At 42.8% G+C, this 144179-nt stretch overlaps 4 protein-coding genes across 5 annotated transcripts; 3 read left to right on the top strand and 1 right to left on the bottom strand.

The window, feature by feature from the left end:
- The first annotated feature begins 17065 nt into the window (after positions 1-17065).
- LOC120045840 (Kv channel-interacting protein 2-like) lies at positions 17066-56973 on the top strand. Its single transcript, XM_038990774.1, has 8 exons — positions 17066-17171; positions 47676-47800; positions 49319-49388; positions 49824-49894; positions 50309-50416; positions 51907-52011; positions 52131-52193; positions 56926-56973. Exons 1-8 carry the CDS (start codon positions 17066-17068, stop codon positions 56971-56973), a joined length of 696 nt encoding a protein of 231 aa, XP_038846702.1.
- A 3897-nt stretch (positions 56974-60870) lies between these two features.
- On the bottom strand, positions 60871-74810 carry LOC120046449 (cytochrome c oxidase assembly protein COX15 homolog). The gene is made up of 9 exons (XM_038991697.1): positions 74665-74810; positions 69033-69214; positions 68612-68734; positions 67808-67994; positions 65563-65730; positions 65397-65478; positions 62966-63120; positions 62609-62722; positions 60871-62400 (listed from the first exon to the last, which is right to left on the bottom strand). Exons 1-9 carry the CDS (start codon positions 74737-74739, stop codon positions 62269-62271), a joined length of 1218 nt encoding a protein of 405 aa, XP_038847625.1. The 5' UTR covers positions 74740-74810; the 3' UTR covers positions 60871-62268.
- Positions 73789-80127, top strand: cutc (cutC copper transporter homolog (E. coli)). 2 transcript variants are annotated; one of them, XM_038991699.1, is made up of 10 exons: positions 73789-73861; positions 75009-75161; positions 75308-75378; positions 77498-77557; positions 77796-78005; positions 78164-78199; positions 78317-78450; positions 78733-78760; positions 78883-78988; positions 79105-80127. In XM_038991699.1, exons 3-10 carry the CDS (start codon positions 75309-75311, stop codon positions 79214-79216), a joined length of 756 nt encoding a protein of 251 aa, XP_038847627.1. In that variant the 5' UTR covers positions 73789-73861; positions 75009-75161; position 75308; the 3' UTR covers positions 79217-80127. The 2 variants fall into 2 exon arrangements, with proteins under 2 accessions (XP_038847627.1, XP_038847626.1); XM_038991698.1 differs by lacking the exon at positions 75009-75161 and having other exon boundaries at positions 73793-73861.
- A 15848-nt stretch (positions 80128-95975) lies between these two features.
- LOC120045841 (leucine-rich repeat flightless-interacting protein 2-like) lies at positions 95976-109663 on the top strand. Its single transcript, XM_038990775.1, is given in 13 exon segments — positions 95976-96020; positions 100592-100723; positions 103475-103546; positions 104754-104924; positions 105402-105494; positions 105971-106070; positions 107125-107219; positions 108201-108333; positions 108532-108581; positions 108727-108847; positions 109084-109163; positions 109341-109445; positions 109553-109663. Coding segments are annotated over 13 exon segments (1308 nt in total).
- Positions 109664-144179: the final 34516 nt, after the last annotated feature.

The raw sequence follows: 144179 nt of genomic DNA on the forward strand, positions 1-144179 counted from the left end.
GTTTTTCTGAGGTCTTAGCTGATTTCTTTTGATTTTCCATGATGTCAAGCAAAGAGGCACTGAGTTTCATGCACAAAGTGTCATGCACAAAGTATAGTTTGTTAACAAGACATTTGTGAAGTTGTTGAAAAACGAGTTTTAATGACTCCAACCTAAGTGTATGTAAACTTCCAACTTCAACTGTATATATCTATATATATAAGTATGTGGACACCCCATTCCATTTTGTGGATTTGGCTATTTAAGCCACACCCGTTGCTGACAGGTGTATAGAATCGAGCACACGGCCATGCAGTCTCCATAGTCAAACATTGCCAGTAGAATGGCCTTACTGAAGAGCTCAGTGACTTTCAATGTGGCACCGTTATGGAATGCCACCTTTTCAACAAGTCAGTTCATCACATTTCTGCCCTGCTAGAGCTGCCCCGGTTAACTGTAAGTGGTGTTATTGTGAAGTAGAAACATCTAGGAGCAACAACCGCTCAGCCGCGAAGTGCTAGGCCACACAAGCTCGCAGAACGGGACCGCCGAGTGGTGAAGCACTTAGCACGTAAAAGTCTGTCCTTGGTTGCAAGACTCACTACCGAGTTCCAAACTGCCTCTGGAAGCATTGTCAGCACAATAATTGTTTGTCGGGAGCTTCATGAAATGGGTTTCCATGGCCGAGCAGCCACAGACAAGCCTAAGATCACCTTGCATAATGCCAAGCGCCAGCTGGAGTGGTGTAAAGCTCGCCGCCATTTGAACAGTGGAAACGCGTTCTCTGGAGTGATGAATCACACTTCACCATCTGGCTGTCCGACGGACGAATCTGGGTTTGGCGGATGCCAGGAGAACCTTACCTGCCCCAATGCATAGTGCCAACTGTAAAGTTTGGTGGAGGAGGAATAATGGTCTAGGGCTGTTTTTCATGGTTCGGGCTTGGGCCCTTAGTTCCAGTGAACGGAAATATTAACGCTACACCATACAATGACATTCTAGATGATTCTGTGCTTCCAATTTTGTGGCAACAGTTTAGAGAAGGCCCTTTCCTGTTTCAGCATGACAATGCCCCCGTGCCCAAAGTGAGGTCCATACAGAAATGGTTTGTTGAGATCAGTGTTGAAGAACTTGAATGGCCTGCACAGATCCCTGACCTCAACCCCATCAAACACTTATGGGATGAATTGGAACGCAATGTTCCAACATCTAGTGGAAGGCCTTCCCAGAAGAGTGGAGGTTGTTATAGCAGCAAATGGGGGACCAACTCCATATTAATGCCCATGATTCTGGAATGAAATGTTTGATGAGTAGGTGTCCACATACTTTTGGTCATGTAGTGGATGTGTCTATGAGAAAGACAGAAATACGGAATAGAGAGCTAGTGAGAGACTTGCAGGCCAGTAGGGAATGTGTACTGAGTAACTGTCAGCTCATAAAGTTAGTTTTGAGTGGTGTGTGTGTGTGTGTCCTTAGTTTTTATCTCGCTGAGAGTACCAAAATCATTAATATAGGTGTCTATGCTCCATGCCCTAACTATAGCTTTCATCTAGCTCTCTACACCTCATGTCTCTCTCTCGCTTTTCCTCTCTCTCTGTGGATTGAGTGAACTTTCTTCCTCTGTCTCTCTTTCCCTCTCTATTTTAGTGCTTTTCCCTATGAATCTCTCGCACTCTCTGCTTTCTCCCTCTCTTATCTCTCTCGCTCTATGTCTGTCTCTTCCTGTCTTTCTTTCCTTTTATTATTTTTTCCCCATTCTGTTTATTCTGTCTCTGCATTCTCTCTGAGTTTTATACACAGCTCACATTTCTGCATTGTCTTCTCTACTCAACAGTGAATCAATTTGTCTTTCTTCTGTACGAGTTGGTGTGTATGTGTGCTGGGGGCTGTGTTTTTGTGTGGAAATTTAAATTTTCAGGCAGTGATCCTGTCACACTGTATGCGAGTGTGTTTAATCATATCCACTAGGGGGGGGGGGGGGGGGGGGGGGGGGGAGAGAGAGAGAGAGAGAGAGAGAGAGAGAGAGAGAGAGAGAGAGAGAGAGAGAGAGAGAGAGAGAGAGAGAGAGAGAGAGAGAGAGAGAGAGAGAGAGAGAGAGAGAGAGAGAGAGAAAATTAAAAAAACAGGGCACATCCCACTGTGTGTATTTATTTGAAGACACTTATTGATGGTACTACCTGTCAATGATTTTAGAGGACAGTATAATGATGATATAAATGATTTGATAATCCGGATTAGTTTACACTTGAATGATATCCAAATACCTCCAGAGGTGGTCTGGAAGATCTAATCACAATCAGATCCCAAAGCGTATTTTAATTAAAATGTGGGCACAATCAGAATAGCTAAACGGGGCTAATAACTCACACGCATAAATCACTCAGTATATTTACCTATAGCTGTAAAACACTGGCTAAGTTTCGGTAAACCATTTTTATAACACATTTTGAACACAAGTGATGGTACAAGGATGGGTGTGTTTTTGATTGTGTGTTCTTGTTTAGAAAGGAGAGGACATTTGGGTGTGGCAGTAGGTCAGAATATACCTCCTCAGACACACATTCAAATACACACTTGATCTCTCACACACACATTCTGTGTTGGCTATGCTTGTCGGGTCATTGGCGTTTCCAAGCCCCCACAGAGAAGGGGATGGGAGGGCTCTGCACTGTCGTCATCATGTCTCTATTCCCTCTGTTTTATCTTCTGTTTGGAAAGGATGAGTTTAGCTCCACTGTGTGTTTGTGTGTGCGCACGAGTATGTGTGTCTCATTCTTTCTTTGAATGTTTGCATATTTAAGGATTTGTTTAGTCCAACAGTCCCTGAAGGCTCTAAATGCCATAAATGTTATTTTGAAGAATAGTCATATTCCATATTCAACAGTTGTCTTTGGGTCTTGTTTTTACTCTCTCTGCCCATTAGGAGTCCTATTCTAGCTGACAGACTCATTCTACTGTAGCCCTCATCTGTAGCACAAATCATTTGAGCCGGATCCTGCCGGAACAGGATCTAGCACCTCTCCGTTTTGGACTTTGTCGTTCCAGGACCTATTTGGCCGCTACCTCTTGTGGCATGAAAAATAGTTGTGACTTTTTGAAATGTAAAACTTCTAATCAACGCGATCAAAGTTCATTTGAGTTGCCTCTTCATTAATTCTCCCCCCTGTATCTCTCACAGAACTAGAAGGAGATTCACTTTCTATTATCTCTCTCTCCCTCTCTCTACTCTGATAGACATGAGCCTGCAACTCTCATCTCTCCAGTATTGCACTTCATAATTCATTTCCTTATAGAACCATGCAAAGGGTTCTGGAGGAGCTGCAGCACTCCTGATAAATTGAAATACATTTGCCAAAGTTGTAGAGTTACTGCTGTCTGTTCAGAAATAAATTGGATTGAATAATAGCCTACTACACCATGAGAAAGCCCCAAATTTTGCCACAGAGTATAAATAGCTTATTTTAAAAATAGTCTAGCTGTGGAGTGTAGCCCAATAACAAAGCATAGCCTACAGTCGGGAACAAGCGGCAAATCTGTCAGTGAAAAAACAGCATGCAGACAAAACTAGCCTTTCCCAATATTTCAAATAGTATACAATCGTGGGAAAACACAGGTTGGAAAGCAAATGGCTCCTGCTAAAAAAAGTACTCTCTAATCTGTAAACTGTAGGCTACCAAAATATTTGATCATCTTGTCTTTCAAATATTGTTTTACAAAGTAAAATGAGAGAGAGAGAGAGAGAGGCTTTTGGCACGTGCACATATGCCATCATCAGGGAGTGAGCTGCGCATCATTGAGTGAGTGGTTTCTCCTTTAAAAGATGCGAGCTTGCCCCGCTGGACTTAGAGGTACCCAGCGTCACAGCTTCATTACTCCAGACCACCACAAGGGGGAGTTAGAGCACTCATTATGCATTTGGGTCCCAAGGTTTTTATATGACCAATCATATCGAGTGGTTCCAATGACGAATTTTGACGTTTGGCGTTCTTCAACAAAGATGGCTGACAAAACAGATGTAAGTTGTCATAACGAGTCAAGCAAAACATTTACAATTGAGAGGAATATCGTAGTTAACGACAAACGTTTTTGCAAAAATGTAACTTATGAAAATCTCTATTTAGCAAGTTATCTGACTAGCTAACATTAACCAGCTAGCTAGTGTTAGGAGAATGAATTTGTAATTCGTGTTGTTTAATGTTTTAGGGACTCCGGAAAAAACAAGCAAATCAGGCTGTCGTCTCTTGTGAAACAGTGGATGTAAAGAATCTAGCTAGTTAAAGCATTTACTGCAAATGTAATGTACAATTGTGTAAGCTTGCCTTGCAATGCAGCTGAAGTAACATAGCTAGCTAACTATTTATTTGCTTATTGTGTAATGGAGGATAAAATAACTGTATGCCTATGGATGTGTAACTAGCTACAGTATGTAGTCGATCTGTGTATGGACCCTAAAACGTTAGGTTCTGAACTAATATCCATACCAATCTATGAACCTCAGCTATCATAGTTGTATCAACTTCAAGTCTGAATGGCATTAATGAAGCCTATGGATAGAGTAGAATATAATAACTTTATTGTGCCAAGGATGCAAGTCCTATATAAACATGTACTGTAGATATTACCATGCATGAGATTCCCACATTGTAGCCTGTACATTAAATGTATTCACTGATCATGTACTCTCCCTTGGCAAATAAAGGTGTGGTTCAGGTATGAATCTCTGAGACATTCTTTTTCAGTCATATCAAACTCCATTATTTGAATGATGCTGTGTCTGCATGTATGTATTACAATTATACACTTCAACAGTGTTTACCACTCCTGCTCCTGGGACATCAATGATTTCATATTGTAACTATGCAATAGACTAGAAACATGATTGTTTTGTAATTCATATATACAGAAAAATAAACTATGCATATCTTACTCCCTTCATCTGCATTAATCTGAGGACACAGGACAGTATTTCAATGAGATACTTAATTTCAACCAGTGGAGAACGTGAAACGTGTTATTGAAAGAAGTTCATTATCCAGGTGTTATAAATACATAAATGCATTATAATTATGATTGTAATATTATAAATACAAGTTCAATCTGTACTTCAATGCACATATGGTGACAAACAAGAAAGACGAGGTGGGGAGAGAGGTGTAGAAGACAGAAAGGGAAAGAGGTAAGAACAGCGGCAGACAACATATGATTCATGAATTACAGTGCTACCCTAATATTCTCTCAGTTCATCAAAATTGCGGTGTCTACTAACCAGCCTTGGGCCCCCAGTTGGCCCAAAGGTTATCTTAAGAACGGGTAAGGTGGCGATGACTTCAGGTGAGATGGCGATGACCTAGGACTAGGCTATTGATGGTTTCAAGGCATAGGTCGTTTTCTCTGACCTCAGATTCTCAGTTTGTCAGTGTCAAAGTAGCCTGTCATTTCCATTTGTGCTTTCATGACAACTGGGAACTCTGAAAAAAACAAGGTTGAATCATGATGTCAGTGATCTTCAGGTCGGAAAGTCGGAGATCTAGAAGAGGCCAACTTGGAATTCCGAGTTGGATGACTGTTCAAAATGAATTTTCCCAATTAGAGCTCGTTTCTTCCCCAATTTCCCAGTTGTCTTGAACGCACTGAAGTTGGAAATCAGAGATTTCTCTGCCCAGAGTTCCCAGTTGTTTTGAACGTGGCATTAAAAAAGATTATGCCAAAGTCTCCAGTCATGTAAAATTATGTAGAATTGCATGAAATGCGTTTATAAAAGGCCAACGACCCTAGACCACTTCTGTAAGTGGCTCCACAATGCAAATTGAACAGCTTCTATCTCAAGGCCATCTGACTGTTAAACAGCCATCACTAACACAGAGAGGTTGTTGCATACTCATCTCATATGTATATATACTTGTCACGACTTCCGCCGATTGTTCGGCGGTCGACGTCACCGGTCTTCTAGCCATCGCCGCTCCACCTTTCATTTTCCATTTGTTTTGTCTTGCTGCACACCTGGTTTACGTCTCCTCATAATTACTATGTGTATTTAGCCCTCTGTTCCCTCCATGTCTGTGTGGGGTATTGTTTATTGCCAAGGTTGGCACGCTTCCGGCTGGTTAGCGCTTCCGGCTGGTTAGGTCCGTGGGGCGACGCACAATTAGCCTAGCGTCGTCCGGGTTAGGGAGGGTTTGGCCGGTAGGGATATCCTTGTCTCATCGCGCACCAGCGACTCCTGTGGCGGGTCGGGCGCAGTGCGGCCAGCTGCACGGTGTTTCCTCCAACACATTGGTGTGGCTGGCTTCCGGGTTGGAGGCGCGCTGTGTTAAGAAGCAGTGCGGCTTGGTTGGGTTGTGTTTCGGAGGACACTTGGCTTTCGACCTTCGTCTCTCCTGAGCCCGTACAGGAGTTGTAGCGATGAGACAAGATAGTAATTACTAACAATTGGATACCACGAAATTGGGGAGAAAAGGGGGTACATTTAAAAAAATATATATATATATATATATATATATATATATATATATATATATATATATATATATATATATATATATATATATATATATACAACTTTCAAAAGGCACTCGCACATCTGAGCAATCTTATTTGCAGGTGCATGGCAACAATTGAACAAGATGAAGGAAAAAGGAAACCGGGTGCAACTTTCAAAAAATCCCAAAAGCTCTGACGAAGGCCGTGTGGCCGATACGTAAGCTTATTAAATATCGGTGATACTATCAAGAGCAGTGTGCGGTTTCCTTTTTCCTTCATCAAAATATACGACTAAAAGTATATGGAGTGGAGTGAGTATTGAATGGAGCTCATTAGTTTTAGTTATCCCAGCTCAGTGTGTGACTACAGCAGTCATCCATACGCCTCGGAAATAACAGGAACAGCCAGACCTGCCTGTCCCCTCTATCTCATTCCCTACCAAGGCTTCAGATAGATTTATAACAAGGCAAGCTGTTCTTCATTTATAATAGGCTGTGTTTGGTTTTGATGGGCTGTGTGTGTGTGTGTGTGTGTGTGTGTGTGTGTGTGTGTGTGTGTGTGTGTGTGTGTGTGTGTGTGTGTGTGTGTGTGTGTGTGTGTGTGTGTGTGTAAGTGTGTAAACATCTTTCTGATGGTCTTTATGTGTGTTTTTTTTGTGTCTGTGTGTCCCCTCCTCCGCCTCCCACTCCACTCTGTACCCGGACCTCATCCTGACAGATGAGTGAGTGTATTTGATAACAGCATTATTGTATGGAGGGTTAGAGAGGTAGGCGCTAAGGCTAAGTGAAAGCTGTGTGTGTTGTTTAGCGCTAGTTAGATGAACTCTCTGAGGTGATGTCTATTAATTCACTGAGACTGTGTCACTCCTCTCCTCACCTTGCCTAGTGGGATGGTGAATTAAATAGCAACACTGTGTGTGTATGTTTGTGTGTGTGTGTGTGTGTTTGTGAGTGTGTGTGTGTGTTTATAGTATTGACTTTTTTTATACTACATCAATAGCTTTGGCTTTGGCCCTGTGTATAACTGTGTATTGATGACCAGGGATGTTTGGGGAGAAGACGAGATAGAGAGGAGATCAGAGGAGAGAGGGAAGAGGACCAGAGGAGGGAGCAGGGGAGAAGAGTAGAGGAGAGGAGAAGAGAGCGAATGGAGGAGGAGAGCTGATTATACAACTAGAGAACACATCTGCGAGGCCAATTTACCAGCTGACAGATAGAATGAGGTGAAGAATACTGCAGGAGAAAAGAGGTCCTGGAGGGTAATAAAGTAGGGATTGTTTTTCCTCTCCTCATTCTGTCGTTCTCTCCCTGACACTTGCAATGTCATCAGACCTTACCCAGCTAACAACAAACGTTCTCACAACTTTAGAGAACGTTCCCTTACGAGCCTCATTAGGTCATTACATAACGTTTTCATAGGAATGGTCCAATGATGTTTAAGGACTGTTTCCAAGAGACCATTCCCTTAATGTCGAACAGAACATAGACTATTTAATATTAATGTTCTGGACACGTTTCATGGAAACATTGCAAGAACATTCATGTGTCCAGTTTTCTGAGGGTTAGGAGAATATTCCATCAACGTCACACCAAACATACACAAAACACGATTGCCATGCATGTTCTCAGAATAATATAGACACATTTCATGGAGACGTCGCAAGAACATTCCTGTGTCCAGTAATGGATAAAACATAGGACGTTCTGTCATGGTCCACCGGAGGTTTATGTTTAGTCCCCAGCTTGTTCCGGGGATGTCCCTAAAGAAGTTTAGGACGTCGCCTGATGTTCCCAAAGAAACGTTCACTGAAAAAAGTAATGTTTCTTTACACACCACCCTGGCTGTTGCCGAGCCCATCAAGCACTGATTGGTGAACCACTGATCCATTTACAGCTCTTTGTCTGTTGGCAAGGTTAGGGATACCCACACACACAAACAGTGCTTTTAACATACAATGTGTTCAACTTACATATTTGACACACGTTGACATACATGATTACATTGTGCATGTTCATTTACACAGTAATTATTATTAAATAATCCCTTGTTCCCTCTCTCTCCTCTCATCCCTGGCTTAGTAGATGGACATCAATACATCCAAGAGTCATCTCTAACAAACGTTCCTCCAGAGCTCTGTGTGTGTGTGTGTGTGTGTGTGTGTGTCCATGCGTGTGTGTGAGCATGCATGTGTGCTCATGCATGTACGTGTGTGTGTGCCGACAGGAGGCTAGTATGTTTTTGAAAGTAGCCTGTGCTTAATACAGACATATACATTACTGTCAACATCGATTGGAGGAACAGGTTACATCATGGTGTTTGTTTTGTTGTCAAACTCCCACAGATATCAGCAGTTATGTCGGATTGTGTTCCCTGTCATATTGTATGCCCACCTGTAGTGTGTCAACCAAGGACAGGCTAAGTTGGCATATCATGCCGTGATGTTCCCTGGTGTTGTGTACTGCTGAGAAAGCCATCATATTAATGAGATGTCTAGTGCAGAGACTCTAGTAAACAAACAACACAGACATGACTCACAAACATATAGAGGGGGAAGTAGAAAGGCATTGAAATGAGAGAGAGAGACACACTTTTTAGACTTTTTTGTCTTTCTTTAATGATATATCCTCATTTAATTTAATTAAAACCTCACCCCCCCCCCCTTTAAAAACAAATAGCCCCTGTGCTGCATACTCACCTTGCACTCTACCCCACGATATAAAACAACGCCACACATCACAATAACCGAAACCTCACCACTTCTACAACCGTATATCTTCCCCAGCTGTAGATCTCCACACTCCACACATCATTTTATAGAACTCAAATTCCACCCGAATGCGCGCAGAGACCATCACATTAAATAATAATAAAGGGTCTGTTTCCCTCCACCTTTGACCCTGTTCCTCCGTGTTAGCTAAAAAGCCAACTTCGCCTGAGCAAACAGAAAATTCAACAACACACATTTGGCCTTTTCCTTCTTCGAATACCTGTGCCCCATTATAAACATCCCAACAGTAAACTCCACCCCCAACCTCACACACAGACATTCCAACAGAGACAGTAATGGCATTAACCTGGAGCACACAGAAAACACATGAAGCACAGTTTCACTCATGGCACAGAAATGACACCCCTGTCCGAGTCCCGGGTCGACCCGTGCTAACCAGCTGTTAGTGGCCAGGGCTCCATGTAGAACCCTCCACTGGAGGTCTGCTGACCTCTTTGATACTGGGAGTTTATAGAGCCCCCTCTATCTAAAACTCACCTTACTCTCCACCCCACATACCCCCTGACACTGATGTGCCTTCACTCCTGTTAAGCTCCTAATGTTCCTCACCTTAATGCAGAGGTTGTAGAGGGCTTTACCTCCAACCCCCTCAAATTCCCTGAGGCCCAGAGTGTTAAATTCTAACAAGTCCTCCAGACCCCCTTGCCAGTCCCCAGTCTCTGCCGTCACCTGCAGTGGCAGAAACATTGGCTGCGCAACATCTTGGCTGCTCAAATACCCCCCTTACTGGCTCAGACAGTGCCTCCTGGACCTCCCCCAGGAATCTCTCCAGCAGCCTAAGAGATCTTAGTCCTGTTTGTTGTTCCAAGACTTCCGGGGTTTTCCACCCCTTCTCCCCCAGCAGCCGCAGGTCACCCAGCCTTAGTAAACCCGATGCCATCAGTCACCTCTGTAGGGTGGCCGACTGAACCGATCTCAAAAGGATGGCTGGGTTGTGGAAGATAGGCTCCTCCCACAGCCCAGGCTCCACACCCTCTTCTTGTTTGGGCCTTAGCAGCTGCCAGGCCCTCAGCACCACAAAGTAAAAGTCAGAGAGACCTGCTGTACTCAGCCTCTCCAGCTTCATGAGGAACAGCTGCCGGTCCAACCCTAATCCGCCAGCTCTCCTCAGCAGCGCACATGCTGGTTCCCTCCAGGCGACATAAGTATGGTACATCAGTCTCTGCGCCGCATTTAGTCAGAAAGCAGCCACCGCGCTCTCCAGTTCCACCAGGCATTGTCCTCCTTCGTGGATGGACATGTACAACACTGCCGCCCTCAGCCAGTGATGGCCCAACCAGAAAAAATCCACCAGCTTGCGTTGCAGGTCTACGAGCAGACCAGCGGGGGGGGTTGAGGACAGACAGTTTATGCCACAGGGAGGATGCCACCAGGTTGTTGATTATCAGCACCCTCCCTCTGTATGACACTTGGGACAGGAGCCACCTCCACCTGGCCAGTCTTGACACCACTGCCTGTGACAGCCTCTCCCAGTTCTTCCTGACCCACCTCTCAGAGCCCAGGTACACCCCCAAAATGTTAAGCCCTTTACAACCCCACTGCAAACCCCCTGGAAGACACACCTAACAGAGCTTACCCCAGTTCACCTTAGCTGACGAAGCTCCCTCATACCCCTTCAGACTAGTCTCTAGTGCCTGCATGTCCTGCCCATCCCTGACCATCACAGAGATGTCATCTGCGTATGCCGATGTGGCCGATGTGAAATGGCTAGCTAGTTAGCGGTGGTGCGCGCTAATAGTGTTTCAATCGGTGACGTCACTCGCTCTGAGACCTAGAAGTAGTTGTTCCCCTTGCTCTGCAAGGGCCGCGGCTTTTGTGGCGCGATAGGTAACGATGCTTCGTGAGTGACTGTGGTTGATGTGTGCAGAGGGTCCGTGGTTCGAGCCCAGGTTGGGGCGAGGAGAGGGACGAAGCTATACTGTTACACTGACACTGCCATGCCTGTCAACACACCCATGCCTGTCCAGCACACTCCCCGCAGTCTCCAGCGTAGCAGGCCTAAAAAAGGCTCAATGACTAGTGTATTTAACTGCGCCGATAGAGGGCGTCCTTGTCTAATGCCCCGCCTCACCCAGACTGGCCTACTGAGCCCCCCTCCCTCCTTGATCATACATGATGCCCCAGCATACAACATCTTCACACAGGACAAAACCTTTCCCCAAACCCAAATGCAGACATCACATTAAACAGACACTCATGGTCCACTCTATCAAAAGCCTTCTCTTGGTCTAAAGAGACCAGTCCACAGATCAAATTAGCAACTCTTGACAAGTCCAACATGTCCCTGATTAATTATGGCTGCAGCCCGGCGTCGGTACACTTATGACAACAGCCACTTCAAGTGCAGGGCGCGAAATTCAAAATATATTTTTATTAAATATTTAACTTTCACACATTAACAAGTCCAATACAGCAAATGAAAGGTAAACATCTTGTGAATCCAGCCAACATGTCCGATTTTTAAAATGTTTTACAGCGAAAACAACACGTATATTTATGTTAGCTCACCACCAAATACAAAAAAGGACAGACATTTTTCACAGCACAGGTAGCATGCACAAAGCCAACCTAACTAACCAAGAACCAACCAAACTAACCAACAAACAACTTCATCAGATGACAGTCTTATAACATGTTATTCAATAAATCTATGTTTTGTTCGAAAAATGTGCATATTACAGGTATAAATCATAGTTTACATTGCAGCTACAATCAGAAATTGCACCGAAAGCAGCCATAATAATTACAGACACCAACGTCAAATACCTAATTACTCATCATAAAACATTTCTGAAAAATACATAGTGTACAGCAAATGAAAGACAGGCATCTTGTGATTCCAGCCAATATTTCCGATTTCTTAAGTGTTTTACAGCGAAAACACAATATAGCGTTATATTATCTTACCACAATAGCCAGAAACACATGCCATTTCCCAGTAGCAAAAGGTTAGCGATCGTAACAAACCAGTAAAAGATATAATTTTTGACTAACCTTGATATTCTTCATCAGATGACAGTCCTATAACATCAGGTTATACATACACTTATGTTTTGTTCGAAAATGTGCATATTTAGAGCTGAAATCAGTGGTTATACATTCTGCTAACGTAGCTACAATTTCCCACAACGTTCGGATATTTTTCTGACACTTTTTATGACACACATATTCTGACCAAATAGCTATTCATAAACATAACTAAAAAATACATGTTGTATAGGAAATGATAGATCCATTAGTTCTTAATGAAATCGCAGTGTTAGAATTCTAAAAAATAACTTCATTACGACATCCAGCTTCGGTATAGCTAGAGTACCCAAACGTTGGGCGCCGACGACTAGTTCACATGCACGACAGATATATGAAATAGCATCATAAAATGTTTCTTACTTTTGCTGATCTTCCATCAGAATGTTGGACAAGGGGTCCTGTCCAGAACAATCGTTGTTTGGATTTAGAATGGCCACTTTCCCTCTCGATTTAGCAAGCGCACTAGCCAAGTGGCACGAATCGCTCCATCGTCAACAAAGTCAGAGAACGGAACACGGCAAAACTCCCGAAAAAATTTCAATAATCTGATTAAACTATATTGAAAAAACATACTTTACGATGATATGGTCACATGTATCAAATAAAATCAAAGCCGGAGATAGTAGTCGCCTATAACGGCAGCTAAACAGAAGGCAAATCCAGGAACCACCTCGCGCTCTCCAGAAAACCGGAAATGGGGGACACGTCATACAAAGAGCTTGTATTCCACTTCAGACCAAGATAATCACTAAATTTCTTCTCTCACCGCCTCTTGACATCCAGGGGAAGGTGTATGACGTGCATGTATACTCATACGTATCATGCCCATTTATAGGCAGGAAGTAGAACAGAGCATCAATTTCAGACTTTCCACTTCCTGGTCAGGAAGTTTGTGCCAAATGAGTTCTGTTTGACTCACAGATATAATTCAAACGGTTTTAGAAACTAGAGTGTTTTCTATCCAATAGTAATAATAATATGCATATTGTACGAGCAAGAATTGAGTACGAGGCCGTTTGAAATGGGCACCTTTTATCTGGCTACTCAATACTGCCCCTGCAGCCCAAACAGGTTAAGAACCGGTTTCCCGTGATTGAGCGTCCCAGTACACAATATGTCTGATCCTTGTGTACTGTACTATAAAGTCCATATGGGTCTGTTAGCAAGGACCTTGGCAAATATTTTGTAGTCCGCACAGAGCAATGCCACAGGCCTCCAGTCCTTAAGTTCACACGAGTCCACTTTCTTGGGCAGGAGTCAGAGCCGCCTGACGACAGCTCATCTGCAACTCTCCTACCCCGACGCGCTCACTCAACACACAAAAGAAGTCCAGTCCAATTATTCCCCAGAATAAAACTCCACTGGGAGTCCATCGACCCCCGGTGCATGGTGGGGGACATCTGGGTTACGGCCTCTGCCAGTTCATGGGACAACAGGGAAATGTCCATTTCATCCATCTGTGCCAGGGATGAAATGGAGCACAAAACCTGAGCACACATAGGATCACACAGTTCTGTCCTATACAACTCAGTATAAAACTCCACAGTCCGCTCCTGCATCTCCCCCACCACAGCTGTAGACAATGTATACCCTTGGGTCCACCGATCGGTTTTCTAAACCAAAGAAGAAGGACCTGGGAGCATCCATCTCCTGAAACATGGAGAACCTAGCTCTTAAAAGTGCTCCCATTGCTTTAACCTGGAGAAAACTGCCCAGGTCCCTACATAATTCAGCTAAGTTAGCCTGGAGGCCTCTGAGGATGAGAGAGCTGTATACTGTTGACAGAAAAGACGAATTTGGACTACACCACCATCCATAGCATGACTGGACCCAGTCTCAGCTACACATCCATAGCATGATTAGACCCAGCCTCAGCTACACCACCATCTACAGCATGACTAGACCCAGCCTAATCTACACCACCATCTATAGCATGACTAGGCCCAGCCTCTGCTGCCTGCGTCTCATGGCCCCCTGCACGATGACCTCAATTTCCCCCACTGGCGCTTGTACCCTCACCTTATCCACGGCCTATGTGTGGGCATGCAAAGCTCTTAAGCCCCAAATCCCCACACTCAAAACACCGTAGACTATCTGTGCTGGCAAACCCGCGTAAAGCCCCTCCCCATGCCTCACTTTGAAATGCGCATTTAACCGCTCATTGTTTTTCAGAAACATGAACAGTTGCCTCCGTAACGAAACAACATGTTTAACGGCATCAGCCTGAACACCTGCCGACAGTACACGAAAATCGCTAGCAAACTTACGAAAACAACTCAGCTCTTTCCTGATTTGATCGTCCGTAATATACGAAGGCAGATTCGCAAATACAACCCTTGTCGAAAGAGGAGAAATCGGCACCAAGACATCCCTTACAAATATTCCACTTGCAATCAGCCTGCCCACTAAATGTACTCTTTTCATGAACACAACCACAGCTTTGTTCATTCTGGATGCAGAATGCATAAGTTCAGCTCCTACCTGTTCACTGACCACGAGCAGAACCTCCTCCACCTTAACTCCATTCTCAGGAACACACCTGAATCCATGCCCTAAAGACAGCGTCTCCTCCGCACTAGGCTGCGAAGCCATCGCACACAACACGCCATTCAAACCCCAGGAAACCAAAACTCTGTCCCCTTCATCTCTAACTTTGAACAAAAACAGTGGGTACCACTAAACTAACAGTGCGTTAGTTTAGTACACCGTATGGCACACCATACAAAAACATTTTTGGGAAAAGAAGTCCAAATAAAGAAGCAAGAAAGTAAGAACAGAGCCCTTCTCACTGCTTCTCAACTACAAACACTCCCAGCATGCACTGAGAGAGAGCGAGAGAGAGAGTGTCCGTGTACAATTTAAAACACCAAATAATGCATGCAGAGCAGAATTAGGCCGATATCCGCTAATTATAAAAATCCAGTAAAGAGACGTTAAATTCTACAACCACCTAAAAGGAAGCAATTCCCAAACCTTCCATAAAAGCCATCACCTTCAGAGAAATTAACCTGAAGAAGATTGAGAAACATCTCAATCAATGGAAGCAGGATGCACCTGAGCTCAATTTCGAGTCTCATAGCAAAGGGTCTGAATACGTATTTATATCGGGTAATTAAAAAAAAATGTAAAGCTTGTTTTTGCTTTGTCATTATGGGATATTGGCTGTAACATAACAAAAATTGGAAAAAGTCAAGAGGTCTGAATACTTTCCCGAAGGCACTGTATATATATATATATATACACTTTTAATTTTTTATTTTATTATTTGCATTTTATTTTAGTTGACCAGCCATGGATGCTTTCTGTATTCACAAAGCATGGGCGAAGAGCTCTTTGACCTAACACTACACAGCTGATTTAAATAACTGACTCATCATCCGCTTTGATTATTTGAATCAGCAGTGTAGTGCTAGGGCAAAAACCAAAATGTGCACCCATGTTGGGCCCCAGGACCGAGTTTGGGAAACCCTGGTCTAGGAGAGAATACAGAAATGAATAAGCTAGAGTTACACTCACAAGTGGGAAGGAGTGACCCTCTCATCTCTCTCATTTTCTTTCTTTAACCTTTTTCTGCTCTCATGCACTCACTATTTGTTTCACTCCATTCCTCTTTCCCCCTGTCATGTAGTGAAATACTACTCTGGTACTCTGGATCTGTCTCTACCTTCTTGTGATTGGGTCCATCTTTGTGATTCATTGTTTTGATTAAACATCGGTCTAAGCCATTCAATTTTACCAGTGCTCCTCCATCTAACTGTTACCTCCACCCACTTTTTGCTAAGATGCATCTGTTGCTGTTTCTCCTAAAGCTAATACCGAAGGGAATTTGTGTTGGTGTTTACGTAACCTAGATAATGAAATACTGCATTCTTAATTTCGGTAGAGGTTTACTGCATACTGCAAGAGAGTGCCAAAACGTCTAATTAGACATTTATTTAAAAAGTAAAACATTTATTTCTGTCGTGGTGAAATAGTTGTTTCTTTAAAAGCGAGATTAAATGTTGTTTCTGTAGTCATGCATGTTGTCGAGTTTGGTTCTTCCAAACATTTTCGGCCAGTTACCTTGGAAACTACATTTGGCAAATCAATGAAAGTAATATTACTGGGCATACCTCCCTCTCCTCCCTGTCTCTCTCTCTCTTACTCTCCTGCCTCCCCTTCACTCTCTCTCCCTCCCGCTGTCTCCCTCATCTACCTCACTCAGTCATCTCTCCTTCACACACACACACAGCTAAAGGACTAGCAGACAGCACTCTTCCCCGGATTATTTTACTCAAACAGGGGGTGGAGGACAGGAAAGAGCAGAAAGGAAAAGAAGAAGGGAAGCGAGTAGAGGAGAAGAGTTTCACTCTTTCCCTGTGATGTTGGAGGAGGAAGGGGGAATTTTTACCTGATGGTAGTGCAGGACTGATACATTATTGGGGCTGATTGGACACCTATTTCTAGCTCCAGGGGGAGGGGGGGGGGGCAGAGGGGCCATCTGATCCCAGGATGGGGAGAGCGGGGAGCGAGCGCTGAGGAGAGGACGGGTTCTGGAGGAGGGATCAGAGAAATCCAACCAGCTCTCTCAACTGTTGCCGCAGGAGATTATGGGATAGCGGGACTTTTTTGTGGATACTTGGTGACCACTTGGGTGTACCCACCTTGAATCTGGTTGGCCCAGCTTAGTTCTGTTGGTACAGGCAGATGTACTGCTCTGTTTGGGGAAAAAGGCAAAGGATATAGGTGTAATCCGGCACAAGGGACTGGGTTTGGCTGGGCCTGGTTTGATGAGATCGTGTCCCCAGGATGTTGAGTCTGGATGGGCTGGAGATGATAGCCGTCCTGGTGGTGATGGGACTGTTCGTCAAAGTCCTGGAGCAGTTTGGACTCTTCGAAGTTGTACGAGAGGAAGGTAATGACGGGGTGTGTGTGGGGGGAGGGGTGAGTGTATTATTATTATTTCATCAAATTCTATACAATTTGTTTTTATTTAAATTTACTTACACTTTATTATCAGTATAAAATGTTGCAAAGTCTAGATATTAACCTTGAGTGGCTACTACAGAGAACTTGGCATTTTGGGCTATTTGGCTACCATTTTGGCTTAAGCCCACATGTTGGTTTGAGCCCCCACAAAAAGAATCAGAACAAGTTCAGCTAGAATCAACGTCATTTCTGCAGGTCAGGTTTGACAGACTGAAAGAGAAATTGAAAGATTAAGAGAGAACATACAGAAAACATCAATTAATTTGTCATGAAGATGAATGGCACACTAATATTTTCTCTTTAATGACCCTATCAAAATAACAGCTATTTTCAGTTTGTTGCTAAATTGCTGCATAAAATATGCTGTAAAATATAATAGAAACAAAGAAAGTACATTATGAAGATAGGCAGAAACTGCTTCTCCAATTGAAATCCCTGATCACACTTGTAAGCGACGTTGGCTAGCTAAGCTCATGAGCAGAAACACGTCATCGGTATAAGGGTCATCTCGTGCCAAACTGCGTATATGCAGGCCATCAAATCAAAGCACTCCTTCACTTTTCTAACTGTTATAGGCACATTTCTATTTTGCCCTGTTTATCAAGTGTTGGGAAAACTTGTCAATAAACAACTGATTGGCTTTCTTGATATCTATAGTATTCTCTATGCTATGCAATCTGGTTTCCGCTAAGGTTGTGGATGTGTCACTGCAACCTTCAAGGTCCTCAATGATGTCACTATTGCCCTTGATTCTAAGCAATGTTGTGCTGCTGTTTTTATTGACTTGGCCAAAGCTTTTGATACGGTAGACCATTCCATTCTTGTGGGCCGGCTAAGAAGTATTGGTGTCTCTGAGGGGTCTTTGGCCTGGTTTGCTAACTACCTCTCTCAAAGAGTGCAGTGTATAATGTCAGAACATCTGCTGTCTCAGCCACTGCCTGTCACCAAGGGTGTACTGCAAGGCTCGATCCTAGGCCCCAAACTCTTCTCAATTTACATCAACAACATAGCTCAGGCAGTAGGAAGCTCTCATCCATTTATATGCAGATGATACAACAAAAAAACAAAAATATGCTCTACAACAAAAATGTCTTAGTGTCCAACAAGCTTGCTCTGCCCTTAACCTTGTCCTGAACACCTCCAAAACAAAGGTAATGTGGTTTGGTAAGAAGAATGCCCCTCTGCCCACAGGTGTGATTACAACCTCTGAGGGTTTAGAGTTTGAAGTAGTCACCTCATGCTAGTACTTGGGAGTATGGCTAGATGGTACACTGTCCTTCTCTCAGCACATATCAAAGCTGCAGGCTAAAGTTAAATCTAGACTTGGTTTACTCTATCGTAATCGCTCCTCTTTCACCCCAGCTGCCAAACTAACCCTGATTCAGATGACCATCCTACCCATGCTAGATTACGGAGACGTAATTTATAGATCGACAGGTAAGGGTGCTCCCGAGCGGGCTCGATGTTCATTACCATTCGGTCATCAGATTTGCCACCAATGCTCCTTATAGGACACATCACTGCACTCTATACTCTTCTGTAAACTGGTCATCTCTGTATACTCATCGCAAGACGCACTAGTTGATGCTTATTTATAAAAACCTCTTAGGCCTCACTCCCCCCAATCTGAGATATCTACTGCAGCCCTCATCCTCCACATACAGCACCTGTCCTGCCAGTCACATTCTGTTAAAGGTCCCCAAAGCACACACATCCCTGGGTCCCAAAGCACACACATCCCTAGCGACTGGAACGAGCTGCAACAAACACTCAAACTGGACAGTTTTATCTCAATTTCTTCATTCACAGACTCAATCATGGACACTCTTACTGACAGTTGTGGCTGCATTGCGTGATGCATTGTTGTCTCTCCCTTCTTGCCCTTTGTGCTGTTGTCTGTGCCCAATAATGTTTGTACCATGTTTTGTGCTGCTACCATGTTGTTCTGCTGCCATGTTGTGTTGCTACCATGTTGTTGTCATATTGTGTTGCTACCATGATGTGTTGATTTGGGCCTGTTCCTGGGAGAGCAGTATATCCTTCTCGTCTGACTCGTTAAAGGAAAAAGCTTCTTCCAGTTCATGGTGCGTAATCGCTGTTCTGATGTCCAGAAGTTATTTTCAGTCGTAAGAGACGGTAGCAGCAACATTATGTACAAATACGTTTCAAAATAAGTTGCAAAAAACTAACAAAATAGCACAATTGATCAGGAGTATGTAAAACGTCAGCCATCATCTTCATGATGTGTGTTATGTCCTATATTTTTATTTAAATGTTATTTTTATTTTTAATCACAGCCCCCGTCCCCGTAGGAGGACGTGGCCTTTTGGTAGGCCGTCATTGTAAATGAGAATTTGTTCTTAACTGACTTGCCTAGTTAAATAAAGGTTAGATAATAATAATAATAATAATATAAAGTCGTTTTTTTGATCAATTTCATGAGGTTGGAGTAATCACATGTTCAACTACTTAAGACAGTGGCTGAAATCTAGGTTGTGTCTTTAGATGTCAAGCAAAATAAAAACTAAGGAAGAATGTTTCACTTCTCTCATTGACTTCTCAAACCTTAAACAGGCTTGGTCTGTTTGGCAAGCTTCCCCGGAAGCCTTGCGATGTTAAGCTTCTGTGCCTATTCACCTTTTGTTTCCCTGCCCACTTGAGCCAGTTCCTTATGTAACACAATTGTTAAAGCAAGCAAAACCATTGTTAAGTAAATTATGAAATAAAGTGCACAGAATTTGAAAGATACAGTATGTTAATTTGGTTGCACCGTGAGAGTTAAGATACTCTTCAAAGAGGTAGGGTTTCAGACATTTTCGAATGGTGGGCAGGGACTCTGCTGTCCTGACCTTAGGTGGAAGCTTGTTAAACCATTGGGGTGCCAGGACAGAGAAGAGCTTGGACTGGGCTGAGCGGGAGCTGCCGTTCCCGTAGGATTGGAAGGGCCAAGAGACCAGAGGTGGTGCAACGGAGTGCTCGGGTTGGGATGTAGGGTTTGAGCATAGCCTGAAGGTAAGGAGGTGCAGTTCCCCTTGCTGCTCTGTAGGCAAGCACCAGGGTCTTGAAGATGATGCAAGCTTCAACTGGAAGCCAGTGGAGTGTGCAGAGGAGCGGGGAGACATGAGAGAACTTAGGAAAGTTGAACACCAGGCGAGCTACGGCGTTCTGGATGTTGCAGGGGTTTGATGGCACAAGCGGGGAGCCCAGCCAATGGAGAGTTGGAGTAGTCTAGACAAGTGCCTGGATTAGGAACTGTGCCACTTCCTGTGTGAGGAAAGGTTGTACTCTACAGATGTTGTTGAGCATAAACCTGCAGGAGCGAGTGACTACTTTTATGTTTGCAAAGAACAACAGGGTGTTGTTCAGGGTCACGCCAAGGTTCTTTCACCAGTGGAGGCTGATGGGAGGAGCTATAGGAGGACGGGCTTATTGTAATGGCTGAAATGGACTAATGGAATGTTATCAAATATATCAAAACCACGTTTAACTCCGTTCCATCTATTGCATTCCAGCCATTACAATAAGCCTGTCCTCCTATAGCTTCTCCCACCAGCTTCCTCTAATTTGCACTCTGGGAGTATAGGGATTTCATTATTTCCCTATACTTTCCATTGTAAGAGCATGGGCTCTCAAAACAAAAAAGTTTCCGGTTGGTTTTTCTTTGGATTTTCTCCTACCATATCTATTGTGTTATAGTCTCATACATTATTTAAAAATGTCTACATCCTTCAAAGTGTTTTCTTTGCAATGGTACCAATTATATGCATATCCTGGCTTCAGGGCCTGAGCAACATGCAGTTTACTTTGGGCACGTCAGTCAGGCGGAAATTGCGGGAAAAAAGGACCCTAGCCCTAGCATTAAATAAAGGTTCAATTAAAAAACAAAAATGTAAAAATTACAAAATTGGGGAGTCTGAGGTGCATTTACAGCTGTCTATTCCATAGGGATAGAAAAGGTCTCTTTTGTTTAGTCTCTTTTGCATTACATTACATGGGGTTCTGATCAATTGCCTTAACAATGCAAATTAGTATAGGTCTTTAGTATAAAAAGGTATATCAGAGAGAGAAGGAAAAATGCTGTTATTTATACATGTACAGTGCATTCGAAAAGTATTCAGACCCCTTGACTTTTTTCACGTTGTTACGTTACAGCATTATTGTCAAATAAAAAAAAATCTGTCTTATCAATCTACACACAATACCCCATAATGACAAAGCAAAAACAGGTTTAAATTTTTTTAAATTTTATTTAAAAAAAATACAAATATCACATTTACATACATACAGTCAAAAGTTTTAGAACACCTACTCCTCCAAGGGTTTTCTTTATTTTTACTATTTTCTGAACCGTAGATTAATAGTGAAGACATCAAAACTATGAAATAACACATATGGAATCATGTAGTAACCAAATAGCCACCCTTTGCCTTGTTGACAGCTTTGCACACTCTTATAATTCTCTCAACCAGCTTCATGAGGTAGTCACCTGGAATGCATTTCAATTAACAGGTGTGCCTTATTAAAAGTTCATTTGTGGAATTTCTTTCCTTGGTATAGGAATGGTATACATAAGATAGCCTTATTTGGTAAAATACCAAGACCATATTATGGCAAGAACAGCTCAAAATAAGCAAAGAGAAACTACAGTCTATCATTACTTTAAGACATGAAGGTCAGGCAATCCGGAACATTTCAAGAACTTTGAAAGTTTCTTAAACTTAAAGCGTCCCACCTCAACAACAGCCAGTGAAATTGCAGGGTGCCAAATTCAAAACAACAGAAATCTCATAATTAAAATTCCTCAAACATACAAGTATTATACACCATTTTAAAGATAAACGTCTTGTTAATCCAGCCACAGTGTCTGATTTCAAATAGGCTTTACGGCGAAAGCACACCTTGCGATTATGTTAGATCAGCGCCAAGTCACAGAAAAACATACAGCCATTATCCAAAGAAGGAGAGGTGTCACAAAACTCAGAAATAGCGTTAAAATGAATCACAAACCTTTGATGATCTTCACTGGATGGCACTCCCAGGACTCCATGTTAGACAATAAATGTGTGTTTTGTTCAATAAAGTTCATCTTTATGTGCAAAAACCTCATTTGAAATTGGTGTGTTATGTTCAGAAATGCATTGTCTCAAACAAACATCCGGTGAAAGTGTAGAGAGCCACATCAAATTACAGAAATACTCATCATAAACATTGATAAAAGATACAAGTGTTAAACACACAATTAAAGATAAACTTCTCCTTAATGCAACCGCTGTGTCAGATTTCAAAAAGGCTTTACGGCGAAAGCTCACCTTGCGATTATGTTTGGTCAGCGCCAAGTCACAGAAAAACATAAAGCCATTATCCAAAGAAGGAGAGGTGTCACAAAACTCAGAAATTGCGTTATAAATATTCACTTACCTTTGATGATCTTCATCGGAATGCACTCCCAGGAATCCAAGTTCCACAATAAATGTTTGTTTTGTTCGATAAAGTCCATCATTTATGTCCAAATAACTCCTTTTTGTTTGTGCGTTTAGCCCAGTAATCCAAATGCTCAATGCGCGATCACTTAGTTCAGACGAAAAGTCTAAAAAGTTATAATACAGTTCGTAGAAACATGTCAAACGATGTATAGAATCAATCTTTAGGATGTTTTTATCATAAATCTTCAATAATGTTTCAACCGGACAATTCCTTTGTCTTTAGAAATAAAAAGGAACGCAGCTAACTCTCACGGCCGCTCGCCTGACTGAGCTCATGGCATTCTGCCAGATCCCTAACTCAAACAGCTCTTATTCGCTTCTCCTTCACAGTAGAAGCCTGAAACAAGGTTCTAAAGACTGTTGACATCTATTGGAAGCCTTAGGAAGTGCAATATGAGCCCATAGACACTGTATATTGGATAGGCAATGACTTGAAAAACTACAAACCTCAGATTTCCCACTTCCTGGTTGTATTTTTTCTCAGGTTGTTGCCTTCCATATGAGTTCTGTTATACTCACATACATCTTTCAAACAGTTTTAGAAACTTCAGAGTGTTTTCTATCCAAATCTACTAATTATATGCATATTCTAGCTTCTGGGCCTGAGTAGCAGGCAATTTACTCTGGCCACCTTATTCATCCAAGCTACTCAGTTCTGCCCCCCAGTCCCAAAGAAGTTGTGCAACAACAGTCAAGCGCTATGATGAAACTGTCTCTCATGAGGACCGCCACAGGAAGGGAAGACCCAGTTACCTCTGCTGCAGAGGATACATTCATTAGAGTTACCAGTCACAGATATTGTACCCCAAATAAATGCTTCACAGAGTTCAAGAAACAGACACATCTTAACATCAGCTGTTGAGAGGAGACTGTGTGAATCAGACCTTCATGGTTGAATTGCTGCAAAGAATCCACTACTAAAGGACACCAATAAGAAAAAGAGACTTGGGTCACGAGCCACGAAACACAAGCAATGGACATTAGACCGGTGGAAATGTGTCCTTTGGTCTGGAGTCCAAATTGGACATTTTTGGTTCCAACCGCCGTGTCTTTGTGAGATGCGGTGTGAGTGAACGGATGATCTCCGCATGTGTTTTTCCCACCATAGAGCATGGAGGAGGAGGTGTTATGGTGTGGGGGTGCTTTGCTGGTGACACTGTCTGTGATTTATTTAGAGTTCAAGGCACAGTTAACCAGCATGGCTACCACAGCATTCTGCAGCGATACGCCATCCCATCTGGTTTAGGCTTAGTGTGATTATCATTTGTTATATTTATTCTACAATGTAGAAAATAGTAAAAAAATAAAGAAAAACCCTTGAATGAGTAGATGTTCTAAAACTTTTGACCGGTAATGTAGGTATTCAGACTCTTTACTTAGTACTTTGTTGAAACACCGTTGGCAGCGAATACAGCCTCTGAGTCTTCTTGGGTATGACACTACAAGCTTGGCACACCTGTATTTGGGGAGTTTCTCCCATTCTTCTCTGCAGATCCTCCTAAGCTCTGTCAGGTTGAATGGGGAGCATCGTTGCACAGCTATTTTCAGGTCTCTCCAGAGATGTTCGGGTTCAAGTCCGGGCTCTGGCTGAGCCACTCAAGGACATTCAAAGACTTGTCCCTTTGTTGTCTTAGCTGTGTCCCTAGGGTCATTGTCCTATTGGAAAATGAACTTTCACCCCAGTCTGAGGTCTGAGTGCTCTGGAGCAGGGTTTCGTTCATATTTCCCTCGATCCCAGTCCGTGCCGCTGAAAAACATCTCCACATGTTGGCATGATGCTGCCACGACCATGCTTCACCGTAGGGATGGTGCCAGGTTTCCTCCAGATGTGACACTTGGCATTCAGGTTTCATCAGACCAGAGAATCTTGTTTCTCATGGTCTGAGACTCCTTTCAGTGCCTTTTGGCCAACTCTAAGCGGGCTTTCATGTGCCTTTTACTGAGAAGTGTTTTCTGTCTAGCCACTCTACCATAAAGGCCTGATTGGTAGAGTGCTACAGAGATAGTTGTCCTTCTGGAAGTTTCTCCCATCTCGAAAGAGGATCTCTGAAGCTTTGTCAGTGACCATCGGGTTCTTGGTCACCTCCCTGACCTTGGTTGTTCCAAACTTGTTCCATTTAAGAGTGATGGAAGTGACTGGGTTCTTGGGGACCTTCAATGCTGCAGAAAAGTTTTGGTACCCTTCACCAGGTCTGTGCTTCGACACAATCCTGTCTCGGAGCTCTATGGACGATTCCTTCGACCTAGTGGCTTGGTTTTTGCTCTGTCATGCAGTGTCAACTGTGGGACCTTATACAGACAGGTGTGTGCCTTTTCAAATCATGTCCAATCAATTGAATGTATACAGGTGGACTCCAATCAAGTTGTAGACAAATCTCAAGGATGATCAATGGAAACAGGATGCACCTGAGCTCAATTTCGAGTCTCATAGCAAAGGTTCTAAATATTTATGTAAATAAGGTATTTCTGCTGGTTTGTTATACATTTGCAAAAATTTCTAAAAACCTGTTTTTACTTTGTCATTATTGGGTATTGTGTGTTGATTGATGAGCACATTTATTTTCTTTAATCCATTTTAGAATAAAGCTGTTACGTAACAAAATGTGGAAAAAGTGAGGGGTCTGAATACTTTCCGAAATGCACTGTAGGTACACTGAGTGCACAAAACATTAGGAACACATGCTCTTTCGATGACCTAACCAGGTGAATCTAGGTGAAAGATATGATCCCTTATTGATGTCACCTGTTAAATCCACTTCATGACTTGTAAATGAAGGGGAGGAGACAGGTTAAATAAGGATTTTTTAGCATTGAGACAATTGAGATGTGTGCCATTCAGGGATTCCGGGGGTGAATGTGCAAGACAAAAAGTTGAAGGGCCTTTGAACGGGGTATGGTAGTAGATGCCAGACGCACCGCTTTGAGTGTGTCAGTAACTGCAACACTGCTGGGCTTTTCACACTCAACAGTTTCCCGTGTGTATCAAGAATGGTCCACCACCCAAAGGACATCCAGCCAACTTGACCTAACTGTGGGAAGCATTGGCATCAACATGGGCCAGCATCTCTGTCGAACGTTTCCGACACCTTGTAGAATCCATGCCCTGACAAGGTTCTGAGGTCAAAAGGGGGTGCAACTCAATATTAGGAAGTTGTTCCTAATGTTTGATACACTCAGTGTATATTGGAGAGAAGAGGTACAGATGTAAGATCTTAATTTGACCAATATTGGCGCAGTAAAAAAATTCTGCAGCAAAAGGATTTTAACGTTTAGTCCATAATGTTGCTTCATCGGTGGTTAGGCTATTAGCTGGCCAAAATTTGGCTGCATGAACGTGCAATCTTGTTAATATAACCATGTGTTATTGCGTGTTTCCAGTGAATTTATGTCAATCATGAAGCTCATCTACATCTCCTGAGATGCAGGAAAATTCTCAGCAACAAAAGAGGGATCAAATTAAGATCCTACATCTCTATAAAACAACCGTGTGGTTATACACACAAAATCTTAGGTGCTGTGCTAATAAAGTATACATAAAAAGAACAGAAAGGCCAGCACACTGTATATGATCCCAATTACCACCTTTATAGACAAGTTTTCGATCTCAATAATTTAAGTCAGATCAAGTAGAGGTATAATGCCTTGTGTGATCTCCCTTTCCAAATCAACATTTAGCCCCTAACTACTTCATGCTGATCAGACGGATTTGGACAGAGACTTGTGTGTGTTGCCTGTGTGGCAACCTTTACTGTAATTATGTCAGTGAATAAGAGAACAGGTCGTATTGATGCACTGTTGCACTGACTGGGGGCTGGAGGACCACGATAACACACACACACACACACACACACACACACTTACACATCACCTACACACACACACATACTGAGTGAGCTGATCTTCAATCCTTTTGATAACTTATTACTCTGAGAGGACGTTCTATTCGTCTCACTCTTTCCACCTCTCTCCCTCCTTCCTCTTTCTCTCTGTCTCTCCCATTCTCTCTCTCATTTTATTTATCTCTACTTTTTACCTCATCTCGGGCACACAGCCAAAGGACCTCTCATTCATTACTCCTCCACCCCTCTTCCCTTCCTCCTCTCCCCACTCCTTGAATGTCAGTTGGCAAAAGTGTATGTATTGCTCATTTGTACTTTGAGGAAGATTGTGAGCCTGGCAGATTCTATTCAGAGTGGTGTAGGAAGTTGTGAGGCTGGCAGAGTCTGTTCAGAGTGGTGTAGGAAGTTGCCAAGTAACATAATTCAGATATGGAGTATCATTGGTCCTGTCCAGGGGAGTGTGTGTGTGTGTGTGTGTGTGTGTGTGTGTGTGTGTGTGTGTGTGTGTGTGTGTGTGTGTGTGTGTGTGTGTGTGTGTGTGTGTGTGTGTGTGTGTGTACATAATTCATGTATGTGCTTGCTTGTACACATTCAGGCCTTTTGCAAAATCGCAGGTCTCTTACTAGACCTGCGCCATGCATGGTGCTCTTTAGTTGCCTATCGCTTGGGCATTGTGACTGCCTCTATCTTGCACTCTCTCTCCTCGTTAATATCTTAATGATTTAAAAAGTGTCTGTCTCATGACATTGTAATACAATTGGTCACCTGTCTATGGAGACCAAAAACACAGGCTACTACTCATTCTACCGTAGGCAACATAAAGTTAAATTAATTTGTTGGAGTTTTGGTGGAGCTAAATATTTTGCACCCCTGCCTTTGGCAAAGTGGGCACTGCCTATCATGGGGCAGCATCAGCGCTCACCTAAATAGCCCCTACGCCACTGGGTGAGAGAAGTTATCATTGTTTTTGGGCAGAATAATGTGAGGTGTTATGTGTTGTTGGAGGTGCGTCTTGGTCAGTTTAGCACGGAAAATGCCGCCCTCGTCAAACTCTGAAACAGCATAAATACGGACATTACAGAACACCATTACAGGCACCTGATGCCTATTAATCATTTGATAACAATTTTTACTTTCCATCATAAACACTATGAAAATAGATACTTCATACTAATAGGCTATCCAATATCATAGCTTAGGCTACATTTTATTGCATAATATGCCTTTTTATAGAGTAGGAGTTGAGAGATAAGTGTTCAAATCAAATCAAATCCAATGTTATTTGTCACATACACATGGTTAGCAGATGTTAATGCGAGTGTAACGAAATGCTTGTGCTTCTGGTTCCGACAATGCAGTGATATCCAACGAGTAATCTAACCTAACAATTTCACAACAGCGACCTTATATACACACAAGTGTAAAGGAATGAATAAGAATATGTACATTAAAAAATATATGAATGAGTGATGGTATAGAACGGCATAGGCAAGATGCAGTGGATGGTATATAGAGTACAGTATATACATATGAGATGAGTAATGTAGGGTATGTAAACATTATATAAAGTGGCATTTTAAGATAGGCCTATGTTTCTTTGTTCTCTGCTGTGGGCAGCCCTGGCATGGTCTGCCAGCAGTTTCCTCCCTGGATCTTGACTGGTGCTTTTGCCTCCCTCTCCCTTGTCACTACCTTTGTGTGGGCAAGGCACTGCGTTTTCTGAGGTGGCAGAGACAGGCAGTTGACCTCTTCTTACAGTGGGGTAGCCTCCAATTGGCATTGATGGGTAGTTTTTCCAATATGCAAAGTTTAAAGGGGCAATCAGCAGTTGTAACATAATTTTTTTAAACTTAATTATACGTATTCATTGATTCTTGAAGAATATACTTGTAAAAGCCTCATGAGCTTTAGTTCAACTGTCATACCCGATCAGAACCCAAAATACAAGCTTGTTTTACTAAACAAGGAAAATATAAACAAACACTATGTAGCCTCACAACATGGTTAAAACTATAATTTTGATATCATGAATGGTCAGTCCTTGCATCTGTCTATGAATTTGAGAGCGGTATTACATTTCTCCAGGCCCATCCCTCAGCTTTTCACCATACCAGGGGCGGGGAATGATGGAAACATAAATGTCAAATGCTAGACATGACCATATTTCAAAGTTAGCATTTACCATTAGGTCAATTACCTATTACCTTTCATGATACTGATGCATGCTGTTATATATGGAAGGACATGCACACTCTATTGGAATAAAAGTGTATAGACATCTTGTAATTTTGTTGACATTCTGGAAGGGATCAGATTAACACATCACAGCCAGATAGATGCATTATAGTAGCTAGCTACTGTGAAGGAAAATGTTATGTTTGTGCGTCTCTAATAACCAATTTGACTGGGTTAATGCAAGTGACTGATTGATCGTGCCTGGGAGGAATCCTCCCTATCAGTATCTACAATTTGGCAGTACACTCAGAACCTTGTTTTGAGAACAAAAGGGATATCTCAGTTTCAAGGTCTCAGCTTGGAGAGAAGAAGCCTTGTGAGGAATTGGTCAGTCGCATGTATGAACCAAACGTTAATGATGAATTCCTTATGAATAAGCTAAATTATGCAAAAATAACTTGTCTGTGTAAGCACGCCTCATAAGAGAACTAACAGGACTGCCCCGGTGGAGCTCACTTCAGACCGGTACTTTATGCATTTAAGTTCGACTGTGACCTCTCCAGCTTGCTGTTAATAAATAGAATGATTCATTTAAGATTAACTTCAGGTCTCCCTGGTCTTAATTTCCACGACACTACCCCACTGAGTGGTTTTCTTCACTTTCTTCCAGTAGGCTACTGCTCAGTCTGTCAAAGTCACCACCAACACGGTATACCAATCAATGCAATGGTGCTATTTCTTTTACAATTTCAATGATTCAACTTTAGCTATATTTTTGTATCTGAAAACAGCTGGTGCGCGATGTCTAATATTAAAGAAGTCTCGAGGTATTGCTTGGCTGAGGTAGAGTACCTTATGATAAGCTGTAGACCACACTATCTACCAAGAGAGATCTCATCTATATTATTTGTAGCCGTCTATTTACCACCACAGACAGATGCGGGCACTAAGACCGCACGCAACAAACTCTGTAAGGCCATAAGCAAACAAGAAAAGGCTCATCCAGAAGCGGTGCTCAAAGTGGCCGAGGACTTTAAAGCAGGCAAACTTAAATCAGTTTTACCACATTTTTACCAGCATGTCACATGTGCAACCAGAGGGAAAAAATCTCTAGACCACCTTTACTCCACACACAGAGATGCATACAATGCTCTCCCCTGCCCTCCATTTGGCAAATCTGACCATAATTATATCCTCCTGATTCCTGCTTACAAGCAAAAACTAAAGCAGGAAGTACCAGTGACTCGCTCAATACGGAAGTGGTCAGATGATGCAGATGCTACACTACAGGAATGTTTTGCTAGCACAGACTGGAATATGTTCCGGGATTCATCCAATGGCATTGAGGAGTATACCACTTCAGTCATTGGCTTCATCAATAAGTGCATCGACAACGTCGTCCCCACAGTGACCGTATGTACATATCCCAACCAGAAGCCATGGATTACAGGCAACATCCCCATCGAGCCAAAGGCTAGAGCTGCAGCTTTCAAGGAGCAGGACACTAATCCGGACACTTATTAGAAATCCTGCTATGCCCTCAGATGAACCATCAAACAAGCAAAGCGTCAATACAGGATTAAGATTGAATCCTACTGCACTGGCTCTGACACTCGTTGGATGTGGCAGGGCTTGAAAACTATTACGGACTACAAAGGGAAACCCAGACACGAGCTGCACAGTGACGAGAGCCTACCAGACGAGCTAAATGCTTTTTATGCTCGCTTCGAGGCAAGCAACACTGAAGCATGCACGAGAGCACCAGCTGTTCTGGATGACTGTGTGATAACTCTCTCGGTAGCCGATGTGAGCAAGATCTTTAAACAGGTCAACATTCACAAAGCTGCAGGGCCAGACGGATTACCAGGACGTGTACTCAAAGCATGCGCGGACCAACTGGCAAGTGTCTTCACTGACATTTTCAACCTCTCCCTGAACGAGTCTGTAATACCTACATGTTTCAAGTAGACCACCATAGTCCCTGTGCCCAAGGAAGCAAAGGTAACCTGCCTAAATGATTACCGCCCCATAGCACTCACGTCGGTAGCCATGAAGTGCTTTGAAAGGCTGGTCATGGCTCACATCAACAGCATCCCAGATACCCTAGACCCACTCCAATTCGCATACTGCCCCAACAGATCCACAGATGACGCAATCTCAATCACACTGCACACTAAGGAGCTGATCGTGGACTACAGGAAAAGGCAGGCCGAACAGGCCCCCATTGACATCAACGGGGTTGTAGTGAAGCGGGTCAAGAGATACAAGTTCCTTGGTGTCCACATCACCAGCTGGCTATCATGGTTCAAACACACCAGACATGAAGAGCCATCATGAAGAGGGCACGACAAAACCTTTTCCCCCTCAGGAGACTGAGTTGCACGGGTCCCTAGATCCTCAAAAAGTTCTACAGCTGCACCATCAAGAGCATCCTAACCAGTCACCACCTGGTTTGGTAATTGCTCGGCATCTGACCGCAAGGCACTACAGAGCGTAGTGCATACGGCCCAGTACATCACTGGGGCCAAGCTTCCTGCCATCCAGGACCTATATAATAGGCGGTTTCAGAGGAAAACCCATAAAATTGTCAGAGACTCCAGTCATCCAAGTCATAGACTGTTTTCTCTGCTACTGCACGGCAAGCGGTACCGGAGCGCCAAGTCCAGGACCAAAAGGCTCCTTAACAGCTTCTACCCTCAAGCCATAAGACTGCTGAACATTTAATCAAATGGCCACCGGACTATTACATTGACCCCCCCTTTCATTTGTTTTCTACACTGCTGGTACTCGCTGTTTATTATCTATGCATGGTCACTTCACCCCTACCTACATGTCCAAATTACCTCAACTAACCTCTACCTCCGCACACTGACTCGGTACCGGTACCCCTGTATATAGCCTCGTTATTGTTATGTTATTGTGTTACTTTTTTTTTTTTACTTTTTTTTTATTAGTTTACTTGGTAAATATTTTCTTAACTCTTCTTAAACTCCACTGTTGGTAAAGGGCTTGTAAGTAAGTATTTCACGGCAAGGTCTACACTCAGCGCATGTGACAAATAAAGTTTGATTTGATTTGATCTTAGTTACTGCTGATTTTTATGTAACACCGCTATACACTGAGTATACAAAACAGTAAGAACACCTGTTCTTTCGATGACATAGACTGACCAGGTGAATTACAGGTGAAAGCTATGATCCCTTATTGATGTCACGTGTTAAATCCACTTCAATCAGTGTAGATGAAGGGCAGGAGACAGGTTAAAGAACGATTTTTAAGCCTTGAGACAATTGACACATGGATTGTGTTTGTGTGCCATTCAGATGGTGAATGGGCAAGACAAAATACACTAAGTATGTGGAAAACTGCTCGCGGAACATCTCATTCCAAAATAATGGGCATTAATATGGAGTTGGTCCACCCTTTGCTGCTAAACCGACTCCACTCTTCTGGGAAGGCTTTCCACTAGATGTTGGAACATTGCCACAACAACTTGCTTCTATTCAGTCACAATAGCATTAGTGAGGTCGGGCACTGATGTTGGGCTACTAGGCCTGGCTCACAGTCGGCGTTCCAATTCATCCCAAAAGTGTTCGATGGGGTTCAGGTCAGGGCTCTGTGCAGGCCAGTCAAGTACTTCCGCACCGATCTCGACAAACCATTTCTGTATAGACCCCGCTTTGTGCACGGGGGCATTGACATGCTGAAACAGGAAAGGGCCTGTTGCCACAAAGTTGGAAGCACAGAATCGTGTAGAATGTCATTGTATGGTGTAGCGTTAAGATTTCCCTTCACTGGAACTAAGGGGCCTACCCCAAAACATGAAATACAGCCTCAGACCCTTATTCCTCCTCCACCAAACTTTACAGTTGGCACTAGAAATTGGGGCAGGTAGGGTTCTCCTGGCATCCGCCAAACCCAGATTCATTCGTCTGACTGCCAGATGGTGTAGTGTGATTCATCACTCCAGAAAACGCGTTTCCACTGCTCCAGAGTCCAATGGTGGCGAGCTTTACACCACTCCAGCCGACGTTTGTCATTGCGAATGGTGATCTTAGGCTTAGGCTGCTCGGTCATGGAAACCCATTTCATAAACTCCCGACGAACAGTTCTTGTGCTGATAATGCTTCCAGGGGTTTGTTTGGTTATGATGTTGATGATAATCATAATCATAACCATTAACACCCACATAATATTTATGTATAAATCGTTTCAGTAAGAACCGGATGCCATACTGTGAAGTTCTGTGCTGTGTGCGTGTGTGCGTGCATGTCTTTTTATAGCCAATAATCCTTCATTACCTTCCCACTGTTTGTCTGCGCAGTCACAATCTGAATGAAGGACAATTACAGAAAGGGAGAGGAGGCAGGCAGGCAGGCTGGCAGGAAGAAAGAAAGGAGGTAGAATTTAGACAGACAAATCACTGTTGAATACAAATGCTAATGATAATGCTGTTTGATTTATACAACACTGCCCTCTGGAGGAATGTTAGTGAATTCCAATCATGAATTTATAATGACTGTAATGACTAGTTTATTATGCATTATTAAAATGAGTTACCAATGAGCAAGAATAACACAATTTGAGCAGAAAAAGGTAAAGGTAATGCTGTATTTTGGCTTAGAAAGGAGGCTTCAACAAAACTTTGATAATGTGACTAAAAAGACAACATCCTCAAAGCAGATCGTTCAATGCTGCCAGTTCAGTGCATGTGTGTGCGCGCACATGCTTCTGTTCTGAATACAGTGAAGATTTTTCCTACTTTGTAGTCAGATTTGTCCGTTGTTGTAGTTCATGCCAAAAGGGCATAGTTATTGTAATTAATCCATTTTTGTTTCAGATCCCTATTTAAAAAAAACTCCCCTAAGCTAATGATCTATGCAAATGATCTCCCCTTTCATTTACTTACAGTAATTGGAAACATGTTACCCAATTTTGAGCGCCATTTGTCAATGCCCCCCTCTTTCACTTACCTACAGTATACACACACACACACACACGCGTGCACACACGCACAGACACACATACACACACACACACACACACACACACACACACACACACACACACACACACACACACACACACACACACACACACACACACACACACACCCACACATAGAAACACATATACAGCTAGATACTTTAATTAGCTTATTATCTTTTCAGAGGGATAATTCCAAAGGTAGAAGTCTACATCTGGAGGTGTTTCAACTGTCTGGCCGCAGGCAAAGTATTCCTCATCATAACTAACACACAGTTTGGCTGATTAGAAAAGAAGGTAGAACCATATAGGGTTCTTCAGTTTGTCCCCATAGGGAAACCTCTATGTAGGGTTCTTCATAGAACCCTCTGTAAATGTTGTTTATCTCGAAACCTATATGAAGGGTTATGCCTAGAACCCTCTATAAACGATTTTACCAAGAACCCTTTCACCTTTAAAGGGTTCTTCCCAGAACCCTCTATAAACGGTTTTACCAAGAACCCTTTCATCTTTGAAGGGTTCTTCCCAGAACCCTCTATAAACAGTTCCACCAGCCTTATTAGCCTTTATTTGTTTATTATTCGTTTTTTTATCAGCTTTTGCCGAAGCAACAGGTACTCTTCCTGGGGTCCACAAAAAAACAAAACATGAAAAGTAACAAAACACTGATAAACTAATAGACAAGGACGGTCACACAAATTAAAAATACAAGGATATGCACACAATATTTAAAAAAATCTTTAAAAATAAACTCTTTATGACAATACATTACACAGGCCTATATCATAAGACCTTCTTTGAGGGCCTAGTTATATCCTAACACAGTGGTGTTAGGAAACTCCTGGTTTACAGGCCACATCTGTAAACCAGGAGTTGCCTATTGGAATCCAGCCAGAGTGAGGATATCCAACAATTGGAGCTTTTAATCACCTGCATCCTGCATTCAGAATGACTACCAGAATAGGGAAAATTGAGTAAGGAGACTACCTAAAAAATCTAAACTGGAACAACCATCTCAGTAACATGTGCAATAACTCCAACTACTAACAGATTGGATTCGTTTAGAAAAATATATTTTATCTTTGTGTAGCATAATATTAATCAACCAAACAATATACATGCAAAAACACAGATATTCTGCAATTCTGAAAATCAACCTGCAATAGAGCATGCTGGGAAATATGTTAATGGCGGGTGTGGTTTTGAGTGTTTTACTCTACACAGAGTAAAAATGAGCTAAAAAAGCAACAAATTCCTATGAAAATGGCCTATGTGGCATTGATATGAGTCAGAAACAGTTATTCTAGTGTCAAAATTGACTACAAAGTGTAAATAGGATAATTTTGGTCATAAAGTCAGTCTTGTCTAAAATGGAGTTTGGAACATCCTTGCATCACAACGTGTAAATGAAGGTTGGGTTTTACATTTACATTTTAGTCATTTAGCAGACGCTCTTATCCAGAGCGACTTACAGTAGAGTGCATACATTTTATTACATTTTTTTTTTACATACTGAGACAAGGATATCCCTACCGGCCAAACCCTCCCTAACCCGGACGACGCTATGCCAATTGTGCGTCGCCCCACGGACCTCCCGGTTGCGGCCGGCTGCGACAGAGCCTGGGCGCGAACCCAGCCCAGCCTGGGCGCGAACCCAGAGACTCTGGTGGCGCAGCTAGCACTGCGATGCAGTGCCCTAGACCACTGTGCCACCCGGGAGATCTTGATTTGACAATTGTTTTGATTTGACAATGTCCATTTACTCACTTACATGGAGTGAACAGCTGCGGTGATTGCTCTCTAAAGCATAGACAGTGAGACAGACCTGCCCAACAGCATTCTAGGAATTTCGAGGAAGTGAAATAGGCCAAAGTGTCTCATATCATTAACCAAATACAGAATCAAATTTTTCTAGTGAGCAACAGAAATACACGAGCACATCGGCGTGTTCAGTGGCTCTTTAACACCAACACCAAGGTTCTTTTACACCACTGAGTGTTGCGTTAATTTAACTCCTGAATCAACACTAGACATGTTACACTGAAAAATCAGCACTAAGTAAAACTGGGCAATTTGCTGTTTACCATACAATACACTGCTGGTTCACTCATTCCCTTCTATTCTCCTACTAGCTGCTCAATAAAATCAGAGAAAATACTCATTTGAAAGATAGAAATCATGTCAAAGTGATCAACTATGTCCGTACTGTAAAATGTATGTAAAATGATTAAGGGAATACCAGATACATGCTCAAATATTCCCATATAGGTACATTTTAAAACATTCTCACAAGTATCTTTTTAAACTTAGAAGATTACTCAAACTCCTGATGTTATAGGATAAACACTGAGGTAAACACTAACACTAACTATTTAAAATAAATTTTAAAAGACTTTTTTTTTTAAAAGCCTATCAGATTCAGAAGGGTTCTACTGTATGTAGAACCCTTCTTGCCTTCCAAAGGATCCTTATTGCCTTCCTTCTTGAGTCACCAAAGAACCCTTTCTTCCAAGAAAACGGTTCTTAGGAGGTTAAAGGTTTTAGGTAGAACCCGTTGCCTTACAAAGAACCCTCTACTTCCAAAAAGGGTTCTTCAGATGAAAACGGTTCTCGGTAGAACCCTATCCCTCTTCAAAGAACCATTTCTGAACCCTTTTTTTCTGTGTAGGGCTGTGTACGGCTGTCTGTGTTTGTGTTTGTGTGTGTGTCCATCCTGCCCTTCCTGCTACTCAGCAGGCCAACAGACACACCTACAGGGACACAGCAGACATCAAACCAAGACAGACTGTACAGGATTGAAATAGACAGAGGGATACAGGTCCGTGTCAGACAGGGCGTGGGTAATATGTCAACATTTCTGCTGCCTGTTTAGACAGAGATGGAGGACCAGGTATTCACATATCATTATCTTACAGTTACTGTAGGTGTTCATAGTAAGATGTTGGTCTACCTAATGATAGTAGATTTTACCTGGCATCTGAAACTAGCAGCCCTCCAGTTTCCAGTTCAATTCCCCCTTGTTCCATATTTAAACTAACAATCTTCCAGCTTTTCTCTACCTGTCGCCACCTCCTGTAAGGTAGAGAATACAGTGATGAATGAATAATTTATTTTACACAGTGAGGAGCTAGAGCAGAGGAGCCTGTTTGGAATATGAGTTCATTTCAGCAGGATCTTCATCAGACACAATGCTGTGTTTGATTAGCCCAGCCATTTGCAATAAGCTCAGAATCTATGAAGGACCTGATCCAGGTCAAGAATGTGTGTTTGTGTGCGCACATGCATGCGTGTGTGTGTTAGTATGACATGGAATGGGAGCTATTGAACGCATGTCTCTAGAATGTGTACTGACTGAAAGACAAGACAGCCCATTTAACTGAGCTAATTACAGTGAAATGGAGCACATTCTCAGGATATCAGGACACGCACACACACATACAGATGCAATCAAGATATAGAAAATAATTACCCTATTATTGTCTCTTTAGTCCGAGCATAAAAGGTTGCAGTATAAAGACAACTCGGTTTGAAAAGGAAAAGGTTTCTCAGTTTGCTCTACTTCCAAACTGTCATTTGAAACATGCACATATCAAACCTGCACCAGTCAGATCCAGAGTACCACTCAGATCTCGCTCTCGCAGGTAAACAGACAAACAAGATGTTCTCTACATGGCACCACATGACCTTCATATCACAGAACTGTCACTATCACTGAGAATAGATGGAAATTGAATCCATGTAGAAAATTGCCTTTGGCTTGACAGTGACATGATCAACATCACAAGCAAACAACTGTAAAACATCAGCAGCACACCATACAGTGCAATCGCAAAGTATTCAGACCCCTTGACTTTTTCCACATTTTGTTACGTTACAGGCTTATTCTAAAATGGATTACATAAATAAAGATTCCTCATCAATCTACACACAATACCCCAAAATGACAAAGTGAAAACAGTTTTTTTTTAAATGCAAATGTATTAAAACTAAAAAACAGAAATACCATATTTACATAAGTATTCAGGCCCTTTGCTATGAGACTCTCACTACTCTGGACGGTTCTGACTTAGAATATGTGGACAACTATAAATACCTAGGTGTCTGGCTAGACTGTAAACTCTCCTTCCAGACTCATATTAAGCATCTCCATTCCAAAATTAAATCTAGAATCGGCTTCCTATTTCGCAACAAAGCCTCCTTCACTCATGCTGCCAAACATACCCTCGTAAAACTGACTATCCTACCGATCCTTGACTTCGGCGATGTCATTTACAAAATAGCCCCCAACACTCTACTCGGCAAATTGGATGCAGTCTATCACAGTTGCCATCCGTTTTGTCACCAAAGCCCCATACACTACCCACCACTGCGACCTGTATGCTCTCGTTGGCTGGTCCTCGCTACATATTCGTCGCCAAACCGACTGGCTATCTATAAGTCTTTGCTAGGTAAAGCTCTGCCTTATCTCAGCTCACTGGTCACCATAGCAGCACCCACACGTAGCACACGCTCCAGCAGGTATATTTCACTGGTCATCCCCAAATCCAACACCTCATTTGGCTGCCTTTCCTTCCAGTTCTCTGCTGCCAATGACTGGAACGAATTGCAAAAATCACTGAAGCTGGAGACATATCTCCCTCACTAACTTTAAGCATCAGCTGTCAGAGCAGCTTACCGATCGCTGCAGCTGTACACAGCCCATCTGTAAATAGCCCATCTAACTACCTACCTCATCCCCATATTTGTTTTTGTTTTTCTGCTCTTTTGCACACCAGTATATCTACTTGCACATCCGCATCTGCACATCTATCACTTCCAGTGTTAATTGCTAAATTGGAATTACTTCACCACTATGGCCTATTTATTGCCTTACCTCCTTACTTAATTTGCACACACGGGTACATCCCATGTGTAACTCTGTGTTGTTGTTTTTGGCGCACTGCTTTGCTTTATCTTGGCCAGGTCGCAGTTGTAAATGAGAACTTGTTCTCAACTAGCCTACCTGGTTAAATAAAGGTGAAATAAAAAAATTCAGGTGCATCCTGTTTCCATTAATCATCCTTGATGTTTCTACAATTTGATTGGAGTCCAGCTGTGGTAAATACAATTGATTGGACATGATTTGGAAAGGCACACACATGTCTATATACTGTAAGAGCAGAGCAAAGACCAAGCCATGAGGTCGAAGGAATTGTCCGTAGAGCTCTGAGACAGGATTGTGTCAAAGCATAGAAGGTCCCCAAGAAAACACTGGCCTCCATCATTCTTAAATGGAAGAAGTTTGGAACCACTAAGACTATTCCTAGAGATTCTCTGGTCTGATGAAACCAAGATTGAACTCTTTGGCCTGAATGTCAAAGTCAAAGTCTGGAGGAAACCTGGTACCTTCCCTACGGTGAAGCATGGTGGTGGCAGCGCTCAGGAACTCAGACTGGGACAAAGGTTCACCCTCCAACAGGACAACAACCCTAAGCACACAGCCAAGACAAGGCAGGAGTGGCCTCGGACAAGTCTCTGAATGTCCTTGAATGGCCCAGCCAGAGCCTGGACTTGAACCTGATCGAACATCTCTGGAAAGACCTGAAAATAGCTGTGCTGCGACGTTTCCCATCCAAGATAATCTGCAGAGAAGAATGGGAGAAACTCCCCAAATACAGGTGTGACAAGCCTGTAGCGTCATACCCAAGAAGTCTCGACGCTGTAATCCAAGCCAAAGGTGCTTCGACAAAGTACTGAGTAAAGGGTCTGAATTCTTATGTAAATATGATATTTTTTATTTATTTTATTTTATAAGTTGCAAAATGTTCTAAAAACCTGTTTTTGCTTTATCATTATGGGCTATTGTGTGTAGATTGATGAGGGAAACAAACTATTTCATACATTTTAAATAAGGCTATAACGTAACAACATTTGGAAGAAGTCAAGGGGTCTGAAAACTTTCCGAATGCACTGTATATTAGGGGCATTTCATTTGAACTGTTATGCAATACAAAGGGTTAAAAGACAGATAAGCAACAGGAGTGTGTGTGTGTGTGTGTGTGTGTGTGTGTGTGTGTGTGTGTGTGTGTGTGTGTGTGTGTGTGTGTGTGTGTGTGTGTGTGTGTGTGTGTGTGTGTGTGTGTGTGTGTGTGTGTGTGTGTGTGTGTGTGTGCGCGTGCGTGTGCGTGTTGAGTGAGGTTATCTGATATAGCAATGACTGAATCTTGGAGGAATCATTTTGCTCAGTCGTGTGGCTGAGTGTTCCGTGGTTCCCTAACAGCTTTTGCCAAGGAGCTTAGTTCCAATAGTGCCTGTGGAGCATTATTAAGCACTGAGCAGACAGACCAGTCCTCCTCACTCTTCTCCCCTCTTTCCCACCCCTCTATTTCCCCCCTCACCTCCCCTTTTCCCCCTTTTGCTTTTTTGAGTGACAATTCATTGAGAACACACACACACAGCCTTGATCCTCAACCCACTTTCCATCTCATCCCTTGTTCCTTTTTACTCTTCTTCCACAGTTTTATCAATCTCCTTGAGAGTGGATATATTTCCACTTGTTGAAATGTTCCACTTGATGTCCCACATATTGTACCTAAAAGGTTGTGACACAATGTCTTTCTCTTTTTGCTATAAAGTGAGATCATTTTTAGGCTTAAGCGTAGTGTTGGTTTAGTGTTAGTTTGGTTTAGTTTTGATCACTTAGTTTCACTAGTTAGTTTAACTGTGGCTATAGTTTGTCAGTCTGCTTCGTTTGGCTAGGTAAGTTGAACTATGTTTGGTCTGTTAGTCTAATTGGTTGGTTTACTGTTGGTTTGGTGTCAGTTTTTGGTATGTTGGCATGGTGTTGGTTTGGCTGTTGTGGCGTTATTATGACATCCAGTCTAAACATCCTGAGGTCTGGCATCTTAATGGCACAGAGACGTGATACACCCGGAGTCAGATTTCACCCAATTTTACACATTACAGCTCACTGGCACACACCTACTTCCATGTGGGTATGTTAGTGTATATGCAAGCCAAGGGAAGCACTCATGGGAAAGAGAGCCACATCTGTGAGTCTGGCCACAGCTGCCAGCGACGTGTGAATCCTAGCTGCATGTCACTCCCTCTCCTCCCTCATCTTCCCCATTCCACCCCTTTCCTTTCCTTCCCTCTTCTCTTCTCCCCCGACTCAGCCATCCTGTCTCTTCTCTCCACCATCTCCTCCTCTCCTCCTCCTTCTCCCCTCTCTCCTCCTTTCATCCCTCTCTCCTCACTCTTTCCTCCCTCTATCCAAACTCATGCTACTGACCCAACTACACACTAGGAGGGACTGAGCAGGAGGGGATGGAGAGATGGAAAATGGGAGGGAAGAGAAACAAACAGAATTACAGAAAGAAAAGGGAGTAGGTAGATAGATACACTCTTAGAAATAAAGGTGCTATCTAGAACTTTAAAGGGTTCTTTGGCTGTCACTATAGGGGAACCCTTTGAGGAACCCTTTTTGGTTGCAGGTAGAACCCATTTGGTTCCAGGTAGAACCCTTTTAGGTTCCATGTAGAACCCTTTCAACAGAGGGTTCGACATGGAAACCAAAAGGGTTCTACCTGGAACCAAAAAGGGTTATCATATGGAGACAGTCGAAGAACCCTTTTGGAACCCTTTATTCTAAGTGTGTTGGAGGGAGAGTAAAATCATGAACCTTAGATATAGCTTAGATCTACAGAGGACTATGATCACCTCTTTACTCTGGTTAACTACCTAATGATATTGGAGAGTTCTTCTTAGTCCAGATAACGATCGTTAGAAGTAACGGACGATTGATGAGAGTTGACTAGGCTGGCTGACAGGTCAACCTGTGGGGCTGAGTTACAGAGGACCTTCTCTTTACCTTTGACCTGTGAGCTGTTCTTGACAGGTCTGCTACTATGGACAGAGTCAACTCTGCAATGTCAATACTACCTACTACAGACAGAGTAGAGGTGACAGAGAGAGTGAAACTCTACATCGTCATCACTTCTGACCTGAGTGGACGTACCATGGCTTTCTACTTGCAGATAGTGGGAGACTGAACAAGAGAGAGAGATCAAGGTGGACAGAGATATAAATGTGACTTTGAGGGACCGGAGGGGGTCTGAGCTAAGGCGGGCTCTCTTGGATTGACACAGATAGACCGAGAGAAGGAGAAAAAGAAAAAGGGAGAGATCTACCTCTCTCTCTCTCTGGGACAGTGTGTCAAGATGCAGTTGTTGTTTTTCCATGAGGTGTGGGAGATGGAGGGATTGCAAACTGTGGGGATACTCCTGGTGGTCTGTAGCTCCGTCAAACTGATGCACTTCCTGGGGCTCATCGATTTCTCCTCAGAAGGTAAGATACGGGGGGCTGAGGGATGGATATGAGACAGGGGGCAGGGGAAGGTAAGGGACAGGCGTAGGTAGGGATAGGGGTAGGAAAATAGGCAAGGTTATGGGCTGGGGACAGAAGTAGGAGCTTCGGGTTAGGGAGAGGGTTAGGGACATGGATTAGGTTTGGGGACAGGGGTAAATTGCGATTAGGATGAGGATAAGCTCCGGGGAAAGGGAAGGGTAGGAGGCAGAGATAGGGGTAACACTAGAGTTTCGGTAAAGGATAGTCAGGCTTGGGCAGTAGCATGTTCTGGGGCAGGAGTAGGTGTAGAAGGTGGTGATTCAGGCCGGAGTAGGGATAACAGTAGGGGAAGAAGAAGGGAAAGAGAAAATACAAATATTAAAGGAGGGAAATGTTTCTGGTTGTTATTCAAGGCAGGAACGTCTATGTGCGGCAAGAAGACTAAATCCTTCAGCTGTCCGATAAATGGTGGACTTTATTGGCTATAATTCAGGTTGTTGTATGTCTAAGCAAGTTGTGTGTGTGTGTGTGTGTGTGTGTGTGTGTGTGTGTGTGTGTGTGTGTGTGTGTGTGTGTGTGTGTGTGTGTGTGTGTGTGTGTGTGTGTGTGTGTGTGTGTGTGTGTGTGTGTGTGTGTGTGTGTGTGTGTGTGTGAAGCCATGCTAATGCCACCTAACCCAAACATACGTAGTAAATTAGCATGACCTGATTTCTCCCTATCATCAGGTGTGTGTTGGTGGTCTGGGAGATGTGGGGCAGAAACAGCACTGCATGTGCGTCTACTCTCTCTGTCCTCTCCCACTCTTCTCTGTGCCTAATGAGCTGTGGACTGGGACAGTCTATAGTTTATATTAGTACTGGAAAGATGACATTTTTTGGATAGTGGGTCATGGATTGTGGCAGTTTGAGGTTAATAGTAAACATGTTTTTCCTAATCGTGGTTTGTGTATGGGTAGCCTCAAGGGAACACAAGGCAGAGTTAGCCGAAAAGACCCCCAAAGATCCCAGACATTCCTTTGACTTGAGATGATAGGGTCCATTTCATCAACTGCTTTTCCTCATTACGTAGGTAATAATGTCACCCTGTGTGTGCGTGCGTTTTGGCTAGAGACGGAGCAGTACGTGAGTGACTCAGCCCTGGTGGCCATATGGCTGTGATTACCCTGCGTGGGCCAGATCACAAACACACACACTACATCCCATCTCCCCGGGCTACTGTGTGTGTGTGTGTGTGTGTGTGTGTGTGTGTGTGTGTGTGTGTGTGTGTGTGTGTGTGTGTGTGTGTGTGTGTGTGTGTGTGTGTGTGTGTGTGTGTGTGTGTGTGTGTGTGTCAGTACCTCTAGATCTAATATCTAACCTTGAGCTACCTATTTTGGCAGCACACCTGTAGGGTGTGGAACAAGGTTAAAAAAAAGGACAAGGTAAACAGGTCAACAGCTTGTCGTTAAAACATAGTTGTTGTTATGTCAACCTGTGTTTGTGTGTATATTAGGGCACTGTGTGCGTGTGCATGTTGGGGGCTGCCGTGGGACATTCAGGTTACCAGATGACAGAGACCAATATAGAGCTATTGTGAGCAAAGTGAGACATCTGTTATCCCCCCCCCCCCCCCCCCCCCCCCTTGGCCTTCACAACTGCATACAGAGTTCCCACCTGGGTAAAGAGTTTTCATCTCCTTAGCTGTTTCAGGCTGGAGTAAATAAAAAGTTCTGGTGAAAAAAGAAGGTAATATATCATACAGATACAGTAGCAGCTGTCATGATTATACGCTGCCCCTAAAACCACTCTGGTACATCCCTCTGAGCTTTCCTTTGCTGTATTCCACTACTTTACTTGTGTAATTCAATCTCTGTAATGGAAAAACACTGTATTGACAAGCACAAATTATAAGGTACAGTACTTGCTGGCAGAATCCCATCCACACACACACACACACACTCTCTCTTTCTCTCTCTCTCTCAAGTGCACACACCACACACCCTGGGGCAGAGGGCTGACTGGAACTGTGCTACATGACCAGATGTATTATCTGAGGCCTAATGGGCTGCCTGGTCAGCCTTCAAATGACGACAACAGACTCCCAATGACCAGCACAGACCAGGAGAGAGGAAGAGACAGGGAGAAAGAGAGAGGTAAAGAGTAAGATAGATAGAGAGTACTGATATAGAGTACAGAAGTGTATTAATGTATTGGTACAGTTAGGGTTAAGGTTATACAGTACTGGTCTCTATCATGGCCTTCATCCCTCAGACTGCTGGAGTTCTACTAAAAGGTGTGAAGTTGCTGTTACCATGGAGACGCAAGAGTAAGTCCCTCTCTTCTTCTCTTTGCCTTAACCTTTAGGACACAGAGGGATGCAGTATTTTTCTACTTGGGTTGTACTTGTACTGTTTGTGTGATAAGGTGAAGGTGGTGGGGTGAGTAGTGAGTAACATGGGCTGATTTCTGGTGGATGAGTTCTGATGGATGATTTCGAGTGGATGAGTTCTGATGGATGAGTTTTGGAGTTCTGATGGATGAGTTCTGGAGATCTGATGGATGAGTTCTAGTGGATGAGTGATGCTCTGTGAGAATGTGAGGACTGGTGGGGTTTGAGTCGTTCGATTAAGGTCCCTGTGAATCTTGATCGAACAGAGAGCTCAAGGTCATTTCCAAGTAATAGGACCCATGAGCACCAACATGTGAAGTTCATAGGAGCATGTCAAATTGGGTGTCAAATTAAAACTATTTTTGAGAAAAGAAGGCATATATACATTTTTCAACCATTTTGTATCCTTAAAATTAGGAATAAAAAAAAAAGTCTTCAAATGTATTGGAAATATATCAAAACATTATAATGTTGAAGTAAAGACCCCTGCCAACTAATAGCAACACATTTTAGTTTAGGATCATTTTTCTGCCTTCTGTAAGTTTAAGAAACATTGCCTTGTGCCTTGAAATTCCGTTACCAAAATCCCACATATCTTTAAGATATTTTAGAATAATGAAAGTTCACAGAAGTAAATGTAGAACTATCAATAAGTTAGTGTTTTTACTGGTATCAATTTTGTTTATGAATTATTAAGTGATTCAAACTCAAAATGCCGTTACCAAATCGGTGACTGAATTTCTGCAATTCAATTGGCTACAATGGCAAATCATAGTATTAAAAAAACATATTTGGGTTCACAGGTTTAGGTTCACAATACTGTACTGAACTCTACTGTTCTGTGATCTACTGTGCTTTACTTTGATGTCCAAACTTGTAAAACATAGACGTCTATGATTGGTTCAGATTTGGTCCGGACCAACCAAATGTAGTCTTGTTTGGGGGCAAAGTTCATTAAAATAATAGCCAGTGTGTAGAATAATACCCAAATATGCAAAGGAGGATATGGAATATTTATACCTTTCTGTACCTATCACCATGAAGAGAATTACATTCATATCCATAATTATGCATTTCTTTGTAGTACAGATCAGGGACCCATGATGAAATTCCGTTACCGCAATTCCGTTACCGTGTGTAAACCCACTTCACTTACTGTAGTTCAATAACCAAAATAGTTTTTTTCAAAGTCAATGTGTCATGTCATAGACATAAACTGAGGGAGATTTTACTGAAAGTCTGGTACCAAACTTTGCATCTGTTCAATGTAAATTGTTAAAAAATAGTCCTTGTGCATTGAGTTGTACGGTTTGTTCAACTTTGAAATCAATGTTCTTTGTGTGTCATACATTTTAACTGACAAATCCGTTATCGTGGAATTGCCCTCAACTGGCTTACCGTGTTATGGTAGCCTAGGAATTGTCTACAAATTGTGCTGCATTAATTCCTTAATCTCTCTGAAAATATTACATAAATGTGATTCCTACCTCATAAGAACCTTTTATCTTGCTCTGTTTGCCATTGACTTCCCTCAGTTCCCTATAGTCGGTTCAGACTAAAGATGTAATTATGGCTTCATACTGAGTATTCATTATTTGTTTGTGTTTGCCAATGACTCCCCTGTAGAGGTCTGTGTATGGTGGTGTAAGCTAATAGCTGAAATGGACGCCCGTCCTAGAAAAGCCAGGTCAGCGAACCAAACCGCAAACTGCTGCCCTTACTATGGGAGACTGCCGCGCATGCTTCAATGCGTGTTGCTTATGCTGTGTGTGCGTGCATGCGTGCATGGCAGTGGGTTTGCATGTCATTTTATGTGCATGTGCAGGTCTACGTCTGTGAGATTGTGTTTCTGTGTGTGCTCTGTCTAACCTCTGCTATGGTTGGTGATTACAGGTAACACTCCCACCATCAAAAGTAAAAAGACTATAAAGCAGAGATTCCTCAAGCTGCTCCCCTGCTGCACGCCTTCCGTTGCCGCCTCAGTCAGTCAATGCAAGTGACTCTTCACTCTCTACAAACACACTGGAGCGCAAATGCGCACACACACACCCACAATATATCTGGATATACTGTATCTCAGTATCATTGGACTGTGTGTTTTGGTCTCCTGGGAAAATGATGATATTTTTGTCTGATATGGTGTGTGATGGAGTCTGATGTGCAGAGGTGAGATGGGGACAGACAGTCACCCATGCTATACCTGTTGGGATAGGAGGAGAGAAGGAGTGGGGGGTGGTTGTCTTCAGCTGACCGTGTGTGTAAGGAGGTTGGGATAGAGGAAGAGAGGGATGAGTGGAGAGAGAAATGGATGAGGAGGGAGAGATGTAATGTGAGGATCATATCATTTTGGTTGACGATCTGATGGCTTTTGTCGTTACACTGTTGTGTCGATAGGTTACCACTACTTACCACTACTTTCACTGAACGTTATCGTCAATGAGTACATCAGTTTACTATATTAACCTCTGCATAGATATTCAGGAAACAGACAGTGTGATGTTGATATTTTCTATTGATGACTTGACGACTACGTGTCTTCCTTTGTGCTCTTCAGTTTAGGAGAATTGTAATATAATGTAGATGTAACGATTACTCATCTAGCTGTATGTTCAGGTAAAGCTACAATAGTGTAATAATATTTCAAAAGTTGATCATTAACATTGACATACACTGAGTGTACAAAACATTAAGGGCACCTTCTTAATATTGAGTTGCACAGAGATGCTGACCCATGTTGACTCCAATGCTTCCCAAACTTGTGTCAAGAGGGCTGGATGTCCTTTGGGTGGTGGATCATTTTTGATACACACAGGAAGCTGTTGAGCTTGAAAAACCCAGCAGAGTTGCAGTTCTTGGCACAAACCAGTGTACCTGGCACCTACAACCATACCCCGTTTAAAGGCACTTAAATATTTTGTCTTGCTTTTCACCATCTGAATGGAACATATACACAATCCATGTCTCAATTGTCTCAAGGCTAAAAAATAATTCTTTACCTTGTCTCTTCCCTTCATCCACACTGATTTGAAGTGGATTTAACAAGTGACATCAATAAGGCATCATAGCTTTCACCTGGATTCACCTGGCCAGTCTATGTCATTGAAAGAGCAGGTGTTCCTAATGTTTTGTACACTCAGTGTACTTGGTTATGTTTTTAATTACTAGTACCAGTTCTAAGGTGTGCCAGGCAGGCACCTGTAGGAGTAGCCTATAGGTACGTATATATAACATACAGTACCTCTCTCTGTCCCACAGACAGCGTAGAAGACGACTTTGAGTTGTCCACTGTGTGCCATCGACCAGAGGGTCTGGACAAACTACAGGAGCAGACCAAGTTCACCAAGAAGGAACTAAAGGTTCTCTACAGGGGCTTCAAGAATGTGAGTCTGGGGATGTGGGAGAGGGTATGGGGATGGAGTTATGGGATGTTAGAAGCCTGCGGCTGAGGATGGGGGTTGGGAAAGGGGAGGAAACTACAAGTTTTCTACAGGGGTTTCACAAGCTTTTCTCTAAGCAAAGCTGTTTTGATATATACAGTTGAAGTCGGACGTTTACATACACCTTAGCCAAATACATTTCAACTCAGTTTTTCACAATCCCTGACATTTAATCCTAGTAAAAATTCCCTGTTTTAGGTCAGTTAGGATCACCACTTAATTTTAAGAATGTGAAATGTCAAAATAATAGTACAGAATTATTTATTTCAGCTTTTATTTCTTTCATCACATTCCCAGTGGGTCAGAAGTTTACATACACTCAATTAGTATTTGGTTATGCTTCAATATATCCACATACTTTTCCTGCCTCATGATGCCATCTATGTCGTGAAGTGCACCAGTCCCTCCTGCAGCAAAGCACCGCCACAGCCGTGCTTAACGGTTGGGATGGTGTTCTTCGGCTTGCAAGCCCCCCTTTTTCCTCCAAGCATAACAATGGTCATTATGGCCAAACAGTTCTGTTTTTGTTTCATCAGACCAGAGGACATTTCTCCAAAAAGTACGTCCTTTGTCCCCATGTGCAGTTGCAAACCGTAGTCTGGCTTTTTTATGGCGGTTTTGGAGCAGTGGCTTCTTCCTTGCTGAGCGACCTTTCAGGGTATGTCGATATAGGACTCATTTTACTGTGGATATAAATACTTTTGTACCTGTTTCCTCCAGCATCTTCACAAGGTACTTTGCTGTTGTTCTGGTATTGATTTGCACTTTTCGCACCAAAGTACGTTCATCTCTAGGAGACAGAATGCGTCTCCTTCCTGAGCAGTATGACGGCTGCGTGGTCCCATTGTGTTTATACTTGCATACTATTGTTTGTACAGATGAAAGTGGTACCTTCAGGTGTTTGTAAATTGCTCCAAAGGAGCAAGGATGAACCAGACTTGTGGAGGTCTGCAATTTTTTTCTGAGGTCTTGGATGATTTCTTTTGATTTTCTCATGATGTCAAGCAAAGAGGCACTGAGTTTGAAGGTAGGCCTTGAAATACATCCACAGGTACACCTCCAATTGACTCAAATGATGTCAATTAGCCTATCAGAAGCTTCTAAAGGCATGACATCGTTTTCTGGAATTTTCCAAGCTGTTTAAAAGCACAGTCAACTTAGTGTATGTAAACTTCTGACCCACTGGAATTGTGATACAGTGAATTTAAGTGAAATAATCTGTCCGTAAACAATTGTTGGAAAAATTACTTGTGTCTTGCACAAAGTAGATGTCCTAACCGACTTGCCAAAACTATAGCTTGTTAACAAGAAATGTGTGGAGTGGTTGAAAAACGAGTTTTAATGATTCCAACCTAAGTTTATGTAAACATCCGACTTCAACTGTAATAGTAGAAGTATATAGATGGTAGCAGACTTGCAAATGGACTCTGATCCTGTTCTTTTCTGTGTTGTTGTTTGTAGGAGTGTCCAAGTGGAGTGGTGAATGAGGAAACCTTTAAAACCATCTACTCTAAATTCTTCCCCCAGGGTGGTGAGTTAATGACCCTTAAACCTTTGACCCCTGATTTTTAACATAGTATTTCAAAGATCTGATACTCCCCAAAGTAACTGACAAATTGAACAAGGATAGCAACATTTAACAACAATGACATGTGAATTTATGTGATGTCCCATTGAATATATTTTTTTAACATTATGTCAGTGCTACTTACAGTAGGACACTTACACGGCTGTGTTTAAAATTATATTTAGGTTGAATTTTTATTCAACTGCTTGTCACAGGTGGATAGCGCCTTGTTTGAAGTGACATTTATGTACTCACAACTTGTTTGATCAAGTTACAGTAGGAAAGGGTCTTTGGGTCTTGTTCTCAATATATTCATCCACTTGTTTGAGGATTTTTTTTGTATGAAGTATTCCCAGATATATTTTCTATGACACATTTTGTACATCTCTGTCCTTTCAGATTCGGGTGCGTATGCACATTTCTTGTTTGAGGCCTTTGACACTAACAAGAATGGATCAGTTAGTTTCGAGGTAAGACTATTTTTACTATTGTCTACTTCCTAAGGGAGTGAGAAAAAACTCTCATTCTGTAAATATGCAGCTGTAACAGAATACATGCCTTTTCTCTCCTTTTCAACACACACACACATACACACACACACACACACACACAACCTAAGGGTCGCAACATTGTTGATGAACACACTGGTGAGCATATAATGTATTGCAGTGAGCCACATAATCTTCTTTGCTGATGCTATAGCCCCAGGCAACTCGTATTGTGATATCACAACACAATATATGCCCTTCCTCTCACTCAATGTCAATACACAGCTCTAAACAGCTTGTAGGGATGGTTATTAACTTGTAGTGGTGGAAAAAAGGTAAATGTTGAATGCTGGTGGGTATGACAGGTGGCGAGGAATTTTTTCTGTCTTTTCACAGGACTTTGTGTTCGGTCTGTCTATCATTCTGAGAGGAACGATAAATGACCGGCTAAACTGGGCCTTCAACCTGTACGACCTGAACAAAGACGGCTACATCACCAAAGAGGTAACACACACGGATGCACACACACACACACACACACACACACACACACACACCTCTTCTAAGTTCTGAGCTTTCTGTGTTCTAAATGTGAACGGCTACAGGAGGCGTTTGACACTAGGTCCTACTTCACAGGCCATTAAAAATCATTATTTAAAAAAAAAAAATGTAAACCTTCTTGAACATGTGAACTTTCATGTGCCTTAATTACAAATGTGTATGAGATCTATAAATATCAAGTAAAAATAGCCTAGTTTACCCAAGGAGGAAGCACTGAGCTATTCAGGGAGAAAGACAGGATACTTCCTGGCTAGTTATGATTGGCTGAGATAATTATGTCGTTGGAAATGCAGAGAGATGAGTCCTGATTGGTCTGTCATGTTACAGGCTTCTGTCTATAACAGAATGGGGGCTTCCCTGAGGGGTATCCTGTGAAGCAGGTTTGAGGAGTTAGCGAGGTAACTTTGGTTAATTCTGAGTTCAACTCGAGATAACCGGTCATACAAAAGTGGTTCACCTTTTAGCCAGGTACATTTCTATGTCAACAAATCCTTCAGAACTAACCTGGCTAACAGGCTAACTCACGGCTAACTTCACTTACCCTGAATCAAATGACTGAGCCACGAGTTGAGGACCAATGAAATCAGATTCCCTCCCTCTTGCAAAGATTGCATCATCAGCCCCTTCATTTAAGGAAGACAACTGATTTAATATTTTATTAATCAAATGTTTTTGTTTTTTTCTGTAAAATGTTCAAATATATCACATTACACATTTAGTAATGACAGAATACATTTTAAATTTCACGCAATGGACACTTGTTTGACTTGATAAATAAATAAATAAAATCATAGATAAGCACACCAAAAACGGCATTAATGATAATTTAGCTGGGTTTAAGTAGAGACTACTTTCTGGAGGACAATGCCATGCTGACTCACAAAAATGTGATTTTCCTGTGTTTTATATATATTTCCACACTATGAGGTTGGAATAATACTTTGAAATTGTGAAAATTATGATAATGCCCATTTAGTGTCAGAGCTGTTTGAAAAGACACCCTGAAAATTCAGCCTGTTTTTGCCTTCCATGATGAAATCAACATGCGGTTAATACATTTTCAGTTTTGCCCTCCCCATTAAAACAACTCCTAGAGAGTCCTAGCAAAATTCTTGCAAAGGGAATTTTCTCCAAGTTGTCTCCTAAATGGGATAACAAGTTTATCAACTTTTAAAGCAGCATAACGTTCCCAGGTTTACTCAACTACACTGTATGATATCTATACTTTTAAAAATGTACAAAAATAAGCAAATCACTTACATTTGACATAAGCCTCAATGGAGAAATCAGACAGAAATCTAAAGTCTATTCTAAAATGGACAGTTCTTAAATTGACCATCAATCTCAGATTGGAGAGTGATTGACAGATCTTGTCCTGTGGAAGTATACCCTGTGTCATCTCTCGCTCTCGTTCTCTCTCCCTCTCTCTGTAGGAGATGATGGATATAATGAAGTCTATCTATGATATGATGGGGAAGTACACATATCCCTGTATGCAGGACGAAGCGCCCAGAGAACATGTGGAGAGCTTCTTCCAGGTCAACAGACACTTTCTGTTTATCAAAGCCCTTGAGCAAGGCACTTAACCCCCAAACTGCTCCACAGGCAGACACTGATTGACATTTGACCCATTTTTCCTCCCCTTTCTCCCTTCTAGAAAATGGATCGTAATAATGATGGGGTGGTCACTATTGATGAGTTCATCGAGTCATGCCAAAAGGTAGGTTGTGTGTTTTTATTTAAAGTTATTTAAGTGACCAGAGAGGGAGGGAGGGAGGTAGGTAGGGAGGGGGACTTTATTTTATACCCAAGTATTAACACAAATATTGGCACACTGCCTTTTCGGAAATTACACAACAATGTGTCATTCTTAAATAAACATATAAAAAACAAAAAATTAAATAAAAATGTTCAATAATTAACATTCAACTTATTTCATCAACAAAAAATGGCTTCCCCTCCTCCACAAAACACACCGCTCCTTCATATGTCCACTTCGCCTCAAACAATGGGAGATCTTTTACAGCCGAGAATAACTCAAAATCCACTTTTATTCTCGCTTTTATTAATCCTTTAAAAACACATTTTACATCCTTACCATATCCCTTGTCTATTTTATGTTTCCTACTCAGAAAAATTGACATCTTAGCTTGTTCCAAAATAAAATGGAACAGTTGACATTTTCTTTTCTGTTGCTTACTGTATTGAAACCCCAAAATAAAAACAGTGTTATTGAAAATCTCTGCTACAGCTGTAAACGAAGACTCTAGTATTTCAAAAATAGGTTTTATCCTCTCCATAAAACAGTGACAAATAGTTTATCTTATATTACAAAAAGGACATCCATCTCCAACATCTGAATTAATGACAGATACAAAAGCATTAACTGCAATGATGCCATGCAAAACCCTCCATTGCATATCACCAGTACCCGTTTGTACCGGTGGCTCTCCATGCTGGCTTTACCTTGTCATCAAAGCCCAGTTTTACCCTCCAAGAAGTGTCTTTTCTATTTTCAATGTATCTTTATTTTAAACCTTGACACACCCCCTATATAACTCATTCCCATTCACCTCATCCAAACCCACCTCTTCCAATCCTCTCAAATCCAGTAATTAAACCTTTCTGTCTGACTCTGGGATATTAGGTGTAATCCCAAGTCTTGGAAAATGGGCGTCTTCATCTTGTGCCTTTTTCTTGTGACTCTTGCGCATAATCCACTCTTCTGCTGACAGAGCCTTCCTGCAACTTCCAGCAGTTGTCCGACAATCCTTTCCGACCTCACCCCCAAATGTTCAGCCACTCGTCCTCCATCCATTAATGTGGGCCCAGCCATGTCCATTAACTTCCTTAGGGTGATGATTTTGCCCTTCACCAGCATCCTGGAGAAATGTGGAAAAGCTTCAGTTGTACAATCCAGTCTTGCCCCATAATACAAGAGGATATTCCCTTAAACCGATCAACCATGAGACTCAAACTATCCACCTCTGCTTGATTTTTCACCAAAAAATCTACATCATCAGCATAGGCTGAGAGACGAATAGGAGGAATATCCTCTGAAAGGTACACCCCTTCAATGTGACCTCTAATGCTATTTAGTAGTAGCTCTATAGCGATGGCATACAACATTCCGGACAACGAACACCCCTGCCTAATTCCTCCACACACTTTAAAAGGGGCACTCAAACCACCGTTAACATTCAATACACTTTCAATGTCACCATATATCACCCTGATAATGGCAATAAAATCAGAGCTAAAATCAAAAGCCTCATAATGCCATTTCCTAATCAATTGAAATTAGACCAGCATCTAATCCAATAGCCCTAGAGATGTCCAAACAATCCTGAATCAGGGAAATGTTATCCCCTATCTGCCTGCCGGGAAGACAGTGGGACTGGTCCGTGTGTATGATTTGCCCCATCACCTCCCTCAGCCTGTTGGACAAAGCCTTGGACAGGATCTTATAATCAGTGCACAATAATGCCACCGGCCTCTAGTTCTTCACCTCCCTAGGGTCACCCTTTTTTGGCAGTAGGGCGAGGACGGCCCTTCTGCAGCTTATCGGTAGTAACCCTCCGGTCAAACTATCGTTAACTACTGCTAGCCAATCCTCTCCCAACATAGCCCAAAAAGACTTTAAAAAGTCAATGGGAAGCCCATCAATACCCGGTGCCCTTCCATATTCCATGCCGTTTAATGCAGTGTATTTCTTCTGCAAAGTGAGCTCCTGTCCAACAGGTGATTTGAGGCAATTAATAATTATTCTTTGTCCATTCTTCGTCCATCTCTAAACCAAAGAAAAATTTGGATGAGGCATCCATTTCAGAGATTCCCTGAAACTTACTTCTCACCAATGCCCCCTGTGCTCTGATACCCAGCAGGTCTGCCAATGTGGCTTTTTCCCTCTTGAGTGCCTGAGTATGGCCTCGATCTCCCGTGGTCTCAACTAACGTCAGGAGTTCCACTATTTCAGACTCTAGGGCGTTGATTGATCTGGTGACATTCATTGTGTACTGATTACATAATTGTTGAATCTGGATTTTCCCTATGTCCCCCCACTGTTGAAGGGATACAAAACTGTCCTTTTGAGACCCCCCCCCCCCCCCCCCCCCACAAAAAAAAAAAATTCCTGAAGTGAGCATCACTCAATAAAGTTATATTAAAATGCCAGTATGCACTTTTAGGTTTTACAGTGTTAATATACACCACCTCAGTTATTAAACAATGATCAGAAAATCCCACTGGGGTTATCACACTTGATTTACAGACCTGAGATTGATGCTCGAAACAATAAAACCTATCTAACCTGGCCAGAGAGATGGTGTTCTCTCTCACATTGGCCCATGTGTACTGTCTCGTGCCTCCATTTTGACTCCGCCAAATATCACACAGTTCATGTGTTACAATAAGGCCTTTTAAAAAAGTCCTTGAGGCTATATGAGGTTCTTTGTGATTTGTATCTAAATCACCGACTGTGCAGTTAAAATCCCCAGCAAGAAATAAATAATCCTAAATACTACATTTCTCAATGGTATTTGATAATGTCTCTAAAAAACATACCCTCTCAACTGCCACTACTGGGGCATGTACATTTATCAGACACATAGTGATGTTTTCATATCTCGCTCTAACTTTTAATAACCTCCCCTCAACTACCTCTTCAACCTCATATGACAAAGGCAAAACACCTTTTGAGAACAGGATGGCCACACCCCCACTTTTTGAGTTTTTATGACTACACACCATTGTCCCCCCCACTCCCGTTGCCACATAACTTCATTTTCCATATTACTATGTGTTTCTTGTAGAAAACGTATGTCACTTCCCTTTCCCGTTATTAACTCAAACAATACGGCAATTTTTTTTTACGTCTCTTGCCACATTTACTTTTAAAGAATAAATATAAACTGCTCATGGTTGGGAAAAAAAATACAACGTAAAGGCTGCGACTGTTTCATTTCCTTTAGAATTAATCTAACTTGTCACTCTCGTGACCACTTTCTTTAGTCTAGCAATTTCTGGGCTTGTCAAACCTCCCCCTTTATTTTTGAATTCAGAAACGTTGCTGATTCAATAAACAATTCACTTTCAGGAAAAAAATCAGTTACATTACAACGTTAATCCTGGATATATTTCTTCCCTTTTGTCAAATTCAGAAATTGACATACTTTTTCAATCCCATACCTCCCTTCCACCCCCTTTCTCTCGCTATTTTGTTGTGATGCATCAGATGCCTCACTAGATTTATCAATCTCTACCTTCCTCTTAGAATTAGAACCTTCATCACCCCTTAAAGTCTTCCTCTTACTCCTCGGTACTCCTCGGTATTTTCCCTGCTCTACCACAACTGCCCCCAAAGCCACATGCTCTCCTTTCCTATTTTTCCCACCACATCTGCCCACCTTCTCCCTTCTCCTGAACCGTTAGCCTGTTCATCCCTTCTCAGTGGTGCTTCAGCTGCACCCGCGCTAGAGCTGCTACCGGGCTCTGCGCGCTCGTTCTCTTGACAATTACGCACCTTGACAATTACGCACCAAATGCCTCTTCCACACCCAAAGTATTTCATTGATTCAGTAGAAGCGTAGAACACATAGTCAAACCCATCAAACGCTCAATTCAGTTCGTCAGTATCCTTCTTTACAATCATGTGCACTTGTTTCCTATGAGATACATGTTTCCGCAAAGGAGATTTGCATCCAAAAATAAGATTCTTTATTGTAGATACAAGTTGTCCATGACGAGAACTCTCGCTCCAACACTTTCATCTCTAACACATTGGGGCACGTTAGAAAGTATAACTTTCTTCGCCGGATTCATAAGAGGGAATACCGACGTCTGTGTCTCCCGCAACACAACACCACTCTCAACTATCGTATTCACCTTTTAAATGGAATCTAAGAATATTACTACAGCGCTATTCATCATTGAGGCTGATTTTATGCTATCATACCCAATGATAGCGCCCACTGCTAAACTACATTCTTCCACCGAACACCCTGCCGCAACTGGAATATTGACCCCACCCCATTTTTCAAACTCTAAACCTCCACGAGTGGCCATTACAACCAGCCTCTCCCACTGGTTGTGCCCTGGAGAGAACCAACCTCAACGATCCCACCACCCTTATACGTGCTTAGTGATAGTGAGACAATTTAACCTTAAAACAACTCAACTACCGAATATAGTGAAAATAATTCCAGTTGACCCCACATTCGCGCCTGCTTCCCGACTCACTCCCAGCATGCCCTCAGACGAGAGGGAGAGACTACTCTGAGGGTCACCTCTACTGTCATCTCTGTTTTAGGGAGTCAGACTCCCGTGAGAAAGAACAAGAAGCTGAAACAAACAGGGTTTCATTGTGCCCCTGGAAACTTGCTGTCCTTGCTGTCTCTCTTTAACTAAGATTTCTATCTCTCCTTCTCTCTCCATCCCTCTCTCACTCTCTTCAGGATGAGAACATCATGCAGTCCATGCAGCTGTTTGACAACGTCATCTAGGAGCCTCTGACATAGAAAAGGGTCTGGAGAACAGGGGAGGTGTGGGTGTGAGTGTGCGTGCATATGTGTGTTGTGGGGGGGCTCCGAGAGGGCCTTGGACATTGACCCTCAGCCCCCCCCCAAATCGTGACCCCTCCTTCTAGCTCCTTTCTCTCCGCACCCACTCCAAGCCAAAAGGAGGCGCCTCCTCTTATCCAACCCTTCATCTCTTCCAGAGACACAGAGAAGAGAAGGGCTGGCTCATAGACTCTGATCCACACCCACAACCACACCAAGGACCTGTTCAGGAATGTGAAATGTTACAGAATGTTCAGATAGAAATGTGTTGTGCTGAACAGATATGATTGCCTGTTGTTTGTAATAGGGAGTCAATCGTGTCAGCTCTATTTGTCTATCTGCAACGTTCGAGGTGATTTGCCTCATTGAATACACTCGTTTCATTAACCATTTTATTATTTAACACTCCCGTTTCTGAGAAAGCTGCTGTAGCCTGCTGGCTGGACTCAACATAGGATTAAATCCCCCTACTCACTGATCTAAGGTCAGTTTTGCATATCCCCACCTCATGGTTAAGGTTAACGTCAGGAGTGGTTCAGCGGATGGCAACTTCTACCAGAGCAGCTTGACTCCTGACACTTCTGTCATTAATACAGAGGTAACTAGCGCCACTTAGTGGACAAAAGGAGGAAAGGACACCTGGAAAAGAGAACAGAACAGAAGTGACTGAGGATCTGAAGGATGAGACTCACTCTTCACGAACAGAAGAGACATAGTTGTTTTCGATAAGGGACTGATTTTAATATCGCATGATGATGTCTTTAATAATAACCTATATATATTTACAGAAATACTACAGCCTGTCTGTTGTCTGTCTGCTGGTCCTAGAGTCACCCACAGGTGCCTCGCTCCGTGTATGTGTGTGTGTGTGTGTGTGTGTGTGTGTGTGTGTGTGTGTGTGTGTGTGTGTGTGTGTGTGTGTGTGTGTGTGTGTGTGTGTGTGTGTGTGTGTGTGTGTGTGTGCAAATGTGCATGCGTGTGTACGTATTTGCGTGCGTGTGAGAGAGAGGCTGTACTGGCATTCCCGTCTCCGGTAGGAACCCATTCAGATTTCAACCCCATGAGACCTCCTTCGTACTAACACTAACTTACCCTCTGGCCTTTATACCTGTTACCTTAGCTGTAGGTGTATGCTGACTGTTGTACCTCTTCCAATAACCCTGTTGTCAAGAACTACTAAACAGTCTGTGGCGCTATATTGATGAACATGCTGGTTGGACCATCTAGGCTCCCGAAGACCCCTTTCTGTATTTACAGGTGACTAACTGATGCAGTGAATTATGGGAATTGAAGTTAAATTCTGTAATACATATAATGATTATTTTGCATTATACTTATCATACAGTTTAAAGAGAAATGCTTTCAGTTTCGATCGACCATGAAAGAGCAGCAACATGTCAAGAACAATTTAATCTCCTTCAGAATCCAAATTAAGCCTCTTGTTACATGTCTACGTGTGTGCTTGGGTAGGTGGGTATGAAGACAGCAGTAATGTTTCCTGCCTCCCCCCACTGACACCAAAGAGTCAGGCACACCAACTGAAGTATTTAAAGCCACCCTCAGTTATATCAGGGTATAAATAGACACATTTGTGAAATGTGAGAGGGAAGAGAGGAGAAGGAGCGAAAGAGAGATTGGAGTGGAAAGGAGAGTATGTTTGTATATTGTGAGAGAGTGAAGATTTGTCGATTGAATAGTACAGTTTCCCAATTCTTTGCCAACTTGATGCCGTTTCCTACTGGGTGTTAAAAAAGGCTGTTTGAAATGGGGTGGAACGCCTGCCTCGTGGTTCTGAATAGAATGCTGATCTTTTGTAAGATAACACTACCTGTATCCATCAACTACTTCCTGTGTCTTTCATTAAATTACATTAATTACTTCACTTTCAACCCCCCCCAAAATTATAATATGCCGTCAGGTGGGTCAATAAAACAACAACAGTGGCATATGCAATAATGTCCATATTTTACCCCCTTTTACCTACTCCTGGGAGTAGATAAAAGTTGCCCCTAACCCACTGGTCCAGACTAGAGGGCGACCGATTATGATTTTTCAACGCCGATACCGATTATTGGAGGACAAAAAAAGCCGATACCGATTAATCGGCCGATTAAAAAAATAAAAATGTATTTATATATATATATATATCATACACACACACATTTTTGTAATAATGACAATTGCAACAACACTGAATGAACAATGAACACTTTTATTTTAACTTAATATAATACATAAATAAAATAAATTTAGTCTCAAATAACATGAGCAGAGCTTGTCTGCATGGTCCCCTGTCAGTCTGCTCCTCCGCGAAACACAGACCTTATTTGAAGTAGATCAAGACATTCTCTATGGAAGACATGAACGGTAAAATAACGAAGGAACCCCTTTCAAGTTCAGCCGCAAGTTATTACAGGAATTATAACGCGTCGACTATTTCTCTCTAAACCATATACCTTTGACTAATCCGGAAACTATCACCTCGAAAACAAAACGTTTATTCCGTTCCATATTTTATCTAACGGGTGGCATCCATGAGTCTAAATATTCCTGTTACATTGCACAACCTTCAATGTTATATCATAATTACGTAAAATTCTGGCAAATTAGTTTGCAAAGAGCCAGGCGGCCCAAACTGTTGCATATACCCTGACTCTGCGTGCAATGAACGCAAGAGAAATGACACAATTTCACCTGGTTAATATTGCCTGCTAACCTGGATTTATTTTAGCTAAATATACAGGTTTAAAAATATATACTTGTGTATTGATTTTAAGAAAGGCATTGATGTTTATGGTTAAGTACACAGTGGAGCAATGACAGTCATTGATTGATTGTTTTTTTATAAGATAAATTTAATGCTAGCTAGCAACTTACCTTAGCTTACTGCATTCGCGTAACTGGCAGGCTCCTCGTGGAGTGCAATGTAATCAGGTGTTAGAGCATTGGACTAGTTAACTGTAAGGTTGCAAGATTGGCTCCCCCGAGCTGACAAGGTTAAAAATCTGTCGTTCTGGCAGAACGTTCCTAGGCCGTCATTGAAAATAAGAATGCGTTCTTAACTGACTTAAATAAATAAAGATTAAATAAAGGCGTAAAAAAAATATATATATATATTTTTTTTTTAGTCGGCAAATCGGCGCCCCAAAATACCGATTTCCGATTGTTATGAAAACTTGAAATCGGCCCTAATTAAATCGGCCATTCCGATTAATCGGTCAACCTCTAGTCCAGACTCCAATTTTCCTACAGTCACATACTGATTATGGTTAGGATTGAGAAGGATAACTGAACCTAGAACTCTGGTTAAGGCCAACTTCCACCAAGAGTGTATTAATAATCGGTTAACACCCTTGTTGTAATAACCTGCACTTTCTTCCAACACCAATACAGTATTTGTAACTTCTAATTTCTTTACATTTCCATTTTATCCAATTGAACGTTTTCACATCTCTTTTTTGGGGAGGCGAGGGGGGGTGGTCTGGCTCCGATTGCCCCCTTGCAGGTGCCGTAGGGGATTTCCTGAACTGACCACCAGTGAAACCTGTCTATACTCGCATGTACTGTCATAAAGCAGTGATACCTACTAACCCATTGTTACTGACCGTGTGTAGTAAGTTGGCTAGCCTCAACTGTTGCATTGCATATTTAAGATGTGTATATTTTGTACAGAGAATAAAAATCACATTGCTATGCATCTTCTTGTGTGAAGGGTTTTTAGTGATAATTTTGCTTCATTCGCAGTTTGCCTGGCTTTCACTACGTAACTACAGCCTATTCCTAAACTGTGTCCATTGAGAAGGAAAGAGTGTGGGGTTATGAAGCTCTGAAAATACTGAGATGGTTTAACATTGCCTTTATTTAAAGACAAGACATCTCTAGTAACAAAACAAACTCAAGATTCCATATGTATTTATCACACACACACACGTGTCCTAAAGCAATATATAATACATTATTTAACATACAAAGATTGCCCTCCAGCCACTGATCCTGGCTCAGATAGGCCCGTATACCTCAATCGTTCAGGTAAGGATTCGGGGGTTGGGTAACTGATCCTAGATCTGTGGTTACCGCAAGCATTAATATTCACCTCAGTATGAAAATACAGAAAAATCAAGAGGCAGTGCATTGATCAGCAGAAACAGACAGAAGTCAAAGGATGAGAAACAACTCAATAAGTCAAAAGCATTCATGTCCTGTCCTTTTCAGAAGCAAAAGGCACACACACTTCCTATGTACCCGTTAGTATTATGTAATTATTGTATGCAAGCCTTTAAAATGATCAGTTGACTTTTGCATTCCAGCCTGAATTCAAAAAATAATAATTCTCACCCATCTACACACAATGCCCCATAATGACAAAATGAAAACAGGTGCTTCAACAAAGTACTGAGTAAAGGGTCTGAATACTTATGAATAAGGCTGTAACGTAACAAAATGTGGAAAAGGTGAAGGGGTCTGAATACTTTCTGAATGCACTATAGATGGATGAGTTTTTTTATTTCTTGAAATTCAAGCTGTAACAACAATGTGGAATAAGTCCAGGGGTATGAATACTTTCTGAAGGCATTAAAAGGTGCCAACATAGGATTTCTTTTTAGAATTTTTGCAATATAATTTCATAAAATGTCCATAATATGTCTGCCACTAACAGTGGAATCAGTGTTTCACAGTATTACTTACCTGCCAGTGTTGTGATTGGCTGTGATATTCACCTATTGATTTCTCCCGCCAGAGCAGCATCTGTTTTCAAACTTAGAAAGCTGTTCTGAATTTGTGGCTGTGTCATCTAGTGTAAATCGCTAATTTCCTGGTTGCTAAAATTCTACACTGCTCAATTCAATTTCAGTTTATTAAATAGTCACTATCTAGTGACATTGAAATTACATCTGTCGTCAGCTACAGTAATGCCTTTCAGTGAGATTTCTGAACTACAGGCGACACCTCCTGGCACTGCAGGGGAAAAATGTTGTAAAATAAGCTTGAACATTCTAGCCATTGCATCAATCAAAACAACCATTATATGACTGAATTCTAATGTTATGATATAACTTCAAACCCATGGAAGAAGCTTGCAGCTTTGCAACATAGAAGTTCCCCGAAATAGTATCAAAAGACCCAATCCATTGTTTTATAGAATGATTCTCTCCTCACTTCTCTTTTTTCCTGGAACATCTTGTGAATATTCTTTTTTTTTTCTCCTTGGACTGGTTTGAGTCATGGGAAAGTGGGCATCTACTTTGCCACCTTCCTGAGCTCTGCGAGGACCCAGATGGCAAATGAGAGCAGAGCGACAGAGCCTGACTGGTGGGTCGCTGCCAGGGGAGTGGGCACGTAAAGAAGCAGGGTACTGATGCCCAGGGCAACCTGAGGATGGAAACACAGGGACAAATTAACACCCATTGTACATACTGATTTTCAAAAGCACTCTCCCATCACAGACTTAAAAGCATCAGTGTAAAAGAAAGCATTAATGTATGACGTACTGTGTGTGTGTGTGTGTGTGTGTGTGTGTGTGTGTGTGTGTGTGTGTGTGTGTGTGTGTGTGTGTGTGTGTGTGTGTGTGTGTGTGTACCTGCGCATAGGCCATAGCTGTAAGGCAGGATATGGCTATCTTAACTCTCCTAGGTAGCATCATCCTCCTGGAGAACATATAGAGACCTGTGATGGCCGTCAGAGACGAGATTGCCTGGAGGGAGAGGCAGGGAGTAACAGTTACTGTTTAGTGGTCATCTGTGGCTCAGGTGGTAGAGCACGGCGCCTTCAACGCCAGGATTGTGGATTCGATTGCCGCTGGGTCCATCCATACGAAAATGTATGCATGCATGAGCGTAAGCTGCAGTGTTTTGTAAAAGGTATGAAGTGCGAAATCAATCACCTACATAAATAACAGAAATCAGATTAATAAAACGAGGCTGTGTGCGTTATGTACCAGAACTCGATGGTCAAACTGAACAGTGGTGGGGTTCTCGAAGAAGTTCTTGAGTGTTGGAGAAAAGGCCAGAAGGTCGTCAGGGATCCATCGGTCTCCCATCATAGGGAACGAGTTATACACCAACCCAGCATCCAGCCCTGCAACAAACGCACCTGTAACACGGACACACACCATAGTCAGTCATGTTAAGGTTATTATGGCTGGGATGATACCAGTATTGTGGCAAGATACCAGCATGGCGATACGCATTGGTATCGTGGCAAGGAAACAAAACATTAAGCGTATTTTAAGGAAAACAGCCCTAATGTTGGAAACATCATTATGTTTACATTTAAATGTTTTGTCATTTAGCAGACACTCTTATCCAGAGTGACTTACAGAAGCAAGGACACAACAACAGATTTTTCAACTAGTCGGCACGAGGATTCGAACCAGAGACCTTTCGGTTACTGACCCAACGCTAGGCTACCTGCCGCCCTGTTTTCATCCATAGTCACATTTATTTATTTATTTTTCCCTTGGAAAAAAGTATTGCGATACTGGTCTCATCACAGCCTTGACTCTTTCCATATATTGTTACGTTACAGCCTTATTCTAAAATGTATTAAATACATAAAAATCCACAGCAACCTACACACAATACCCCATAATGACAAAGCATCTTGTTTCCATTGATCATCCTTGAGATGTTTCTACATCTTGATTGGATTCCACCTGTGGTCAATTCAATTGACTGAACATGATTTGGAAAGGCACACACACCTGTTGTGAAGGATGGTTTTGTTCTCTTTTTAACAAATATAGGCCTTATAGAAATAGGACATGTTAATCACAAAACATAGCGTGACTGCTGAATAACAAGAAAACAGGAACTGAGCAGTGTAGTCACCGACAACTCAGCTCAAGCTTCACAACAAACACTTCCGGATATCTGGATCCTGTGTGCTGTCAGGCTGGGACCAGCCTGGGCACCACCGATAGGCTAGCAAGTTTAAACCACACTCAGCCTCTACTGTGACAGGCCAACTCTAAAGTTGGAACTACCTCTGTATAAAAGAAGATGTCTGTACTATTTCAGTCAGTTCTCTGCTTTACCCTGCGTGGTGATACAGTGAACCCGTATATACGAAAATTGCATTTACCATTTATCACTTATGTTAAATAAAAATACTTAAAGTATATTCGGTGACTTTGAATCACATTTTATCCTGAAAACAGATTCGATTGACGCAACCTTTTACACTGTCTATATAAAGGTCCCACAGTTGACAGTGCATGTCAGAGCAAAAACCAAGCCATGAGGTCAAAGGAATTGTCTGTAGAGCTCTGAGACAGTGGTGTCCATCATTCTTAAATGGAAGAAGTTTGGAACCACTAAGACTCTTCCTAGAGCTGTCCGCCCGGCCAAACTGAGCAATCCGGGGAGAAGGTCCTTGGTCAGGAAGGTGACCAAGAACCCGATGGTCACTCTGACAGAGTTCTAGAGGTCCTCTGTGGAGATGGGAGAACCTTCCAGAAGGAGAACCAGAAGCACTCCATAATTGGCCTAACGGAATATTATTCAAACACTATATTTACAATGACCATGAGAAACAAGATTGTCTGGTCTGACGAAACCAAGATTGAACTCTTTGGTCTGAATGCCAAACGTCACATCTGGAGAAAACCTGGCACCGTCACTAAGGTGAAGCATGGTGGTGGCAGAATCATGTTGTAGGGATGTTTTTCAGCGGCATGGACTGGGAGACTAGTCAGGATTGAGGCAAAGATGAACGGAGCAAAGTACAGAGAGATCCTTGATGAAAACCTGCTCCAGAGCTCTCAGGACCTCAGACTGGAGTGAAGGTTCACCTTCCAACAGGACAACGACCCTAAGCACACAGCCAAGACAACGCAGGAGTGGCTTTGGGATAAGTCTCTGAATGTCCTTGAGTGGCCCAGCCAGAGCCCGGACTTAAACCTGATCGAATATCTCTGGAGAGACCTGAAAATAGCTGTGCAGCAACACTCCCCATCCCACCTGACAGAGCTCGAGAGGATCTGCAGAGAAGAATGGGATTAACTCCCCAAATACAGGTGTGCCAGGCTTGTAGCGTCATACCGAAGAAGACTCGAGGCTGTAATCGCTGCCAAAGGTGCTTCAACAAAGTACCGAGTAAAGGGTCTGAATACTTAAGTAAATGTAATATTTCCTTCTTTTCTTTATTAGCAAAAATGTATAAAATCCTGATTTGCTTTGTCATTATGGGGTATTGTGTGTAGATTGATGAAAAAAAATGTTTTAATCAATTTTAGAATAAGGCTATAACCTAACAAAATGTTGAAAAAGCTAAGGGGTCTGAATACTTTCCGAAGGCACTGTATATACACAATCCACATCCAAACCTGCTACAACCGCCACTTTGGCATGCACAGCACACACAATTACCTGAGAGTGCGGTGAGGAAGACCAAGCCTACAGTGCCCTTAGCAAACCTCCTCAGCTGGTTCAGATGCTTAGTATTAGCCAACTAGGAGTAGAGGGAGGGGACACAGATTCAAAACATGATTAATATGCACAGTTTGAGCTTTCGCGTGTGTGCGTGTTTCAGTACCTTGTGCGGCTCGACCATCAGTGTGAGTCCGGTCCATAGACTAGCACAGTAGAGCAGCAGAGCTGACCCTAAGTGAGCAGACAAGCGATACTGACTGACTCGGGGGACATCATAGGACTCTGGCTTCTCCTCCAGACCACTCTTCACCATGTACCAGCCCAGGAGGCCCTAAAAGAGGGGAATGGAAAGAGATAGGGACACCATTTTAGACAACTTAGACTGTAGAAGCCATGTACAGCTTAGGTTCTCAGACAGTCCCAGAACATTTGTGTACTGTATCATCTGGAAGAGGCAAATCCAGACGTACCAACCTTGAATAATTTGTATGAGTACCACTTCAGCATCGTGGCTGCTCCCCACAACTGTGCGAGCGACACTCACACTGCTCAAGTCATAGGCAAATGCACCTTTTTTTGCCTAATAATGATGTTGGCAGAAGACTGCCTCGTTAGGAATGGTAGGCTATAGAGTTATGGATACTTGGTAATTGGCTGCTCTTCAGTAGCTAACTAGAAATACGTTTAAATGTACAATCAGGGCTCTCTCTAGGATTTTCAGACAAGGTGGTGCTGATGTAAGCCTAAGGTTGGGTAGGGGGGAGGTCCGGAGGTGGTCAGCATTAAATTATAGCAAAAGCCTTGTGTTTGATATTTAATGAAATGAAGGTGGTCTCCATGACACTTTCATAGGTAAAATGTAGGGGTATTGATTATTCTAATTAATAGGTGTCTTTATGTGGATAGTCTAGTGAAAATATAAACTGTCTTATTCTTACATTTTGTTGGGGCAAAAATTCTGAACAATTCAATTACTGGATACCATCTTGTAGTCTAGTTTACTGTAGATTATTTGGAATATGAAGCAACTGAACTTATTTATTCAGTCATTGTCTCCGTCCCTGACCGAATCCGTCAAGTTAGGTCTGACTACTAGGATACCATTCATTCATCATGCCTTGTTGACATTGGTGAACTGACTATTATCACATCATTAGCAGCCTACTGTTGACATACAGCTGTATCAAGAGGACAGATCAAGAACCGATTAACTAACATAGGCCTACTAAATCTTTAACAGTCTAACATAGCTCTCTGAAGGACGGTATTCGCCATGTCTGTTTCCATCCACGCAGCAACGCGCACTGAACCTTCGCAACACCGCGCGTTACTCATCAATGTCCTCGCTACCGTTGCAGAGAAAAGCACGTGCGGGCAAGAAAGTGTTTTCGCTTAGTTGACTAACCGCTGTAGCTAACTAACTTCGTCGTAACGTCGCCTTAGCTAAGGAGCAAATTACAAAAGAATTGTGGATATGTGCTTGACTAACACATACAATTTGAGATTTCTTTTTTTTTTGCCTCGCCCAAGCCCTCTGATTGGCTCAGCTCAAACTTCAGACGGTTGGGTCAAAAACCACAACGTGCCAACAATAAGCTTTTTTTGTGCATATTGTTATATCGTTTTTTGTACCAGCATATTTTTACCTCAAATTGTGTGCATGATACGCAAAATGCCTGCAGGTTGTCAGGACTGCGAATCCACAGTGCTTCAGTACTACGCCATTCCCTTCATAGATCTGTTGACCTATCCTTTCCCTCTCACTCTGAGGGGGTTCGATTAATCTCGCCCGGGAACCGTGTAGGCATGTTTTGCACGATTGCATTCGATGTGGAACAGGGCTATGTCCCGAGTGTGAGTCAGTTGCCCTGCTCTGTCTGATGGCGAAGTCGGCTCAAAACAAAGTGGAGTAACTAGGCACATGTAGTAATTAGTAAGATTCTGTGTCTTCCCATGCAAAGTGAACACGCTTTACATGCCTCCCCAATGAAAACGAGTTAAATTCCAGCATTTATTTTATGGAAAAGAGATGTACGTTTCTGGACGATACACCATGCTGCCTTGTTGACATTATGACCGAGCGGCACAGATTACTTTTCGATTTGAGAAGGGCGCTCCTCCCTCCCCGCTTTCGCCCGTTCCAGGTTCAACCCGGGCAAGTAAAAAATGACTCCCTCTCTCACCCTCAATCACATCCTTCTTTACCTGGAAGAAAACAAATCCCAGTATACGTCCCTATCTGTTGAACTATTGTGTGCTCGCTCTCACTTTCTTTTTCTCCCTCTCCATCACTTCATCCTCCAACCCTCCTCCATACCTGGAAGATGACAAAATCTAGAGTCTCAGTGCACATCCCTTCATAAATTTGTTGAACTATAATCCCCCCCCCCCCTCCCTTACTCGCTTACCTGAAAGAACACAAATCCACAGAGTCCCAGTGCACGTCCCTTCATAGATCTGTTGAAGTAGCCTTTCTTCCAGAAGTAGATGGTGGGGAGGACATAGGCCAGCCCTACCAGCCTGCCCCACATCCTGTGGCCCCACTCCATGTAGAAGATGAACTTAAACTCTGGTAGAGTCATGTCATGGTTCATTCTGGAGAATAACAGAGCGGACAGTGAGTCAACAATGAGCTGAGTAGTCAAAAGTTAAGTAGTTTGCAACAAGCTTATTTGACAGAAAGGCTTGCTATTTTAGAGTGATTCCCAGGTGAAATTAAAACTAACGCTATGGTTTGAGATAGTTAATTCCTTTAGCATTTTAAGAGGACATTTGGAGGATTTATTTTTTAAGGCAGCTATAAATTGAGCATTTTCACACCACTGTCGAGTATCTTAGAATGGTCAGAAACAGGTTCTTAAAGGAATACTGCAAGATTCTAAATTTACCCACTTAACCAGTCAGATTAACTTGTGGATACCATTTGCATGTCTCTGTGTGCAGTATGAAGGAAGTCAGAGGAAGAATGCTAGCGTACCTGTAGACTTCCAGTCATTGCTCTAACACTACTTAGCATTGGCTCGCGAAACTACTGCTAACTTCCTTCATATTGCACGCAGAGACAAAAAATTGTATTCACGAGTTCATCAAACACTAAGTAGAAAAACAGGAGAATCTCCCAGTATCCCTTTAAAACATAATTATACATGTACTGTTGTAGACTTTGAGGTAGCCTAACTATCAAGACAGATACATTCAGGCCAGGCACTCACATTTTGAACTCTGGGAACTGCCGGTACTTGGCAAACTCAGCCTCCCACTCGGCCCGAGTCTGAGGAGGCTTCATCTCTCTCACCAGGTGCCAGTCTACCATTGAGAGCCCTGACTCAGTCAGCCTGGATAGGGAGAACAAACACAAACAGTATCTCTCAATACAATACATTACATAGGAGATGTGATTGCAGTGAGTCGTCTTCACAAACATTACAGCTAACTAGCTAGGTCTTGCAGCTCCAAGTAAGGCATTTATCCTGCAGGATCAATAACAAGAGCCAGATGTTTTTTTTTATCTCACATTAATTCAAAGTAGACCCATTCTCAGTTGTAATTCCCTTGAACACTGAAGATCCAACCAATGTGGTTACAACTACAGTACATAATACATTGCTTCACTTCCATGATGTGTTGCATTACCTTGTGACACCTCCCAACACCACTGCCCCGACCACCAGTCCACTGCAGCCCAACAGCCATCGGCCGAGGAGCCGATTGGTGGCAGCGTTGGGAACTGTAGCTGGAGCTGTGTTGGCTCCTGCCTCTGCTGTGATGGAGTGCTGGCTTCTCTTCGCCAGCCATTGCCGCAAATGAGGAGTCCGCTGTTGTTATGGAAGAGAGGGATGTTAGACCTTCAGCTATACACCGAGTATACAAAACATTAGGAAATTCCTGCTCTTTCCATGACAGACTGGCGAGGTGAAAGCTATGATCCCTTATTGATGTCACCTGTTCATATCCACTTCAAAAAAATCAGTGTAGATGAAGGAGAGGAGACAGGTTAAAGTTTGTGTATTTGTGCCATTCAGAGGGTGAATGGCTAAGACAAAAGTTAATTGCCTTTGTACGAGGTATGGTAGTTGGTGCCAGGCGCACCGGTTTGAGTGTGTCAAGAACTGCAAAACTGCTTGGTTTTTCACACTCAACAGTTGACCATGTGTATCAAGAATGGTCCACCACCCAAAAGACATCCAGCCAACTTGACAACTGTGGGAAGCATTGGTGTCAACATGGGCCTGTGGAAGGCTTTTGACACCTTATAGAGTCCATGACCTGACAAATTGAGGCTGTTCTGAGGGCAACTAAATATTAGGAAGGTGTTCCTAATGTTTTTTTACACTCGGTACATACCATAGACAATTTTATGAATGTATACTGCGTTTCATTTTTTACCCCCTTTTTCTCCCCAATTTCGTGAAATCAAAATGTGATCTTGTCTCATCCCTGCAAGGTCGAGTCATGCGTCCCCCGAAACATGACCCGCCAAGCCGCGTTGCTTCTTAACACCTGCTCGTTTAACCCGGAAGCCAGCCAATGTGTCGGAGGAAATACTGACGACCGAAGTAAGCTTGCAGGCGCCCGCCACAAGGAGTCGCTATAGCACAATGAGCAAAGTAAAGCCCCCGGCCAAACCCTCCCCTAATCGAGACGACGCTGGGCCAATTGTACGCCACCCTACGGAATTCCCGGTCACGGCCGGCTGTAACACAGCCTGGGATTGAACCCCAGGCTGTAGTGATGCCTCAACACTGCGATGCAGTGCCTTAGACCGCTGCACCACTCGGGAGACCCCTGTTTCTCATACTAAGATGGACCAAGATGTGTTGTTTTTGCACATATTTGTTCATTGGTTTTGCAACAGTCGGTTGATTGGTCAGTTCATTGGTTTTGCTAAATGTTGATGCCATTGACTAAAAGAGTAAGAATTGGATGCAATGTCCAGCTTGCTTTGGTAAACAATATAAGTGTACAAAACAATTATTCGTTGGTTGCATAAATAATAATGACTAAATGTTACATGAAATGGAAATTAAGTCCAAATGGAAACCCCTTTCTTAATATGTATTGGCAATAATTAAGTTAATAGTGAGGCATGGAAAAATGCTTTCTTTTGTCACGCTGGATGTTTGAAATATGAGTAGGTATGATGATTTGAGTCATGCTTATTCAGCAGTGGAATAAAAACAATTAGCACTTGAATGTTGTAAAAAAATACTGTGTGTAAATACTAATGTGATGTATGATTGTTAATAAAATTGTTCATAGAATATTTTTTTATACTGCGTCCATGCGTATAGGCAACAAGTACATTGAAATTAAATTGTTTTCAAGTCATTGAAACAACAACCTGAAAATTGTGTCCTTTTAACTTTCACTTTCATCCAAAACTGAGCGCAGATTGGACGTCAGGCAGTTGTCTTTACAACATTATTTCTAGGTGGGATGCCTCTACTGCCATTCATTCCAATTAGACTGGTTTTGGATTTCTCCCTGACCAAGATGGCTCCCATTTTCACCCCATTATGGAACTTTGAAGGTTTATGACATAACCCCTCTAGTATTTAATAGGATCTCTATAGGATGCGGTAAGTTAAATTTTCTTTCGTAGGAAGGCTGGGGGCAATCTCATGAGTTACGATATAGAATCCGTCGGGTGATTAGTTTAGCCCTCTTGGTTGCGTGACGTCTCTCTGAACCCTTACTAAAACATGACTGACAATTTGCCGGCGGCACGAGCTAGCTAAACAGAAGGCTCTGTAGAGCATCTGTATGACGTCACGTACTCAAGAAGGCTCAACCAATCACACGACGGGTTCTATGTCGAGACTCATGAATATTCATGAAATTTCCCCTTCCAGAGTAGCATTATTTTCGAGAGAAGACAGAGTGCCGAGTTGATTAATCCTTTTATACAACGGCTATAATTTAATACATTTGCAAGTAGAAATGTGTTCAACATTCACTGAAGTAGCTAGCACATTGCCTTGGTAACAAAACAAACCTGCTAGTTTAGCTAACCAAACCATCGGTCCTGGCTTGCTATTTTGAAAATCGAATTCAACAATGATGATGTTTTCAATTCAACTTATGCTTCTAAGGCAGCTCAAACATAGAACATGCAAGAATGAACTTTAGCCATTGAATTCTACTGTGCTGATATACCGTGCGTTATAGGGGATTATAAACTGGGTGGTTCAAGCTCTGAATGCTGCTGATTGGCTGACAGCCGTGCTATATCAGACTGTATACTACGGATATGGCAAAACATTTATTTTACTGCTCTAATTATGTTGGTAACCAGTTTATAATAGCAATAAGGCACCTCTGGGAATTCTTACTGGTTGGTAGGTGATCAAATACTTATGTTATGCAATAAAATGCTAATTAATTACTTAAAAATCATACAATGTGATTTTCTGGATTTTTTTTTTTTAGATTCCGTCTCTCACAGTTGAAGTGTACCTATGATAAAAATTACAGACCTCTACATGCTTTGTAAGTAGGAAAACCTGCAAAATTGGCAGTGTATCAAATACTTGTTCTCCCCACTGTATGTCTATTTCTCATGAAGCCAGATTGGGTCTCTTATATAATTGAGTCCAATACTGCCTTCATTCTTTTTGCAAATTAGAGGCTAATATTTTGTAGTCATTATTGAGCAGACAGACTGGACACCAATTATCGAGGAGAAGCAAGTATTTCTTGGGCTTATATATTAATGTAATCAGACCTTGAGTCAAACTGGGAGGGAAAGCATTATTTGCAATGCTTTCAGTAAAGACCTCCAACAGTAATAGGGCTAACTGTTGAGAAAGTTTTGTAAAACTCAGCAGATATACCATCAGTCCCCGGAGACTTATTATTTTTAAGGTGTTCAATAGAATAAATTACCTCTTCAACTATAATAGGGTCATCACACTGTTCCTTCTCAGCCTCCCCAATTGATTTCACATTCCCCAGAGTAAAAAAAAAAAAAGAGTTGAGGAAACCTCACAATACTTAGAACTATACAAATTACTGTAGAAGTTGCAACTAAAGTTAGATTCATTTGGGATCATCTGTGAGAGACCATTAACATTTAATTGTATTATTTTTAGTGGTATTTTTCAAAGCTGAAAATAATATTAATTTTGTTCACCCTCCTCTAGCCATTTCTTCCTAGATCTGACAAAGGCTCCCTCTGCTTTCAGTTAATACATATCCTCCAACTTGTGTTGTAACTCAGAACATATTTGTCCTCCTCAGAGACTTTCAACAGGCTTTTGAACAAGAGAGGTGATCTTTGTAATTACACTTACTTCTTCAGCTCTCCTTTTCTTGGCAAGAATATTCCATAGTTTCGTAAATATTTTCCAACCTCATATTTAAAAATCTCCCAGTTATTACTGTATGAATTGTCATTTATAGCTTTGTTCCAGAAGTGTGTAATTAAATAGTTTATCTCCATCTTGACCAACTCATGTTTTAATATAGAGCTATTAAGCTTCCAGTAGGAAGCTCTGCCAAGGCCATAATCAGAGATTAAAAGTTTAATGTCAATATAAACAGCTCTATGATCAGTAAGGGGAGTGGCAAGGATGTTAAGAGAACTACCCTGTTTATCAAAATATTTAGACACCAGCCAAAAATGTATGCATGATTGTCTGTAGTGTGCCTTATTACTCCAGGTAAAAGACTTGTCATTAGGAAACTTTACTCTCCAAATATCTATAATATCAAACCTTTCCATAAACTTCCTTGTATTCATAGAAGTGGACTGTCCCAGAGGCCATCTATAAATTAAATTCTGAGAAATATTAAAATCCCCACCTACTATAAGTAAAGCACTAGGGAACTTGGTTAGCCAATGGAGAAAACGCTTTTCCAAAGAGTCAAGTAACTGGTCATTTTCAAGTATGGAATTGTACCATAAATGTTGGTGATAACAATAATAATGTATGCAAACCAGTTAGACACCTGCGCCGAAAGTTACGTTGTGCAACAGGTATTTCATATTGTAATGAAACAGCAGGGAGCAGGTCTCGAAACCTCCACCTTCTAGCCCGAGGTCCGGCGCGCTATCGACTATGCCGCAAAAGCATGCTCGTGCGGCAGAGTCGATATCCTCGATTATAAACCCAGGGTCGTTACAATATGTTTAAACAAGTCGTGAGATAGTTTGTCATTAAATGTATTAGATAGACATGCTTCTAATATCCGTACATTATTGACCCGTGACTGACAATTGTGAAATACGTTAGCTAAAACCCTAAAACGAGGTGAAGTCAGACCGTCTACTTAAGTAGGCAATAGAAAAAAAAAGCCTGTCTATCATGTTCATTTGATTTCACTCCAAAACTAGCAGACCAATGAAGATTCGTTGTCTACGCCTCCCTCTAAAACCCCGCCCTTCACGGAAAAATAATGACAAAACTCGCAATCGAAAAGACTGGCAGTGAAAGCAAAGATACGAGTGGCGCAACCAAAAGGTAGTACATGCAGCAAGGGCGTAGGCAAAATGTATTAATAGGATTGATTGCTGGGAAAGTTTAACCGAAAACGATTTTTGCATTCGTTTTCAAATATTTTTGCTCTCGCTTTAAAATGATTTGCTTACAAGTTTTTGCTTTCCACATCATTATATTAACCCGTCCTCGAAAATATGTTTACATTCTCAACTTTATTTTTCATGTTCACGATTTATTTATTTTGAATTCAATACATATGGCGTTAAATTGACCCCATAAATGTCATCGTCATCAATCAACTGCATTGCAGTTTAAAACGACTGCCTACCAGCACCGATTTCTGTATGCTAGCTATGCTAACAGCTTATATGAACTGGAGCATTTAGCAGTCACTTCTAAATCTGAAAAGGAACAACTTCTAAATGTTATGCAGCCACATATCCAAATTGGACTTTAGTAACCACATTGTGGGCGTGTTACAATACATCAATCATGACGAATATCCACTTTGTTAGATCAGAGTTGTTTAATGTGCTTCAATCGAGCGTCCTTGATTTCAGTGCGTTCAAGACAACTGGGAACTCAGTGGAAAAACCAGGTCCGACTGGGAACAATAGTTTTGAACGGTCATTCAACCCAGAATTCCAAGTCGGGAAATCGGGCATCTTTCTAGAGCTCCGACTTTCCGACCTGAAAATCGCTGACGTCATGATTTGACCTTTTTTCCCGAGTTCCAAGTTGCCTTGAAAACAGCAAGAAATGAAAACCACTTTCCGACATGATAACGTTAGCAGCTTGCTAGCTAGCCTATTTCCTCCACTTACATTGCTCTGCTGAAATCCTCTCCCAGCATTTCGACAGCCACACGACACCAACGTCCGTAACGAAGGGAGCAGCATCCTTATTTAAAATGGTCCTCTCACGCAACAGCGGTAGGAAGACCGGGCAACGATTTAAAAAAAAAAAAAAAAAACGTTACACAACCGTGTTTCCTAACAGAGCCATGCAATTCAACTCTGACCTCTGACGTCACATCGAGGCTACGCAAATAACATTTTACAGTTGTACTATTTAAAACATTTTTAACACCACAAACATACATGTATTGATACTTGTGGATTAAAAACCCATTTTCAATCAACTCTTTCTATGATTGACGTTTCACCAGAACGATTAATCGATCACAGATAGGGCAAAACAGATGAGCGTGACCGATGGCCGAATGAAGGGTTGGATCTTGACTACTAGTGAAGGCTGAAACGGTGGAGAGTTGACGCGCACACAGAACAAGGAGCTAGTAATACAAATTTTTGTTTGACGGGTAGGTGAACACAGAAGTCGAAACTTGAAATAGCTTAAAAGTTTGGTATTCGTCGACATATGCTGTGTGAATTGATTTTGAGTAACGTTACACCAGCCTGACATTTAATGGAAACCATATTTCTCTCCGTGTGTGTGTGTCTGTAGGATGGCAGAAGGCTTTTTGATGGAGGTGTGTGTGGACAGTGTGGAGTCTGCCATCAACGCCGAGAGGGGAGGTAGGCTATGTTGCTGTAATGCTATAGTGTAAACTAACCTCCCCTAAGTGAAGTTGACTTTAGACCAGGACTCTGCTATACTGTTCCTGGAGAGCTACCCTCCTGTAGGTTTTCAATCCAATCCCAGCTGTAACTAACCTGATTCAGTTTATCAACCAGCTAATTATTAGAATCAGGTGCATTAGATTAGGGTTGGGTGTGTGCTTGCCGAAGAGGAGTAGACTTGTGACGCTGAAAACAGTTTAAATGTTCTTCACCTCATCAAAAACATGATAAGGCTGGCCCTTGTTTGAGTGTGAGAAAGGTCTTGACAACACGCTCGGATTGGAAATGGCAGCCAGTACTGTGGACGAAATGGAGGAAAGGTTGGAGAAGCAACAGCTGTGCTGGAATGTGAACAATATGGGTGTCAGTTCTGATGATATGGAGTGGGAGGATGAGGGTCAAGGAAGAAGAGATATCATAAAGAAGGCCAAGGTAGGAAGCAAGAGTAATAATGTGTTGGAGTGGAAAGTGATGATGGTGTTTGGTGAGACCACAGGGCCTCATTTACACCATATCCGACTAACCAATGTCGTAGAGAGAGAGGTGAAGTCAAACTAGCCTGGTTCGTTGGAAAAGGTAGATTGATAATATTTTGTGGTAGTCCGGCTCAGCAAGGGAAGATCCTGCCAATAAAAAAAGAGAAGATTAAAAGCCATGTCCCTGGTGCTTATGTAACAGCTTAACTTTAGTCCGTCCCCTCGCCCCGACGCGAACCAGGGACCCTCTGCACACATCAACAACAGTCACCCACGAAGCATCGTTACCCATCGCTCCACAAAAGCCGCGGCCCTTGCAGAGCAAGGGGAACCACTAGTCATCGCTGGGGTTCCAATATCTATGTCCATAGATTATATTAATGTGAAGGGAGGCAGTGATTGAGGCCAAAAGGTTGATCAGTAGGAAAGAGGGTCAAAGATGTGAAAGCGTATCAGTGCTGCTGAGGTTTGAGGTTTTGACTGGACAAGTACAGATAGGATTCCTTAGTAACAATCTCAGAGAATTTGTCACCATTCCCATTGCGGTGTTTTAAATGTCAAAGAATGGGACATGTAGCTTTTCAGTGTAAAGGAAAGAAAATATGTGCCAAGTGTGGAGGGGAACATGATTATGGTGAATGTGGGAGCAATGTGAAGGTTAAGTGTTGTAATTGTGGAGGGGAACATAGTGCAGCATTCAGTGGGTACCAGGTGCAGAGAGGTTGAGATATATAATCAGTAATGATGTATCATACTCAGAGACTGTAAGACAGATTGGTGGAACTACAATGCCGACTGATGGAGCTTCCATGGCTGCTCCTGTACTAAGTGTACCTACTGTCGGGGCTGGTGCTTCTGCTGGTCCTGGCATGGTTTGCGATCCTGAATGTGCTTTGATAGTGACTAAAGTTAACCTTACCAATGAAAGCTATCGACACGACTCGGGTTGTGGAAAGCAGAAATGCCAGGTTGAAGGTTATAGTGGCACTCACTGTCATTGAGGATACTTGTAGGAGTACAACTTCCATTAGCATTACGTCACTACATGCCGCACCCACTAGCATTACGTCATTACATGCACGCTAGCTAATATACACACGCTAGCTAGTACTAGCTAGTGTGGATGTAATGATGTAATGCTTCTAGTGACTTAATGCTAGTGGGTGTGGCATGTAGTGATGTAATGCTAATAGCTAGCACACATGTCTGTTGAAGCCAGACCCTATTGAACCCAGCTCTCGCGTGGCTTAACTTGGCGGGCGCGGTATGTAGTTGATCATAACTACACACCGTGGGCCGTCATTGTAAACAAGAATTTGTGCTTTACTGACTTGCCTAGTTAAAAAGGTAGTCCATACACCAATCTGCTCCCGAGTGGCGCAGTGGTCTAAGACACTGCATCTCAGTGCAAGAGGGCGTCACTGCAGTACCTGGTTCGAATCCAGGCTGCATCACATGATTGGAAGTCCCATAGGGTGGCGCACAATTGGCCCAGCGTTGTCCGGAGTAGGCCGTCATTGTAAATATGAATTTGTTCGTAACTGACTTTCCTAGTTAAATCAAAATAAATACTTGGGGTATATGTTTATAACCCACAGGTGCTGGTCGGCTGGAGCTGTGTTCTAGTCTGCTAGAAGGAGGAATCACGCCCAGTATAGGTGAGGGTGAGACCATACAGATCTCAATTCATGTTTATGGGTGTCTGTCAACGGATGGCATAAAATATTGCGCTTTTCACTCTCAAAGTGCTTTATGTTGTATGAAGGTAGTGTTTTCAAATGGTAATGAAAAGGCTGTAGTCTTCACTTTTTATAACTTTCCGAATGAATTCTAAGTATCAATGCTGTGTTGTAATCTCTCTTTCCCCCTATCTCTCCATCACTTGGTCTGGCCCAGGTCTGCTGCAGGTGGTGAAGCAGTATGTGCGTATCCCGGTCTATACCATGATCCGTCCACGCGGGGGGGATTTCCTGTACTCGGACCGCGAGGTGGAGGTGATGAGAAAGGACATTGAGCTGGTGAGGAGTCATGGGGCAGATGGACTGGTGCTGGGAGCTCTGACTGAGGATGGGAGAGTCGACGCTGAACTCTGTATGGAATTGCTAGGTAGGAGTGTGTGTGAGTTCATGCAATTTAAGTGGGCACAGAGTCTTGGCCCTGCCATTTGAGGTTCCTGGGATCCTTGAGCGAGCGTTTGAAAATCGATAGAAACAGTCAGTGATGCAGATTATCATTTAATCCAATTTATTCCCTCTCTCTACCAGCTGTTTCTCGTCCTCTACCTGTTACTTTTCACAGAGGTAAAACAGCTTCCTATGGTTTCATGACTGATTTCTCTGGTCTTGGTGACATTTATGTTAAGACATAGACTGACACATGAAAAAAATTGACTCTGACCATTGATTGCTGTGTTTTAGCCTTTGACATGGTGCACGACCCCATGGTTACCTTGGAGACGCTGGTGTCTTTGGGGTTTGAGCGTGTTCTGACCAGCGGATGTGACTGTTCAGCTCTGGAGGGACTGCCTCTCATCAAACGCCTGGTGGAACAGGTGAGTCTGGAACAATAGGCAGGGATCCAATCCTAAAACTTACTCCTCCTACCCAGTCCCAAAACAACCCCAAACCCCCTACACACAGGCTGCACCTCAATAGTCAGAGACTTTCTCGCCTAATGTCCTCCCATTCAACTTAGAAGAAATAGGTTTCAAAACTAATTTCACACCTTATTCATCCAACCTATCATGTCAGCTGTCTCACCTCTCTGTCCCCTTACATGATTTCTGATCTATCCTTTGCTACTTTTTCACCAATCCTGTCTTTTCATCCAACAGGCTAAAGGGAGAATAACCATTATGCCTGGTAAGTGCCCTACATTAGTTTAAGTCAAGTGAATTCCCCTTTTCAGCTGATCATCACTGCATACAAGTCTGCAGTAACAATGTACCTGATGTTTTTATCTTTCTCGTGCGTGTCTGTTCTAGGAGGGGGTATTACAGAGCGGAATCTCCAGAGGATTCTAGAAAGTTCTGGGGTTCTGGAGTTCCATTGTTCTGCTCGCTCCAGTAAGGACTCTGCCATGAAGTTCAGGTGAGTCCTTGCCATAAAGCAAGCCCGTTTACCGATAAAGCACTTGTGACAATGCTTTTACCGGTAGTTAAAAGTGCTACATAAATGAAATTAGTTCTGTCTGCTCTCCCCTGCAGAAACTCCTGTGTGAACATGGGCGCCTCGCTGACAGCTCCCGAGTACGGCCTGAAGGTGGCAGACGTGAGCAAAGTCCGCTCTCTGAACGCTATAGCCAAGAACACCCTGTAGTGACGACAAGCACATACACAGCTGAACTCCCTGTATGGCTGTTGGACAGCTGTCCTCAGCCCCTTTGGGTAGCAGGTCCTCCTGCTCCTATTGAGCCTGACCCCAAAATAGTGTACTATATAGGGAATAGTTCAGGCTTTCCTACCCTGTTCCTGGAGAGCTACCATCCTGTAGGTCTTCCCTCCAACCCTAATCTAGCTCACCTGATTCTAATAATGAGCTGGTTTATAAGCTGAATCAGGTAAATTAACACTGAGGTTCGATTGAAAAACTACAGGAGGGTAGCTGTCCAGGAACAGGGTTGGAGTACCCTGGAATAGGGTGTAAATTGAGAGCTAATCAATGGGTTTTTGTAGTAATTTCTAATAGTGAGGTCATGTTTACACAATGACTAAATAAGAAGGTATATGGGCTATCATCAAATCCCTTAGGCATTGTAAGATGTGAGGTTTTATACAGCTATGTATTCACAATAGTTGATTATGCATTGAATTACGCATTCGCAGAATCATGTTTCCTGGAGGTTCAGCTTGATGTCATTACTTGATTGTTATGTGGAGAGTTACCCTCCATACAATGAAAAGTGCTTTGAATATTGGGAAAAGCGCAATATAAATCCAATTATTATTACAGAGTTATTGATAGGAAAGAGAGACCTGCACACTGTTAATGTGGAAAAAGACATGTTTTTTTTTATTATAAATTCATGTTTAAAATGTTCTTAGGGAGCGGTCGAAATTGTCACCTGGAGGAAAATGGAGGAGGGTCATGCTTTTTATATTTAAATCGGGAGTGTTAAGTATTTTTTTAAATTTAGTCCAGGGGAGGGTCATGTCATTTGTAATCGATTAAATGTCATATTGCTCAATGTTTGGGAATTAGTTGCTAATTATATCTCAACGTGTGCCCGACGCTGCCCCTCATTCCTGATTCCAGTGTTGTAGTACTGGAGTCCGGTCTAGAGACCACTTTTTGAGCGTCTGTGTCTTGTCTCGATATCGGATACATTTGTAATTTCTACCCAAGACTTTATTTAACTTCCCCCCCCCCCCCCACCTTTATTTAACCAGGTAGGCCAGTTGAGAACAAGTTCTCATTTACAACTGCAACCTGGCCAAGATAAAGCAAAGCAGTGTGACACAAACAACAGAGTTACACATGGGATAAACAAACATACAGTCAATAACACAATAGAAAAATCTGTATACAGTGTGTGCAAATGAAGTAAGGAGGTAAGGCAATAAATAGGCCAATAGTGGCGAAGTAATTACAATTTAGCAATTTACACTGGCGTGATATGTGCAGATGAGGATGTGCAAGTAGAAATACTGGTGTGCAAAAGAGCAGAAAAACATATGGGGAGGAGGTAGGTAGTTGGTTAGATGGGCTGTGTACAGCTGTAGCGATCGGTAAGCTGCTCTGACAGCTGATGCTTAAATTTAGTGAGGGAGATATGTCTCCAACTTCAGTGATTTATAATTTTTTTTGCAATTCGTTCCAGTCATTGGCAGCAGAGAACTGGAAGGAAAGGTGGCCAAAGGGGGGGTTGACTTTGGGGATGACCAGTGAAATATACCTTCTGGAGTGTGTGCTACGGGTGGGTGTTGCTATGGTGACCGGTGAGCTGAGATAAGGCGGAGCTATACCTAGCAAAGACTTATAGATGACCTGGAGCCAGTGGGTTTGGCGACGAATATGTAGCGAGGACCAGCCAACGAAAGCATACAGGTCGCAGTGGTGGGTAGTATATAGGGCTTTGTTGAGACAACAGATGACACTGATAGGCTGCATCCAATTTGCTGAGTAGAGTGTTGGAGGCTAATTTGTAAATGGCATCGCAAAAGTCAAGGATCGGTAGGATAGTCAGTTTTATGAGGGTAAGTTTGGCAGCATGAGTGAAGGAGGCTTCGTTGCGAAATAGGAAGCCGATTCTAGATATAACTTTGGATTGGAGATGCTTAATGTGAGTCTGGAAGGAGAGTTTACAGTCTTGCCAAACATCTAGGTATTTATAGTTGTCCACATATTCTAAGTCAGAACCGTCCAGAGTAGTGATTCTAGTCGGGCGGGCGGATGCGGGCAGCGATCGGTTGAAGAGCATGCATTTTAGTTTTACTAGCATTTAAGAGCAGTTGGAGGCCACGGAAGGAGTGTTGTATTGCGTTGAAGCTTGTTTGGAGGTTTGTTAAGTGTCCAAAGGGCCAGATGTATACCGAATGGTGTCTGCGTAGAGGTGGCTCAAAGAATCACCCGCAGCAAGAGCGACATCATTGATATATACATAGAAAAAAGTCAGCCCGAGAATTGAACCCTGTGGCACCCCCATAGAGACTGCCAGAGGTCTGGACAACAGGCCCTCCGATTTGAAATACTGAACTCTATCTGAGAAGTAGTAAATGAAACAGGCGAGGCAGTCATTAGAGAAACCAAGGCTGTTGAGTCTGCCGATAAGAATACGGTGATTGACAGAGTTGAAAGCCTTGGCCAGGTCGATGACGACGGCTGCACAGTACTGTCTTTTATCGATGGAGGTTATGATATCGTTTAGGACCTTGAGCGTGGCTGAGGTGCACCCGTGACCAGCTCGGGAAAACAGATTGCATAGTGGAGAAGGTATGGTGAGATTCGAAATGGTCTGTGATCCGTTTGTTCACTTGGCTTTCGAAGACTTTAGAAAGGCAGGGCAGGATGGATATAGGTCTGTAACAGTTTGGGTCTAGAGTGTCTCCCCCTTTGAAGAGACCAGCAGAGTAAATTCTTAAAACCGCTTCACCAGGCCAAATATATACACTCCTTTCTTGGAACATACCTGAACAGTCTTTATATCTATTATTGACATGTTAACGCAGTGGCTAACCTATTGGACCTTGGTCGTCAGTGTGTGACTGGTTTGTGATGCTGAAAGGACAGTAACGGTAAGACCAGCACACTCATGTAGGAGTGCACTTTTGTAAAACACAAATGGCCAGTGGTGTAGTGGATGCTATATGCAGGTATAAGCCGTATACACACTTTTTTTTCCAGTGGGCATTGTGTATACTCCCTCCTTAATCCCCACTGATTTATCAATTATCTAGTACAGTAGAGAAATCATGCACAAAGTAGCCTACACAATCACAAAGCACGTGAAATATATTCACATGCGTGCCGCACACAGCCTGGTTTCAGCGGAATATCATCTGCGCCCAGTTCTCATCTGGTTTTGGCATGGAGCAGCTCACAGAAGAATGACATCGGTGGCCGGTAAGGTAGGTAGGAAAGACATTTCAACTTATGATATCTACCAGGTATTGAAAAAGTTTGGTCCAAAATCTTGGTTAGTAGGCTATTTATGATGTGCAATTCAGTCATGTGCTGTTTATCAGGGACTTAGGCATGGCCCTGCCAGGCCCACCCAATCAGATTGAGCAAAAACAAAATACATTATTACAAAAGTACTCCTAGCGTAATATTGGGATGCAAACTTAAAATTGAATACATTTCAACTCTAGCTGACATGGTACAGGTGCCAAGTCCATAACCATGTGTGAGGTGTATACTTTTGTTTCAATGTAGAGTTGTTTAAGATTGCCAATAATCACCCTGTGACCCTGAGTCAGCCCACCGCAGGAAAAGGTTAACTTGTTGGAAGTTATTCTTGAAAAGGGAGACGCTAACAAATGACCAACAACATTCTCTTACTCATTACAAGTCAAAATGTGATTGGTTGATTCCACTGCCACAGTCTACTATCCATAGATTTTGTCAGCCAATTCTTTGTCACCATGCATTCTTTAAATATCTCAGTATCAGTGAAGGGCTTGGTGTGTTAAGTTAAAACCAGGGCTCAAATTGTAAGAGTTGTGGTTTTTGTTAAAGAAAATGGCTAAAAGCATAGGCCTACCCCTTGTTAGCTTTCGATAAAAAAAAATAATAAATGTACCTGATTATATAAAGAGATCTATAACAATGTTTTAGTCCACAATGCTTTATGCTAGAAACAAGTTTTAAAATGCCGGGGAAAGACGCGACTCTGATGCATATGGGATATCTTTGGTTTGTCTATAACATTCAGAAGCTGCGCAACAACCTTCTACAGCCGAGGTGGCAAAAATGTACTTGAAGTAATGTCTGATTCTCTCACTATCAACTGACGTTCAACATTTCAACAGGCTATTAAACAACATACTAACTCTAAATCAGTCAGGAGCAAGCCAGGTAGCCTAAGAAAGAATGAAAATTAATTATTTAGGCTATATTATTTCAAGGCTATAGCATGCCATTTAATAAATTGTGAAGCATTTGTGACACGCTGAAGGCTGGCAGGAGCGCTCAGCATTTAAACAACAAAAGCACCAACAGCATGCTTATACATTTTGCATTTAGGCTGTATAAAATTACATTTAAATGACTTAGAACGAAACAATTAAACAAACAAAAAATAGGCTATACAGTCATTCTACAATGTCATTGAATTCACTTTTAGAAACACGAGTTTGGCCAGTCTTTGGTTTGAGGGTCATGCGGTGAGCTATGCATGCCTAGTTTGTTAATTTAGCCTAGCAGATGCTCTTATATTCCTATTCCCCAATTTAGAGAATTATAGTTTCCCACATAAAAAAGTTACCAGTGCATATACAGTGCCGTCAAAGTATTCAGACCCCTTTCACATGTTGTTACACGTTACAGCCTTATTCTAAAATGGATTAAATTGTTAACTACACACAATACCCCATAATGACAAAGGTTTTTAGAAATGTTTGTAAATGTATAAAAAACAAATAACATTTAAATACGTATTCTGACCCTTTACTTAGTACTTTGTTGAAGCACCTTTTGGTAGTGATTACAGACTCGAGTCTTCTTGGGTATGACGCTACAAGCTTGGCACACCTTTATTTGGGGAGTTTCTCTCATTCTTCTCTGCAGATCCTCTCAAGCTCTGTAAGGTTGGATGGGGAGAGTCGGTTCACAGCTATTTTCAGGTCTCTCCAATGTCAAGTCCGGGCTCTGACTGGGCCACTCAAGACCATTCAGAGACTTGTCCCGAAGCCACTCCTGTGTTGTCTTGGCTGTATGCTTAGGGTCGTTGTCCTGTTGGAAGGTGAACCTTCACCCAAGTCTGAGGCCCTGAGTGCTCTGGAGCAGGTTTTCATCAAGGATCTCTCTGTACTTTGCTCTGTTCATCTTTCCCTCGATCCTGACTGGTCTCCCAGTCCCTGCCGCTGAAGAACATCCCCACATGCTTCACCGTAGGGATGGTGCCAGGTTTCCTCCAGACGTGACGATTGGCATTCAGGCCGAGAGTTCAATCTTGGTTCCGTCAGACCAGAGAATCTTGTTTCTCGTGGTCTGAGAGTCCTTTAGGTGCCTTTTTGCAAATGCCAAGCTGGCTGTCATGCCTTTTACTAAGGAGTGGCTTCTGTCAGTCCGCTCTACCATGAAGGCCTGATTGGTGGAGTGCTGCAGAGATGGTTGTCCTTCTGGAAGGTTCTCAGCTCTCCACAGAGGAACTCTGGAGCTCTGTCAGAGTGGCCATCAGGTCCTTGGTCACCTCTCTGACCAAGGCCCTTCTCCCCTGATTTTCAGTTTGGCCGGGTGGCCAGCTCTAGGAAGAGTCTTGGTGGTTCCAAACTTCTTCCATTTAAGAATGGTGGATGCCACTGTGTTCTTGGGGACCTTCAATGCTGCAGACATGTTTTGGTACCCTTCCCCAGATCTGTGCCTCAACACAATCCTCAGAGCTCTACAGACAATTCCTTGGTTTTTGCTCTGACACGCACTGTCAACTGTGGGACCTTTTATATAGACAGGTGTGTGCCTTTCCAAATTTTTAACCCCTATTTTACCAGGTAAGTTGACTGAACACATTCTCAGTTACAGCAATGACCTGGGGAATAGTTACAGGGGAGAGGGGGGATTAATGAGCCAATTGTAAGCTGGGGATGATTAGGTGGCCATGATGGTATGAGGGCCAGATAGATTGTAAATTTAGCCAGGACACTGGGGTTAACAACCCTACTCTTACAATAAGTGCCATGGGATCTTTAGTGACCACAGAGAGTCAGAACACCCGTTTAACATCTCATCCAATGTCTACACATTGCCTTGTGTAGGCAATGTCTATGTCCCCAATCTCTTCTCTGGGGCATTGGGATAATATAATTTTCTTTAGACCAGAGGAAAGAGTGCCTCCTCCTGGCCCTCCAACAGCACCTGATCTCTCATCCAGGGACTGACCTGGACCAACTCTGCTTAGCTTCAGAGGCAAGCCAGCAGTTGGATGCAGGGTGGTATGCTGCTGGCATTTTCAATCAATTGAATTTATCACAGGTGAACTCCAATCAAGTTGTAGAAACAACTCAAGGATGATCAATGGAAACAGGATGCACCTGAACTCAATTGAGTCTCATAGCAAAGGGTCTGAATACTTATGTAAATAAGGTATGTTTTTTATTTTTAATAGATTTGCAAAAATGTTATGGGGTATTGTGTGTAGATTGAGGATTTTTTTTTAATTAATCCATTTTAGAATAAGGCTAACATAAAATGTGTAAAAAGGGAAGGCATCTGAATACTTTCCGAATGCACTGTAGGCCTACCTGATAGTATACGGTGTTAAAAAAAAAAAAAAAATCTTAAATTCATTGATGAGCAGATACCTAATTTGTAACTTGTTCTGTTGTGCTAATTTGTTATAGTTGATAGACAGCTTTAGCACTTTTCCAAACTTAGACTATCCTCTTTTTTTTAACAATAGCCTGTATAGAAATCAATACTTCTCTTGTTCTGCAGCATGCATTCATTTGTTGTCATGCTCTATTGTAGTAAAAAGATTGTAGTTAAAAACAAATTCTGCTTGTCTACAGTCATGTAGAATTGTGTTTATAAAAGGCAATATTTTTCTCAGACCACAAATAAGATGATAGATTTATGCAGTGTTTTTTTTTTACAATGGAGATCTTTTCACTGCTTCCCTTGACCACAGTGGTCTGCGAATCCACAACCTGCTGGCTACTTTGCCATGTAATGCTTACAAACGAAGAACAGTTTCTAAAACTGCACCTAAGGCTCTGGTCTGTCCTTGGAGTAAGGGTAAATAGTAGGAATGTTCCCTGCTATCCACTTTGTTTTAATTATTATTTTGGGTAAAAATATATTTTACTGAAGGGAGGGCCATCCATTTTCATTTCAGAGATCCGATTTTCTCCAGGTCATGCAAAATTGATGTTTGGGTCAAATTCCCACTGGGTCTATTGCAACCATCAATGACCACAAGATTATCGCCAGCTGATCTCTCGTAAACCATCAATATGCGCTATATCTGGGGTCTCCAACAGGTCGATCGTGAGCGCAGCCCACCTATGAGAGTGCCAAACAATTATGAAAGTACATGCATTTTTCACGTTCCAAAGCAAACTCTCACATGCTGACCAACCTGCCCGCATTGCGTGCGCGAGCGTTGCAAAATAAATTTACACATACATGCTATTCCATCATTTCATTTAAACTGCTTGCATGTCAACGAGCGCCAGCATATACAGTTGAAGTCGGAAGTTTACATACTTAGGTTGCAGTCATTAAATCTCGTTTTTCAACCACTCCATAAATGTTTTGTTAACAAACTATAGTTTTGGCAAGTTGGTTAGGACATCTACTTTGAGCATGACACAAGTAATTTTTCCAACAATTGTTTACAGACAGATTATTTCACTTAAAATTCACTATCACAATTCCAGTGGGTCAGAAGTTTACATACACTAAGTTGACTGTGCCTTTAAACAGCTTGGGAAATTCTAGAAAATTATGTCATGGCTTTAGAAGCTTCTGATAGGCTAATTGACATCATTTGAGTGAATTGGAGGTGTACCTGTGGATATATTTCAAGGCCTACCTTCAAACTCAGTGCTTCTTTGCTTGACATCATGGGAAAATAAAAAGAAATCAGCCAAGACCTCAAAAAAAAAAGCCAGACTACGGTTTGCAACAGCACATGGGGACAAAGATTGTACTTTTTGGAGAAATGTCCTCTGGTCTGATGAAACAAAAATAGAACTGTTTGGCCATAATGACCATTGTTATGTTTGGAGGAAAAGGGGGAGGCTTGCACGCCGAAGAACACCATCCCAACCGTGAAGCACGGGGTGGCAGAATCATGTTGTGGGGGTGCTTTGCAGCAGGAGGGACTGGTGCACTTCACAAAATAGAACGCATCATGAGGCAGGAAAATGATGTGGATATATTGAAGCAACATCTCAAGACATCAGTCAGGAAGTTAAAGCTTGGTCGCAAATGGGTCTTCCAAATGGACAATGACGCCATGCATACTTCTAAAGTGGCTTAAGAACAACAAAGTCAAGGTATTGGAGTGGCCATCACAAAGCCCTGACCTCAATCCTATAGAACATTTGTGGGCAGAACTGAAAAAGCATGTGTGAGCAAGGAGGCCTACAAACCTGACTCAGTTACACCAGCTCTGTCAGGAGGAATGGGTCAAAATTCACCCAACTTATTGTGGGAAGCTTGTGGAAGGCTACCTGAAACGTTTGATCCAAGATAAACCATTTAAAGGCAATGCTACCAAATACTAATTGAGTGTATGTAAACTTCTGACCCACTGGGAATGTGATGATTTATTTCAGCTTTTATTTCTTTCATCTGCTATTATTCTGACATTTCACATTCTTAAAATAATGTGGTGATCCTAACTGACCTAAGACAGGGAATTTTTACTATGATTAAATGTCAGGAATTGTGAAAAATGAGTTTAAATGTATTTGGCTAAGGTGTATGTAAACTTGCAACTGTACCTACCTGGGTGATTGAGAGATGAACTAGCATCACTACTCTGGAAGGTTCCGACCTAGAATATGTGAACAACTACAAATACCTAGGTGTCTGGTTAGACTGTAAATTCTCCTTCCAGACTCACATTAAGCATCTCCAATCTAGAATCGTCTTTCTATTCCGCAACAAAGCCTCCATCACTCACGCCGCCAAACATACCCTCGTAAAACTGACTATCCTACCGATCCTTGACTTCGGCAATGTCATTTACAGAATAGCCTCCAACACTTTACTCGGCAAACTGGATGCAGTCTATCATAGTGCCATCCGTTTTGTCACCAAAGCACCACATACCACCCACCACTGCGACCTGTATGTTCTAATCGGCTGGCCATCGCTACATATTCGTCGCCAGACTCACTGGCTCCAGGTCATCTATAAGTCTTTGCTAGGTAAAGCTCTGCCTTATCTCAGCTCATTGGTCACGATAACAACACCTACCCCTAGCATGCGCTCCAACAGGTATATCTCACTGGTCATCCCCAAAGCCAACACCTCATTTGGCCGCCTTTCCTTCCAGTTCTCTGCTGCCAATGACTGGAACGAATTGCAAAAATCGCTGAAGCTGGAGACTTATATTTCCCTCACTAACTTCAAACATCAGCTATCCGAGCAGCTAACCGATCGCTGCAGCTGTACATAGCCCATCTGTAAATAGCCCATCCAATCTACCTACCTCATCCCCATATTGTTTTTATTTACTTTTCTGCTCTTTTGCACACCGGTATTTCTACTTGCACATCATCATCTGCACATCTATCACTCCAGTGTTCATTTAGCTAAATTGTAGTTACTTGCTACTATGGCCTATTTATTTCCTTACCACCTCACGCCATTTGCACACACTGTAAATATACTTTTTCCCCCTATTGTGTTATTGACTGTACGCTTGTTTATTCCATGTGTAACTCTGTGTTGTTTGTGCCGCACTGCTTTGCTTTATCTTGGCCAGGTCGCAGTTGTAAATGAGAACTTGTTCTCAACTAGCCTATCTGGTTAAATAAAGGTGAAATAAAAATCTGGGACTAGTTATGAATAGTATTATGGATATGTTTGTGTCTTAACTGCATGTGTTTGGTACAAATAAAGACAATTGAATAAAGTTATCTGTTCTGAATAACCTGTGTATGTTTTATTGGCTCATAATATGAGTGTATGTGTGTTCGGTTGTCTATGCCTGGTGTGATCTATGAACATGCAGCAGTCCCTTTTACTCATACTCTATCGACTAACTCTTTTTGATTTGCAGGCTATGATCGGATTTGGCATGTCTGTTAATGATTTGTTTCCTTATTTTCAGCTGGAGGAAAAATGTGATAAGACCTTCGTAGACTACAGCCGGGTGAGTACGAGCAAGAGAGCTTTCTATTGTTCGTCTTCAGGCCATTTTATTTGTATCATTGATGAATATGACCAATGTAGGCCTAAATCATTAATAGCCCAGTGCAGACAAAATCATGATTTACCTGTGTTTTAGTTGATTTACCTGTTGGAGCGCATACTACGGGTGGGTGTTGTTATCGTGACCAGTGATATATATATATACACACACATACATACATACATTTAAACTCAGTTTTTCACAATCCCATTTTAATCCTAGTAAAAATTCCCTGTCTTTGGTCAGTTAGGATCACTACTTTATTTTAAGAATGTGAAATGTCAGAATAATAGTAGAGAGAATGATTTATTTCAGCTTTTATTTCTTTCATCACATTCCCAGTGGGTCAGAAGTTTACATACACTCAATTAGTATTTGGTTCACTGCTTTTAGATTGTTTAATTTGGGTCAAACGTTTCGGGTAGCCTTTCACAATAAGTTGGGTGAATTTTGGCCCATTCCTCCTGACAGAGCTGGTGTAACTGAGTTAGGTTTGTAGGGCTCCTTGCTCGCACACGCTTTTTCAGTTCTGCCCACAAATGTTCTATACATTTGAGGTCAGGGCTTTGTGATGGCCACTCCAATACCTTGACTTTGTTGTCCTTAAGCCATTTTGCCACAACTTTGGAAGTATGCTTGGGATCATTGTCCATTTGGAAGACCATTTGCGACCAAGCTTTAACTTCCTGACTGATGTCTTGAGATTTTGCTTCAATATATCCACAATTTTCCTTCCTCATGGTGCCATCTATTTTGTGAAGTGCACCAGTCCCTCCTGCAGTAAAGAACCCCCACAACATGATGCTGCCACCCCCATGCTTCACGGTTGGGATGGTGTTCTTTCGGTTTGCAAGCCTCCCCCTTTTTCGTCCAAACATAACGATGGTCATTATGGCCAAATAGTTATATTTTTGTTTCATCAGACCAGAGGACATTTCTCCAAAAAGTACGATCCTTGTCCCCATGTGCAGTTGCAAACCGTAATCTGTTTTTTTATGGCAGTTTTGGAGCAGTGGCTTCTTCCTTGTTGAGCGGCCTTTCAGGTTATGTCAATATAGGACTTGTTTTACTGTGGATATAGATACTTTTGTACCTGTTTCCTCCAGCATTTTCACAGGGTCCTTTACTGTTGTTCTGGGATTGATTTGCACTTTTCGCACCAAAGTACGTTAATCTCTAGGAGACAGAACGCATCTCCTTCCTGAGCGGTATGACGGCTGCGTGGTCCCATGGTGTTTATACTTGAACGTGGTACCTTCAGGCATTCGGAAATTGCTCCTAAGGATGAACCAGACTTGTGGAGGTCTATATATTTTTTGAGGTCTTGGCTGATTTCTTTTGATTTTCCCATGATGTCAAGCAAAGAGGCACTGAGTTTGAAGGTGGCCTTGAAATACATCCACAGGTACACCTCCAATTGACTCAAATGATGTCAATTAGCCTATCAGAAGCTTCTAAAGCCATGACATCATTTTCTTGAATTTTCCAAGCTGTTTAAAGTCAACTTAGTGTATGTAAACTTCTGACCCACTGGAATTATGAAACAGTGAATTATAAGTGAAATAATCTGTCTGTAAACAATTGTTGGAAAAATGACTTGTGTCATGCACAAAGTAGATGTCCTAACCGACTTGCCAAAACTATAGTTTGTTAATAAGAAATTTGTGGAGTGGTTGAAAAACGAGTTTTAATGACTCCAACCTAAGTGGATGTAAACTTCCGACTTCAACTGTACGTGCGGTGGCCTTAATCAACTTTACCTATCCCAACAATGCTACTAAAGTAACCCCTGCTAATACTAACACTGCCCATGACTCATACCTCAAAATCCCTAATTTGCACCTTAGTCCAATTCCTTGCTGTTACTATAGTATCCTTCAGTTTCTGTCCCTACAGCGACTGTCGTGAGAATAGCTACTGAATGTAATCTGTCTCCTGCTCTCCTATTATCTTTGTGGTTTACTAATATGTATATGATCCCCTAGCTACCAACATCTCCAATTACCTCCTGTGTGTCCTGTGTTCTGCTACAGTCTGTACCTGTGGTTAAAACTCTCTTGTGCTCAGGTTAGATCGGTCCCAATCTTCTGGGAGATATGCCAAGTGTTTGCTGGAAATGGGGAAGAGATTAGTGACGTTGGAAGAGTATCCCACCTAACAAAACTATGAGTCACAGGTTTCTTGAAAGTGGACAATAGTGTCTGAAATGACAACACTATCTCTGCTACTCTTACCATGATCTGGGTATGTGTAACGTTCAATTTAACTTCAGATTAGTCTCTATATTGTGCACAATTAGCTGTCATTCCTCTCCTACGAGCTATCTCCTGTAACAATATACATAGAGGAGTGGTATCTCCAGAGACTCAATTAGCCACTTCCTTAATTTATGAGCCCAGACTGTAATTAACAGCCTTATGCAAACATTCTGTCTCAAACACAGGCCCTGTGTGTACCTCTCCTCCTGCTGCAAATACATTTGCACATAAATCATTCCATCTAGCCCGTACGTATTCCATTAGTCACTACTATGGTTATAGCCATACTAAAACATTCTCAAATCAATTAGTCAATATACACCAATCCCTCCTCTGGAACAATGATCACTCTTATGTCTTATGTTCCACGACACCTAAAAACATATTGACTTGAACAGGGAAGAGAGAAAATACATGTTCAATAATTTCATACCACCCTTGACGCGACTAAGACTGGGGGGGAAAAAACTCTGTCCGCTCTGTTCTATGCCCATGGGTCCCCATGCCCATCGCCTTCATTTTCATCCTTGGGTGTTAACGCAAGACACAGACTATGAGCCTTGTATGTAATTAATTTTACCGTATCATCCAGCAATCCATATGTATTGATGCACCTTAACATTAGAATTCTGATGACATGGTAAAACAAAAACCCCTTCATGGTTGACTCAAGCTATCATTTAGTGGGTTCTCTAATAACCTCCCTCTCGGATAAGGTTTCTAGGGAGAAAAACCCTCCCTAGACCCAATAAATTTGAACAGTGCACCCACCTCTCACAGTTTGAGAACAGCGCTCTCTATCTTTATCCTTTCCGATTCATAATTAAAACATTTGATGAATTATCCAACCCAAATTTAGAATGACAGTCCTTAGTGCTTTACTTTGAGTCTATCACTCAAAATCAAGCCCCTCAACCTAGCACACATCATCACGGTTAGAATGTACATTTATAAACGGGACCATATATTACCGGTAATAACTCTTCTCATTACACCCACCATTTGTCCCTGTTTTACTGTCGTGAGTGGCATGGTAATAACAGATCGGTATCTCAATGCATTCTTAGTCTAAATTACTATACATTTTGGAGTGTGCAGACCTCAATAAACCTGACACCCCAACTAAACAATTACGGGAACGGTTAAACCCCCCCCCCCCCTTCTCCCGGCACTCATCCTTCTAGTGTGTCTTCATTGGTTCTTCTTCAGATAGTGTTACAGTTCATCTTCCCAACGGCACATATGTAACTCATGCCTGTCACAGTTGATGGCTCTTGTTAATGTCCCAATTTCAATATAAGAAATTAAAAAGTTTTTCCCAAGTACACAAGTCTCTCATCTGAGTCATTCTGTCTGGTCCATTTTTCCCACCAGTACACCAGCAGCAAGAGAGAAGTTTGGATGTTATTTCTCTCCATGCTCACTCCATACACACGGTCTCACAAATTTCTGGTTTATCAGTTTGTCTTTTTTGTTGATAGAATGCTGACATCAAAACGCTGGTGTATTGAGCTTTTGATTCTTCTTTTGTCAGTGTGCCAAGTCACAATTGCATCCTTGAATTCTCTATTAGATTGACATTTTCCGTTAGCAGGGAAATGCTGACCAATTTTATACAGTTTGCAAAAAAAAATCCATATTCGAGCTAAATTGGTAGAATGCTCGTGTGCCTCTTTCAGCGCCTCTAAACTTCTCTTCTTCTAGCCTCACTTTACATGGAGAATCGGGGCTGTCCGTCACCATTTCAATAGTTCAATATCTCCTGATGGTGTCAAGTGTTTAGATCTTCACTCCCTGCTCTAATACACACCTTTAACAATTTTCCAAGCTGGCGCTACCCATTTCCCCAGAGAATAGTTATGGAATTTGTGCCTATTAATTGGTCACCTGACCTCGACCCTCTTCCTCGCTAAAACACATCTCTCCACCCTTATCAGTGCCTGCCACGTGATTTTCCCTCCTTTACTCAATACATTCCCCCTACAGATAACCATTAACTTCTGGTGTAACAACTAGACTATGGCACTCAATATTCCAATAGGATACCTGATTAACAATATTTCAAGTTTAGAACTCAACTGTATATATTTAACAAAAATATAAATGCAACATGCAACAATTTCAAAGATTTTACTGAGTTAGTTCATTTAAGGAAATCTTTCAATTGAAATAAATTCATTACGCCCTAATCTATGGATTTCACATGACTGGGAATACAGATATGCATCTCTTGGTTACAGATACCTTTAAAAAAAAAAAGGTAGGGGCGTGGATCAGAAAAATCAGTCAGTATCTGGTGTGACCACCATTTGCCTCATGCAGAGCGACACATCTCCTTTGCATAGAGTTGATTGTGGCCTGTGGAAGGTTGTCCCACTCCTCTTCAATGGCTTTGCGAAGTTGCTGGACATTGGCAGGAACTGGAACACCGCTGTCATACACGTCGATCCAGAGCATCCCAAACATTCTCAATGGGTGACATGTCTGGTGAGCATTTTCAGCATCCGGGAATTGTGTACAAGATCCTTCAGGGCTCTATGCAAACTTTTTTTCCCAAGGAGTACATGTGCTCCTAAATGAAAAAATGTAGGAGCACACAAAGACATTTAGGAGCAGTGACATTTTTTTAAAATAAGTTTATTAACAAAGAATTACACACATAGTACACGCACACACACGCAGTATAAATGAGGGACACATCTGTGCAACAGCACATACCACCAAAATCACACATTGACCCATGCCTACTAGACACAAAGGATATCAGTTGTCCAGCTGCTTTTGTATGTTGGCCGTCTGGCATGCTTAGAGGTCAGCCAGCGGTCCACGGCAGGAGTGGGATCGAACTCCTCGACAGAAGGCCAATCCAGGCTGATCCTCATCAGGTCTTCGGTGATGGAGGCCCCAAGGCAGCTTCTTGTCAAATTCTTTATCCGGTTCTGTGCAGAGAAGCCTCGCTCACACTGGGCGGCTGAAATGGGCAGCGCCAGCATAAGCTGCACCAACTCCAGTATGTTCTAGGGAAAAGATTATATCTTTCAATTTCATTTAAACTCTTACCATTATCTCAAAACCAACCATAGCAGGATACCATTCATAACAACTCAGGACTGTTAGCCTACCTTGTAATTGTGCCTGTAGGGGTCCTTTGTCAACATGGTCTCCCACAGGCCACTCTAGGACTTGTCCTTGAAATTGTGGCTGACCAGGATTTTCAGCCCCTGCCACTCATCCTGGATTGCAGCCGTGTTGCACCCCGATCTGCAGGATTGAACAGAGCAAGTGAGTTTGCAAATATGCAAACATAACATTGTCTCATATGGCAATGCAGTGTGAAATAAATTCTTACCTCTCTAGGGCTCCTTGAAATGCCTCATCAGGTCTGCCACACCATCATCGCCAAAGGTGAGAAGGCTGGCCTGGTCTTCTGGCCATGTGTCAGGGTTTAGCACTTTGAAAGACTCCACTGGGGTCTGGAAACCACCAATCCTGGCTTTGAGATCATCCACGCCGATGTTGCTGGCCGGCTCCATATGCTGCTTCAGCTGGGGATTGGTGAGGTCCATGAAGCCTTTCAGATTCCCGTCAGTGTTATTCCCTTTAACAGAAATAACACACACACACACACACACACACACAGAGAGACACACAATGAAATGTCTGGCCATTTGTCTGTCTTCCATAAAACATTTTTTAAAGACTTCTCCACTGCATTTCCCTCCTTATCCTCAAATCATGCTATTGGGCAACGTACATTGATTCTCACACTGAGAATCTGTCTTAATCATCGATTTCTCTTACATCCTAACAAGCTCTCATCCTAACACACCTGGAATCTCCTCATCACCCTGCTGCTGAGCAAGCATGGTCTGGATCTTCTCCAGCATGCCTCCTGCCTTTGCCCTAAGCTTTAGTGCTTCCAGTCTGGTCACTGTCTTCCTAACTCTGATGTGGCTTGGGGGAGGATCAGGTCATTCCTTTGCATGGTGAGGCTAAGTGAGGATAGCTCCTCAAATATGTCTGAGAGAAAATGGCAGAATACACGAGTGCATTCTCCATTTCCCGCTTTATCTGTTACGTAGTGAGTAAATAAACTGTCACCTGTCAATTACTTGATTCTGAAAGTTCATTTGAGTCTTGAACCTATTTTTTTTTTTAAACTAGTGTGGTATTACATTTCCTGTGTAAAACTGAACTTCTTTGCCCGCCCTTGAACTTCCGCTGTTGATACTACGGCCAGGTCCTGCAGAACAACGGAGTACTGGCCTTCGTCGGCAAGGTCCTTGTCTTGTCCATGCCGCAGGAACACTTTGAGGGCTCTGTGGACATGGGGAATCCAGTGAGTTCCCTTGACGTTAGACGGTGTGCAAATATCCACACCGAGCTCTTGCCCGAGAACATAGAGCTCTCGTTTGGATCTTCCGCTGAAGTGATACATCTTCCATATCAGATTCAGAAGGTCGTACACGACAGACACCTTTGGCTCTTTCTTTTGAATGGTCAGTATTGCCAGCTCTAGCCTGTGAAAGTCAGAACAGAATCTTCCAAACAATTCACCGTCTCCTTCCCCCCTGTCTCTTGTGCCAACAGAAAACAATAATTCTGTGGTATTTACTATTCCAGCACTTAGCGCACGCACACAGACACACACACACACACACAGTATTGTTTAACATTCTCTGCAAGCAAATAAAACTAAATCATAGAGAATTTATTAGTTACAAACCTATACAGTGGATTGGGAATATATGCCCCCTTGCCTCTCTCTGCAGGTGGGCAATCACTCCCCCACATTGGCCCATGTTCACGGAGGCACCATCTGCCCCGAAGGAGATGCACTTCTTCATCCATGACCCTCCATCCTCCTCTGGACAAACAGCACGAAATGCAGCCTCGGTGGCATCCAAAACACCTTGAATGACAACACAAAAAAACGATTATACAAAAGTATTTCCGACAAACTAAATTCTATCTCCATTACAAATAATGATTAAACTTGACACAAGAATAAAGCCTATAAAGAGAAACAATGTACCAATGGCATGGGAGTGCTCAAGGGTCTGTTGTGCCGACCAGGAGATTGACTGGCTTCCCATCCTCCAACAAGCCCATGTAGAAAATCTTGCATTTGGTGTTGGATATATCAGTGTCTCTGTCTATTAGAACGGCAAGATACTTTGCGGCTTTCAGCTTTGCTGACAGGCTCTCTCTCATTATGTCAACAATTTGACCGATCATCTCCGCACATTTTACCTCATTGTCGTATGTGGTATTAATGTCAACTCCGTTTTTGTGGTGGAGTCTGATAAGCGGCTCAAATTTGACTAAAGTTTCTTCCTTCACAATGAATATGCTATGTTTATCTTCAATTTCAGCTGCCGCCTCTTCTCCTCAGACAGCAGCACTTGCCTCCTCAATGCTGCTGACACCGTCTCAACAGGTACAGATCTCTGCACTCGATATGCCGCAGCGAGATGTTCTCTCTTTTCAGATGCGGGTTTCCTGACACGAAGGACGAGCCTGTTTCTGCCCTCTACAATATTTGCAGAACATGACGTTGTTTTCGAACTCTAGCCATGGGAACATTGAGCCAATTCGCATTGAATCTATATGTTCTCCCTCCGCCGGCTACAGTGGACGTTGAAGTGACAGCGGGGGTCACGGTAGCTTCGCTAACATTGTTCTCAGCAGCTTCGCTAAAGTTGTTCTCAGCATCCCTAACGTTAGCCACCTCAGGTAAACCTTGTGAAAGGGCTTCATTAGATGAACCTTGCGAATCCCCCTCGCCGGATTCCTCTTTCTCCTCGTCTCTTTTTCGCTTAAAATAAAATTGAATGGGCTTCATTTTTAGAGATGTCTGCAAATTCATTTATAGCCTATACCGATACTTTTTTCCAGTGTTGTTCACCTTTCTCTCACTCTGACTGGACTGCGTCATCACATAAAACTCTACTGTGATTGGCGCATGCCGCTTGTGGAATGTAGGACTTGTAGTTTTTAAACAATTAGCAGCGGGGGAAAAATATATCACGGTAGGTTGTAATCTTTACTCCCACTCTGTGCTCGCACATATCTATTTTTAGGGGCAAATGCAAGTTAAATACTTTCACTGTAGAGCCCTGTCCTTGCAACATCGGGCCGTGCATTATCATGCTGAAACATGAGGTGATGGCGGTGGATGAATGGCACAACAATGGGCCTCAGGATCTCGTCACGGTATCTCTTTGCATTCAAATTGCCATCGATAAAATGCAGGCGAAGAAACCGGATGTGGAGGTCCTGGGTTGGTGTGGTTACACTTAGTCTGCGGTTGTGAGGCCGGTTGGATGTAATGCCAAATTCTCTAAAACAACGGAGGCTTATGGTAGAGAATTAACATTAAATTATCTGGCAACAGCTCTGGTGGACATTCCTAGTCAGCATATCAATTGCACGCTCCCTCAACTTGAGACACCTGTGGCATTGTGTTGTGTGGCAAAACTGCACATTTTAGAGTGGCCTTTTATTGTCCCCAGCACAAGGTTGCACCTGTGTAATGATCATGCTCTTTAATCAGCTTCTTGATATGCCACACCTGTCAGGTGGATTGATTAAAAAAAGGAGGTATTTCTGTCTGTAAAAAGGGCCTTTTGTGGGGAAAAACTCATTCTGATTGGCTGAGCCTGGCCTCCCAGTGGGTGGGCCTGGCTGCCAAGTGGGTGGGCCTGTGCCCTCCAAGGCACAGGCCTTGTAGTTGAGTGGTCATCACCTCTTAAATCGGGGAACAGGAGGGTACAGTCCATTACAGCAGCACGATCATAGGTTAGGGCAGGGGTGTCAAACTCATTCCACGGAGGGCCTAGTGTCTGCAGGTTTTTGGTTTTTCCTTTCAATAAAGCCCTAGACAACCAGGTGTGGGGAGTTCCTAACTAATTAGTGATGTTAATTCATCAATCAAGTACAAGGGAGGAGCGAAAACCCGCAGACACTCTGCCCCCCGTGGAATGAGTTTGACACCTGTGGGTTAGGGCAACACATTTCTCCATGAAGTTAAACTCTGACATCTCAAAATTCCTAAAGTCAAACACAGACTGCGCATCTCGCCCACTTGACACATCAATGCAGCCCAAGAAACGTTCTTGAATAAAGCCCTGATCATCCACATAACTGGCTATAACTTACAACTGCGAGCGACATTTGATGTCTGTGGTTTCAGCCATGCGGGGGAAAAAAGCTTTTACCTACTTTTACGGTCACTGACAAGCTAGCTAATTGTCTGTTTAGCTTGCTAGGACACCCACAAACTTGTTTTTAGACATATTAACCAGTAGGGATGTGCATCTTTTCCTTTCAAGACAATTCGATGTGTATCTAGATACATGGGTTACGATACAGGAACAATACGTTTTAGTTTAAAACGATTCGGTTTGATTAGAGGAACGAATTGATGCGATTCGATTCAATGCTATTTGATTCGATGCACAAACATTTGTTGCAAAAACACATTAATTTTCCATTCTAAATGAAAATCTGTTGCTGATGGAGCTTATGAGCTCTGAGCTGGATCTATCTGAGTTGTGTGTGTGTGTGTGTGTGTGTGTGTGTGTGTGTGTGTGTAAATCATGTGTATGTAGGCACCTGAGCTGAGCCCCCCCCCCCATTTGATCTGAAATCACAATCACACACTAATTCATTTGTCATTTTTGCAAATGTAAAAGTGTTTGAGCTAGTAATGTATCAATATTTATCTTCAAAAATTTGCACAACTTTGTAATTCACCCTCGTCTCATAATCGAATGGTTTAGACCAGGGGTGTCAAACTCATTCCATGGAGGGCCTAGTGTCTGCTAATTTTAGTTTTTTCCTTTCAGTTAAGACTTAGACAACCATGTGACGAGTGTGTAAAGATGTCATCAAGGCAAAAGGTGGCTACTTTAAAGAATCTCAAATATTAAATATATTTGGATTTGTTTAACAATTTTTTGGTTACGACATGATTCCATGTGTGTTATTTCGTAGTTTTGATGTCTTCACTATTATTCTACAATGTAGAAAATAGTAAAAAATTAAGAAAAACCCATGAATGAGTAGGTGTGTCCAAACTTTGGACTGGTACTGTATGTTGCCTAAAAATGCAATAGTGTCGAAGTCTGTTTCTTCTTACCTTCTCGTTGAGTTGCAGTTTGAATATGCAGACCTTTGTCCATTACCTGATTGATGCAGCTTTTTCAATAAAAAGCATTCTTTAAAAAAAATCCACTAAATTGTCATTAGCTTGCCATTCTGGTGGATATAACTGGATTCTGGTAGTTAGTTAGCTGCTTGCTACTAAAGTTTGTGCAATTTTTTTTTTTTAATCCTTGCTAACTTGACACGAAAATAAAGTTCTAAAACTAAGAAAACAATATATAATCTACCTCCTCCATCTCCTGTAGATTGAAGAAACTCATTTGAATTGAATAATATACAAAAAATGCTTAACTGTCTCAATCTATCCAACAATGTCACCATTTCACCAAGCTTCTAAATCACATGCGTAGTACTAGGTTCATTCTCTGATCCTCTAATTGGATGGACAACATATCAGTTCATACGGCAAAAGCTTTGATTGGTTAGAGGATGTCCTCCGGAACTCGTCATAGTTACCATGTAGGTCTATGGAAGGCGGCATAGCTTGAGCCCTGAGCTGGAGATCATTTATTTGGCACATCTTAGATAGTTAATTTATAATAAGCAGTGGCCACCAACCCCCCCCCCCCAAAATAGTTGGTATTTCAGAATACCCCAGTATATAGGGTATATACATATATATATATATATACACTGTACAGTGTTGGTGTTGAATGACAGTCCTGGGGTGTGTTGACTGTTTTTATTTTCTGTGTTGACTTGAGCTCTAACTAAGGTGCTTTGTTTTATGTTGTTTTCCAGCCGTCTTCACGCTGCACGACTCCCTGTCTCTCTGCGGCCAACTTGGCCTCCCTGGGGGGGACCTCCTCGAGACGGGGCAGTGCAGACACGGGCAGCATTGTCGACCCTGACACCAGCCTGAGTGAATTTAGGGTAAGATGCCTGCGCACCAACACACACCTCCACTTGCACACACCTCCACCTCCACTTGTGTCAGTACCAGTAACAATACCAATGTTTTCTAATAAACACTAACATTTAAATGTCAATCCATTTACTTTTTACAGTGAACCATTTGTGTAGTAGTTTACTCTTTTCCGCACTACTGTTTTATTTGAGGTCAGAGAATAATATCTGAAAGATCCACACTTCTCTCTGCTTTCCGTTGCAACGGTTATCAAAATTGTTAATGTTTTAAACAATTCTAATAAATGCAACAGTTGGACAATGATGAAGATACTCCAAACTAGTATGCATCTGGTATTGACTGAATTATAGCACATTAAAACATTTTACTGGCACGGACTAAGAATGGAGTTCAGGGATTCTGGTGGGAATTCAGGTATTCATTTAGTCAAATTTCACAGGTTATTTTTCTTAGAATTCACTCATATACATTTTCTAATGGTATCAGGTATTTATTTTGTGTTAAAATAAAGACAATTAGATTTGCCTTATTTGCATAAATATACTGGATGTCCAGTGCCTTCAGAAAGTATTCACACCCCTCGACTTTTTCCACATTTTGTGTTATAGCCTGAATTTAAAATGCATTAAATTTAAAATTTCACACAATACCCAATAATGTCAAAGTGGAACTGAACTATGTTTTTTTTAAATGAAAGCTAAAATGTTTTGAGTCTATAAGTATTCAACCCCTTTGTTATGACAAGGCTAAATAAGTTCAGGAGTAAAGTCACAAGTTCCATGGACTCACTCTGTGTGCAATAATAGTGTTTAACATAAAAAAAATGTATGACTAACTCATATCTGTACCCCACACATACAATTATCTGAAAGGTCCCTCAGTTGAGCAGTGAATTTCAAACCACAAAGACCAGGGAGGTTTTCCAATGCCTCGCATAGAAGGGCACCTGTTGGTAGTTGTGTAAAAATAAATAAAAAGCAGGCATTGATTATCCTTTTGAGCATGGCAAAGTTATTAATTGCACTTTGGGTGGTGTGTCAATAGACCCAGTCACTACAAAGATACAGGCGTCCTTTCTAACACAGTTGCCGGAAAGGAAGGAAACCGCTTTATGTATTTCCCCATGAGGCCAATGGTGACTTTAAAACAGTTACAGAGTTTAATGGCTGTGATGGGAGAAAACTGAGGAAGGATCAACAACATTGTAGTTACTCCACAATACTAACCTAATTGACAAAGTGAAAAGAAGGAAGCCTGTACAGAATAAAAAATATTACAAAACATGCATCCTGTTTGCAACAGGGCACTACTGAATACTGAAAAAAATATGGCAAAGCAATTCACCTTTTGACCTGAATAACAAAGTGTTATGTTTGGAGAAAATTACTGAGTACCACTCTCCATATTTTCAAGCATAGTGGTGGCTGCATCATGTTATGGGTATGCTTGTAATCGTTAAGGATTGTAGAGTTTTTCAGAATAAAAAATCTACGGTATGGAGCTAAGCACAGGCAAAATCCTAGAGGAAAGCCTGGTTGTCTGCTTTTCACCAGACCATTCACCTTTCAGCAGGAAACACAAGGCCAAAATCTACACTTTAGTTGCTTACCAAGAAGGCAGAGAATGTTCCTGAGTGGCCGAGTTAGAGTTATGACTTAAATCTACTTAAAAATCTATGGCAAGACCGGAAAATGGTTGTCCAGCAATGATCAGCAACCAATTTGACAGAATTTAAAGAATTTTTAAAAGAATAATGGGCAAATGTTGCACTATCCTGTTGTGGAAAGCTCTTAGACTTACCCAGAAAGGCTCTCAGCTGTAATCGATTCCAAGGGTGCTTCTACAAAGTATTGACTCAAGGGTGTGAATACTTATGTAAATTAGATATTTCTGTATTTAATTTTCAATCAATTTGCAAATATTCTTAACATGTTTTCACTTTGTCATTATGAGGTATATTGTGTGTAGATTGGTAAAAAAATATATATAAATGATACATTTTGAATTCAGGCTGTAACATAACAAAATGTGGAATAAGTCAAGGGGTATGAATACATTAACATAAAGGGGTGGAACAGGGCTGGAACCACAAACTTCCTTTCTCTAGGCCTACCTGCACTCACCTGCACTGTCTACATTTCCTCCTTTAATTACTGTTGTCACGTTCTGTTGCATAATTCAACAAGCGTGTCAATAGCAAGATACCCTCGGATCAAAAATCTACATGCTTGGCTCCAGATTACACCTATCTATACATACTTTACATTGTGAGATCAGACATCACTATTATCCAAGTTTTCATTTTGATGTTTGACAGGTCATTATAAACACTTCCGCGTTCGTAACTTTAACGAGGAAAAACAACAGGCACAAGCAAGAGTATGAAAGAGTCGCTGGAGTAAAATGAAAGCAATCAATCCAGCGAGATTTAAGTGACAAGTGGATTTTGCACCCCTCAAATACAGGAAATAGATGGCTGATAAAGACAGATCCTCAGGTGGGCGGGGCATGTGCGTTGCTACTCAGCACCTCATTTAACATGTGGACTTCATGTATGCACGGGAAGATTTTATGTGACATGTTTTTTAAACTTCCTATAAAGCTGTCATTCTGTATGTCTGGGCCTACCGTTGGGTAAATTACTGTCTGGAGATGCCAACAGCATGGGTGCTTTGTTTGAAATCTGTCCTTAATTCTTCCTGGTTTCCCCCAATTCACCCCAACCCATGAACCCTTTCTTCCCATCTGCTCTACAGGATATCTATGATCTAAAGGACCAGATTCAGGATGTAGAGGGGCGGTACATGCAGGGACTTAAAGAGCTGAAGGTAGAGGGACCTGAGCTCACGGTGTGCCTTCTCTTGTCCCCTGGTAGCCTTATGGCATCACTAACCCCGCTGTACCTACATCTCATCTAGGGCCACACTGACTATAACCGCTAACCGCTAACTGGTGTTACAGTTAGCGGTTATAGTCAGTGTGGGAACAAGGGAACAAGTCTGATGGCATGTTCCCTGCATGACCTTTCCTGCTCAGTTTGAAACGCACTGTTTATGGCATGGATTGAAAGCCTTGTTTGAACTCAAGCAGTGCTTGGGGAGTAAGAACAAGACCATGAATTGCTTGTCTTTCAACAATCTTCTGTCTGTTGGGTTTCCAGGTTTGTAGTCCTACGCTAAAATCTATAATTAGCTTTCATTCACACAGCTCTGAGGAACTCCTGGTTTCTTTTCTGTAGTCACTCTAAAAGCTCACTGTTCTCTGAATCTATTTGTGTTTAGAAGGGTAGTTTACTAACACACCTGATTCCTGGCAGGTCCTACACTTTGGTAGAACTGAAACACAATAGCCGAACTCGCTCCAGTTGTGATATATTTTTGTTCTTTGGAATCGAGGGTTCCTTATTTATTTATTTATTTTTTATCAGTGGCTTGAATCATTCCGCCGACTGAATCAATGCACTATCAATATCAATCGATATCAAGTGGATCAGTTTTATCACTTGTCGATCTCACTAGTGTCCTTTTATTTAAAAATATATATAAATAGGTTTAGGCTATAGCTTAATGCCCATGGATGGAAGAGAGAGAGAAATAATATTGTCTGAATGGACATTTTGCGCTGATTTGGTGGAATTCTCCGCTCTGTCTGACCTACATTCCTCTCTTGCATTCTGTAGGCTATATAGAATATTTATTGAAATAGGCTATAGCAAAAAGGAATAGGCAAATTACTCGGAATGTCACTTGTGTGTTGCCCTGCTGTGCACTGCGAGACTGTTTTTTTTTACTGCGCGGCGCCAGTCAAGTTCAAATAGGCTAAACCATCGTCTGTCACATCACGATGTTGTCACCATCGATGATGGCTGTCAATCATCGTCGACAGATGACACTATCGCCCAACCCTAGTGTGGTTGTGCAGAGCTGTACTATTATTACTGTAATTACTATAGTAATAATAGTAATTATTGTTCTGTGGTATCTCCCTCATGGTTCATTCTGTAAAGAGGTGTGTGTGTGTGTGTGTGTCTGGTAGGAGTCGCTGTCGGAGGTGGAGGAGAAGTATAAGAAAGCCATGGTGTCGAACGCACAGCTGGACAACGACAAAGCCAACCTCATCTACAACGTGGACACACTCAAAGATGTCATCGAGGAGATGGAAGAGCAGATGGCCGAGATGCGTAGGGAAACTGAGGACAAGTCTAAGGTGAAGTGTTACACTCTCTCTCACACATACACAGCATAGTAGATAACCTTTATCATCTACTGTTAACATATGCAGACTCGGACAGAGGTGAGCATATGCAAATTGCAGCAAAGTCTCCAACCGCTCTATCAACTTGTTCATATACTTGAACTCATTCATGTGTGCAGGTCTTATAATCAGCAAAGCGGCCAAGTCCAACTGCACCATTGTCTGTCTGACCATGAGATCCACTGCTCTTTGCTGACAATGAGTGTAGCTATATAATTGCAGACGAAACAAGGCCAAATCAAAATGCTCCCTGATCCAATTACCTGGCTAGACTTAAATGCTATAAGTGTAAACGTCAATGGAATCTTGCTCACTGCCCATGACTGCACTCCTTTTTTGGGTGGTTTTGAGCTTTTTAACTTGTGTAATGAAGAATGGTTGCACTTTCTGATTGATTGTGACTCTTACAACGGCCCTCTTTCATTCCAGCAACTAGAAAGACAAAAGCACACATGCACAGTCCTGCAGCACAAACAAGTGGAGTTAAAGGAGGAAATCCGCCGAAGAGATGAGCACATTGAGGTATGGCTGCACTAAGAAAACCAACATTTGGTGGCCATCATTTCACACCTACACCTCTTTCTACACGTCCATTCTTTACAGTCCTGTAGTCTGTGTACTGCAGTAGCTTGATGAAGATCCATAGTGTGAGACTATACTTCTCTCTCTCATAGTCTCTCACTCATCCCAGTGTCTCCTCTCCTGTTTCATCGTTTTCTCTGTCTGGTCTTTGTCACTTTTCTTTGCCTCGTCTCTCTATACTGAAATGATCTCTACTCCAGATCATTTTCTGGCCATCTGTCTTTTTTTCTGGTCCCTTACTTTTCATCACTCTATCACTCTCACTTTATCACTCAATATCTATTCAAGGCTATCTACATTTTTTATGTTTCATCCTGTCATTTCTCTTTCCATCCTTTTCATCTATTTTATTCTGTTTTCCATTCTATTTTACCCTGTATCCCGTATCTCACTCTCTGTACGCAATACCACTAAAGGAGAACCAGCAAATCCAGACTAAATTAGATACCCTCACCAGAGAGGTGTTTGCCCTGCAGGAAACGATAAACTGTAAGGACAAAAACATTGGGGTAGGAGGTCACGCTTGGGGGGACTCTGAAGGATTGTGAGAAGCAATAGATGTGCACAGACAGTTTGTGTTGCTTTGGTTTGTATGTTTCTCTCTGACCAAATGGAAATGTAAGGTTTGTGTGAAATTCAATACCCTTCACCCAGAAGTATACAGTCGTTCACTCCCTTCTCGTGTATTTAAAAGCATTGGGTTGGTGCAAGCATGGCTGGAGGGAGTTTCCACCATATTCCTTACATCAGGCCAATTCCTTTTAAATTTATGAGTGTACAATTCAGCAGAAGGCTAAAGAATCGGACCACCCATATAAACCTGTAGAGTTGCCTGAAGGAAACTTGGTGCTGATTCACCGATCAATGAAATCTGTATCAGGTAATCGACTGGTCCTAAACAGTTTATTGCCTCTCATAGTTGCATGACAGGGACTCTGGATAATAGCCAGTAGTTGTTGGACCAATTCTAATTCACAGTTTGGAGTTTCCCTAAATTTGCATGTGATATGATGATTGTGGGCCCACTAATTTAATACACTTTGGATGCTGTGGTCATTTTAGGTTAAGTTGTAGGTTTTGTGTGCAATCCGTAAAGTTTAGTCAGTGCAAGGGAAACTGTGAACCTGCTAGCATTTGATGCATATCGGGGGAAAAAAGAGAAATTTCTCCCCTTTAAAACTCATATTTTATTTACCCTGAAATGACAGAATGAAATCCATTTATGTTATGTAGGCCTAGACTTAAAGCTCTGCCTGTCTAGTGTCAGATTGATTTTTTTTATTTGGCCTTTAGCTCTCCCTTACATAACTGTTTTGTCATGTGGTGTTTTATCTGTGAGCTTGTGGTGGTTGTGTCAACATCTGCCACTTTGCCTTTCCAACTCAACCTTACCATTCTGGTGTACCGTTTGCATGTCTATACAGACATATGTGCATGCACAAAGGTCATTGTAGTGTGCATCCATATACTGTACGTATATCAGTCTTTCCAACCGTTCCTCCACTTCTTTTCTCTCCTTTCTCTTTCCTTTTGTCTTCTCTCCCTCCTGCGTGGGGCCACCAAGCCATAGAAAGGCAGAAAGAGTTGTTTGATTGCATTAGGAATGAGAGGGATGAGCTCAGGGGTGAGCTGGCTGACATCAAGGCGAAGGCCTAAACAGGAGAGGTAGGTCTCACCACAGAGGGCTGGGAATAGTCTATGTCCCCATTGAATAGACGAAGTAGGTTCCAGGAATAAGCTTGCTAGAAACAACAGTGATGATAAAGCAACTTGTGGTATGTAGCTATGTATGTATTCTTGTGTACCTAAGTTTGTTTTGTATTTTTTCCTACTCGGTTGTTTCTTCCACAGATGTGTTGAACTACACGGAGTCTACCAAACATTAGGAACACCTTCGTAATATTGAGTTGCACCCCCCTTTGCCCTCAGAACAGCCTAAATCTGTCAGGGCATGGACTCTACAGGGTGTCAAAAGCATTACACAGACGCATGTTGACTCCAATGCTTCCCACAGTTGTGTTAAGTTGGCTGGATGTCCTTTGGGTGCTGGACCATTCTTGATACACACGGGAAACTGTTGAGTGTAAAAAACCCAGCAGTGTTGCAGTTCTTGACACAAACTGGTGTGCCTAGTACCTACTGCCATACCCAATTCAAAGACACTTACATATTTTGTCTTGTCCATTCACCCTCTGAATGGCACACATACACAATCCATGTCTCAATTGTCTCACGCCTTAAAATCCTTATTTAATCTGTCATTTCCCCTGAATTTACACTGAGTGAAGTGGATTTAACAAGTGACATCAATAAGGAATCATAGCTTTCACCTGTTCAGTCTGTCATGGAAAGAGCAGGTGTTCTTAATGTTTTGTATACTAAGTGTATGCTGTGTGTCTGTCAGTCTGTGTACAAGCAATGGAAACCTCAGTAAACCGTTACTTCATACAGCTCTGTGGCTTATAGCATTTCAAACCGTGAAATACATTAAGTTGTAAACCCTCCTATGCTGCCTCACTCTAGCCAAGTTTCAATGACCATACTATCATGGTCCAATTCACACTGAGTGCTATGCTAGTGTGGATATTGGGACATAGCCTCTGTGTTGAGATCCTCTTTTAACTCTGTGTCCCTTTAACTCCTTAGAAACACGGCCTGGCCATCATCCCAGAGGGAATGCCTAACGGGGACATCAACCATAACGACCCAGCCGCAGGGATCACCGTGGTCACACAGGAGGCTGCCCAGGTGCTGGAGTCAGCAGGAGAAGGGTCTCTGGGTGAGTGGAGGGGACAGAACAGGTTCTCCTAAAGGGAGCGGTGGGAGAAATAAATGAATTAATATCTGTGATGTACATGTGTTATTCAATCAATAATACACCAGGGGGCGCACTTCATTGTTATTTTAGCACAATGGTGCTGCGGTCATAGTTGCAAGGCACCTTTTTTATAATTATCATATTTCCTTTCCTTTGCAGATGTTAGGATACAAAAGCTTGCGGATGAAAAGGACGAACTCTTAGCCCAGGTACATATATAATTTTCCTCTTCGACCCCCAGTGATGTCTAGCAGCGGCTATACTAGTTTCCTCTTGACTATTTTCTCATGTCTTTTTTAACTGTCTGTCCAGCTATAATAAGTCATGCTGTCCATTCTGTGTGGTGTCCCTTAGATCAGGAAGTTGAAAATGCAACTGGAGGATGAGAGGCAGAAGCACTCTAAGATGGAGAATGCCTTCACAGATGGAGAGAGGATGGAGAACGGCACTGACCTGCACTTCATTGAGATGCAAAGTAAGTCCCGTTCCTGCCCAAACCTACAAAAGTTCACACTACCATTCACACAAAACATAGAAAGGCATATGTGGCTGGGTCACCATTGATACAAAGCCTATGCACACTCACTAAAAGGCTTTCTCTTTACATTAAACATACACTGCCAAAAAGAAACTAACAGCAAGGCTCACATCTTAATTCCCTTGTAATGTAAATGTACTAACTCAAATGTTCTAATGTTTTACTCTCTGCAGGAGATGCCAACAGACAGATAAGTGAATACAAGTTCAAGCTCTCGAAGGCAGAACAGGAAATTGGCACAATGGAACAAAACGTAAGTCACGTGGAAACACTGACATACTTTCCATATGTACCCTAGCTGACCAAATGCAAACTGCTGAACCAGACACATTAATATACATACGTTTGAATGAGAAAATGAAAATAAATGTCAGCTTCAAATGTGGAGGTTGCGTTTAATTTGTTTTTGTTTCATTATCCTCATATCTAGATCAACAGACTGGAAGGACAAGTGTCCAGATACAAGGCGTCAGCGGATAACTCAGAGAAAATAGAAGATGAACTGAAAATTGAAAAAAGGAAACTTCAAAGCGAGGTAAGGAACAAAAAAATTGATAAAAAACGTCAGTGGCCGATGTTTGATTTGACATAAAACATAGTCTTAACCTTTCATTTCTAACCATTCCCCTATTTTTCCCACAGCTGCGGATTGCACTAGATAAGATTGAGGAGATGGAGATGACCAACAACCACCTAGTAAAGCGCCTTGAGAAGATGAAGGCCAATCGGAACGCCCTTCTGTCTCAGCAGTGAAGGCCGCTGGATTGCCACAGAAGCCGTTAAACTCATACCTTTGACTGCCATATTGCGTCTGGAGCACGTTTCCATTCTTCCTCAGTAACACTTGTTGTGTAGCAAAACCAAAAACACTTACAGAAAAAAGCAACACTGGTAGCAGAGAGGCAAAAGTATTTTTAAAATAAAATATAGGCATTGGTTTGTCTTTTTTGTGTGCCAGTGTCTTTCGAAGGGAGACTCAAAAACCTATTAAACCATAGTTATTAGGGGAAGATGATGAATCTAAGAAATTTGCAACTCATTACTTTATTTTTCAATGCTTTTGGACTACATGTTATTCACAAGGTTTTACTTCTCACTGGCTGGGTGCTTGGCTATTTCTTTGTTTTGTATTTTTTGATAAGTTGCATGAATGAGTATTATGACTGTTTTGAACTGTTAAACCCTTAAGGCTGCTCTCTCTGGCCTGCACCTATCTATAATCCCTCACACAGTGAAGTGCCTTCTCACACCTAGAGACTGAGGGTTTTACATTATCAACAAATATAATAACTTGTACAAAATAATGTATTTAATGGTGCAGTCATGATTTGATGAAATATATAGAACCAATTGTTTTGAGATTTCATTGAGAATGTAAAAAAGATATATATTTTAAAAGATTTCTTGAAAATAAATGTGTGAATGACAGAACTGTGTGTATATATAAGGTGGATTTTTTTTTTTTACATGGGGTATGGCACATTGAATTCCCTTTAGAAGAGGAGTGATGATTCAAGGTTCTTTGAGCTAAAAAAAGAAAGGCAAGTAACATCAACAGGAGACGGCACTACATACCACTTTCTCCTCAAACCTTGTTCACTGCTCTGAAGGCCAAGCAGTTTCAAGTCTCAGGACCACACAGTGATTGTGACTGGGGCACCTACTGCATTGAAATACTCTATGAATAAACTCTATACCAGATTTATACTGCCCTTTTTTTGTTACATTTTTCCATCAATCATGAACAAATTGTTGGATATTTTTTATTATTGTTATATAATTTTCCTTGTTTCAGGTCAACATCAACAAATTGTACATACAGTATGTACATATATTTGATTTTCAAAACGGTAACATAAAACATAACCAACAAACACCAAAACAATAATTATACATTCCTTTTCAGTTCTCTGCTTTTAATTGTATTTTTCATTTTTACATTTCATTAACACTGTTTTTCATCCTTACACACCTTTAATAATTTGACTCGCAAAACATGTGGCCTTTAGTGTGTAAAATACCTACACAACAAGATATTTATTTTATACAAGAAAGTGACCAAGGTCCAGTTGACCCATAAATTAATCTAATTTTTATATTGACACTTCTCAGGGTATCTTCAAGATTAGGGGGAAGAGATAGCAAAAAGGGTCCCATATTGTATAGAAATCTCCTTTGTTCCTAAATATAGCACTAATTTTCTCCAGTGGTAACACTTTGAAGACCTCACAATACACTGATTTATTGTTGGTGGCTGATCTTTTATCCAGTTAAGGAGAATGCATTTGCAGGCTACAAATAATACTTTTTTAAGAAGATTGAGCTGTGCTGAAGTAAGTGAGGGCCTGTTCTCGACGACACCCAGGACAAATATCCATGGGTCCATTCTTATAGGACATATGAACATGCCCTCAAGCTCCGTTTTGACGTTTTCTCAGAAGATTTTACTCAATGGGTAAATCTTAATGAAATGGAGCGGGTTGAGATTTTCAAGTTCCTTGGTGTACACATCACCAGCGAACTATCATGGTCCAAACACACCAAGACAGTTGTGAAGAGGGCACGACAACACCTTTTCCACCTTAGGGGACTGAAAAGATTTGGTATGGGTCCCCAGATTATCAAAAAGTTCTACAGCTGCACCATCGAGAGCATCCTGACTGGTGGCATCACCAACTGGTATGGCAAATGCTCGGCCTCTGACCGTAAGGCGCTACAGAGGGTAGTGCGTACGGCCCAGTACATCACTGGGGCCAAGCTTCCTGACATCCAGGACCTATATACTAGGCGGTGTCAGAGGAAGGCCCAAATAATTGTCACAGACTCCAGTCACCCAAATCATAGAAAGTTCTCTCTGCTAGGAACAAAAGGCTCCTTAACAGCTTCTACCCCCAAGCCATAAGACTGCTGAACAGTTAATGAAACGGCCACCCAGACTATATACATTGACACCCTTTAGTCAATTTACAAATTACCTCGACTAACCTGTACCCCCGCACATTGACTGGATACCGGTAACCCCTGTATATAGCCTCGTTATTATGTAATTGTCTTGTCACTTTTTGATTTAAAAAAAAAACTTTCGTTCATTTAGTAAATATTTTCTTAACTATTTATTTAACTGAGTTGTTGGTTAAGACCTTGAAAGTAAGCATTTCACGGTAATATCTACACCTGTTGTATGCGGCTTTATTAACTCAATGATTATTTTTTACATTGTTTGCAGACTGATGTGTGACACGTATTAATGCCAAGATAACATGCAAAACAGGCCCTGAATGATGGGTCGCCACTATGTTGTGTGCACCGATTGGTGTCACCTCGTCAGTCAGTATGTGTTACACCTGTGCTGGTTGTCATGTTGTTAGTGGGAAGGTGTTGCACCTGTGTTGACCCAGGTGCTATTTAGGAGTGGCTGGCCTAGTGCTGATGAGAGATGTTGGGGAGAGCTACACTTTACTTCAGCTGTGGTGCGATTTCGAGCACAACCTATTTAAGTTTGAAAGAAGCCTGAGTTTTGGTGTGCCTACCACCCTGAGACTGAAATCTTGAGAGATTTCATCAGACTTTGAAGTCTATATTGAGAGCTTAATGCTTTGAGTTTGAGAAAGAATCGGATGAAAGGGTCCCTCTTGTACTATTTGCAGCACGTGAGGTTGTTCAGGAATCTCTCAGTTTTAGTCCGAATTAACTCTTCCTTTGAGTTTGCTGAGAGAAAGGTTGTTGCAGGGCGACCCCTTAAACAAATTTGTCAGAGCATGTTAGCACTTTTCAATACAGATTACACCATGTCTGTGAGTTTGCCAGTGAGAATCTGGAGAAGGCGCAAACGAAAATGAAAGTTTGGTATGATCGAAAGGCCCGAAACCGCACTTTCAATGTGGGTAACCAAGTCCTGGTTTTGTTGCCCGTTCTGGGGTCACCGTTGCAGGTTCGCTTTTCAGGCCCTTACCTCATAATGAAAAAAAATTGTAAACTGGATTACATCATTGCCACACCAGAGCACAAGAGAAACTCATGTCAACATGTTGAAACCACACTTCACCCACTACGATCGGCGGCAAAGTTGGTGGAAACCAGTAATCATGTTCTGCCTGTGGCCATTGCTGTCACCGTTGACTAAAGTCTTCTCAATAGTATGAGGAAAGCCCAATACACCCTGTGCCAGTTGGACGGTTGAGTAACTCAGAGATTTTGGAAAACCTTGATCTATTTTTGGCATAGTTGTCTCTGGAGGAAAAAGGCGACATTGTTGCACTGCTTTTAGAATACTAGGGTTTATTCTCAGACGTGCCAACCCAAACAAATGTACTCAAGCATGACATTGACGTTGGGGACTCTGCCCCGATACAACAACATGCCTATCGAGTGAACCCTTTAAAGAGAGGAAAGTTACTAAGAATATTGTAGGCGTTTCCCCTTGAAATCAGACAAGTCTGTGGTAAGGACAACTTGGTTGTTGATTGTCTTTCAAGGATGGTCAGTTCATAAGTTTTGTGTTGTCTTTAGCCAGTGTGTAGCCCTGGCTCACCATTTATTTTGACTGTACATTTTGCTGTTTTAGATATGAATATTGTTTTGGTTGCCCTCGTTCCAGGGGGATGAGAGTTATAGAAATGTATGTACGTTTTTCAAAACGTCTATGTTTTCGGCAGCTATATAATATATATATATATATATATATATAATATTTATTTATCTTAAGTGGCTGTTTTTGTCTTGTATTTAATGATTGACAGCCACTTTATTTTGGAGAAGGCGATGCATAAGTAGCGAGGCATTTAAGTTGATTATGTTGTGCGATAGAAGTTGTTTTCTGTTGGTGGTGAGCAAACTTGTCCAACAAAAATATAGGCTTTGGTTTTTCCATTTATGTTATGAAGTTGGACTTTAGCACGTAGGGTGCATCGATTGGTGTCACCTCGTCAGTCAGTATGTGTAACACCTCTGTTGGTTGCCATCTCGTTAGTGGGAAGGTGTTTCACCTGTGTTGGCCCAGGTGCTAATTAGGAGTGGCTAGCCCAGTGCTCCAGTGGAGCTTGAGAGATGTTGGGGAGAGCTACACTTTAATTTTTTATTTAAATATTTTTATTTCACCTTTTATTTAACCAGGTTGACCAGTTGAGAACAAGTTCTCATTTACAACTGCGACCTGGCCAAGATAAAGCAAAGCAGTGTGACAAAAACAACACAGAGTTACACATGGGATAAACAAACCTACAGTCAATAACACAATAGAAAAGAAAAGTAGAAAAATGTATGTACAGTGTGTGCAAATGTAGAAGAGTAGGGAGGTAGGCAATAAATAGGCCATAGAGGTGAAATAATTACAATTTAGCATTAATACTGGAGTGATAGATGTGCAGATGATGATGTGCAAGTAGAGATACTGGGGTGCATAAGAGCAAGAGAGTAAGTAATAATATGGGGATGAGGTAGTTGGCTGTGCTATTTACAGATGGGCTGTGTACAGGTACAGTGATCGGTAAACTGCTCTGACAGCTGATGCTTAAAGTTAGAGAGGGAGATATAAGACTCCAGCTTCAGAGATTTTTGCAATTCGTTCCAGTCGTTGACAGCAGAGAACTGGAAGGAAAGGCAGCCCAAAGGAAGTGTTTGCTTTGGGGATGACCAGTGCAATATACCTGCTGGAGCGCGTGCTACGGGTGGGTGCTGCTATGGTAACCACTTCAGCTATGGTGTGATTTTGAGCTCTACCTATTTAAGTTTGAAAGAAGCCTGAGTTTTGGTGTTAACCCCTGCTTGTTTTGCTTCATAGTCTTTTTGCTCTCTATCCTAAGTTGTTGTGGGTATTTATTTTAGTTTGTCTATGCAGAGGCAAACCTAGTGGGCATCCATGGTGGTTGTCTTTTAGAACCCATTACTAGGGGCTTTGCCAACTTTCAGTGGGTGCCTTTCAGAACCCGTTTTGAACCCCTTTCTGTATTGTTTGGTTGTTAAAGTGATTTTCTTTGTCAGTCCCCTTTGTTGTAACCAACATTTTGAGTTTGTCTTGTGGGAACATAACAGTTGAAAGCACAGAATCGTCTCAAATGTCATTGTATGCTGTAGCATTAATATTTCCCTTCAATGGAACTAAGGGGCTTAGCCCAAACCATGAAAAACAGCCCTAGACCATTATTCCTCCTCCAGCAAACTTTACAGCTGGCAATATGCATTGGGGCAGGTAATGTTCTCCCAGCATCCGCCAAACCCAGACTTGTCCGTTGGACTGCAAGATGGTGAAGTGTGATTCATCACTCCAGAGAATGCATTTCCACTGCTTCAATGGTGGCGAGCTTTACGGCACTCCAGCCGATGCTTGGCATTGTGATCTTAGGCTTATGTGCGGCTGCTCTGCCATGGAAAAACATTTCATGAAGCTCCCGACAAACAGTTTTTGTGTTGACATTGCTTCCAGATGCAGTTTGGAACTCTGTAGTGAGTGTTGCAACCGAGGACAGACGAGTTTTACGTGATTCAGCACTCAGCGGTCCCGTTCTGTGAGCTTGTGTGGCCTACCACTTCATGGCTGAGCCGTTGTGACTCCTAGATGTTTCCACTTCACAATAACAGCACTTACAGTTGACTGGGGCAGCTCTAGAAGGGCAGACATTTGACGAACTGACTTGTTGGAAAGGTAGCATCCTATGACGGTGCCACGTTAAGTCACTGCGCTCTAAATTAAGGCCATTCTACTGCCGAAGTTTGTCTATGGAGATTGCAAGGCTGTGTGAACGATTTTATACACCTGTCAGAAACGGGTGTCCACATACTTTAATGTATTATTTTGTTTATTAAAGTATTTTTTGTTATACAGTGCATTTGGAAAGGGTTCAGACCCCTTGACTTTTTCCACATTTTGTTACATTACAGCCTTATTCTAAAATGCATTACATTTTGTTTGTCAATCTACACACAATAACCCATAATGACAAAGCAGGTTTTTAGAAATGTTTGCAAATGTATTAAACATAAAAAACTGAAATACCTTATTTACATAAGTATTCAGACTCTTTGCTATGAGACTTGAAATGTAGCTTGGGTACATCCTGTTTCCATGGATCATCCTTGAGATGTTTCTACAACTTGATTGGAGTCCACCTGTGGTAAATTCAATTGATTGGACATGATTTGGGAAGGCAAACGCCTGTCTCTATATGGTCCCACAGTTGACAATGCATGTCAGAGCAAAAACCAAGCCATGAAGTCGAAGGAATTGTCTATAGAGCTCCGAGACATATTGTGTTGAGGCACAGATCTGGGGAATGGTACCAAAACATTTCTGCAGCATTGAAGGTCCCTTAAATGGAAGAGGTTTGCAACCACCAAGACTCTTCCTAGAGCTGGCCTCCTCGCCAAACTGAGTAATTGGGGGAGAAGGGCCTTGGTCAGGGAGGTGACCAAGAACCCGAGGGTCACTCTGACAGAGCTCCAAAGTTCCTCTGTGAAGATGGGTGAACCTTCCAGAAGTACAACCATCTCTGCAGCACTCCACCAATCAGGCCTTTATAGTAGAGTGGCCAGACGGAAGCCACTCCTCAGTAAAAGGCACATGACAGCCCGCTTGGAGTTTGCCAAAAGGCACCTAAAGGACTGACCATGAGAAATAAGATTCTCTGGTCTTATTTAACCAACTCTTTCGCTGAATGCCAAGCTTCACATCTGGAGGAAACCTGGCACCATCTGTACGGTGAAGCATGATAGTGGCAGCATCCTGCTGTGAGGATGTTTTGCAGGGACTGGGAGACTAATCAAGATTGAGGGAAAGATGAATGGAGCAAAGTACAGAAAGATCCTTGGTGAAAACCTGCTCAGGACATCAGACTGCGGGGAATGTTCACCTTCCAACAGAACAACGACTCTTCGCACACAGCCAAGACAACGCAGGAATGGATTATGGACAAGTCTCAATGTCCTTGATTGGCCCAGCCAGAACACGGACTTGAACCCGATCACATATCTCTGGAGAGACCTGAAAATAGCTGTGCAGCGACGCTCCTCATCCAACCTGACAGAGCTTGAGAGGATCTGCAGAGAAGAATGGGAGAAACTCTCCAAATACAGGTGAGCCAAGCTTGTAGTGTCATACCCAAGAAAACTTGAGGCTGTAATTGCGGCCAAAGGTGCTTCAACAAAGTACTGAGTAAAGGGTCTGAAAACTTATGTAAATGTGATATTTCAGTTTTCAAAATCAAAAAACCTGTTTTTGATTAGTTATTATGGAGAAAAAAAAAGTTTTTTAGCACTTAGTTCTTTTAAAAATACGGCTGTAACTGAATGTGGAAAAAGTCAAGAGGTCTGAATACTATCCGAATGCACTGGGACCATCTGAAGGGGATACAAAAGTCTGGGTTCATTTGAAGAATTCTACCCAACTGTGATAATGGCAGATCCATCCACCTATCTAGGTGTTCCTTAACCTGTTTGGCGTGCAAGCACGACGTCGGTACACTTATGACAACAGCCAGCTCAAAGTGCAGGGCGCGAAATTCAAAAGATATTTTTTTTAAATATTTAACTTTCACACATTAACAAGTCCAATACAGCATATGAAAGGTACACATCTTGTGAATCAAGCCAACATGTCCAATTTTTAAAATGTTTTACAGGGAAGACACAATATGTAAATCTATTAGCTAACCACGTTAGCAAAAGACACCACTTTTCTTACTCCATCAGTTTTTTACTCCATCAGTAGCTATCACAAATTCGACCAAATAAAGATATAAATAGCCACTAACCAAGAAACAACTTCATCAGATGACAGTCTGATAACATATTTATTGTATAGCATATGTTTTGTTCGAAAAATTTGCATATTTCAGGTATAAATCATAGTTTACATTTCAGCTACAATCAGAAATTGCACCGAAAGCAGCCATAATATTTACAGACACCAACGTCAAATACCTAATTACTCATCATAAAACATTTCTGAAAAATACATAGTGTACAGCAATTGAAAGACAGGCATCTTGTGATTCCAGACAATATTTCCGATTTATTAAATGTTTTACAGCGAAAACAAAATGTAGCGTTATATTAGCGTAGCCACAATAGCCAGAAACACTTGGGCGCCGACGACCAGTTCACATGCACGACAGATATTAGAAATAGCATCATAAAATGTTTCTTACTTTTGGTGATCTTCCGTCAGAATGTTGGACAAGGTGTCCTTTGTCCAGAACAGTCGTTGTTTGGATCTGGAACGGCAAATTTCCCTCATCATTTAGCATGGGCACTTGCCAAGTGGCACGGATCTCTCCAACGTCAACAAAGTCAGAGAACGGAACACGGCAAAACTCCCGAAAAAATTTCAATAATCTGATTAAACTATATTGAAAAAACATACTTTACGATGATATGGTCACATGTATCAAATAAAATCTAAACCGGAGATGTTAGTCGTCCATAACGACAGCTAAACAGAAGGCAAATCCATGTCCCCTTTCGCGCGCTCCAGAAACAGGAAATGGACGGTCACGTCATACAAAGAGCTTTAATTCCACCTCAGACCAAGATAAACACGAAATTTCTTCTCTCACCGCCTCTTGACAACCAGGGGAAGGTGTATGAAGTGTACGTAGACTCTTACGTATCATGCCCATGTATAGGCAGGAAGTTGAACAGAGCATCGATTTCTGACATTCCACTTCCTGGTCAGGAAATGTGCTGCAGAATGAGTTCTGTTTCACTCAGAGAAATAATTCAAACAGTTTTAGAAACTAGAGAGTGTTTTCTATCCAATAGTAATAATAATATGCATATTGTACGAGCAAGAATTGAGTACGAGGCCGTTTGAAATGGGCACCATTTAACTGGCTACTCAATACTGCCCCTTGCAGCCATAAGAAGTTAACTGCCCTAAGTACAGGTACAAAGTTGCTGTTAGACAGGTTGTGATGTTGGGATTTTTATACCAAGATAAGCCAAATGAAATTTGTCCAATTGAACGGGAAGTCATTCAAATTGTTGTCGCTCAAGCTCCCTAGGGGCATAGCCTCTGATGTATTGGAATTAATTTTGGACCCAGAAAAATATCTAAACCTCTTAAGTCAATAAGAAAGGGAACAGAGGTTTATGGTTTAGAAATGAATAGCAAAATATCTGCATATAGAGAGATGTGAGTTTGTTTTCTAAATCTCGACACCTGTAAGACCGTCCTGAGTACGTAAAGCCTCTGCCAGAGGCTCTAAAACCAAGGCAAATAACAGACAACCCTGGCGTGCTCCTCTACCCAAAAAGAAAGTGGGTGACTGCATTCCATTTGTTATCACAGTGGCCTGGGGGCATGTTATATCAACTTTATCCAGTTAACAAAATTCTCTCTTACTTGAAAGCAGTTAAGTACTTAAAATAGGTTTGGCCATTCTATTCGGACAAATGCCTTCTTGGCATCCAATGATAGAGACACTGCTCTATTGCTCACAGTGTTGTATTATGCTGAGGAGACGTCTGACATTTGTAAATGAATGCCTTTGCGTTATAAAAACCAGTTTGATCCAGCTTTATTAAAAAGTTGGTAGAAATCTTTCTAGTCTCCTAGCCAGGATATTAGACAGGAAATTACTGTCCACATTAATAAGGGACACAGGCCTATAGCTAAAGCAGAGTTCGGCTTGTTTATTTTTCTTAAGAATGAGAATATTAGCAAGGTTTGAAGTGGGAGGGAGTTCGCCCTGACATTATGAAATCTTGACAATTCTTATAAAACTCTGGTCCAAACCTATCAGGTCCTGGGGATTTCCCATTTTTAAGGGTTTTAATCGCTTCTTGTATTTCTTCTTTGGAAATCACCTTGCATAATAATTCTGTCTCCCACATGGGAGAGAGTTTGTTCAGAAAGGATTGCATGTCAGCCAGATTATTCACCACTAGGGAAATGAATACCATTATGAGGGACTACTACCTGTCACTCTACTGTTCTGACTCCAGCAATAATCTGGCTGACATGCAATCCTTTCTGAACAAACTCTCTGATTGATCCTTTAATGAGAGTATAGCATCTGGTTCTGTTCTATTCTTTGCCAGTCTTGAGAGGATTCGACTTGGCTTATTTCCATATTCATATAATCTGTCTAGCCTGGAAAATAGGTGCTTCTGCGTTGTCTGTAAAATGTTGGTTTAATGCTGATTTTGCAGCTTGTAATTCTTTGAAGAGCTGTTTGGGAGAAGTCAACTTCATCTTCAAGTTGCCTTACTTCTATCTCTGTCACGACTTCCGCCGAAGTCGGTTCCTCTTCTTGTCCGGGCGGCGTTCGGCGGTCGGCGTTGCCGGCCTTCTAGCCATCATCGATCCACTTTTCATTGTCCATTTGTTTGGTCTTGTCTTCCCACACACCTGGTTTCAATTCCCTCATTACATGTTGTGTATTTAACTCTCTGTTCCCCCCATGTCCTTGTCCGGAATTGTTTATTGTAAGTGCATTGTGCACGTTTATCTGGTGTGCGACGGGTTTTATACCCATTGATTGTTTGTTCTGGATTTCCAGTGGTTTTATGTATTAAACTGCTCCGTTGTAACCCAGTTTTGGCTCGCCTGCGCCTGACTTCCCTGCCGCCAGTACGCACCCCTACAGAATTCTGGACCTGTATTATGGAGTCAGCAGGAGCAGCTACCCCGGGTATAGGGGTGGAGGAGCGCGTCCGGGAGCACGTGGCGATGCTCCACCATCTTGGCACCGCCATGGACCGCGTTGTCCAGACAATGGACCGCTGGGAGAGACAGGGAGTTCTTCCAGCGCCTCCATCAGCACAACCGGGGTCTCCACTACTCGCCCCCCCAGTGGGATTCGTCTCTCCCTTCCCCGGGAATACGACGGGACGGCTGCAAACTGACAGGGGTTCCTGTTGCAGCTAGACTTATACCTGGCAAGCGTCCACCCGGCTGCTTCGGGCCGTGAGAGGGTGTCTGCCATCGTTTCGAGCCTCACCGGGAAAGCCTTGGAGTGGGCGAACGCCGTGTGAGGAGAGGGACATGGGGCGTTGGACCAGTTTGAGGAGTTCACCACCCACCCGAGGGTAGAGCAGCGGGTGAACGCCTCTTCCATCTGAGGCAGGGGACGAGGTGCGTCCAGGAGTTCGCCCTGGAGTTTCGGACCCTGACCGCCGGCGCGGGATGGAACGACAGGGCCCTGATCGACCATTATCGCTTCATTCTGCGCGAGGACATCCGTCGGGAGTTGGCCTGCAGAGACACCACCCTCACATTCGACCAACTGGTGGACCTGTCCATCCGGCTGGATAACCTGCTGGCTGCCCGCGGACGTTCAGATCGGGGTCTGTCGGTTCCATCCTCCCGCACCCCCTCTCCGATACCCATGGAGCTGGGAGGGGCGGTGCGCAGGAAGACCGGAGGAGGTTCCAGCTCGTGCATCATCTGCGGCCGCAGAGGTCACACTGACAGTCGGTGCCGGGTTGGTTCCTCTGGGGATCGAGGCAGCAGGCAGGGCGCTCTGGCGTCACCCCAGGTGAGCCAGCACCATTCTCACCCAGAGCCCTCTGTTGCGCATATGTTTTTGGATGTCACTTTTCCTGAGTTTTCCCCGCATTCCCAGCATAAGGCGCTCGTCGATTCAGGCGCGGCTGGGAAATTTATAGATAGATCGTTCGCCCATAGTTTAGGGATCCCCATTGTTCCTGTGGCTGTGCCCTTCCCCGTTCATGCCTTAGATAGTCGACCATTAGGGTCAGGGTTGATTAGGGAGGCCACCGCTCCTCTGGGTATGGTGACGCAGAGGGGTCACACGGAGAGAATTAGTCTCTTCCTCATTGACTGTCCTGCGTTTCCCGTGGTGCTAGACCTACCCTGGTTAGCTTGTCATGACCCCACTGTTTCCTGGCAACGTAGGGCTCTCACGGGGTGGTCGCGAGAGTGCTCGGGGAGGTGTTTAGGAGTTTCCGTTGGTGCTACCATGGTGGAAAGTCCAGACCAGGTCTCCACCGTGCGCATTCCCCCTGAATATGCCGATTTGGCTCTAGCCTTCTCCAAGACGAAGGCGACTCAATTACCACCCCATCGCAAGGGGGATTGTGCGATAAATCTCCTAGTAGAAACCGCACTTCCCAGGAGTCACGTGTATCCTCTGTCACAAGCGGAGACGACAGCTATGGAAACATATGTCTCCGAATCCCTGTGTCAGGGGTACATTCGGTCCTCCACTTCACCCGCCTCCTCGAGTTTCTTTTTTGTGAAGAAGAAGGAGGGAGGTCTGCGCCCGTGTATTGACTATCGAGGTCTAATTCAGATCACGGTGAGGTACAGTTACCCGCTACCTCTCATCGCCACTGCGATTGAGTCAATGCACGGGGCGCACTTCTTCACCAAACTAGATCTCAGGAGCACTTACAACCTGGTGCGTATCCGGGAGGGAGACGAGTGGAAGACGGCATTCAGTACCACCTCAGGGCATTATGAGTACCTCGTCATGCCGTACGGGTTGATGAATGCTCCATCAGTCTTCCAAGCCTTTGTAGACGAGATTTTCAGGGACCTGCACGGGCAGGGTGTAGTGGTGTATATTGATGACATTCTGATATACTCCGCTACACGCGCCGAGCATGTGTCCCTGGTGCGCAGGGTGCTTGAACGATTGTTGGAGCATGACCTGTACGTCAAGGCTGAGAAATGCCTGTTCTTCCAGCAGTCCGTCCCCTTCCTAGGATACCGCATTTCCACCTCGGGGGTGGAGATGGCGAGTGACCGCATTGTAGCCGTGCGTAATTGGCCAACTCCCACCACGGTAAAGGAGGTGCAGCGGTTTCTTGGGTTTGCCAATTACTACCGGAGGTTTATCCGGGGTTCTGGTCAGGTAGCGGCTCCCATTACTTCACTGCTGAAGGGAGGTCCGGTGAGGCTGCAGTGGTCGGCTGAGGCGAACAGGGCTTTTGGTCACCTGAGGGCTCTGTTTACCTCGGCTCCCGTGCTGGCCCATCCGCATCCCTCTTTGGTGTTCATAGTGGAGGTGGACGCGTCCGAGTCTGGGATAGGAGCCGTGATCTCTCAGCGCTCGGGTACGCCACCAAAGCTCCGCCCCTGTGCCTTCTTCTCGAAGAAGCTCAGCCCGGCGGAGCGAAATTATGACGTGGGGGACTGGGAGCTGTTGGCTGTCGTAAAGGCTCTGAAGGCGTGGAGACATTGGCTTGAGGGGGCTAAACACCCTTTTCTCATTTGGACTGACCACCGCAATCTGGAATACATCCGGGCAATGAGGAGACTGAACCCTCGCCAGGCAAGGTGGGCCATGTTTTTCACCCGTTTTGTGTGTCACCCTTTCCTACAGACCAGGCTCCCAGAACGTGAAGGCAGACCCATTGTCCCGGCTGTATGACACAGAGGAGCGGCCCATGGATCCCACCCCCATACTCCCAGCCTCCTGCCTGTAGTAGTGTAGGAGCTGGATGCGGACATTGAGCAGGTGTTACGTGCAGAGCCCGCTCCCGTCCAGTGTCCTGCTGGGCGTCTGTACGTCTTGTCTGCTGTCCGTGACCGGTAGATCTATTGGGCCCACACGTCACCCTCCTCTGGTCATCCTGGGATCGGTCGGACAGTGCGCTGTTTGAGCGGGAGGTACTGGTGGCTACCTTAGCTAAGGACGTGAGGGTTTATGTTTCCTCCTGCTCGGTGTGCGCCCAGTGTAAGGCTCCTAGGCACCTGCCCAGAGGGAAGCTACACCCCTTACCCGTTCCACAATGGTCTTGGTCGCACCTGTCGGTGGATTTTCTTACCGATCTCCCCCCCTCACAGGGTAACACCACGATCCTGGTCGTTGTGGATCGGTTCTCTAAGTCCTACCGTCTCCTCCCTCTGCCCGGTCTCCCTACGGCCCTACAAACTGCGGAAGCCTTGTTTACACACGTCTTCCGGCACTACGGGGTGCCTGAGGATATAGTGTCTGATCGAGGCCCCCAGTTCACGTCTAGGGTCTGGAAGGCATTCATGGAACGTCTGGGGGTCTCGATCAATTTCACCCCGAGAGTAATGGGCAGGTGGAGAGAGTAAACCAGGATGTGGGCAGGTTTCCGCGGTCTTATTGCCAGGACCGGCCGGGGGAGTGGGCGGCGTACGTGCCCTGGGCCGAGATGGCACAGAACACCCTCCGCCACTCCTCCACTAACCTTTCTCCCTTCCAGTGCGTACTGGGGTACCAGCTGGTTCTGGCGCCTTGTCATCAGAGTCAGACCGAGGCTCCTGCGGTGGACGACTGGTTCAGGCGCGCGGAAGAGACATGGGAAGCTGCCCGTGTTCACCTTTAGCGGGCCGTGCTGCGCCAGAAAAAAAGTGCAGACCGTCACCACAGTGAGGCCCCGGTGTTCGCACCGGGGGACTGGGTCTGGCTCTGGACCCGAAACCTGCCCCTCCGCCTGCCTTGCCGGAAGCTGGGTCCGCGGTTTGTGGGGCCATTTAAAGTCCTGAGGAGAGTGAACGAGGTTTGTTATAGGTTACAGCTTCCCCCCGATTACCGTATTAACCTCTCGTTCCATGTGTCTCTCCTCAGGCCGGTGGTGGCTTACCCGCTCCAGGAGTCTGAGGTGCGGGAGGTTCCTCCACCCCCTCGGGGCCCCATCGAGGGGGCTCCGGCGTACTCCGTTCGCTCCATACTGGATTCGAGGCATCGGGCGAGGGGCCTTCAGTATCTCGTGGAGTGGGAGGGGTACGGTCCGGAGGAGAGGTGCTGGGTTCCGGTCGAGGACGTGTTGGACCCTTCAATGCTGCAGGAGTTCCACTGTCTTCGTCCGGATCGCCCTGCGCCTCGCCCTCCGGGTCGTCCCCGAGGCCGGTGTCGGCGCGCTGCTGGAGCTGTGCGTCAAGGGGGGGGTACTGTCACGACTTCCGCCGAAGTCGGTTCCTCTCCTTGTTCGGGCGGCGTTCGGCGGTCGGCGTCGCCGGTCTTCTAGCCATCATCGATCCACTTTTCATTTTCCGTTTGTTTGGTCTTGTCTTCCCACACACCTGGTTTCAATTCCCTCATTACATGTTGTGTATTTAACCCTCTGTTCCCCCCATGTCCATGTCCTTGTCCGGAATTGTTCATTGTAAGTGCATTGTGTACATTTATCTGGTGTGCGACGGGTTTTGTACCCATGGATTGTTTGTTCTGGATTTCCAGTGGTTTTATGTATTAAACTGCTCCGTTGTAACCCAGTTTTGGCTCTCCTGCGCCTGACTTCCCTGCCACCAGTACGCACCCCTTACAATCTCTAAATCCAACTGTAGTTTAAATGTTTTCTTTCTTTTAGCTGTGACATAATATTCCCTCCCATAACTGCTTTGCCTGCTTTTACATTTAAGTCATTTAGCAGACGCTCTTATGAACCCACAACCCCTGGCGTTGCAAGCGCCATGCTCTACCAACTGAGCCACACGGGACTGCTTCACAAATTATTGAAGGAGATATGTTGGGGGTGTCATTATTCTCCATATAGAGATTACATGGATTCTTTAAAAAGACAGTGAATTCAGGTGGGTAAATTACAATGCTGACATGGGATTGGTCTGACAAACACATGATACCGATATCACAAGACTGTTCGGTCTAAAATCTGTTGTGAAAGTAGTCAATTCTAGTCTGGCGGAGTAAAAAGTAGAGTGCTTCTCAATTTGGATGCATTATCCTCCAAGCATCATGCAGACAGAAATCATCACAAATATGTATACCCTTAGTTATCCTAGAGACCTTCTGGTTGGGAGGTTTTTGATCGACCAGTGGGTTCAATGGACAATTATAGTCTCCTAAAACACAGAATGGTGTTGCCAGTGAGATCACATCATTTACACGTTTTGCAATAAAGGTATTTTTGTAAACATTAGGTGCATAAATTGATCCCAGCTGAATATGCTTGCCATATAGAAAACCAGTAATAATAACATATCTACCTTCAGAATCTTATCCAGTGTAAAAGGGAGATTTTTGTGAATAAGAATTGCAGCGCCTCTGCTTTTAGAATTATAGGATGAGTAAAACAATTTGCCAATCCAGTGTCGCTTTAGTTTCTCATGTTCCAAGTCGGTCAGATGCTCTCCTGTAGGAGCGCAATCTGTACCTTTTCTCTTTAAAGCTGAGTCAATACTTTTTTAAACGTTTGATAGGCAAATGAATTCCTTTCATATGAATAGTAGTTATCATTAAATCACTCATGGGGGTTTGCTGTTGTTACAGAATTCGCAACATGTTTGCAGATATCCAGACTTCCAGTCATTGTGCTAATGATAGTTATCATTGGCGCGTGAAACTGGTATCCACGAGTTCATCTGACTCTGGGGAAGTAGACAAAGTGCCAAAGTATCCCTTTAATCTGACCAAAAGTTTAAACTGAAAACACAAGCCTGGGTTCCTATTTGGCATTCTGGCAGTACTTCTTCCATTTCAAAAATATTTGCTCCTAAATCCTTTCTTGGTACCTACTAAATGTAACCTAGATGCCATCAACTGCCCACTTATATTAGATTGACAAGTGCAAGGCCCATCCTAATCACTCAACAGGGCTGTGTTTATTAGGCATGCAACAGAAAACAAAAATTATAGTTTGTTATTGGCAAAGTCCAGTAGTCCTTCCATGTCAGTCCGTTTTCTTCTGTTTGGTGCCGAATGAACACAACCCAAGATGGTGCATGTGAAATACCTGCCCTCTCCAACCTCCACCTCCAGGACGTACTGTTTTCTGATGAAATAGAACAGGATGCACTCCTTGCTGAAGTCTGAAGCAATACTTGTCATTGTCCCAGTTCACCTACGCAACATAACACAAACCTTCCAATTAGTCACTCTAGTCTAGAAGAACTTATTGATACATATTGATCACATATTGATAGGACATGGTCATGGATAAGAATAGTTCACAGTTCGCACCACAGTAGCCAAATGTAGGATGAACATGGGCAGACCCTCCATAGGAGGGGTATAGTTGTCAAGCAGCAATGGCAAACCAGCAAGATTTCCTTCCTGCAAATAAGACATACTGATCTTATGGCCTGGTCATAGAGTGGTGCAAGCTCCAGCAACAATACAATGTCAGAAACTCACTCAGAGCCAAGTATTTGTGCATGTATTCTCAAAGTGTCTGATCTAGAATCAGGTCCTTCCTGTCCTTATCTTATTCATTATGATCTGAAATGCTAAAATTATCCTAGATCAGAACTCCCACTCAAACTATTAGTGAAAACAGGCCCAGAATCACAGCCTCTGGTTATAAGAAAAGTACCAATCTCTAGTATGGTACCTCAATTAATTTTCCAGGCATTGATGAGCACCATACTTAAGTAACCGACGTGAAATGGCTAGCTAGTTAACGGGGTGCGTGCTAATAGCGTTTCAATTGGTGACATCACTCGCTCTGAGACCTTGAAGTAGTTGTTCCCCTTGCTCTGCAAGGGCTGCAGCTTTTGTGGAGCGATGGGTAACGATGCTTCGAGGGTGGCTGTTGTCTATGTGTGCAGAGGGTCCCTGGTTCGAGCCCAGGTAGGGGCGAGGAGAGGGACGAAAGCTATACTGTTACACTTACAGAAAACCACAAGATGCCAAAGTTGCCGAAGTCGTATAATATTTTGGGGCAGAATAGCTCCTGGCTGAAAAAGAAAAAAAGCGAAATATTCAGAATCTTGAGCAAACTCATATGAATAGTTCTAACATGCATTTATATAGCAGAGAAATATCATATTAAAGCACTTCTACATGCAACTCTGTATAACGAATGTGCCATGTACATTAACATGGGGTTCTGACCTACATTTGGGGATGTTGAGCAGAGCACTGGGGGTTGACACAGCCCACAAACGATTGGTTCTGAAGCATCTCTTTGTAGACCTGAGGAAGACCAAACATATATTTGACAGGCTCTCAAACCAAATCTTCTTCTAAGTGTTTTTGCCATCCTTAATTTACTAGCTACAATCTCCCTTTTTTGTAATGAAGTAATTACAACAGTTATGTTCGAGTAACTTTCTTCACCTGGTGGTGTCAGCAAAGACACAATCACTGAGTATAGTGGAATATCTATATGAACGACCGATAATCTTTTCTAGTCTGTCGACTTTGACGATAGTCCCGCTACTGTACATAGCAAAACTGCTGCTATGCCAGCCAACACTCACCGCCTGAGCCATGAACAATGCCGAGGAATGTCTAGCTGGAAAATCAGCAGTAGCAGCAAGATAGCTCATTCTCCAACAGAAAGGTGCAGTATTGAGAAAATTATTAATTGACACAGTGACCAAAATCTAACTCATGTTGCAAATAAGGCTTGAGTCGACGTGCCCGTACATGCATGCAATAAGTAAGCTATGTGACCTGTTACCAAATATTATGATAACTAACCCATTCATATGTGGTGTTAGCTAGCTAGCTAGCTACATTAACTACTATGCTAGCTAGCCTGCTAGATAAACATGGTGCTATGATATTCGATAGGAGATATTTAGCCAACGTAGCTAGCTAACATTAGCTGGTTATCATTTTGAACATGCACCATTTTCAGCAACGAGCCATCTGACTTGCGCTGTAACATTAGCTATTTACTGGTGTGCTGATCTGACCAGCCACAGTCGTACCCGTAAATTGATAGTCGGATTAGATGATTGTCGTAATAGGGAAAGAAGTGTTTTAAAATGCCTAAATAAAGGTTGGCAAGAGCTTTAGCTTAGTAAGAATCTTCCTGCATGTTTATGGACCAAGAACGCTGTAGATCACCGTGTGTGTCCGTTCCCACTTAAACTATTGGCAGATTTGAGTCATCATAATCGCCTTTATTACCCAAGTACTGTACATTTATACATACTCAGAATTGTTCTTGGTGATATGGTGCTGCTACTGATAAACAACATTTAGAGACATACAGACAACTAAGTTTAAACAAAGTTGGCATACATTATATACTAGGTAGAGTGAGCATAGAGCTATAAGAGAATGAGCAGATATACAAATGTACAGTGGGTATACGGTTGATATACAGTGGATGTACACATTTACAACATCAGTACAGTATATCTAAATGCAGCAAGATGGACAGAGTGCAATGCAGTGTAGTGCAGTTATTTTGTGTACAGTTCACAGATGGCTTGATGCGGTGTTCAGCATAGAGTGCATAGTCCTTTGGTCTTTATAGGCCAAATGGCCGGTTGGTGAGGGCCACAGCCCGGGGGAAGATACTTTCAGGTGGCGGGAGGTTTTGATCATGAGTGATCTGAACCGCCTGCCAGAGGTGCATTTTTGGAGGAGGTGGTGACCCGGGTGGGAGGGGTCGGCGATGATCTTTCCTGAACACTTCCTTGCCCAATTGAGTTGTTTCGAATTTCGTCCTGGCAACCAAATTGTTTAGAGATGAGTCCTGATAGCTAAAAAAATAAATAATCCCCCAATCACAGAAAATGACTAAAAATACTTGTTTCATAAATTATCACAAATCATGATGTTACGTTGGACCCATTTGCATCGAATATATATTTTTTTTTCTCAAACTAACAGCAGAGCCTATATGATGTCCTTCCATACAGGTGTGACACGCAAGAGTGATGCTTCTATGCAACAAAAAAAGTGTTGATATGTAGGCTAACATAAGTCCCCAAATGGAAGGCAAACAGATTGTTTGTCATCTGTAGCACCATAGACTCCGCTGTTCAGCTAAAACAACTCAATAACTGCATTCACCTGTATTGTGAATAGGCCTATGCCATCTTAATTTAACCAGTTTATCAAGAGATTTACCTTTAAAAAACATTATTACCATTATGTTGTTATGTAGTTAGATTGTTTTTACCAAAGTCAAATGTATCATTTGATTTTAAAATCGCTGCTTTAATTAATGCATACAGGGCCTTGAGAACGTTTTCACACCCCTTGACTTTTTCCACATTTTGTTGTGTTACAAAGTGGAATTAAAATGGATTTAATTGTAATTTTTTTGTCAACTGTCTACACAAAATACTAATGTCAGTGGAATAAACATTTTTTTTAGGGAAAATAAAACACTAATAATGTATATATTGATTAGATAGGTATTAAACCCCCCTGAGTCATTACATGTTAGAATCACATTTGGTAGCGGTTACAGCTGTGAGTCTTTCTGGGTAAGTCTCTTAGAGGCTTGCACACCTAGATTGTACAATATTTGCCATTTATTCTTTTAACATTCTTCAAGCTCTGTCAAGTTGGTTGTTGGTCATTGTTGGACAGCCATTTACAAGTCTTGCCATAGATTATCAAGCCAATTTAAGTCAAAACTGTAACTAGGCCACTCAGGAACATTCAATGTCGTCTTGGTAAACAACTACAGTGTATATTTGGCCTTGTGTTTTAGGTAATTGTCCTATTGTTTTAAATGTATTTATTTCACCTTTATTTAACCAGGTAGGCAAGTTGAGAACAAGTTCTCATTTACAATTGCGACCTGGCCAAGATAAAGCAAAGCAGTTCGACACATACAACAACACAGAGTTACACATGGAGTAAAACAAACATACAGTCAATAATATTGTAGAAAAATAAGTCTATATACAATGTGAGCAAATGAGGTGAGATAAGGGAGGTAAAGGCAAAAAAAGGCCATGGTAGCGAAGTAAATACAATATAGCAAGCAAAACACTGGAATGGTAGATTTGCAGTGGAAGAATGTGCAAAGTCGAAATAGAAATAATGGGGTGCAAAGGAGCAAAATAAATAAATACAGTAGAGGAAGAGTGTCAAGCCCTGACCTTAGAGAGCCGTTTTATTTCTTTATTTGGTTAGGTCAGGGTGTGATTTGGGTGGGCATTCTATGTTTTCTATTTCTTTGTTTTTGGCCGAGTGTTGTTCCTAATCAGAGGTAGCTGTCTATCGTTGTCTCTGATTGGGAATCATACTTAGGCAGCCTTTTTCCCACCTAATGTTGTGGGTAATTATTTATTTTCTGTGTGTGTTTGTGTGCGTCACGTTTGTTTCTGTTTACCTGTTCTTTTTGTGAAGGTTTCACTACGATTAAAATAAATGTGGAATTACATGGCTCATCTATGACAGGGAGTTTGAAGACGGTGATCGTGACAAAGAGGTAGTTGTTTGGGCTATAGATGGGCTATGTATAGGTGCAGTAATCTGTGAGCTGCTCTGACAGCTGGTGCTTAAAGCTAGTGAGGGAGATGAGTGTTTCCAGTTTGAGATTTTTGTAGTTTGTTCCAGTCATTGGCAGCAGAGAACTGGAAGGAGAGAAGGCCAAAGGAGGAATTGGCTTTGGGGGTGACTAGAGAGATATACCTGCTGGAGCGCGTGCTACAGGTGGGTGCTGCTATGGTGACCAGCGAGCTGAGATAAGGGGGGACTTTACCTAGCAGGGTCTTGTAGATGACCTGGAGCCAGTGGGTTTGGCGACGAGTATGAAGTGAGGGCCAGCCAACGAGAGCGCACAGGTCGCAGTGGTGGGTAGTATATGGGGCTTTGGTGACAAAACGGATGGCACTGTGACAGACTGCATCCAATTTATTGAGTAGGGTATTGGAGGCTATTTTGTAAATGACATCGCCGAAGTCGAGGATCGGTCGGATGTTCAGTTTTACGAGGGTATGTTTGGCAGCATGAGTGAAGGGTGGTTTGTTGTGAAATAGGAAGCCAATTCTAGATTTAACTTTGGATTGGAGATGTTTGATGTGAGTCTGGAAGGAGAGTTTACAGTCTATCCAGACACCTAGGTATTTGTAGTTGTCCACATATTCTAAGTCAGAACCATCCAGAGTAGTGATGCTGGACGGGCGGGCAGGTGCAGGCAGCGATCAGTTGAAGAGCATGCATTTAGTTTTACTTGTATTTAAGAGCAGTTGGAGGCCACGGAAGGAGAGTTGTATGGCATTGAAGCTCTTCTGGAGGGTTGTTAACAGTGTCCAAAGAAAGGCCAGAAGTATACAGAATGGTGTCGTCTGCGTAGAGGTGGATCAGAGACTCCCCAGCAGCAAGAGCATCATTGATGTATACAGGGAAGAGAGTCGGCCCAAGAATTGAACCCTGTGGCACCCCCATATTGTAAGGTGAGTTTGTCTCCCAGAGTCTGGGTTTGTCTGATTTTTTATTTAACCTTTATTTAATTTGGCAAGTCAGCTGGCCTCAATACCCTTCCTCACACATTTGTCATGTTCTATGATCCTCTAAAGCCTCATTTCCATTGGCACTTTGAAGTCAACCCGGGTTGGGCTGGCCTTAGTGGGCAAGCTCGAATTGGGTTTCTACTTTCTAACGTTATCTAGCTAGCTAAATGGTTAGTGTCGTTGCTAGGATAACAAGTTAGTTAGCTTAATTCCTACCTTGCTTGCCCTGGCATTGGATATTAGCTGTAAAATTAAAGCGATTCGCACACTATACATATATAAACTCCCAGTAATTTATTGGGTAAATCACCAACTTCTTGGCATCACTGTGCCTTCAGTGTAATGTCATGAATGCTTGAACAAGGTTATGTAGACAAACAGTGCAATTAGTGCAACCAATGACAATAGTGAGGGTTGTCATAATTAAAGTTAATTAGAATGAATTGAGTGAAACTGTTAAACAATAGTTTATAGCATATTGAATATATTAGGCTAGTATAGTATTGTACATAATATTAGCATCAACATACATTATTGTTTAATTCAATTTAACATACTGTATATATGTAATTGTTACCTATTTCATTACATTGTTTTGTTACATGTAATCTTTTGGTTCAACCATAATGCATAATAAGCATCATCAAAAGGGGAAAACATATTGGGTGTATCCATTTATAAGACTTGTTTATAAAAGAGAATTGTTCATAAGAAGGGCCTGAGGTCAAAGTCAATATTCAGATCACTAGGGGTCAATGTTTTTAGTTATGATATCCAGTACGCCTCCCTTTGTAGTAGTAGGATCTCGGTGTTACCACCTCTCCTTGGTAGAGCAACATGCTCAATGCCTGTGTATTTGAGAAGAGAGAGGATGGTTCGCTTCAACAAAGTGAGCTGTTACTGGATAGTCAATGTTCTTACACCTGATTGAGCTGCGGTGTTCAGCTATGCATTATTTTAATTGTATTTTTGTTTGTCCTACATAGGCTTTCCCACATGAACAGGTGATGAGATAGATTAACGTAAACTCACTCACTTTTGTACATCGCCTTGGTCCATACAATTGACCTTATTTTAGCGCCCCAAAAATGTAATACTTCCAGATCAACTGTAATGTCAATACCATTGTAAAGCACAATTCTCCCCTTTCCAACATAATCAATTACATGACCCCCACGCTGCCCGTTTCTGCATGATTCAAGAAGGCAATGAGCCCAGTCGGGTCTTTTTAAAAATGGCGGGTGGGGAAGCGAAACTAATGCGTCATAGTGAGAAGGAAAGATGTTGTGTGGGGAAATTGAATTTTCTTTTCACTCGATCTGTCCAACTTATCCCATTATCGCCTCTAAAATATAAATAAAACACTATAAAGAGTTTCTATAATGTGTCATTACATACCTATTTGAAGGTTTGTGTCGACTTTGAAACGGGTTTTTAGGGCGGTGCTAAAGTGTTCTTAGAAGTAAACAGCGGCTTTGAGAATGATGATCGCATGCAATGATGACGCAAAAAATGACTAGGTATCCCACCCTTAGCCCCGTCACTGTCCATTTCTTGTTTTTAAAGGATGAGAGAAGTGCTACACCTGGTGGACAGAGATTGTAAGACAGAAATAGTTGCTTTATGCGTGCTGTACGTTACGGCATGACACGTAATTTCTCCAATACTATAGAGCCATTACCATGTCGATCAACTCTTGAATAGAAACCTAGTTCACACCCCCGATTTTGAAGTCAACACTAGAGGTCGACCGATTACTCGGAATGGCCGATTTAATTAGGGCAGATTTTCAAGTTTTCATAACAATCGGAAATCGGTATTTTTGGATACCGATTTATTTTATTTTTTAAACTTTTTTTTAAACACCTTCATTTAACTAGGCAAGTCAGTTAAGAACACATTCTTATTTTCAATGACAGCCTAGGAATGGTGGGTTAACTGCCTTGTTCAGGGGCAGAATGACAGATTTTTACCTTGTCAGCTCGAGGATTCAATCTAGCAACATTACGGTTAACTAGTCCAACGCTCTAACCACCTGATTACATTGCACTCCACGAGGAGCCTGCCTGTTACGCGAATGCAGTAAGAAGCCAAGGTAAGTTGCTAGCTAGCATTAAACTTATCTTATAAAAAAACAATCATAATCACTAGTTAACTAAACATGGTTGATGATATTACTAGTTTATCTAGCGTGTCCTGCGTTGCATATAATCGATGTGGTGGCAATCGTGAAAAAGGACTTGTTGCTCCAACGTGTACCTAACCATAAACATCAATGGCTTTCTTCAAATCAATAGACAAGTATATATTTTTAAACCTGCATATTTAGTTAATATTGCCTGCTAACATGACTTTCTTTTAACTAGGAAAAATGGTGTCACTTCACACAACAGAGTCAGGGTATATGCAGCAGTCTGCATATACCCTGAAGCACAGCGACGAGCTGCTGGCAAAACGCACTAAAGTGCTGTTTGAATGAATGCTTACGAGCCTGCTGGTGCCTTTCATCGCTCAGACTGCTCTATCAAATCATAGACTTAATTATAACACAATAACTAGCATTCAGGGTATATGCAGAGTCAGGGTATATGCAGCAGTCTGGCTCATTGCAAACTGTGTGAAGACTATTTCTTCCTAACAAAGATAGCCAATTTCGCCAAACGGGGGATGATTTAACAAAAGCGCATTTGCGAAAAAAGCACAATCGTTGCATGACTGTACCTAACCATAAACATCAATGCCTTTCTTAAAATCAATACACAGAAGTATATATTTTTAAACCTGCATATTTAGCTAAAAGAAATCCAGGTTAGCAGGCAATATTAACCAGGTGAAATTGTGTCACTTCTCTTGCATTCATTGCACGCAGAGTCAGAGTATATGCAACAGTTTGGGCCGCCTGGCTCGTTGCGAACTAATTTGCCAGAATTTTACGTAACTATGACATAACATTGAAGGTTGTGCAATGTAACAGGAATATTTAGACTTATGGATGCCACCCGTTAGATAAAATACGGAACGGTTCCGTATTTCACTGAAAGAATAAACGTTTTGTTTTCAAGATGATAGTTCCTGGATTCTACCATATTAATGACCTAAGGCTCGTATTTCTGTGTTATTATGTTATAATTAAGTCTATGATTTGATAGAGCAGTCTGAGCGATGGTAGGCACCAGCAGGCTCGTAAGCATTCATTCAAACAGCACTTTCGTGCGTTTTGCCAGCAGCTCGTCGATGTGCTTCAAGCATTGCGCTGTTTATGAATTCAAGCCTATCAACTCCCGAGATTAGGCTGATGTAAAACATTTCACTGATGTGAAATGGCTAGCTAGTTAGCGGGGTGCGCGCTAATAGCGTTTCAAACGTCACTCGCTCTGAGACTTGGAGTAGTTGTTCCCCTTGCTCTGCATGGGTAACGCTGCTTCGAGGGTGGCTGTCGTCGATGTGTTCCTGGTTTGAGCCCAGGTAGGAGCGAGGAGAGGGACGGAAGCTATACTGTTACACTGGCAATACTAAAGTGCCTAAGAATAGTCAAAGGTATATGAAATACAAATCGTATAGAGAAATAATCCTATAATTCCTATAATAACTACAACCTAAAACGTCTTACCTGGGAATATTGAAGACTCATGTTAAAAGGAACCACCAGGTTTCATATGTTCTCATGTTCTGAGCAAGGAACTTAAACGTTAGCTTTCTTACATGGCACATATTGCACTTTTACTTTCTTCTCCAACACTTTGTTTTTGCATTATTTAATCCAAATTGAACATGTTTCATTATTTATGAGGCTAAATTATTTTATTGATGTATTAAGTTAAAATAAGTGTTCATTCAGTATTGTTGTAATTGTCATTATTACAAATACATTTTGGGGGAAAAAATTTAATCGGCCGATTTAATCGGTATCGGCTTTTTTGGTCACCCAATAATCGGTATCGGCGCTGAAAAATCATAATCGGTCGACCTCTAGTCAACACAGTAGTTTTCTTTGTAGCCTCGTTTGAATGTTGCGGTTGCGCACATTTGTACGGAATGGGGTGAGTTTACGTTACTCCCTTGGTCTTGCATGAGATGATACCCCTAACAGGGATTTTTTGACTGGCTATTAGCTAGCCATCTAACCAAGCATACCAGACAACATGTTTGATATGATGTAGCTAGCTAGCTTTCAATAAGACATGGCCAGCTAAAATTCCTGCTAGCTAACTTTAGCTAGCAATCTTTTTTTCAACTCTGATTAGGACTGACTTGTAACGGTCGTTTTCCTCCTCTTCTGAGGAGGAGCAAGGATCGGACCAAAATGCAGCCTATTGTGAAGACATAATCACGTTTATTTAAACGAAGATGAAAAACGAACAGGACGGAACACACGAACAAACGAAACGAAACAGTCCCATGTGGTACAAACACTGACACAGGAACAATCACCCACAAACAAACGGTGTGAACAGCCTACCTTAATATGGTTCTCAATCAGAGGAAACGTAAAACACCTGCCCCTGATTGAGAACCATATCAGGCTAATTAACAATGAACCTAGACATAGAAACACATAACATAGAATGCCCACCCAGCTCACGTCCTGACCATACTAAACAAAGACAAAAACAAGGGAAAACAGGTCAGGAACGTGACACTGACTGTTCTCAGAAAAGTTTATTTTGTAGTGCAAAAATGAATGAAGGATCCAGCTATGGTGGTAATTGGTATCATGTCTGACTACTGCAGTACTGCTTGTCCATCTGCTAGCTAACAGCAACAGGCCCAGACGAGCTAGCAAAACATGGTGTCAGCATCCAGCAGTGATCAGCATTCTAATCGAGCTAGCACAAGTTTTGAAAATGGGCTGCGCTGGCCTGGGTTTACCCCTGACTGAGCTCGTTTTTGAGAATTCCATTCCAGCCAGCTCGAATTAGGCCCTAATTTTAAGTGCCAGTGGAAACGGGGCTTTATTCAGCTCAACGAAGACCTTCTGCTGCTATATAGACACACACAGAGAAAATGTTTCCTTTTAATCTTTGAACTATTGATTCCAGATGTGTCTTACCTCTCTCTGGCATCGCTCATGCTCTTTCTGGAGCTGCTCTACCTCCACATTCAGGCTGAGAGAAAACCAGGGGCGCAACTTTGGTTTTAGAAGTGGGGGGGGGGGGCATTCTTTTTTTTTGTGTCCAGTTGGATAAACACTCCAAACAGCCTACCCTACCGCTCGGAGGCGTCTGCATGGTCCTAAAGCATACCGTTGCCTCGTTTTGTATCACATTCCAATGATAAAACTGGGGGAGACAAATGTAATTTCAGAATGTGGGGGTGACATGTCCCCCCCCCCGCCATCCCCAGTGAAAGTTGCGTAATGTTATGTTTGCACTGTTTCCCGACTATCAGTGAACAATATGTGGGGAAATCATGGAGATGTGACTTAACAGGATCAACAAGCTGCTTTGTGAGCTCGATAGTTTGGTTAAGGGGGAGGGGAAATAGATATTACAAATAGTTAACACATTGCGTCATACTGTGTGCATACGACATCTGATTTCCGGATAAGCTATTCAGTTTCTCTTAGTGTTCTGGATAGATTTTGTATCCTACTCTGTTCTTTATGCTGTACACATGAAACATGACCTAATTAGAATGTTTGGGAGCATGTATAGTGCCTTCGGCTAGTATTTCCCCCTCATCAATCTACACACAATACCCCATAATGACAAAGCAAAAACATTTTAGCAAATTTATTACAAATTTTAAAAACATAGGGATGGTGCAAGGTTTCTTCCATACTTGGCATTCAGGCCAAAGTGTTCAATCTTGGTTTTATCAGACCAGATAATCTTGTTTCTCAGGGTCTGACTCCTAGCGGGCTGTCATGTACCTTTTTTAGTAAGAAGTGGCTTCCATCTGGCCAATCTACCATAAAGGCCTGATTTGGTGGAGTGCTGCAGAGATGGTTGTCCTTTTGGAAGGTTTTCCCATCTCCAGAGAGGAACTCTAGAGCTCTGTCAGAGTGACCATCGGGTTCTTGGTCACCTCCCTGACCAAGGCCCTTCTCCCACGATTGCTCAGTGTGGCCAGGCGGCCAGCTCTAGGAAGAGCCTTGATGATTGCAAACTTCTTCCATTTAAGAATGATGGAGGCCACTGTGTTCTTGGGGACCTTCAATGCCGCAGAAATGTTTTGGCACCCTTCCCCAGATCTGTGCCTCGACACAATCCTGTATCGGAGCTCTACGGCCAATTCCTTCGACCTCATGGCTTGGGTTTTGCGCTGACATGCACTGTCAACTGTGGGACCTTTTATATAGACAGGTGTTTGCCTTTCCAAATCATGTACAATCAATTGAATTTACCACAGGTGAACTACAATCAAGTTGTAGAAACATCTCAAGGATGATCAATGGAAACAAGATGCATCTGAGCTCAATTTTGAGTCTCATAGCAAAGCGTCTGAATACTTATGTAAATAAGGTATATCTGTTTTTTGTATTTTTATACATTTGCTAAAATAAATAAAAACTTTTCGTTTTGTCATTATGGGGTATTGTGTGTAGATTGCTGAGGATTTTTATTTAATCAACTTTAGAATAAGGCTGTAATGTACAAAATGTGGAAAAAGTGAACGGGTTGGAATACTTTCTGAATGCACTGTATGTTTTGATAGTATCAAACTCTATGAAATGTCTCTTGAGTGGGTGGGGTTGAACAGTTTGGCGTTACCGGTCAGTTTCAGCCTCTTTCTGCTTTAGCTCCTCCTCTGTCATACTCTGTTGCTCCGCCTTCATCTTCCTCAGCATGGAGTCAATCACAGCCATCCCAAGAAGCCACCTGGAACATGCCACCTGGAACATAAGCCCAAATAAGGCTTGTAAAACACAAGTACACAGACACCCTCTGTCTCTTTCTCACACACACACACACACACACACACACACACACACACACACACACACACACACACACACACACACACACACACACACACACACACACACACACAGATATAGAACCCTGATTATTGCATGCCTGCTCTGGAGTGCTGACATCATCTGCGTGGGTCCTCGCGTCTGCCCCCAGCTAAACTGCTCCAAGATGGCCCTCAAAAAGGAGCTCTGTAGATTGGCTGCCATCCAAACACACCCTATTAAAAAAAAAAAACTACCTGACATACTTCTGCAATTGCTAAGGCCTTAGGCATGGACACCTAACTCCAATAGTCAGAAGTTGTTTGCCTGCTGGAGGAAGTTTGTGTATGACCTATGCTCCCCAAAGAAAGGGGTCAAGTCATGCTTGTTTGCCTATCAATAGTTTGTATGCGTCAATGGGAATTGGTGGGGGAACACTCAATCTCACCTAACCAAGAGCTAATATTTCTGTTAGCGCTGTATTATCTCACCAGTGTGTTCTCTCCACCGATAGGGTGATAACCTCCGGCTGACCCCACCTTCTGCTTCTGACACCGATTTGTTGCTGGTGGCATCTGTGATGTTGATCATGCAAAGTTGGTTTAGTAGCCACTGGCGTGTTTTGTGTCTCTGTCATAGACCTAGATAAGTACCAAAGCACAATTATGTTAGAAATGTCCTGTAAATGTACACTGAGTGTACATAACATTAAGAACACTTGCTCTTTCCATGACAGACTGAGCAGGTAAATCCAGATGAAAGATATGATCCCTTATTGATGTCACTTGTTAAATCCACTTCAATCAGTGTAGATGAAGGGGAGGAGACAGGTTAAAGAAGGATGTTTAAGCCTTCAGACAATTGAGACATTGAATGGCACACTTACACAAGAGGGTGAATGGGCAAGAACGGGGTATGGTAGTACAGTAGGTGTCACGTATACTCCCTCTAGGTCATCAGGTTGCTGATTATCCCGCACACCTGTCACCATCGTCTCGCGCACCTGCGCCTCATGATACTCACCTGGACCATCACCTCCTTGATTATCTTCCATCTATCTGTCACTCCTCTTGGTTCCTTCCTCAGGTATTATTGATTCTGTGTTCATGTCGGTGCGTTGTTTGTGTTCATTGTTTCTTTTATTTATTAAAACACTCACTCCCTGAACATGCTTCCAGACTCTCAGCGCACTCCGGGTGCACCGGTTTGAGTGTGTCAAGAACTACAACGCTACTGTGTTTTTCATGCTCAACAGTTTCCCTTATTTATCAAGAATGGGCCACCACCCAAACGACATCCAGCCAACTTGACACAACTGTGAGAAGCATTGGAGTCATCTTGGGCCAGCATCCCTATGGAATGCTTTCGACACTGTAACGATCGTCTACTTCGTTCTCCTCCTCAGACGAGGAGGAGCATGGATCGGACCAAGATGCGGAGTGGTAAGTATTCATGTTTTAATGGAAAAACAACAAACACTACAAATTACAAAACCCAACAAACGTGACTAACCTGAAACAGTCCTGTGTGGCCCAAACACTGACACAGGAACAAACACCCACAAAACACAAGTGAAACCCAGGCTGCCTTAGTATGACTCTCAATCAGGGACAACGATTCACAGCTGTCTCTGATTGAGAATCATACCAGGCCGAACACAAAATCCCAACATAGAAAATCAAACCTAGACCAACCCACCCAACTCACGCCCTGACCAACTAAAACAAATACATGACAAAGGAAAACAGGTCAGGAACATGACAGAACCCCCCCCTTAAGGTGCGAACTCCGGGCGCACCAGCACAAAGTCTAGGGGAGGGTCTGGGTGGGTGTCTGTCCACGGTGGCGGCTCTGGCGCTGGTCGTGGTCCCCACCCCACCATAGTCAACCCCCGCTTCCGTGGCCTCCTCCCAATCTTCACCCTCCATGTCAATCCCACTATTCCAAAGGGCAGTAACAGACTGAGGGGTAGCACCTGACTGAGGGGTAGCACCTGACTGAGGGGTAGCACCTGACTGAGGGGTAGCACCTGACTGAGGGGTAGCAGCTGACTGAGGGGTAGCACCAGGATAAGGGGCAGCACCAGGATAAGGGGCAGCACCAGGATAAGGGGCAGCACCAGGCTGAGGGACGGATCCTGGCTGGATGGCGGATCCTGGCTGGACGGCTCATGGCTGGCTGACGGATCTGGCTGCTCATGGCTGGCTGACGGATCTGGCTGCTCATGGCTGGCTGACGGATCCGGCTGCTCATGGCTGGCTGACGGATCCGGCTGCTCATGGCTGGCTGACGGATCCGGCGGATCCTGGCTGGCGGAAGGCTCTGGCGGATCCTGGCTGGCGGAAGGCTCTGGCGGATCCTGGCTGGCGGAAGGCTCTGGCGGATCCCGGCTGGCGGAAGGCTCTGGCGGATCCCGGCTGGCGGAAGGCTCTGGCGGATCCCGGCTGGCGGAAGGCTCTGGCGGATCCTGGCTGGCTGGCTCTGGCGGATCCTGGCTGGCGGCTGGCTCTGGCGGATCCTGGCTGGCGGCTGGCTCTGGCGGATCCTGGCTGGACGGCTCTGGCTGGTCCTGGCTGGACGGCTCTGGCTGGTCCTGGCTGGACGGCTCTGGCTGGTCCTGGCTGGACGGCTCTGGCAGGTCCTGGCTGGACGGCTCTGGCTGGTCCTGGCTGGACGGCTCTGGCTGGTCCTGGCTGGACGGCTCTGGCTGGTCCTGGCTGGACGGCTCTGAAGGCTCGGGACAGACGGGCAGCGCTGGGCAGGCAGACAGTTCCGGCAGCGCTGAGCAGGCAAGCAGCGCAGGCGGCGTTGGGCAGACGGCCGACTCTGACCTGCTGAGGCGCACAGTAGGCCTGGTGCGTGGTGCCGGAACTGGAGGCACTGGGCTGGAGACACGCACCACAGGGAGAGTGCGTGGAGGAGGAACAGGGCTCTGGAAACGCACTGGAAGCCTGGTGCGTGGTGTCGGCACTGATGGTACAGGGCTGGGGTGGGAAGGTGGCGCCGGATATACCGGACCGTGAAGGAGGACACGCGCTCTTGAGCACCGAGCCTCCCCAACCCTACCAGGTTGAATGGTCCCCGTAGCCCTGCCAGTGCGGCGAGGTGGAATAGCCCGCACTGGGCTATGCAGGCGAACCGGGGACACCACCTGTAAGGCTGGTGCCATGTACGCCGGCCCGAGGAGACGTACTGGAGGCCAGATACGTTGGGCCGGCTTCATGGCACCCGGCTCGATGCCCAACCTAGCCCTCCCAGTGCGGCAAGGTGGAATAGCCCGCACTGGGCTAAGCACGCGTACTGGGGACACCGTGCGCTCCATCGCATAACACGGTGTCTGACCAGTACGACGCCCTCTCACTCCACGGTTAGCCTGGGAAGTGGGCGCAGGTCTCCTACCTGCCCTCGGCCCACTACCTCTTAGCCCCCCCCCCCAAGAAATTTTTGGGTGAGCCTCTCGGGCTTCCAGCCGCTCTGCCTTGCTTTCGCCTCGTAATACCTCCTCTCCGCTTTCGCTGCCTCCAGCTCCGCTTTGGGACGGCGACACTCCACTGGCTCTGCCCAGGGTCCTTTCCCGTCTAGGATTTCCTCCCAAGTCCATTCCTCTTCTCCCCATTGCTGTTGTTCTTGCCTTCCCTCTCCACTCCGCTTGATCCTGTTTTGGTGGGTGTTTCTGTAACGATCGTTTACTTCGTTCTCCTCCTCAGACGAGGAGGAGCATGGATCGGACCAAGATGCGGAGTGGTAAGTATTCATGTTTTAATGGAAAAACAACAAACACTACAAATTACAAAACCCAACAAACGTGACTAACCTGAAACAGTCCTGTGTGGCCCAAACACTGACACAGGAACAAACACCCACAAAACACAAGTGAAACCCAGGCTGCCTTAGTATGACTCTCAATCAGGGACAACGATTCACAGCTGTCTCTGATTGAGAATCATACCAGGCCGAACACAAAATCCCAACATAGAAAATCAAACCTAGACCAACCCACCCAACTCACGCCCTGACCAACTAAAACAAATACATGACAAAGGAAAACAGGTCAGGAACGTGACAGACACCTTGTTGAGTCCATGCCTCAAAGAATTTAGGCTGTTCTGAGGGCAAAAGGGGGTGCAACTTAATATTAGGATGGTGTTCCTAATGTTTTGTACACTCCGTGTATACTATTGTGGATTATATTGATGCCACAATAATAAAGACAAAGAAAAACATTTTTCCAAATTATGGAGAACTAAATCATTGTCACTTGCCACATAAACATTTTTCACAACAGCTTTTTCACTTTAGTATGTGGCCCATGTGCATCTATACATTCTTTTTGTCAATTACTCATTTTCATTACATGTCCCCACAGATCTTACAGATATCAGTCACACCACCTTTGGAATTGCTAACACTTCCTCTGCCTCTCCATCAAACAGTGCTTCCAGAAGTCGGGTTCGTAGAAATTGCTCTTCCTTCTTCCTCTTGTCCTCCTCCTTCTTCCTTTCACACTCTGCCTACTCCTGTTCTCTTTGTAGTAGTGCCATAAAAGACTGCAGGCCAATCAAAACACACTTATCAGGGCACACATACTTCTAATTTTCAGAAACAATGGCGTCACATTGATTGTACGCTACAACACACTCATAGGCACACTCACGGATGCTATTTAAAAGAAGAACAAAAGAAGAGATCTGCGTCAACGTGTAAATGCCAAGAGTTCTATGACTCAGAATTTAACATTTTAAAATGTTAATATGCTTTATAAATCCAAACCTAACACCATTATCATAGCTAATTAGCTAAAGCCTCTTTCTGAATGTGAGAAGGTAGGTTGGTTGCCTAGCAGTTAAAGAGTTGGGCCAGTAACCGAATGGTTGCTGGTTTGAATCCCGTGCCAGCGAAGTGAAAAATCTGTTGATGTGGCACTTAACCCTAATTGCTCCTGTAAGTTTCTCTGGTTAAGAGTGTCTGCTAAAATGTAAATGATCCATAAGGTCTTCGTAGTTCTGTTTTCCCTTCTGTCTCCGGCCCCGCTCTCACCTGGCCAGCAGGCCTTGAGTGGCTCCTCTAGAGTCGGCTCTATATCAACAATAAACATGCATACAGTTAGGAAAAACAAGTCTTTATTATTCAAATATATAAATATGAAATAGTGTGTACGGTATAGTTTAGCCTCAGTGCAGGCTTATTGTATTTTCTTTGTATGACAAGATGTATTTCTGCATTGCCTTTGTAACCAGGTACATTGTTGAGAACACATTGTCTGTTACAATAACAAGAGCAAAACCGCAAAGCCATAGACTAACACAACAACACCCGTGCAGACAATA

This window comes from Salvelinus namaycush, chromosome 4 (assembly GCF_016432855.1).
Source record: "Salvelinus namaycush isolate Seneca chromosome 4, SaNama_1.0, whole genome shotgun sequence".
NCBI lineage: Eukaryota > Metazoa > Chordata > Actinopteri > Salmoniformes > Salmonidae > Salvelinus > Salvelinus namaycush.

Coding starts and splice junctions, on each gene's coding strand:
- LOC120046449 (XM_038991697.1), bottom strand. CDS start 74,739: ATGCTGCTCCCTTCGTTACGGACGTTGGTGTCGTGTGGCTGTCGAAAT. Junction 67,995..68,611: donor CAGTTCCCAGAGTTCAAAAT/GTGAGTGCCTGG, acceptor GTTATTCTCCAG/AATGAACCATGACATGACTC. Junction 65,731..67,807: donor GTGGATTTGTGTTCTTTCAG/GTAAGCGAGTAA, acceptor CCCCTCTTTTAG/GGCCTCCTGGGCTGGTACAT.
- cutc (XM_038991698.1), top strand. CDS start 73,797: ATGACAAAACTCGCAATCGAAAAGACTGGCAGTGAAAGCAAAGATACG. Junction 77,558..77,795: donor AGGAATCACGCCCAGTATAG/GTGAGGGTGAGA, acceptor GGTCTGGCCCAG/GTCTGCTGCAGGTGGTGAAG. Junction 78,989..79,104: donor GACTCTGCCATGAAGTTCAG/GTGAGTCCTTGC, acceptor TCTCCCCTGCAG/AAACTCCTGTGTGAACATGG.
- LOC120045840 (XM_038990774.1), top strand. CDS start 17,066: ATGTTGAGTCTGGATGGGCTGGAGATGATAGCCGTCCTGGTGGTGATG. Junction 17,172..47,675: donor CGAAGTTGTACGAGAGGAAG/GTAATGACGGGG, acceptor TCTGTCCCACAG/ACAGCGTAGAAGACGACTTT. Junction 49,389..49,823: donor TAAATTCTTCCCCCAGGGTG/GTGAGTTAATGA, acceptor CTGTCCTTTCAG/ATTCGGGTGCGTATGCACAT.